Below are 144,179 nucleotides of genomic sequence, written 5' to 3'. Positions count from 1 at the left end.
GATTTTGAGCTCTGATATAGACATGGCAGTGAACTTGAGATATCATCATTTTGAGCGCTCCAGACGACACAGCCGGCCAGCAGACTACAGACCACTGGTGAGTCATCAATCTTCCATCTTCGTACTTTCGATTACACGCATTTCGAGTTCATTTATGCACATTTTTACCATGTTTTAGGATGTTCAATTCTTTCTTCGCGTGAGACCGATCTCTTCTCGCGTGAAGATATTCTTTCTTCGCGCGAAGAAACAGGATGTGTTGTTTCTTCGCACATGGCCGGAATATCTTCGCGCGAGGCGATTTTGGCTTCGCGCGAAGATGGAGATTCTTCGCGTGAGGCAATTCTTGGTTCGCACGAGAACCTCTTTTCTCGCACGAGATGATCTATCTTCACGCGAGGAGATCTATTTTCGCGCGAAGAGAGAACTATTTCGCGCGAAACCATATGTATTCGCACGAGATTTTAGCAATCTCGCGCGAAATTCTATGCCAGTTTTGTGATTTTCACATTTAGAAATCGCATTTTATTTTGTTTTGATGCTTCGATTCGACTTGATACTGATAGTTTGTTTGTCATATTTTTTTGTTGTGCGTGCAGGAGGTATTCGAAGACGTATCATTTAGATCTCATTATCTGCCTTATGGAGAGTTATTGCGGAGTTTGGATGACGCAGATCGGGCACACATTGCCCGATTGGGTTTGTCTTCACTATGCCGAATTCCAGCCGTGATGGTGAATCACGGTTTACTGACTGCATTGGTAGAGCGTTTCCATTCGGAGATGAACACATTTCATTTGCCGATGGGTGAGATGACCATCACACCAGAGGACATATGGAGGATCTTGAGGATCCCCTTTCACGGTGCCCGGGTTGTGTATGATACAATGCCTCGATTAGGGATAGAGGCACTATCCATTGTTTTTGAGAGAGAGCTATCGAGAGGCAGGGCCATCAGTTGGGATGAGCTGATGCATACTTATGGACCTACACACAAGTTAGCATCCGTGTTGGGTATTTTCTTGAGCTGCTTCCTATGTCCTGACAGGAAACAGCATGGGTTGGAGTGTGGATGGGGTGTCATGCTCTGTAGGATGGTTGAGGCACCTGAGATCTTTGGGTGGGGTCAGTGTATGTTGGCCCATCTTTTTCATGAGATGCATGAGGTCGTCTTCCACGAGAAGAAGACCATGGCAGCAGGTGTTTATGTGCTACAGATCTGGGCCTGGGAGCATCTTCCTATATGTAGGCCAATTTTTGAGGATTCTCGGGAGCCCATGGAGCCCTACATTTGTAGATATCGAGGGCATATTACCCAAGCTCGCCTGGGTAAGACTGAGCATTGGCGGACACATCTCGATGACCTGGTGTCTATTATATGGCGACTCTGGAGAGAGATAGAGGACTGGGATGATACCCCAAGAGAGCTGCCCTGGATGTTTAGTTCTCGACCGCTGGCAGGCAAGACGACATCAGTTATAGAGAGATTTGTCATCTCACAAGTGTGGCGGCAGTATGGTCGACCAGAGGACATTTCGGCTGAGTACTGTGCCTATGCCAGGGTGCAGAAGGATATAGAGCGGGGATGGCCTCCACAGATGGATCCAGGATGATCCATGATAGATATTCGCAGCCTTGTTCCAGTTCAGTGGGACTACCTACCAGAGGTAGTAGATGCCGAGATGACACCTACATATCAAGCATTTTTGATGAGCCATCCATTCCCACGCTTCACAGATCCACTAGGGATGGCAAGGCAGGTACAGGGGCAGGGACAGGTATCACAGCAGCAACAGGCACAGCCACAGGTGCCACCACAGGTCCAGCACCGGGTACAGCAGATACTTATTCCCCCACGGTAGATGGGATCAGACCTAGGTGCTGGGAGCAGTGGAGCAGGACACAGTCGGCAGAGGAGGCAGAGGACAGAGGAGCAGGCCCTTCAGCAGGAGGTCCCACAGCAGCAGGTACCTCCACCACAGCAAGCACCTCCACCTCAGCATGCACCAGAGATGGTCGATGAGGATATGTCGGATCAGCCGGTAGGTGGGGTACAGGATGCGGTACGGCGATACCAAGAGCGGGTTCGTGCAGCCTCCCGACAGTTGGGAGAGTTGCAGATTGCAGTGGCAGTCAGGGATGCGCAGCTGGTAGAGAGATAGAGAGAGACAGATCACTAGAGAGAGCACGCGGAGGCTGCAGAGCGGAGGCTAGAGTTGGCACAGGATGAGATCCGATTCCATTCTGCTCAAGCTGCATATTATTATGCTGCATACACTAGTGCAGTACCTGATGAGACATTGCAGGTGCAGCGATTCTCTCAGTACGCACGAGAGTCTGGAGGTGCATGACCTCCTGTCAGGCCGGATATGCCACCACCGCCTCCGCCACCTGTTGCCCCTGTTCCTCCTGCTCCTCCCGGAGGCGAGAGTTTGGGACAGAGTTAGATGCTCTGTGCCTGACTTTTATTTTGATCTCTGGCTATGTATCGATTGGTGTGCCAGCACCAGATGTATCATTTTTGATCAATTGTGCTTGAGTAGCGCCCATTTTTATTTGTACTGACCCATTCTTTGATATATATATATACGAGATTTTGAGCCGGGTATTCCTGTGTACATGTCATTGTCTATTTTGTTTTGCTCTGATGTACATGAGATGTATGTTTAGATAGAACGCATATGTATGAACTAACATCTGACATAGTGTTGTGCATTTTTATTTGACAGTCACAAGTATTCCATTGAGGAACGAGAATCGATGAACCAAACGCTTGTGCAGCCGTGGAGGAATCTGATGCATGTGGAGTATGAATAGGATTACCGTCAGATCGCGTGCTAATGCAAATGAAGTATGCAAGACTATGTTAAATGCAACCTTAGGTCTGGTTACCAAGCCTCGATGATTTATCATCATTGGATATAAAATAAAGCTCGTATGTTATACAATTTCCACTGACATTACAATCATGAAAATATGAATGTAACATACGTTATTGGAATGTCGGGATTAAATGTAAGCATTCGAGGCACAAGAAGCCAGAATGACCAGAACATTTGTCCCTTTTAATGTAACAAATTAACATAAGCATCAAAGCATGAATGCTAGGATGACCTGAATGTTGCTTGCATGACAGGCACACCAAACACACAGGAGATTCCTCTTATGCAAAGTATTCAATATTCATGTTGTCCACAACGACCCTTGCGTTCGTAACCTAAGACAGAAGTGTGCTAAATATACTCGCAGTGACCCGTACGTTCACTTAATAGGACAAGTATCAGTATGTACTATAGCATGAAGAGTTCACTCCAACAAACAAGGAGAAGAACCAATATTATTGACATATCTGTATAAAAGGAGTCGAGGTACACACGACCATCCAATACGAAATGGAGGCTCTTATAGTGGACACCCCTCTTATAGGAATGTATCAACTTATTGGAACTAAACCGCAAACAGAAAACATATGAAAAGATCATGCCCCTAGTCATTACTTCTCTAGTCGGAGATGACATCATCGATGTTGCTCGAGGAGATATGATAAAGCAAAACAAAGCAATAAGAGAAAATGCTTAGCATATCCAAACAAGTATATCATTGAGTTTAATGTTTTCGGGATGATGTCAAGTGTCAATGTCCAAAATATGTAAGAAAGAAATCTCTTCAGTAGGGTGACAACAGTAGGCAGATGTAGTCAGAACAACTGGTGACTGTCACGAAGGAGATTCTATGAGGAAAATCTCAAAAAGAGTGACACTAGCGACAGCAGGCAGACGCAGTCAGAACAACTGGTGACTGTCACGAAGGAGATTCTATGAGAAAAATCTCGAAAAGAGTGACACAGGTGACAGTAGGCAGACGCAGTCAGAACAACTGGTGACTATCACGAAGGAGATTCTATGAGGAGAATCTTGAAAAGAGTGACACTGGTGACAGTAGGCAGACGCAGTCAGAACAACTAGTGACTATCGCGAAAGAGATTCTATGAGGAGAATCTCGAAAAGAGTGACACTGGTGACAGTAGGCAGACGCAGTCAGAACAACTGGTGACTATCACGAAGGAGATTTTATGAGGAGAATCTCGAAAAGAGTGACACTAGTGATAGTAGGCAGACACAGTCAGAACAACTGCTGACTGTCGCGAAAGAGATTCTATGAGGAGAATCTCGAAAAGAGTGACACTGGTGATAGTAGGCAGACGCAGTCAGAACAACTGGTGACTGTCACGAAAGAGATTCTATGAGGAGAATCTCAAAAAGAGTGACACTGGTGACAGTAGGCAGACGCAGTCAGAACAACTGGTGACTGTCACGAAGGAGATTCTATGAGGAGAATCTCGAAAAGAGTGACACTGGTGACAGTAGGCAAACGCAGTCAGAACAACTGGTGACTATTGCGAAAGAGATTCTATGAGGAGAATCTCGAAAAGAGTAACACTGGTGACAGTAGGCAGACACAGTCAGAACAACTGGTGACTGTCACGAAGGAGATTCTATGAGGAGAATCTCGAAAAGAGTGACACTGGTGACAAGACTCAATCCATGGATACATGAGTAGGAAAAGCAGGAAAGCAAAAGCATGAAAGTGACTAACAAGAGGCGCCTGTTTACCAGGTTTTCACCTTCTTGGCAGGTTTGTTTGTTTTTTTTTTTTTTTTTTGATATTACAAAGGTACCTATTGCTAGGTTTTTACTAGGGTAACAACTTTTTCAGGACTTTTTTTGATTTTTAGGATTTTTTCAAGACATTTTCTGATTTTTAGGATTTTTTCAGGACATTTAGATATGTACAGAGAGCTTGCTAAGATTGAATCAACTGAAAAACCGCTTCAGGTGGAGAGTGTTCATAGGCTCTTTAAGCACTTCTCCTTCAGTTGTGGAAAGTTGATAGGTGCCAGATCCATATACTGCAGTAATGATGTAAGGACCTAGCCAGTTTGGTTCAAACTTTCCCTTTTGCATTCGTTGTTGTTGATTCTTAGGATTCTCTCTTAGGACGAGATCACCCAGCTGGAAGTCACATGGCCTAATCCTCCTATTGTAGCTTCGCGCCATTCTTTGTTGATATGCTCGTAGATGATCACAGGCCACTTGTCGTCATTCATCCAGCAACACAAGTTCTTGAAGCTGGGCTATCCTATAGTCATCATCTGTGATAATGCCTTTTATAGAGATTCTCAAGGTAGGAATCTCGACCTCTATCGGAAGCACAACATCTACCCCATATACCAACGCAAAAGGAGTCATGCCCATTGGAGTTCTAATGCTTGTTCTATATGCCCACAGGGCTAGATTGATCTGGAGATGCCAGTTTCGCCCTGACTTACTGACTGTGCGATGAAGAATTTTGAGGATTGCCTTATTGGATGCCTCAGCTTGCCCATTACCCTAGGGGTAATAAATGGAAGACCAATGTTGTGTAATTTTAAATTTCTTGCACATTTCCTTAAGGTCTTTATTTTTGAATTGTCCTCCATTATCAGTAATGATTGAGGATGGTATACCATATCTACAGATGATGTAGTTTGTGATAAAAAGCGCTACAGTTTTTCCATCAGCAATTGTGAGAGGGACTACCTCTACCCATTTCGTGAAATAATCTGTAGCGGTGATAATGAACTTATGTCCATTAGAAGAGGTTGGGTGAATCTGTCCCACCAAGTCAAAGGCCCATTGTTGAAATGGCCATGTTGAAGTAGAGGGAATCAACTCTCTAAACGGAGCATGAATGAGATTCCCGTGTAGTTGACACTGTTTGCAGGACCTAGCATATTTAATAGCTTCTTGCTCCATTTTAGGCTAGTAGTAACCAGCACGAAGGAGTTTGTGAGCTAGTGTTAGGCTATTGGAATGAGATCCGCAAATGCCTTCGTGAACGTCAATTAGTGCACGTTTGGACTCGTCGGGTTCTAAACACCTAAGGAGTGTTCCGTCGAGACCTCTCCTATATAGATCGTCAGCAATAATGACATACTGTGAAGCGTTACGGATTAGGTAACGTTTCTCATTCTGGGTCAGACCTTCCGGAATGGTTTGATTATGAAGGTAGGAATAGATGTGATGGTAGCGGGATGATTCTTGTCCTATAATAGAACAGATCATCTTGGAATCAGGTGTGTCATAGCCTGGGTAGTGTAACGCTTCCACCAAGAACTCGTGTCGAAGATCATTTTCTGGCATTTGTAGAAGGGAGGCCAGAGTGGCCATGGCATCAGCCGCTTTATTATCTGCACGTGGAACCTGTTGGAAGGTGATGTGTGCAAAATATTTCGTCAAGTCATCAACCATGTGCTTATAAGGAATTAGTTTTTCATCCTTTGTTTGATACACATCATTTACTTGGTTGATGACAAGCTGAGAGTCACCAAAGATATCCAATTGATCTACTCTCCATTCAGCTACAATTTTCATACCATTGATCAAAGCTTCATATTCAGCAATGTTATTTGTACAAGGAAACAGAATCTTGTATGCTTTGGGCAATGAGTATTTCTGTGGTGTGATGAAAAGTAATCCAGCACCTGATCCTTGTTGTGTGAAGGATCCATCGAAGAACATAACCCATGTATGGTGAGTGAGTATTAGAATTGACTCATCTGGAAAATCAATGTTTATTGGTAGAAGACTCAGTATGGGTGCCTCAGCTAGCTGGTCTGCAATTGCTTGTCCCTTTATAGCTTTGCGTTCAACATATTGGATGTCAAACTCACTTAGTATCATGACCCATTTAGCCAATCTTCCTGTGAGAGCTTCCTTACTGAGCAAATACTTTAATGGATCTATTTTAGCCACAAGCCGTGTAGTGTGGGCAAGCATGTAGTGTCTCAACTTTTGGGAAGCAAAGACAACTGCCAAGCAAGCTTTCTCAATAATACTGTAGTTTTTCTCATAAGAGACCAATGTTCGGCTCAAGTAATAAATAGCTCTTTCTTTGTTATCATTGTCTTCCTAAGCCAACAGGATTCCCAAAGATGTTTCAGTAGCTGAAATGTATAAAAGCAAAGGTTTCCCATGCATAGGAGGCATCAGGATTGGTGGATTGACAAGATATTGTTTAATCTGTGTTAAGCTTTGCTCACAATCCTAGTTCCAATTAAATTTCACACCCTTATGTAAAGTCTTTGTGAAGGGTTGTGATTTATCCGCCAATTGTGAAATAAATCTGCGAATAGATTGAAGCCTTCCTTGTAGTCCTCTCATCTGACTGATGTTTCGAGGTGGTGGCATGTCCATTATTGCTTGTACTTTTTTTGGATCTACTTCAATTCCCTTTGCATAAACAATATATCCTAACAGTTTTCCTGATGTGACACCAAATGCACACTTTTTAGGATTGAGCCGAAGACTAAACTTTTCTATACGATCTAGGATTGGTCCCAAATCGTGCAAATGGGTATTGCGTTTAGCGCTTTTGACCAAAGTATCATCAACATAGTCCTCCATAGTTCTATGCATCATGTCATGGAAAATTGTAGTAATAGCCCACTGATATGTAGCTCTAGCATTCTTTAAACCAAATGGCATCACATTCCAACAAAAGGTTCCCCATGCACATGTGAAGGCTGTTTTCTCTTGATCTTCTGGTGCAATTTTTATTTGATTGTATCCAGAAAAACTATCCATAAGTGAGTACATCTCATAGCCAGCTGTCATGTCCACAATCATATCAATATTAGGGAGTGGGAAGTCGTCTTTAGGACATGCCAAGTTAAGATCACGGAAATCTGTACAAACTCTGATAGACTTATCATGCTTGGACACAGGGACAATATTGGATATCCATTCAGCATAATCAATTGCACGAATGAAACTAGCCTTCATAAGTTTCTCCAATTCGGCTTTGACTAGCAATGCAACATGAGGATGCATTTTGCGGAGCTTCTGTTTAACTGGTTTTATGCCTGGCGTTATGGACAAGTGATGCATAATAAGATCAGGATCCAATCCTGGAATGTCAGAATATGTCCAGGCAAAATTTATTTTCTTTCCCTTGAAAAAGGAAATAAATTGTTCCTTTTCTTCAGTTGACAATGACTGACCCAAATGTATCTCATGAGGATGTTCTTCTGTGCCTAGGTTAATCGGTTGTGTTGGCTCTATTAACAATGATGATCTCTCCTGAAAGTGACTGGGAAGGACATCAAATATCTCATCTGCGGGCGCCTCAGAGAGGTTTTCACCCTTGGATACGTCTTTTGTTTTTACTATTTTTGGATCCGACACTGCCACAATGTGGTTTTCACCATCGGACCTCTTGCATTTTTTCCTTTTAATTATGTGACTGAGATATTTGATGTCGGCCTCAGTTATGTTGACACTCTACTCATTGGTGGAAGACGTTACAGGTTCGATAGCGTTTAGGTAACATGCAAGAGTATAGTCATTCTGGAATGTGGGGACTTCATTAGATGCATTGGGGTTCCAGTCTATAAGCTCGGGATGTGCGAGTGAGAGAGTAGTGGCCGGTTCAATTGCGTTCACAGTATAGTTATTAAATGCATGGACCAGCAATTCGAGACCTACGGCGACCTCACCCACAGGTGTATTCAAATGTCTCGGAGTACGAACGTTAGTAATTGATGACTCTAAGACACTAGTTGGATCAGACCAATGTGACCTATCCCTAGACGTTTCACTCACTTCGATTTGATTTTCATAGACATGCACTTGGTCAATGTCTTTATCAGTAGTCGCTTCTGAAAGATTGTCAAATTCATATTCATGAGAATCGGTGCTACAGGGTGAGAGACTATAGAACTCCCAACCAGTGATAGGGACATACTCTCCTTCAGCCTCTGGATTCTTACACAAATACTCAATATGACATGACTGACTAGATTCTCCCTTTTCTGAATGATATTCGAGTTGCTCAGTATTGTCCTCAGAAGAATCACTAGTATCATCCAGAGTGCTAACACGTGGCACAAAGTCATCTGGCTCAGCAAAGAATTTAGCAAGATCATAAGGAATAGGATGAGGGTAAGAATCCTCATCATCAGATTCTTCCTTTTGAGTACCTGATTCAGATTGTGACTCATTTCCAGATGAACTCTCAGGTATAGGTATGAATTTATTGGATCCCAAATGGAAAGGGATCTTCTTGAACCCTAGGCCAGTTGTGTCACTGTTGCTTCGAGCTGTTGCTTTGACAGGATCTATTAAACCATTGTTATTGCACCCAATAAGGCCAGTTCCCTTGTAGCCAAAACGCTTCATAAGCTTAAGACCAGGTCCATACTTCTTAGGAGTGATTTCTCGAACTTGTTCTGTTAGGTCTACTGGAGACTCTTCTTTGTAAAGCCATGCAGCAATGGCTCTGTTTTCGCTTTCATCTTCTAAGGGAACTATAGCTTTGACAAAAGAACCATTAAACTTGGTATGAGGTGTCAACACGAATGGCTTCTTTGCTAGTGAGGGTCTCCCAAAATGTCGAGGAGATTCTGGAATTGATGTTAATGATAACACTGGTTCCATGTGGTACTCTCCCATACCAGTTTCTTTCAATTTAAATGACTGCTCAATTTGTTTCAGCTTATTGTTGTGACAATCAGTAGACTCACGGTTAGCAGGGACGAAAGATTCAGCAGCTTTGAGCATATTGCAAGTGTAGCTAGTAGTTGCAGGAATAGTAACTTCAGAGCCATGAAATGGGAATTTAATGCATTGGTGGTATGTGGATGGCACAGCGCGCATCTCATGTATCCATGGTTGTCCTAACAGAATGTTGTAGGCTAAGGGAATGTCAAGCACCTGACAGGTGACATCCCTTTCGACAGGACCGACGCGAATTGGTAAAGTCACAAGACCTAGTGACTTTTGTTCTACTTCATCATATGCTTTAATAGTGATCTTTCGTCGAGCATCAATAGAGTCCTCAGAATAACCCAATTGTTTAAGCAGAGCCGTAGAAACAATATTTAGGCCAACACCATTGTCAATGAGTACCTGATGAACACGTGTCTGGTGGATCATAACCTCAATGTGTAGAGGCTGATTGTGTGGGTGATTCAGTGAGTTGTCATCCTCCTCGGAGAAGGTCATAAGATGAGGTGAGGTCAGGTGACCTACCATGGATTGAAATCGTTCAAGATCAAGATCCTGAGGAACATTTGTCTCAGTGAGGGCTTTGTCCAAAATTTGCCTATGAGCGGGCAAGATTTTAAGCAGCTCAAATATAGAAATGTGAGCATTGGTTCGTTTCAATTGATCTAGAAAACTATAACTGGTTACAGTCAAGTTCGTCGTGTGTTTTGCACCTTTACCAGATGGACCAGCAAGGGCTTTGTCCTTGTGTTGTTCGAGATTTGAAGTAGGAGGTGTAGGGCCTTTGAGCACCAATTTCGCATGAGAGCGAGTAACAGCGTTAGCACAGTGTTGCGAAGACGTATTATCCATGTAATTGGAAGTAGGGCCTCTCAAGACAAATGGTGTCTTGGGTTTATCGTTATCTTGCTTCCCCTTTATGGTAATAACGTCGCAGTATTCAAAATCTACAGGTTCAACCATGTGAATAACCTTGTCATCATTGGAATACGTATAGTTGACCTTATTGTAGGGTTCTGGTTTCGAAGTCTCTCCTTTTTCATAAGGTGGGAAAGGCTCTTTGAATGCCTTGTGGTCCGATTTTTTGTTATGTCCATGTACCACAAGTTCACCAGCATCAATCATGTCCTGGACTTTATGACGTAAGTTTATACAGTTGATGGTTTTATGTCCCTTGTTTTGGTGATACTCACAAAATGAGGTCTCATTCCACCATGGTGGACGTGGTTGTGGATCATAGGGACGAGGGTTATCCATTGGTGAGATAAGCTTGTGTTGTAGCAATGTTTTGTAAACCACATCCAAAGGTTCTCCTAAAGGCGTATACTCTCGCTTGGGTCGTGTTGCCCATGAGTTTCTCGATTTATTCCCAGACATTTTATTGTCAGGAGGAGGTTTCTCAGCACTTTTGGCCGCTTTGAAGCAGTCTGTGAGATTAAATGTTGCTTTAGCGGATTTTGGTGTGACATTATCAACAACCCCATCATGTACAATTTCTCGGTTCTTGTTGACATGTTTGGTTTTATCCTTGTTGGAAGTGGAACCTTGTTTTGAGTCTCTCTGAAGAGTGAGCTCACCTTTCTTGACCATAAATTCTTCGATACGGATAGCCTATGTAATCATGTCTTCAAAGGTACGCGGACCTTGTAGTTGGATTCTATACCCGAAATCAGGTAAGAGGTTATCGGTGAAAATGTCGAGCTTCTCCGTTTCTGGGATTTTATGGGAGTACTTGGTATAAAGTTGTCTCCACCGTTGGAGGAAAGTGAGAAAAGGCTCACCAACCTTTTGTTTAAGGTTGCATAGATCTCGAATATTTACAGGGTGTTGAATGTTATGAGAATATTGCTGAACAAATGAATTAGCAATTTCGTCAAACGTCTTGATACCAGGAGCTAAATGTGAAAACCACTCCAAAGCTTGACCACCTAGGCTTCTAGGGAATAAACGCATGAGGTACGTTTGATTGTGTATAAACTCCATAGACAAAGCACCAAATTCCCGCAAGTGATCTTGGGGATCAGTAGTACCAAAGTACTTGTCATATTTGGGTAGTTCTACACCTCTTGGGAAAGGCGGCATGTTTATACTTGTGTCAAATGGAAATGAACAAAGAGCATCCATTGTGTATGTCTTTTTGGGTTTCTCTTTCTCATGCATCATATGAGCCAATTGGTCTTGCATAATTTTTAGTTGTTTTTGGAGTTTAGTGGTCTTAGTTTCTTCTTCACATGTGATAATGGTCTCCACATCGAAATGTGTGGGCAGTTTAGCTCCCTCTTGGGCAAGTTTGAGAAAGTACTTTTCTTTCTCTTCGTTGATTAGGATTCCCATGACCTTCTGAAAGTTTTTGTCTCTTCGACATCTTGCTATGTGTTCAGGAAGGATTTCCACCTTTTCTTGTTCTTCATCAATGTCGTTTTCTTTCTCTTTCTCCTTGTCATCCCTAGGTTGTTCTTGATATCGACTATGGCTACCCCGTTCAGGTTCACGATTAGTCATTATAGGAACTTGTTCAGTTTCCGTACATTGTGTTTGAAAAGGGTCCGTGGAGAAAGGGTCATACATTGTGTTTGAGAATGCAGGACTCCTACCTGTCTCAGTATCCTTTTGGTAAAAAAGATTCCCAATTTGTTGCAAATTGAAAAATGTTCGCTAATCTTGAGATGACCTTGCAGGTGAGGAAGACCGTGAAGACGCCTCACTAGCCAAACTGGATATGGATTGCGTAGCGAAAGGTAAGCTACCTCTGCTGCGATTACGACCCCTAGCACGACCACGTCTAATGTTATCAGGATAAAACACGTTGCCGCTTCTGGTTGTGACAGTCATAGGCAAGGACAAGAAGCTAGAACCTAGACAAGGACTATACTAAGACTGAGTCTCAAAAAGGACAAGATAGTAACAAGAATGATATTCACTAAGGCACAAATGGTCTGATTTAAAGGCTAGAACAGCTAGAGATTATGACCACTGCAGCACAAATTATGGCAAGCATTAAGACGAGGACGTATGAGACGAGACTAGTCAAGGTATAAGACACAAGTTTTCTATTAAGCAAAGTGTCGCTGTTCCAGGACTGTTTGCAAACAGAGAGCGATAAACGGACACAAAAAAGGACAGCGTGCAGGCCACAGATAGCTAAAACAGACCCAGATTGTAAATGCTGATACAAAATTTCACGCAAAAAACCTTTACGGGTCGCGCGAAGAAGTTTTACGGGCCGCACGAAGATGCTTCTGTCTCGCGCGAAGATCAGTAACAGTTTTTAATTTCGCGCGAGAATGTTTCTTGATCGCGCGAAGATGTGCAAAAGAACTTTAATTTCGCGCGAGGGCAAAATGGATTTGCACGAGAGCCAAATGATTTTGCACGAGAGCAAAATGATTTCGCACGAGACCAAAATGATTTCGCGCGAACGGATAGAACAGTTTCACAACAGCGACTAATTTTGACAAAAAATTTGATTGATCCAATAACCAGGCAGATAAACAGGCACGTAGAATAGCAAGCAAGTGATTTCAAGCACGTCTGAAAACAATGAGCAAGGGCAAAAGCAACCTTGCGCATGAACAATCAAGTGACTTAGTTTGTGTTAATCCCTAAGAGAGCTATTTGTGTACATTTTCAAAGAGTTTTGCAATCATCGCACACATTCTTTAGAAAAATAAAAGTTGGCTTCTCTAAGGTATTTAATAATGGTTTGACTCTGCAACTTTTATGGCTCACAGGGGTGAACTCCAATCCTGGCGCACCGAGGTTTTGACACAGTCTGAGAACTTAATCTTCAAGAGCTGCTAGGGAGATCTGACAACCCACAATGAACCACACCTGTGGAGATTTCTTCCACAAGGACATTTATACAGCGGTTGTCACTACCATGGCGAAAATGGCTATTACCGCTTGAGGTTCCATCATCACAGTTTTCCCTGTAGAGGGATTGTTTGCTACGGTTAACCCTCTCTAAAGGTGACCGACTCACAATAGTATACCACAAGGGGACTTAGCTTCCAGATTCAAGGTTCTGACACCTTTTCACTTTTAGCCCAATTAAAGCAAACAGATTAATCTGACACGCTAGACTAAGATTATCCCTTAAAGATCTATGATATCATCTTCCTGTGATCTATCAACCTCTTCAGAGAAAGGATGCCTTAATCAACAAGTCAAAGATTCATCTATCTACGAGATGCTCAAAGTATCCTCCCCACCCATAAGGAATCCGTCTTAGAGAGGAGTTTCACTAGGAACCCACTCCCTCAAGATCCATGAATAGTGTTCATGGGGGCTTAATTACTATGTGTGTACAGATGTTAATTCCTGAAAGCAAATCTATCTAAAAGTAATCAAAAAGCACAAGGTGGTACACTTAACGCTTTAACTAATGTGAGGTGAGTCCAAAGATGTGGAACATTTAACCCCTCACACAAGCCAAAACGAGTCCACAACTCAGAAATTAGTGAGTTCTAAAAAAGCACAAAAGGGTTGCCTTGTGGAGCCTTTAACGCTTATGTCCTATAGACCCCTCCCCTATTTAACGTGGTGCTGAGATTTCAACCACAGGGTGGAACGAGGGGCCGGCGGATTAGCGAGTCCAATAACCCAAGATAGTTAATTAGATCTATCACTAAAGACTAAGCTTGCTAAATGAATACTAACAGAGATTACACCCTAGTATGAGTTTATGCATGTGTTGTAAAATGGAAGTACAGAAGGAAACACACAAGCTCAACACAAAAGATGTTTGTTTTAGATCCAAATGAAATGTTATCAGCTGATGAAGATTACCTGGTGATCCTCGCAACGCGCTTAGTAGATTCTTACCTATTTCTGACAACTTTAGCACGCTTTTTCCATTATTCCACAAACCGCTACTATGTTGTTCAAACAAATCAAAAAAAAAAACACAAAAACACTAGAAACTGCTAACAGTCAGCAAAAAAATCAGAAAACACGCAAATCAATGCAAAAAAAATTTGCCTCTGTCAGTAGAGTTTCGCGCGAAATTCCTGACAGTCCGCACGAAGAAGTTTTACGGCCCGCGCGAAAAAATAAAGTCTCGCGCGAAGATTCGCGCGACAAAGAACTTTCTCGCGTGATGCGAAAAGAATCTTCGCGCGAAGATTCTAGATCCTCGCGCGAAAATGAACAGTTTGGTGCGAAGATTCGAACCTGTACGGAACAATACGGACAGAGAACCAAAAAAATGATTAAAAAAATACAGAAAGAGGCTAGAAAAATTGATTTTCGAGCCCCACGATGGGCGCTAGAAATGTATGCATGAAAATGCGGCCTATGCTAACACACACACTTCAACACGGTCCTTATTTGCAGATTCATCACGGAATGAACATTGAATTGTTCATCCAAAATTTGCCCTGCAAAGCGACCTGTTGCCTTTTATCTAAAGGGATTTTGCCTGTTAATATCCTCAAAATCGAGGTGTAGGCAACCAAACCCTCTAAGAACGAAGGATTTGATAATCGAATTAAGCTAAGAATGAGTATACAGATTAATCTAAGAAATGAAAAATGCAATGTAATCTAAGAACAAATGAAGCAAACTAGATTAAGCATATGCATGATTAAACTAAAATGAGATTAAACTAAAAATGAGAATGTATGCAAGAAATGTAAGTAAATATGAGCATGAATTTCAACAGCAATTCGATAGCAAATCAATTCATCCTCTCCCAAATGAAGAGATGAGGGTCTCTTAAATAGAGTTTCCTGAAATCCATCAACGGTTGAGATCGATTCAAATCAACGGTCAGGATTGAAGATGAGTTTCAGTCATAAAGGGAGATTCCCAAATTAAAAGGAGTTAACAGACTTAATTTGAGATAAATAAGGAGTTAACTGTTTTAATTTGAGTAGAAAAAGGAGTTAACTGTGTTAACTCATTTTTGATCAATAGTGAACTAGAAATTCCCCTTTTTTGAACTGAAGAGAGATTTTGTTGAGATATTTAATTTAATAAAATGAAATATGCTCTCATAATTACTTTTTCTATTTAATTAAATAATCTTTAATTAATTAGAGACACTTTTGTTTAATTAAATAACTTTATTTAATTAATTAGGAATGTCTTCCCATTTAATTAAATAACTTTGTTTAATTATTTAGAAGTAAGTACTCCATTTAATTAAATAATTTCTTTTAATTAATTAGAAATACCTTTCCCATTTAATTAAATAATTACATTTAATTAATTAAGATAGGCATATTTATTAAATTAAATAAATTTAATTTCATAGTACATTAGCCTTAGGATATAATTTAATTTAATTAAAGTATAAATACTTAATAATTAAATTAAATATTAATCAAGTAGGTTTAATGCAACTAATATGAGTACGTACTATAGGAATTAAATAAGAAATATGATGAATGCAGATTAGGGTTTTTTTGCATCTGACAATTAAGTCAAGTAGCGAATAGCAGAATGAGAATTGCCTATTAGAATAGGACTTTGAAATTATCAGAAATAGACTAGAATTGGTATAATGGCAATGAGCCAATTTTGGGGTATTACACCACTCACCAATTTCACTCCATTTCCAACAAATGAAGTCATACAATTTCTCTCTCAAAACATCTCATCTCTTTCTCTCAATTGTTTGGTGGACGAGATATTAATTCCTTCTTAATGGATTGTAAGTTTCTTCTATTTTTATTTTTGTTTATTCTCTTTATTAATTCCACTTGGAACAAATTTCCTTTGCAATGTGGGTGGTGGCATTAATTTTGTTTCATATCTTTACTATTTCTTTGCATGCATTATCATTCCCATTAACCTTTTAACTGCTCAAATTTTTATATGCTATAGCATTTATCCAATCCTTTCCCTTTTTAATATTTCTTCATCCCTTTATATTATAATTTGGAATGTTTGGTGATACACGAGTATTCGTCCATGCAACGAATTCTTTGTATTACTAGGGTTTACATTACTTGATAAGGTTTCACTCATATAAATATTTGTATAATATATTGAAGCGTCCCAAAATCAATGGTGTGTTGTATGTATCAAGCAATACTCCAAGAGTAGGATGTAGGAATGTCAGTATCCATTTCATATATATCGGTATATATTTCCTCCTCTTTTATGTTGATTGTTCTTATCTTCATTACGGGTCTGGAATGGTTTACGAGTATCCCCTAATTTGGAACTTTATTTCATCATTATAGTTGGATTGTAGCTTTGTTTCAAGTCTGATATTATTATTTAGACTCAGTTATTTCAAAATAGATATATCTGATTGCCAATTTAAAAATGGAGCTATCATTTGTCCTCTTGCATTACTCTTCTTTGTTGATATATTGAGTGTCATGATCAAAACTACTTATATTCCAATGACGTACAAGAACTCATTTTATTGTTAATTTATATGTGCTTGCAAACAAAATTCTAGGTATTTGACACCTTGCAGATTGTTGGTGTAAATATGTACTTTACTTTTTACACTTACTTAAGTTTACTAAGGTTAATGCATTATTTAATTATTTTGCATTATTTTATTATTTTTATTTGTGAGACACTTGGGACTTTGCACACCTTTTGAGTTGTCATGTAGACAACACAGGAGTACGCAACTCTATTTGAGCACATGGTGTCTACAACACTGTTTTGCGTGTCCCACCCTTGTAGGCTTATCCTCTCATTACTGCACTTACTTTCGTGCTTAATGGAGGATAACTCATATCTGGTGGACATGTGCTTGGTTGTATGACACATCATGATGCTAACTTCTATGCATTCTAGAAGCTCTCCTGAGGCTCTTATATTCAGGCACTCCTAGTGTACTCTTATGATGGAACAGTTATTGAATACATTGTTATTCTGATCATACTCTCTTTTGGTCTACTGTGTGCTTGTGTTTGAGTTCTTAGTTTCTAGGTGAATTTTTCCCTTAGGCAAATTCTTACATGGTATCAAAGCTACTTGAAGATTTTCTCATCACAAGCCGTTTGAGACCTCTTGCTTGCTTCATCACCGTAGCCCAAATCCAGAGTGCTGCAAAAATTGAAAGCGTCCAGCACCAGATCTGACCTCTCCATTGCGTTTGGAACGCTGAACCGGTGAAAATCGATTATAAGCACACCTACCTTGGCTCAAAGTCGATCGTGAGGCCAAAAAAATTTACAAATCGAAACTCAGAGGCCCCAATTTGCGGTATGGGTATGGTCTTATTTTTAGATCTGTAATTTCATTTTCAGATCTGTTATTACTTTGTATTTTCGTCATATTTTTCTTGCAATTTTTTGGAATTTTTTTTAGCCCTAGGGGCTAGTAGCAGGGGAAAATATTTGTGCAGTACCAGACTGTGAGCTCCTGGCCTGCACAGGGTATATTTTATTTTATTTGCAGGTTAATTTTTAATTTAGTGGATACATTTTTGCGGCCATACATCTCTACAAGCCCAATCTGTGAAACTTGGCCCGGCCCAGCCCGGCCACACACATATTCCGATGAGCAAGACAACCGGTGGGCTTTTTGCTTTGTGTTAAAGGTTGCGGCTCTTTAATTAAAAACAGCGCATTTTTCACTTGCCCACTCAATGTGGGACTAAACCCACGTCTCTAGCGTGCAACAAGTAAACTCCGGCCATAGTCTGAACATCCCAGCAGCTGCATAAATTTTGACCCCTGGGCTCCGAAATCCGCCCCCAGACTTTGGCTTTCTCGGCGAAGTATTTTAAATCCTCTTGCCTACACACAGACTTCTTCCAACGTGTTTGGCAATTGACCAAGCGACCGCTGTCTTCCTTTCCGGCAAGGTCAATATCTTTTACCGGTGGCAAGGAGATTCTGGCACCTGTAATTGCATTGAAAACTTCGGCATGGTGAAAGATCAGTCATCCGCAGCAACTATTTGTAAATATTCTAGCGGCAGATTAACCTTTTTCGGTGTCACTATTTTTTTCAAACCCGCATTAAAAGGTGTTCCCGCCCATGTAGGACACGTGTCCTCTTTGGCAGACCACGCAAGTATAGAGTACACACTGCACTTTTACAATTTTCACACGTCGTGCCACGGTGGATACAACCTCCAATCCAAGTTTGACAAGTGTCTTACACACATTAAGACATGTGTACACTTTCACACGTCAGCACCAGGAACTACCACGTGCCACGTGGAATTCGACTTCTTTTGCCACATCAGCATCTGTACGTTCCATACAGTACAAAAAGTTGAGCCAGCATCCAACTCATCTACCACATCAGCACCAAGACCGAATTTTTTTGCTAATGTCAGAAAACACTGTCTTAAATTTGACGCCCGTCTGGACATCATTCCCAGGAGTTTTACAACTACGTTGACGGTCGTTTGATCGTCAAATTTAGACTCACAGTCTCTCCTTCTGACCCCTCTTTAGATTGCTTTTCAATTTGGCAGCTTGACTTTGCAAGCTCGTATCTCGGACATCCCCACTCCGATTCAAGTGCAATTTTTTTTGAAATTAGGTAGAATTTCTTGAATTTTCTAATGGTCATGTTGTTTTCTGGTTTTGGTGCACAGATTTTTGCAAAAATTGCTTTTTTTTGGCAACTATACCTGCATAATCCTGCGTTTTGCAACTTCAGAAGCTCCGTATGGGCACATCTGGTCACTTTTTCAGGTTCCATTTTTTTTGAAAGTGCATTTTTTTTCATCTACTTTCTAGATCTGAAGTCAGATTCTAAGGTTGTGTGGACCAATTTCTCACTTTCAGAATTAGACCTTTTCCGGCATTGTAAAGCTTTGATTCTTTTTCAGAATTGTTGTAAAACTAAGCTACAATGCTTAAGTGACAGATTTTAGCCTCATAAGGCAGTTGTAAAAGCAAAATCAGAAAGTCCACTTTGTTCATTTTGACAAGTGGCCCATTGTAAACGCACTACTTATAAAGTTCCAAAGCATCTTTTTTTGGGGGGGTCTTTTGATTGAGTGAAAAGGGGGGGGGGGGGTGTACTGTGTTTCTTGTGTCTCTCTATTGTGCTCTTTTCATTTCTGCATCATGGATTTTAAATGTCCTCCTTTAACTTCACGCAACTATTCTACATGGAAAGATATTGCATGGAGTAGATTAATGGAAAAAATATATAGTTTATATGTTGATGGTAAAATTACCAAACCTACTAATGCTAAAGAACTCATTGATTGGACAAATCTAGACCGACAAGCTTTAGGTGTAATTAGGAGTTGTGTACGTGGGGATCTTCTCTTTCACATTAAAAATTGTTCAGAATCTAAGAAAGCTTGGGATAAACTTGAACAATTGTATGGTAAAGTGGATGAAGAAAAGGGATTTCAGATTGAGGATGATCTACTTCTCTTGAATCCTAAGAATTATGACACAATTCAGGATTATATCATCAAAGTCAATGAGTATAGGGCACTTCTTAAAGATTGTGAAAATCACATTAAGGATGATAGGTTGATTCATCACATCCTAAAGAAGCTACCTTCTGAGTACGCCAACTTTGTTTCGAGTTTTAATACTCACAAGTTAACCATGGGATCTGCTTACCAAAAGCCGTCCTTTGATGGATTTCCAGATATGTTGATTGTTGAACAATCTCACTTGGTGGATTTTGGACTTCTCAAGTCATCTAAGACCAAAGCCTTAGTGGCTAGTGATGATCACAAATCAAGTCAAGGGGGGAAAAACAACAACAACAAGAAGCAGTGGAAGCAGAAAACACAATCTGAGACACAACATTCCTCCTCTCAACAAGGCAGTTCTTCTTCAAACAAGAAGGGAAGTAATGAAAAGAAGGACAAACTCTTTTGTGCATACTGCAAAAAGCCAAATCATGACGAGCATCATTGCAAGACAAAAAGAATCGATGAGTTAGAAAATCTACTCAAGAAGAACAAGATTCAAGTGCCAAGTACTTCCAAGGATTCTACTCCAACCTCTTCGAAGGGTAAAGGTCAAGCACTTATGGCAAACTCAAATTCTTCTTCGGAATGGATACTTGACTCAGGTGCCTCTTACCACATGGGTTCTTAAAGGGAAGACTTTTCTTCATTGAAGTAGTCAAAGGTACCACACATCTTCGTGGAAGATAATGCTAAGGTGGAAGTTGAAGGGAAAGGACATGTTGAAATGGAAGATGGGGAATTCAAGGATGTTCTCTACATTCCAAATCTAAGTTCCAATCTCCTATTAGTTTACCAAATCACTCAGCTTGGAGATGGTCATAAGGTTGAGTTCCTTTCCGATTCAGTGATGGTGCGAAGTCTCAAAGATGATTCATTGGTAGCAGTTGGGAAAGTCAATGATGACAAGAGGTTATACTCCTTCTCCCACTTTGTGCCTAAGAGTCCTTCCCAAGCCTTGTTAACTCACTCTACTACTCAAATCAACTTATGGCATGAGCAGTTTGGTCACCTTGACTTCCACTCTCTTCAGCAACTTTGCTCAAAACATATGGTCAAAGGTCTACCCAACATTGGCTTTTCTAAGGGAGAATGTTCATCTTGTTCAGTGGATATGAATCTCAAGGAGAAGTATGATAAAGGGAAGTCTTCTCAAGCTCCAGTTGTTCTTCTGCTGGTTCACATGGTATTAGCAAGACCCTTTGTGGTGACTTCAGTCAGCCAAGGCCGCTACATACTCACATTTGTTGATGACTTTTCGAGATTCACTTGGGTCTTCTTCCTTCATCATAAGAATGAAGTGGTTCATAAGCTTCAAGACTTAAAGGCTCATGTTGAACACAAGTCAAGGAAAGCCGTCAAAGTACTAAGAGTGGACAATGAGAACAAATATGTTGATAGAAGACTTAAGAACTTTTGCAAAATTGAGGGGATTGATCTTCAAAACTCACCAGCATTTAGTCCGCACAAGACAGATGTTGCAGCTATGAGGATTAGGACTCTCAAGACCATGGCAAGTTGCATGATAAAGGCCAAGTCTCTTGATCCTACACTTGAAGTTGAAGCCATTAGCAGTGCTACTCACATACTTAACAGGTCTCCTCATCCAGCCTTAGATGGCAAGACTCCTTTTGAGGCATGGTGTGGCAGAAAACCGGTTGTGAGTCACCTTAGAGTCTTCGGTTGTCCAGCATGGGCAAACCTTTCTTCCAGGAGTTGCAAGGCACCGTCACCTAGGCCTTCTACCTTTATTGGTTATGAAGACAATGTCAAGGCTTACAAACTTATGGATCCAGAGACACATCATATTTTTTTGGAGAAGGATGTTCACTTTGAGGAAAGTTCTCCCAGCTTGTCCTCTACTCCTCTCCGCACATCATACACAGTGAAAATTGATAGTGACACCAGTGATAGTGCTTCAGCAGGTTCAGTCACATGGGGTTCTATTGACAGTTGCAGCGAGAGGTCACATTAGTCCACTCCACGTGCTTACATTGTCACAGTGAAAGGTCCATCACAGCATGGTACATCTCGTCTTCCAGCTCCAGCTTCACTTGACTTGGGAGATAGACTTGAGGACATACATCTTCTCATTGATGATGATTCTTCTACAGTTGTTGCGAGGGCTCACTCTGACCCTCATGTCCATTCTCTACATGATCAATCTGCACAGGTTGGCGTGATTGTAAATCCTTATGAACAACAATTAGTGGAGGTCTCTTTGTCACTTGAGGAGACAGATGGTTCAGTGGAACAGGTTCAACAAACATCCTTGCCAGATCTGCATTCATTCTTTTTAGTACAGTTGGAAGGGGTGAACTTCAGCATCAGCACAGGGATACTTGAGCAGGTTTCAAGGCCACCATACATCTTCAGGAGTGTACCTTTGCCTTTGTTTCTTCCTAAGGGGAGGAACACTATTCTGCATTCTTGGACCAGCTTCTTCGTCGGAGCAGCTTTCACTAGTTGGCATTCTTCTTTTTTTTTGGGGGGGGAGCCTATTCTATCTCTCTTCCTTCTCTCATTCTCTTATGTATATACTGGATGTATGTCGTAATGGGGGGGTCTTGATTACTCCATCCATCGATGCATCCTTACTTATCTCTCTTTTTGGGGGAGGGTTTTTCCCATGAGGTTTTCCCTCTTTCCCCGCTTTATGGGAGATTGCACTTCATTATGTACATGGGTACCTAACATGGCCTAGTAGCCAGGACCCATTATGCATCTTCATCCTAGTTCGTAAGCTTAAGGGCATTCCCCTAAGTTGCACTTAAGGGGGGGTGTTGGTGTAAATACGTACTTTACTATTTACACTTACTTAAGTTTACTTAGGTTAATGCATTATTTTATTATTTTTATTTGTGAGACACTTAGGAGTTTACACACCTTTTGAGTTGTCATGTAGACAACACAAGAGTACGCAACTCTATTTGAGCACATGATGTCTACAACACTGTTTTGCATATCCCACCCTTGTAGGCTTATCCTCTCATCACCGCACTTACTTCAGTGCTTAATGGAGGATAACCCATATCTGGTGGACATGTGCTTGGTTGTATGACACATCATGATGCTAACTTCTATGCATTCTAGAAGCTCTCCTGAGGCCCTTATATTCAGACACTCCTAGTGTACTCTTATGATGAAACAGTTATTGAATAGATTGTTATTCTGATCATACTCTCTCTTGGTCTATTGTGTGCTTGTGTTTGAGTTCTTAGTTCCTGGGTGAATTTTGCCCTTAGGCAAATTCTTACACAGATATCCCTATATTTATCTTCCTAATTCATGATAAAATAAGCTAATGATTTATCTATGGATTAAATAATTTTTATAAGAGTTCCCTTAAGTGATGAATGTGAAGGAAACTCCCCTATTCACTAGTGTAAGTGTACATAAAGTGTTAACAAGTCATTCTGAATAATAGTATGTCTAAGTTGTGAAAATTGATATATCCTTGATATTCGCTAAGTATAAAGATATGTAGTTGCTGATGACTAATCGGCCCCTTAATTCCTTATTCATGCTTGCTGATAAATTCCAATACAAATGATTCGCCTCCTTTCCATTGATGTAAGCCAACTTCAATATTTGATATGTAGAATTAATCAAACTCAAAGGTTCTTTCTCATTCTTTATTCCATATGTGCTTTGATTGGGATTTCAAATTGAAAATATCCTTTTCTAATGTGTTGGACAAAAATTAGGTTTCATTGTTTTGATAGGGTGCTCATGCAATGATTGGATCTGTAGATGCAGCAATTTATTTTCAAGGTATTCTCATTCCTTGTCGTTGATATATGTTGCCTATGTCTTTGTATCTAATTCTGTCATATCCTTCAATGATTGCTATGTTTGAATTTCCTTTAGAACTCTATTTGCTTGTCTAATATCAGCATCTAATAGTAGAATTTCCAAGGGGTCACTTCTAATCTTTTACATTAATTATATGTGCCTTAGCCTTGTGTGGCTACCGCGCCTTCGACCATCAATGTGGCTACTATATTTATGATGCGATATTGGATTTGAGTCCATGTTCCCATTCGTGGAAGTTATGCATTGTAATTTATTTGTCTTGACTATATAATACTTTAATGTCAATCAAAACTCTCCTAAATATGTCAAGTTTAGGTCTATTCACTGAAGGATGTCATCCCCTGGGTTGCTAGTAGATATATTTTTCACTATATGTATTCTCATTGATTCACGATATCAAACTAGTAGTAGTCTTTTTATACGTTCTTTGTCTGTGGCTTTGAGTATTTATAAAAGGGATATCATGATGCACATTTTCTATAATGTATTCCAATCTCTTTTCTCTTAATTGTTCTACAACATTTATATTTCCAACCTGTTGCTTTGATACCATGTTAATGGTTTGGATCTCTACAAATGTAATAATATTTCCATTATAATTGATATTTTCCAAATGCAAATCTCAAACTCTTATAAATATAAGAGTAGGAGACATGTCTTTATGATTAATCATTATTAGTTAATATATATTAACAACATAAATCACAATATAACATACGATATATATATATATATATATATATATATATATATATATATATATATATATATATATATCCTACTGAAGCTATAATCTTAACACTAACCACACAAATGTAAGAAATAGTATAAAAAGAGAGATCACACAAAATGTAGCTAGATCTAACTCTAAGATAGAAAAGAATGCAAGAGTTCACCAAAAGAAGGCAAAGACCTTAAACAAACAATCTAACTCCAAAAAGAAGGGGAGACAAGTCACGCTCACCAAAAAATTTTGGGGTAAAATAAAAGCGCTTTAATAGGATGTAGGCCTCCACTTCACTCACTAAAGCATTCAAAAAATTGTGTATAGTGAAAGGGAGAATCTCCAAATATGATCTCTTCTTGAATCCAAATTAGATAAGCAAGGCCCAAAAGGAAGGAACATCAATACTGAATTTCAATTGTGAAAAGGAATGCAATATAGGGAAATACTCTGTTTGGCCCTTGTGTGATAATGTGTATGCAAAATTGAACTAATTGATTAAGTAATGTAAATCTAGATGCCAAGTGTATACAATCAGCCCAATTAAGATACAAATTTATGCTAAAATTATGAATGGAAATGAAAGATAGAAGACTCGCCTTGAAATGCATAGAAGAAGTATATCTCTGAAAAGTGCAAATCTAGACCTATAACTAAAAATCTAACTATACATCCCTAAACAAAATGAAAAACCCAAAAAAAATCCAGAAACTTATTTTTTGACTGAGGGGTGGAGAATAGGTCGACCTGGTGATAATTGTTCAGACACGATTCTCACAATATCACCATGTTTCTGGAGCACTGTAACAAGGTCAACCTAGATTCGTCAGAGAGCTTTCATAGAGTTATTTCTAGATCTGCAATCATAATTTTGTAGTCCTACTCCTGCACACATAAAACAGAGACTTTTGTTGTTGGGTGGATGAGGGTTTGCCTTGGTCAAGCCCTAGATTGAGGAATCAACATTAAATTGAGAAATGCAAATGTATGCAACTAAAACAAGATCAATATAAGTATTCGCCTTGCTTGTAAAAATTCTTCTCAATAAGGATTTTGTCTTCTTGTATGTTGTAAATTTTGAATTCTGTATATAAATGTAAGATATCTCCACAAGTTGCAAAGGATCTACCATAACCACATCATAAAGCCATGGATGTATACATCAATGAAGAAGATGGTGAATGTCACAATGAAGATCTCCTCCCTTGATGGCCCACAATATGTTAGATCTTGAAGAGGTAATGCTCACAAAGAATCTTTCAATGCTTCATGAAAACTCATTGCTTGAATGCTTGAATGTGTGAATGCCTTAATGTCATGATTGCAAAGTGTAACTGCAACTTGCATGTATGTGAGATATCAAAAATGAAGCCTCCAAGTCTCCTTATATGCTAGTTTTCAAGTAGGAAAACAATACGAGCCAACTGGAGAGTGAGAGTTTACAATTTGGAACTCTAAGACTTTTCAGGCCTCGAGCCCCACAATCATTGGGGAAGGTCAACTTGGGTCAACCTCTTCTGAACAAGCTCGACTTGTTACAAAATAAGTCAACTTATTCCCAAAGAAGGGAAGGGGTGGGCCTTAGAAAGCTCAGAAGGGATGTAGAAAGACTCGAGAAAAGGTGGAAGAAAACAAGAGAGAGGGTATCGAGCACATATATATCCATGGTCTAGCAAGTCACTATGAAACAGGTGTTAAACAATCTTATAAGATGGGTGTGTCCATTTTAAGACAGTACAATGTCAACCTAGCAAAGCATAATTTGGTTTTATGAAAATTCAAAAATCAAATAACTCTTTATTAGCTTAACATGGGATTAACACTTGTTTTCCCTTTTTCAATTTATTTCTCAAAAAGTTCCATTAGATAAGTGAGGATCTTTGCAATGAGGAAGGATTATGTTTATTGTCCAAGAAAATCTACATTTTGTATTTGTATAACCAACAAAATATTATTTGCCCACTGAGTCATTCACTCACCATCAAGCACTAACATCACAAGCCTTTGGTTTGTCTCATCTCCTAATCTCTAAAAGGAAGCACCCTAGATTCCTTATTCAAGAGGAAATCTTATATACTTGGTATATTTTATTATATGTTGGTGGCGTGCAAAACCCTCATCAACAACATTCATATGTGGGGGTTTACCTAGTGAGGAGTCCATAATCCATTAATCTATTACCTAGGTCCATCAGCTAATTATTTTCCCTATTGGCCTTGTGTGGCTCTTGTCGTCCATATAAGGGGGTAAGTGAATAAATGAAGGACCGAGAAAGGTTACTAATTTGCATAAAAGTTATTTGTTAAAAAACATCTTCATCGTCCACACTATCCTTAAAGAAGAATGTTATAGCTTGCAATAAAAAGTATCTCTACTCTAATCCACCCATGTACCTAATTATTTATGTTTGATGAGTTGATTTTATCATATGAATTAGTGTTTGTGATCCTTGGTTTCATAACTCTCTCCAAGGAAGTCTTCTCCTTTATATATTTTCAACTCTCTAAAGATGTATGTCTCTTTGTATGGAGATAACTCTATAGATGGACATGTCCTTTGTTTATAACCCATTTTCTTTGAAATCATTGCTCTTTCATAATTGTTACACATTAAGTGTGTTGATTGTTTCCCTAATTACTTTCATCGTTCCATTTTATCTACAATCATTATTATATCGTCACTATCTAAACCCTTATTCTTGCTCATTAAATTGTCATCATTTCTTTTATTGCTACTTATATTTGGCTTACATGTGTTGTTCATCAAGTTATATGTTGATAAGTATGCTATATTTTCCACAATAAGTCAAATTATGATATTGTTATCAAGATTCAACTATGTAGTTTTTAAGTCATACACATTGACCCATGATCTCTCATGAGAATGAATGGAACATTTAGAAAACTCATTGCATCAAGATGATGCTCACAGAGGTGAAGCATTGGGACTTCCTAGGAGGTCACACATCCAAGTACTACTCTAACTCAAACATGCGTAACTACAAATTTTTCTCCCTATTGAAGTCCACTCTACTTGCAACCCCATTCGCAATACCTTCAGTAAGTGTTGTGCTTTATAAACCATTCATTAGAAATTCCCTTGAGTTCATCAATTTATAAGTAGGAGATATTTTCCACCAGAAGTCAATTTGTGATATTACTATTAGGATTCTATTTTGTAGGCTTAACCATGGAGGAAACTCTATAGTTAAGAGCGCTCGAGCTAGAGTAAACTTGGAATGGATGACCTCTCAAGAAGTCCTAATGCTTCACCTTTATGAGCATCACTTATATGCAATGAGTTCTAAGTGTTCCATTCATTCTCATGAGACATGGGTTCTTGTGAACTTACTACTCATGAAACATGGGTCAATGAGTTTCACCCAAAAACTACACAATTGAATCCTAATAGAAACATCATACACGCACGCACACATGCACATGCATGCGCACACGCACACACCCACACATGCGTGCGCCGCACAAACACAGACATAGACATAGACACCTACACACATGCAGCGCCCACACACACACACACACACACAAAAGTTAATTGGTCAATCTATTATTCTTTTAATCTAATCAATACTCTTTTTGCATTACCCTATCAACTGATTGTCTTCTCTTTATATCTTCCAATGTGCAAGAAAGTCACACTCGTGTTTGCCCCTTTGCAACGATCACAACCTTTCTAGTTATCCCCCATCAAATGAGTCGCAACCCTTCATTTTTCCTCTTGGAGAGAATCACAATCTTTCATAATTACCACCTTTTGGAAGGGTCGCAACCCTTTTATCATTTCTACCCTTTGAGAGAATCAAGACCTTTCATAATTATAACCCTTCAACATTGTTACCCATTACAATTATCACCCTTTGAAAGAGTCACAACCCTTCATTGTTTGTGTGCGTGGAGAGAGTCATATATATTCTTTCATAGTTACCACCCTCAGAAAGGACCACGACCCTTTATTATTTATGTGATTCGAGAGAGTCATGATCTTTCATAATTACAGCCCTTCATCATTGTCGTCATGTAAAAGAGTCATTTTCATGTTATCTTCCCATTATTTTCTTCTTTCATCAACCTATCCTTAATTCATGTGTTCCTCTCTTATTTCCTCCATATCCCCTTTCCTTTCAAAAGAATTCTCATCCACCAGTCATAACTCTTCATTGCAATCTCTTGATTTTATATTAGAACTTAGAAAACTTAAAATATATTATATTATTTATTTATTTTCATATTTTAATTTATCATTATTTATTATTAAACCTTATTTCGTAAAAGTGGCATTACACATGAGAAGGGAACATGTGGTAAGAAGAGGAAACCCCTCAATAGTAACCATCTTATTTCTAATACTAGTGATGGTAAAAATATCATTCTTATCCTTTTATATATATATCGTGTCTAAACTTTCACTCCAAGAGTTTGCAATAACAAGTTAATCATATTATTCTTAATTTTATAGAGGAGATTGAGAGGTTTGAGAGAAGAAGTCCTCAAAGTAGCATGCAGTACATGTGTATATGCGAATATTAGTGATTCAGCTTGAAATGGACTTCAGGTGCAAAATGGTGAAGTGTTTGCAAACAGGACCAATAGTATATTGTACATTACTATCAAGTGACCCTTAAAAACTGTGGAGAAATGTCAATGAGTTGCAGACTACATACGTTTACAAATTTGTGACAATTATACAACGGCATGAGTTCATGATCTCTATTAACACATCGATATGTGAACAGAATAATCTGAATATATTTCCAAACGGAGTCGAAACTTAGCACAAGAACAGTAACAAAACGTCAAAATAAATTTGCCTATTAATAAAAACCTACACAATTTGATTTGAAATGCTTCTGATGGTTAAGCTACATACATGCAGAGAAAATACGTTTACAAATTGTTTAAAAAAACGGCTGTGTTCATGATATCTATTAGCATTTGATATGTGAATAGAATAATCTAAATAGATTTCCAAACTGAGTCAAAACTTGGCACAAGAACGGCAACAAAATCTCTTAATAAATTTGCCTATTAATAAAAACCTAAACAATTTGATTTGAAATGCTTCTTATGGTTGCCTCTTTGATCTGAAGCTAAATGTGTGTGCGTGTGCGTGTGTGCGGAGGGCAGGGCAGAGGGTGGGTAGGGGGGGGGAGAAAGACTTATTCTTGTGCAAGTAAATTTAATCAAGGAGAAGCCAATTTCATCATATTTTGCCCTCCAATTTTATAGATGAAGCGATACTCTAAGATTGAAGTAATTTGAAGCCCGGTGATAATTTAATTTCTAAGCCCTCTTCCAGAATATCAATAAAATAATTGACAGCAGTTTATTTAAATAGCGTATCAGAGGTTTATTCTGTGTTTCATGTCATTTAAAATTGCAATTTTCTGTCTTGTCATTTTGTGACAAGAAATATGAATTCCTGTTGCATCCTATTCAGCAATGAATGCAATACGTAACAAGATAAAGAACAAAAAGAAAGACTCGGTCATCTCTCGTTTGCAATGTCTTTTGTTTCCTCTACAGATTTCAATGGGTATGATTGACATGGATTAAATGAGAGAGAGAGAGAGAGAGAGAGAGAGAGAGAGAGAGAGAGTTGAAATGCATCACTGTGAACCAAATTAATGTAAAAAGATTATCTAGAACATGTTCGGGTGTTCGTGTAATCCTTCATCTTATGCTCTGGGATCAGATGTTGGATTTCATATAATGCAAAAGGTATGTTTGGGAGTTCAAGACCATGGTTATAGCTCTTACTGTCAAATTCTACTTGCCACAATGTTTTACTGTAGCTACTCACTGCCTGGTTAGGGGGACCCCTTGCTACACACACCTGCATTGAGAAAAACAATATACAACTTCTGTCAACAAATTATGTGGAAGCAAATGCTGAATTCCACTCGTCATATACAGAAAAGTTAAAATGAACCTACACCCATTTTGTCTTTAAAAAGTACATTCATGATCACATGGAGTCAATGCCATCACAAACAATATAAGAGACTTATACCCAATGGTGGTTGCCAAATTGATAGAGGAAGAATTGCCAATCTTTTTGCTTTATCCCATCAATCCTAAGATATGCCAGGTCAGACCATATCTGATGTGCAGGGTAATAAAATTCCAGTCTTTCCAATTTGAATCCAAGACCAACCCCAACTGCCTTGATGTAAGCTTCTTTCAAGCACCAATGCCTAGGGAAGAGAAATTGTTGACACTTATCATTACACAAGCAATGTGAGTTTCACCTCTTTCTGTTAATGCAAAACAGAATTAAAGATCTTGTTCTTGCTCTCTATAAATTAAATACCAGCATCTTTGTCTAGCTAGACAGGCTAGCTACTTAATAACTTCAGACATTACTATTAAAAGTTAGAAAAATAAATGAACGTCTAATTGTCAAAAATAGTGTGAATACAATGGAGTATTGAGTACTACTACTGTATTTTAAGTTCTAACAGATGTTGGTCAAATTATTTTCCTCCAAAAGTTCTCATCAAGCAGCAAAATGTTTTGATTTTTTGTACCAGTGTGCAGTTAACGTTGTTAATGATTCTAAAGAGAACAGATGCTCTTTAGAAAGCCTACTCTCCACCATTCAGAAAATAAGAGATATTTATTTTTAAAAGAGAACACATCCAATGATATTATAACAAATTAAGCCAAACCTATGATAGAGTAGAAAAGTTTTACTGCTTGTGACAGGAAGCCAAAATACAGAAGAATGAGGTGAGTTACAATTTATTTTTGCACAGAAGTAGCTACCAACATCACCATTTTCTTCCTGATGTGTTTTTGATCAACCAGAATTGCACTATTCCCGATGTGTTTTTTATCAACCAGAATTGTACTATCAGTGGGTTTATTAGGTGTCAAAATCCAACTTCAGCACAAAACTTATCTCAAAAATTTAACTTTGTTTCTCAATTTAAGGATTTACAATGCACTGTTCAGCCTGAATAAGTACAACAGGTGCCACTTGTAGTGGCGCCAGTCCCAGCACCTTCCCTTCATTGTTCCACAATAGAACATCCTCTGCCAAAAACAGAGACTGACAAATTATATCCCCCGCCATCCCACAAACACTTGAAAGAGTGGCAATCCCAAGATGATCATGTAATGCAAGGAATGTATGGTGAGTCTATAACATTGCCAGGATGGCCAGGGGACACATCAGCATCCTTCAACTATACCAGGAATGGCAGTGTCCTTTCAGGCCTAAAAAAGTAGCTCTGCAAGTTTAATTTTTAGTACTTTTAAAATTTAAAAAGGGAATAACTTAACCCTAAAGTGAAAGGGGAACCCACCAAGGCCCATCAACCCCAAGAAACTATAAATATAAAAAGTTCACTCTCAATTAAAATCACCATCAAATATTCACATTAGGAATTATCTCAACTCGGTTATTTCTGCTGGGCAAAATAAGGCCAAATGCACAAGGGAGCTGGAATTCAAAAAAAAATGGCCACAAGAAAATTTGGAATTCCAACTTGGCAATTGTTAATCCAAATAATAATAAATTTAGGACTCAAAATTAGCAATATATCAGCAATATGTTGTAAAATTTAGAAGGGCAGAAATTTGTAAAAAGATTCATAAAAAATATGCATTTCACTAAACTCAGGGAACATATGGCTTGCTTAATTCAATATAGATCAAAGTTAGAGTTCATTGTACATCATCAACCAAAAAATGCATCCAACATTGTCTCCACCTCTACAATTATCATTGCACTCGAGCCCATAATAGTTTGGTGTGTGAGAAAATAGGTATCTAAACATTAAAACTAATTTAAAAATCATGTAAATAGATTTTAATCTTGTTTTTGAGCTTTTGGATTCAATTGTATAAGATTTCAAAATTTTGCATCAATGTTTCAAGTTACACTTGGTGATTCATCATCAAGGCAAGAAAAGAATAGGGTTGCAAAATTGGCTAGGATATAGTGGTAGGGATAGAGATGATGTAATGGAGAATGAAAGAAAAGATGAAGGAAACAAAAGAAAGACATAGAAATAAAATATTCATCGTCTAAATATTAAATATAATAGAAATGACTATAATAATGGAAATTAAAAACCACTCGTGGGTATTAATAATTGTTCCATACTTTCTATATGAAATCATGCAAATGTTGAGATAAAAGATGAAATATATGCATGCAAATATGTACAAGCGAGTACATATAATCAAGGCATAATAAATACTAAGGGAAAGGTTTGTTTCAATTAATGAGAATTCAAAATGTAGGGGGAAAAACAATGTATTATGTTTTGTAATCCAGGATTTTTGATCTTATGATTAAAATGCTTAAAAAATCAATTTAACTATAGACTCTAGGGAATGCCTAGAAAGAAGAAATATGGAAGTAAAATTAATTTTGATCCTTTCATTGTGAAAAAATCACATGATGTGATTGAGATAAACTGTTGGTCCAGTTACAAAATTGCTCACCTTAACAGCAATTAATTCCAGCTTTCTTTGCACATTGTCTGGCCATTATCTCCCCCATATTATACTTGTCAGGCTTTTTGTAGTACCTTGTTTGGTGACATCTAGGTTAGAGAACCCTCATATACATAAAAGTTGAAAATTTCAGTACCACAAAAGGCCCGTTTTCCAGTCACAACCATTCGAACATACTGGTTGTGTTTGCTTGAAACAATGGGAAGGTATACAGCTTACAGTACCCTCACATACAAAAGTTTAAAAATTTTAGTCATGCAAATGGTACATTTTTCAGTCACAACTAATCAAAGATACCACTTGGAATATGACAGTAAATTTGCCATAATTGGTTCTTGATCTGTGGTTGCATTGGTTAGATTATCTACTGCTGTGTTCAAATTGTATTTTCTCGAAACAAAGGGAGGCAATGCAAAATTTGTAGTCTTTTTTTTTATTGTTGTCTAACCAAGGGCACATGAAATACTAGTCACGTGTCTAAAAGGCCATTGAGTAGAAAATAACAATTTTTTTCTATGATTTGTAGCTAAGTTACCAAATTCTCTCCAACAACCTTCAAAGTCTGGTTCGATTCTGTACAAAGTCCGGTCTTCGTCAAATTCTCTCCAAATTTGCCTGCAGAGCTACGAATTTGCTGCAACTTCGTTCAGAGGAACACGAGCAGAATTTGCAGCAAATTTTGAAGAATTTTCTGCCCAAAGGCCAAACCTGGCTGAATTTGATCTTAAAACATTTTTTTGGACTTTTTTAAAGTGTTTTTTTTTTTATGCCTAATTTAGTCTATTCAAACCTTCCAACCCTAAAGTGATCACTAAGAAGACCAAAAAAGATGGTTTATTTGTCATTTATGCATTTGTGAATGAAAATGAAAACTTTCTTATAGAGGGAATCCAAATTGGCAATAGGTCATATCCAATTTGACTATTATAGAGGAATTTCTTTAAAAACGATTTGATATCTTTGAATCCCGGGCTAAAAATCTGAATCTCAACTTTCATCTAGCCCGGTTAGAAATCCTTTAACTAATACAAAATAAAAATTCAGATACCTGCACTTATCTTTGACAATTCCTTTCATTCTAAAACTGTCCACTGATATGGAAATATGTTCCATGCATGTGACCAGGCAAGTGTATCATGTTGTATGTATGGCTAAATGATGCAATTAATATCTAATTGAACTGAAACATAGATATGGTGGTGTATTTTGCTATGTTGTTTTACTATTAGCATAGTGATGTATGGACTTGTTTGTTGTTGCATATATATACACACATACATTTTTTTTTTAAATATATCTTCATGTACAGATGAACCCAAACCAAACCAAACCAAACCCAAAAAACTTTGGATGAATTTCGAACCGAATCTCAAATCTGCATCCATATTGGAATCCGAACCAGCAACTTAGATTTGTTGTGATATTGATGTTGATGTTAATGATTGGTGGCTTCAATTGAATAAACCTTGAGACAATACTATTATAGATATATTATATTTATTTATTTATTTATTATATGTGAGATATAATATATATATACAAAACTATTATTTAAAACCTATTATTATATATTTAACGAATAGACATGTCCCATAAAGGAACATGTCTCTTCTTCAATATATATAAATTTTAGGGGTTGCTGCCTTTGGAAAAGACATACCTTGCATGCAGTGCCAATACATTTGCAGCAATCCGGACAAAATCAACATGGAATCAAAGCCAAGTTGGAAGGAGATTCATCATTCCCTACAAATTGGTAGATGATAATCTATTGTCTTTTATTCCCATTGAAACTATGAAAGCTCATGGGCATTGCAGCTGGCTGGGCAAGGCCAAGACACCCTCCGCACTGATAGATTCAAAGATGTAGCTGTCAAATTAGAGCACGGGCTACAGAGAATTACTCCTCCTGCACTCCTAGTTGGTGATGAGGGCAGGAGCCACATGGACTGGGCATTAAGGTCTGAAAAAATCAGGGATGACTAGCCACAGTGAGGAACAGGGCGGAATGATCCCGTGACTCGATTGCGAAGAAGAGTTGCAACATAAAATGGAGGGCTGGTTTGGGACTGGATGAGCTGCATAGGCATTGGCTCACCTAGAAACATAGATATGGGGAGAGCATAAAAGATCAATGCTCAGAAAAGACAGTGAACAAAGGGTCTGCGGTGCAATAGACAATTCACAAATAACATACATGGCATCCACGTAGCATTGAAGGAGGTGAAGACAGTCTACTTGACAACAGGGACTGAACAAACATTGGCAGTCTTCGCTACATTGGCTGACAATACCAATGAAGGGACATTACCCAAACAACTTAGGTTCGAACAATAAGCATTGGGGGTGAAGTTATGTTCCCCTAAGCTTCTAAGACGGGGACAGCAGGATGATGGGATGGCAAAGTTTTTTGGCGATTTTGGGGATAGGGTGGATGACAAATGGGGATGGCTATATGCATAGAGAAATTTTTAATATATACACTAAAATTTACAAATATACATGTCATTCATATGAAACTCAGCAAAAAGCATGTCATTTAAACATTATAGAACTTTAGCATACACCATTTGAATGTCATCTAGGAAATAATAACTGATTTCAGTGCTCAATTGGCAATGTGCATATCAATATGTGAACAAAAAAATTTAAATATTAGTTTAAAAAATAAACAATATCATAAAAATCTGAAAATTTAAATATGCCCAAACTTCAAAGGCTAGAGGGCTGCCATAAAGTATCATCATCATGTTCAAGTTCAATATAAAAAACAAAATATAGAAAAATGAAGCAAACTGTTGCTCCTATTCTACCTCTACCACCATGGCATCAAAATCAGAGTCCTCCTCACTATCATCCTCCATAGGAAGCACAGTCTCATCTAATGGGATCCCAAACAATCCTAGTGATGTCTCATCCTTGTCTATCTAGGCCACTTCCCCAGGCTCAACATCCCACCGCAAAGCTGGCGTCTACCTATACTCTGGAGTCTGACGATCCGCAAGTCGAAGAGCATGATGCACTATCACTAGCTTCTTTACTCATTTAGAGGTAAGTTTGTTCCTCTTGACAGAGTGGATAAATGAATATGTGGACCAATTTGTCTCTGCAGCTAAGGAACTAGCAACTTGTGCAAGGAGGCGAGTGGCAAGTTCTTTTAACTCAGGTGTATCTCTCCATGTCAGGTATACCATCCAATAGGATCTCTCTGTGCCAAAACTACTCTATCCAACCCCACTTGTGGCTTACCCAAGTTTGGGCCACAAAGGTTGGTGAAGTCAAGGAATTGTGCATGAAGAGTAGAAGCCTCTTGAGCTGAATACATCTTATCAAATGGCTCTTGTGAAGTCTAGTGGTTGCATATAAAGATTTGCACTTCTCTAGCTTCTAACATCACCTATTTCACCCATTCAATCTTCTCTATGTCCTTCAATGCATTATTGAAGGCATATACACACGGGGTCCAAAAGATGTGCTTATAAGCACCCTCTATCATCAAACTAACTGATTTGCACACAGGTGCAAAAATTGTGATAACCTGTACTACACTAGCCGACCCAACATCCTCTATGGCATCTCTCAAAATGGTGCACTGGAATTCTACATCCTTCTTTCCTAAGCAATCTATGGCCTTAAAAAAATAAGAGCCAGCAAGGGATGTGACAATGATATTGATGAGTGGTTGATGTCTAACATTGGTCCACCAATCCATCACAATAGAGCAGCCCATCCTAACCCAAGTACATTTCATATCCTTGAACAACAAGGCAACTCTTCATCTAGGATGGTGGTTCGTAGCTTATGTTCACCAAGGGGTACAAATGAGGGATTCATATTCAAATATATCTCTCACCATTTGTTTAAAATAAGTGGAACAAGCTGCATGATATGGGATACCATTAGCAGCAAAGAATCTACCATGGATGCCTCACACTTTTCCTTTGCCTGTGCATTAAACATACTTTCCACCAAGCCCTTCTCACAACTACTCATCTTCCTCTTCCCTCTAGACTCAGTAGGGCTGCCACTAGTACCAATGACGAATGCATATGCCTAGATGATTGTGACTAAATATCAAATTTTGCCCCTCCATTTTAGCCTCTGAGTGCAATCTTTGGCATTCTAATCTCTATTCATTAGTCAGGTTAGGACAAGCTTTGACTCTACGGCATGCAACACCTAAAAAGTGTGACTTGACCCTTGTATAGCTACCCTTAAAATCATCAAGATAAACATGGCAATCCCACACCCTAGTCCCTCCTCCATTCTTTTTTATCTTTTGGCCTAAATGTGACAAATTGGACAAGAGGTTTTTTCCTATTGAAAAGACCCTTTATAAAATCCTTCATGACGGTGGGAAGGGCATTTAATCAAATCAGATTTAAGATCAGCTCTTTTCCTAGTCCCACTACTAGCAATCACCCCCAAACACATTTTTTTCCTCATCACCGCTACTACTAGTACTTCCACAGCTGCTCATTGTGCTTTGTTTTGATATTTAAATATGCAATGGAAATATGAGCTAAAACAATGGAAAAAATAAAATAAAAATCAGACTTTTCAAGCGGCAAATCTATTTAAACAATGAAAGCATAAAGAGTTTCATACTTACTTGGTGCACAATACAGGAAGCTCAAACTCCTGCTCAAGCTCTTGGAAGCAAAAAAATCACCTCTTTTTGCAAAATGAAAACCCCAGCCAGCTGCAACACACTCCAACTTCAAAAAACAAAACCAAACAAATGACAAAACAACCATAATGTGGCATTTTTAAACCATTTAGGGCATTTGGAGGGGTGGGCCCACCTAGGCGACCAAGATCGAATGAAAAACTTAATGTTTTTTTTTTTTTTTTTGCACTACAAAAATCGAGGATGGTCAATCATCCCCAATACAATCAGGGACGTCTAGACATCCCCTTTACCAAGGACAGCTTGTCCCCTTTTTTCACCCAGGTGTCCCCAAGTACCGGGGACGACGGGGGGGCATCCCATACCCGCCCCCTGTCCCGAGGACCTCCCTGTCTCAGAAACTTGGGTTTTTTAGGCAAGGACGCGTCCTCTAGGTACGTAGGAGTGAAGTGATATCGTACCCCACCACATGACTAAGATCAGCGTTATAGGAATTCATCAGTGACCACGACCTAGCAATTCAATAATTGTTAAATAAACTCTTTAGAATCCATAAAAGATTAAGGAAGATTTATTCATTTTTTAACCTTAATCTATAGAGTCCTAGCGACTAATGGAGATAAGAATATGGAAACCGATGCATGGGAAATTGGGAATAATAGTCGACGGAGGGAAAGATTGTTTTGGCATCATTTTACTTTACATGCCTTTGTAGAAGGATATTTAGCATCGAGCCCAACACATTGCCACATGACTAGAACATTGAACATTGCGCTGGTGGAATATACGTTGATCAAATACTTGTACAAGCCACATCAACACAAGGAGTACATTCTATGGATTTATTGTGCCAAACAAGGACTTGGCCAACTAGTCTCGAGGGAGGAATAAACCAAGCTCCGCCTAGCCACCCACCCACATAGAATTAACTTTCACATTGGGTGCCAATGACAGAGTAAGGCTTGGGGTACCAATGCCATTAAAAGATAAGAGATACTATTTTAAGTCTCCTTTCCACATTATTTTGTATGAGAATTATTACTTGATTTCTTATCTAAAATATAGTAAGTTTTTGTACCAATGAAATAAACCATGCCCGCACGTGGGCATATTAAGAAAGACAAAAACACACATTAAGGGTGGCAAATAATTTATATACACATCTACTTTCTACTATATAAGATACCCACGCAAAGGTAGGGACCACTACATGCCATACATGTCTTTATATGGTGATGTCAACACACTGAAGATGTAAAAATGCTTACAAAAATAAACACGTCTATAATCAAATGGATATTTATAATAGAAGAAATATATGGAAATAAGGAGAATCAAACAATATAATTTGTATTGGATATTCTTTATAAGGAAGATATAAGGAATGAAATTAGTCATGTATCTATGAGCTTGGAGGTTGGAGCATTAATCTATTAGTAGTGTTAAAGTGGATCAAGTATTGTCTGGAGGGCATTATCCTTTGACTACATGAGATAAGTATTCTTTTTTGGAGTACAATTTTACAATTTTAAGTATTGTCTAATGCAAAACTCTCTCATTTATTTTCTATATGCACTATAAGAGCTATTCACCTTGATCTTTTTCTTTGTCTCTGGAGAAGTTCTTGTAGGAAAAAGAAGGTTGGTACATTACACATGCTACCAAATAATGTGCAAAACTCAATCTTATGACAGTAGCTCCAAAGAAGTTTTGATATAGAACTCATTAGTGATCTAATGATCATGCTAGAAAGAGTGAGACTCTTGAAGTGAATATCTTTGATGATTGAGGTTATAAGTATCCTTCTATATCAAGAGGGATCAAGATAGCTCATTAGAGGCAACCCTAAACAAGGAGAGGGAGCAGATAGAAGATATGTTTCAGTTAACCTAAGGGAGTTTGACATTTGACACTTCATCAGATGTAACTTTGAACGAGGAGCTCAAAATTTAATATCAGATTTAGAGGGAGTTTTGACACTTTATTAGAAGTAACCTTGATGAAGAGGTCAAAAGGTTAGTGTTTCATCGCGAAGAAGTTATTCTTCTCTATGAGAGAGAAGTTTGAGGTGAAAACCTTATTCTCTGATATGGTTCATGACAGTATCCATGGTGACTTCACGTAAACTTTTGATTTCATGTCTGTATGGGCCTACCCCCTATGTACATCATGAGGATGTGACAACTTTCAAATGATTATCACTTGTATTTGCAGAAGTTATTGGAAGGTGACAATCTTACACTAACTTAAATCATGATATACATTTTATGTAAATTTTGAAACAGATCATGATGGATTATATCTTGTAAATCAACAACTAAGTGTTAGATGTCATTCAGTTGACGGTCTATGAGTTGCTCGTATAGATATATTTTGAGTACTTGGTGAATATCAATGTGTTGATATTCTGAAAGGCCAATACTCATGATATCAAATGTGATATCAAAATGGTGGAGATCTTTTGATCAAAGATATCCTTAAAATTTGACATTCCTAATATTACCAATGGTGTAATATCTATTCTGTATTTATCCTCCCTAGCTAAGAGGAAGTGTTAATGATTGGTAGCTTCAGTCGAATAAACCTTGAGACAATACTATTGTAGATATAAATACATATATATGTGAGATCTAATGTATATGTGTGTGAGAGATAAAAATTTAGATATATCTAAGTATTATTACGTGAGAATTTAATATGATAATAATTAATGAATAATATTTGTACATATATAATTAAAACTTATGATTATATATTTAACGAATAGACATGTCCCATGAAGGGGCATGTCTCTTCTTAGATTATTCGAAATATATATAAATCCCTTTGAAAAACATATACCTTACAGGCAGTGCCAATACATTTGCAGCGATCCTGACAAAATCAACAGTTGAGGGGAAAAACTCACCGCAAGTAACTGAGCAACATACTTGTGAGCAAGATTAACTCGCAAATGTAGCAAGTAATCCAAGATTTTTCAAAGACAGTACATGGTGCATTGTGTTTCATGTAATTCAAGAAGAGCAGCAGCATAGAGTAATATAGACCCAAAGGAGTCAAGACAGATAGATGGCATTCAAGCTGCACAAGCAGGGTTTGTACATGTCCAATTGGAGGAGCTTCAGCGAGATGGGTCCAACAGTTCTAGCAATGAGTATGCCATGGCATTTGGAGTGGATGATTAGTTCACTGAGGCACTGGCCCATTGTACCTGAGAATTGAAAGTTAAAGTAATCATAATATTGAATAGACTAATGAATTCGCATTCATGATTTTCCATGCATTGTTAGTTCAGTTGATTGTGTTTGTAGAATTAACTTTACATAAAATAAATAAATTGCACTTTCTTTTACATTTTTACAGATTAAATTTTCAAATATTGTATTGTATTTATTATTTACACACTCACTCCCTGTTGTCCTCCCCCCACCTCTGAATATCGAACAAAAAATTGGTGGCCTTAATATTTAAACTAGTCAGAAATTAAGAAAGGATTAATACGGAAAAAATATCCACTAACCATTAAAATAAAATAATACTTTGTTCAAGGGTTAAGAATGAAAATATATGGAATCACATGTAAGAAGTGCTGAGAAGGGAACATATGGTAAGAAGTGAAATTTTGGTGGTGTCTCTAGTAGTAGTTGGAGGAGAATTTGTTCTAAGGAATCCTAAAGGTAGCTTGCTTTAACAAGGTTGTCTATTCTTTGGCATCGAAACTAATACTGAAGTGGTATGTTAGTGTTGCAAGCTGGTCTATGAGCAGCTGCATCTTAGAATCTAAAAAATCTATATGTAGAGAGAGATACGAGTTTGTGATTAATGCCCTGAAAAAAAGGTAGAGTTCCAATTGGAAACTGAACTATAACGTGCATAAAGTTAAAGGGATAAAGGAGATATCTGAAAATATTGGTTTCCCACATTGTAGATTTAAAATATTACTTTTGTTATTGGTATCACCAAATGATACACCCTCGCCAATTTGAACAAACTTAGATTACTAGTGAAACATTGGATTATTTCTTGAAGTGTGGCTTTGATAAAAATGAAGCCAACCTCCAGAAAGGGCTGGTTCCCTTGGAGCTCATCTAAACTAAATCTATCTACTGCTGGTTTGTTGAGAAAAAGCAAAGAGAGCAACATAAAATAAATCTCCCCGTATTTCAGGTGATGCACCAAACTAGTTTTCAAACTTATGCTGCTGCTTTAGACACACAATAATCAATGTTATGCTGTACTATGCAGTGATGCACAATTTAGAACTTACTTATGTTCATGCATCAACACTTTATAGGAAGACAGTGATTTTACTACCTTAGAAGGAAGATGTAACATTTTCTCACAGTTATGACTATTAATACCATCCACATATCCTATAACCTGCATAAAACACATATTTTCTGCCTAAAGGTGTTTATAATGGTGCATGTTTCAAGGATCTCTATAAAATTCACAATAAGATACATTGATCATATGATAACACATACAGTAAAACAATTCTTACAAAGGCAAAAGCTTATCTTTTATTGATGAAAAGGTGTTACAATAGCTTTTTATAAATCTGAAAATGAACTCGAGTTGCAATGTCATAACAAGGCCATAAAGAACCGGCCTTTTGATTACAATACAAATCTCAAAACATAAAGAGCTAACTAGAAAACAAAAGGCTTAAAAGGTGTTTAATACAGTACAGCAGCTGATTACACAAAATGAACATGTGAGAAGAAAAAGAGGACATTTGATTACATTACTTGTTGGGTCTATCTTTTTGAGGGTCCAAGTTGTTTGTTGCCATTTTTAGGTCTCTAATAATGCTCCAAAGCTATGTTACCCCGGGTTTCTGGGACAGGAGGACAGGGAAACGGATTTCCAAGATGGATTTCTTTTCCCCTAAATCATGGGACAGCTATATACATGGAAATCTGAAATTTCAAATAAAAAAATAATGACTGTCAATTGTTTATTATATTGTGAAATTTGGACTGGGAGCTTCATAGCAATTCAGAAAACAAATGGCAATCAAAGGCAAATTTTTGTAATAAAAAAAACACGGTGCCACCATAAGAATTTCATTTAAATAAGATAAGATTAAACCATGCAGACAAAGATGATAACAAATGGCAACTGCATTTAATAATGGGCATGGCAATCACAAACACTTAGACAAAAGTGCCATATATCCGTAAAACTAACTTCCTAAACGATGTTAAATGCAAATCAGATGAACTCACATTTATCTATATGCTCTAGCCTTACATGCTCACAAAACACAGATGATGGATCCGTATGTTTTTCAAAATAAAAATAACAATGTCGGTATTTAATGGCATAAGCAAAGAAAACAGTGCAGGTTACAAGCCCACATAGAGGTAATGAGACTGCAAATTAATGTTGCTTAGTGGAATCAGAGGAATGAGTAAAGAGTAAAATTTATTATAAAGCATAAATATTTGACGCTATCAAAGCAATCATATTTTAAACTAGGTTAAATTGCAAATAAATTATAAAAATCACTTGCTCTAAGTTTATTACTGTTGCCGCTGAAACTGGTCATCTGTCCCCAAGATGGTCAGGGACACCTTGGCCATCCCCAGTCATCTAGGGGATGGCCAACACTTTCCAGGAAAAAAGTTGACCATTTCCAAGTTTCTGGGATGATTTCCAAATTTTTTGCAAGACCAAGGGCAACTTGGAAACATTTCTGGTCGTCTCCTAATCCCCAAATCAGTTTTCGCTTTCAGTATGTGTCATCTAGGGTGGAAACATGATTCCAAGTAACATAGCTGCAAAGTGATGTATTCAAGCTAAGTTACCGGTTCAAGTTTGGCTCTAAGTTCAGGTACAAAGGACCAGTTCGCTGGTACGGAAAATTTTTGAAAAGGGGTTCCGGTTCATTTGGGTTCGTAAATACAAAAACATGTAAAAATTATATATATACATATTTATGAAGCCTAGAAGCATGAGTTAAAATTAGAATGTCACATAGTATCATAAAAACATATGATTTAAACACCAAAAACTTGTAACCATAGCATCATGAATTGTGATCATACCATCATATGCTTCAAGTTCAACATCAAAGATTCAAAACATTAACATTAAATCATAGCATCAAGTTCAAGTATCATTGTTTCCTATTCAACTAACGGATTAAGAATTTATTAATATTCTTCTTCAACGATCATTCTAGCACTTCCGCGATTGCTCTTTGTGTGTGCTCAATGGCCTCTATGAGCTTCACGATCGCGTCCTTCTATTTGCCACGATCTTCTGCATACATTATATTTTATTTGGCTTCTCTGCGGGTTTGTGGCACATCTGTTGTGGGAGTTTCGTTCTGCTTACCTTCTTTTGTTTACCTAATCTACTTTCAAGGGTTTCATTGCTTCTGCGACCTGGATATTGTGTGCTTCAAGGTGTGTTTCACTACTTGCTTGGTCTTCGTCCGTGACGTGTGTGTGCTCCGCCTGCTATTTGCTCGCGCTTTGTGGAGGCTCTTTTCTTTCTAGCTGTGTTTGTGCCCTCTCTCTTCTTCTCTCTTCTGTATGTAGGTATCTTCGCAGGGATAAAATGTTTGCATGTTTTTTTGCCAGTTCTGAGCAATTGTTGATTTCAGGGTTCCTCTTTGCATATCTTCGCATATTGGATTGTGATTTTTCTGCTCTTTCTAGATATGGCAAACAGTAGTGACTCTTGTTCAACACATGGCCAGCAACTCATCACTTATCAAAGGTTATGTGACAGGATTTCCAAGGTGGAAGTAGACAATTCGCAGCTGAGAGAGCAGGTTACCTCCCTAATTGATACCATCTCTGAACTTAAGAGTGCCACAACCTCCAACTCGGCTCGATTCCAATGCTTCTCAAATACTTTCACCACTGAGACAATAGGCCTGCAAACCAATATCAGTTCCATTATTGCACAACTGGAAGGACTTGATGCCATCAAAGAACAATCCATTATGGCAGCTAAACATTCCTCTCTTGTATCTGAAACCGAAATGAAAGTCAAGTCTTGGGCCTCTCTTTGTAGTAGCTTAGATTCCACACCTCTGGCTAGTATTGACCAAATGCTACAAGGTAAGATTGAGGATGAGAGAGTGAGACGGATTCGTGAACTCAATTTGCGGGTTCCTGGACTCCCTTTTACCCCAGATCCTCTCGCAGTTGGACGCTCTTTCCTTAGTGATCAACTTGGTCTTACGGATATCACGTTGGATAAATGGTGGATTCGACATGGTGACATCCTATTTATCAAAAAAATTTCACTTGCAGATAGGCTTCGGGCTCTTCGTGCTAAGAGGAAATTATTTTCTCTCCTTTCCAAGATTTTCTTAGATGAAGATCTCATGAAAGCTTAGGTTGCAAAGCTAAAACATGCTCGCAGTATTATTGCAGAGGCTAGGCGGGCTGGTAAAATGGGCAGTTATCAGGAATCTAAAAGCAGTTATTAGAGATTCTCCCCCTAGTGGTTGGGAAGAGACACAAGCCCCCAAGGCCAAATGATGGTCCCACCAGCAGTCGGACAAGAGGGAGACCCCCACTTGCTCCCTTCTTGTTAAATATTGGAAAGGTAATGGATCTTTATGGTCATTGCCTGGTCTTCTATGTGATGCTATGGGATCTGCAAATATCCTCGTCATTACCGAGACTCATGAGAGTCCTATGCGTCCTCTTCCGAATATTGCTAGTTATTAGTTGTTATCTATATGTAGAGAGGAGGTTCGTGCTTCTCGTGGGGTACAGAGCTCTGGCGGTGTAGCCTATTTGATAAAGGAGGATATTTTTAGTGGCACTTCTATTGTACACTCAAATATGTTTGTCGGATTTATGTGGGTCTACATTGACTGTCAGTGTCACCGTCAAAGAGATCTTTATTTGGCTGCTTGTTATTTTCCACCCATTTCCTCTCACTATGCTATTCATGGTACTGATGATGAAGACCCTTTTATTGACCTTTGCGAGACTATTTCTCAGTTTGCTGCTCTAGGGAACATTATTATTCTCAGGGACTTCAATGTGAGAACCAGAGTACTCCAGACTCCACTTTATGATCGCAGTTCGGATTCCATATGCTCCATGGAGATTGATCCTACTTCTTTAGGGCTTCAACGGTATTCTGAGGATGCTCTTGGGTCGTTATCAATGTATGGCAGACACCTGTTGCGGCTTTGTGAGTCTTTTGGCTTTGTGATCTTGAACAGCCTTTCCTGCTTTCCTGGATCTGAGTCCTTTACTTATTGGCTTCATGGTGGTGGTGCTAGTGTCATGGATTATGTTCTTGCCTGTCCGTCCTTCATCTCTTGCATTCGCAGTTTCACCATCTTGCGCCTTCCTCTAGCCGACCATGCTCTCCTCAGTATTCACTTTCGCTTCGCCCCTCTTCTTTCGCCCCCTCTCTGGTCACCTCATCTTTCATCTCCCACTGCTCACTCGCCCATTCGCTTCCATTTTCTTGACGGTGATTGTGAGCTCTTTTCGACTCATCTTTCAAGACTCCTCAACCCTTCGTGCTTCTCGAACTCGTGCAAGGCCACCTCCATGTTTGACTTGCTTGCGTTAGCTATCCTTAAGTCTGCCACCCTTTCCATTCCACATCATCCTCCTTTGCTCCTCTGTAGCAAACATTGTAAGACTTGCCCCATGAACCAATGGTTCAATTTGGACTGCAAATCTTTCCATCATTTTATGCGTTCTGCTTTTGAGGCTCGCTCCACTAACTTTGCCCACATTTGCTCATCTTACCTCCGCTTTCTTCAAAGTAAGAAGCATTCCTTTGCAGCTTCTAAGTGTAAATCCCTTTGCTCCACGCTGATCCGCAACCCCTAGCTCTTTTGGCGCACTTTTTTCCCCCATAGTTCTCCTCCACCCTCCACCCTTAACTTCCACTCTCTTACCATGCATACCATGGCTCTTTATGTTATTCCTAGGCAGCCTTCTATCCACCCCTCTTTGCCTCCTTTTGCTCACCTTTTCACCCTTTTTCACATTTATGAGGCCATTAGATCCATGAAGTGTAGTAGAGCTACTGATGAGGAGGGTTTCCAGGATGAGCTTTTCAAGTTTGGTGCTTCAGTTCTGGGCCCCTATATCTCTATTCTCTTCAATAGAGTGATTCACACTAGGTTTTTGACCTCCTAGTCTAGGCATTTGATTTATCCTATTCATAAGACTAGCCCTGTCTCTGATCCGGGAAACTACAGAATCATCATGATTGGGCACACGTTTGCCAAACTTTATGCAACAGCCCTTAATGCTATGCTATCTATGGAGCTTGACAGGAAAGGTTGTAGGGCTAGAGGGCAGGCTAGTTTTCAAGCAGATTATCAGACTATGGATCACATCTTCACCCTACAGGCTATTATTGAGGAGGCCAGATACAGATCGAAGAAGGTCTATTGTTGCTTTGTTGATTTTCTCAAAGCTTTTGATTTTATTCCTAGGGTGGCTCTGTTTGAGAGACTTAGAGAGGTTAGTATTTCTGAGATGTTGCATACCGCTATTATGAGACTTTATGAGACTATGGTTGACAGATTCAGGACTCCTGAGGGATTCTCAGATCCAATCCATAGCACCATTAGGGTTAAGCAGGGATGTCCTCGCTCCCCTACTTTGTTCGGGTTATATATTGATGAGCTTAAGGACTTCCTCCTGAAGTCTTCGCTCCCTGGGGACGGATGTTATCTTCTTCAGGTTTTGATCTCCATCCTTTTTGCAGATGATGTGGTTTTCCATGCTTCCTCTCCAGACAGATTACAGAGACTTCTTGATGGCTTGGCTTCCTTTTGCAATCAATGATAGCTTGTGGTTAGCTTGGGTAAGACTCAGGTCATGATCTTTAATTGTTTAAAGACTTCTCATCTTCACTTCGTTTTTCAAGGTCAGGAGATTGAGATCACTTCTTCCTATAATTATCTGGGGGTTATGTTTTCCGGTCCACATTTAAGTATGAGACCAGCTATTCAGCCCAAAGTCAATACGGGTATGGGTTCTCTTGCATTGCTTGAGAAACAATGTTTCAAACATCATTTCCAGGATACCTCATCCAAGTTATCTCTCTTGGACTCTCTTGTGCGGCCAACTATTCTTTATGGGTCTATGGTTTAGGGCCCTTCTCTTCTTAGCTCTGATTGGGCCTTGATAGAGCGAGTTTAGACTTTGTTCTTAAGGCCCATCATCAGATGACAGGCTCACTCATAATGTCATTTTTGCTGAGTTAGGTGTTCATCCTTTCAGTCTCACGACCATTTTTTATTTGGTTTGGTTGCTCCATTGCCTTTGTGATTTTGCGGATATTGTTGGTGATCATGACCGATATTCCTATTTACCATATTGTTCGTCTATTTCCACTGCGAGTTCTAAGTTTGGTTCTCGCGCACGATGTTGGTATGCACAAGCTTCTTCTCTATTGGGATCAATTGGGATTGACATTGATTGTCTCCCCCCTTTTCAGTTCTCATTGGATGCCCCAGCTCATCTTCTCCCCCTCGATAGGAATTGAATGAGCATGTCCGACTTGACATCTATAGACGATACATTACCACTACCTAGGTTAACCCTTCTGGCAAGTTACGCCCACGGATGTCCTTTTATGCGGAGCACTTTTCGGAGATTTCTAATGGGATTATTGTCCGTCCTAGCTACCTTTCCTGGCGATGGTCTCACGTGCTACGCATCTCATTAGGTTCTTTCAGAGTTGGCTCTCACCGTCTTCGGGCTCAGACTTATCACCATATTGATAGGGAGGAGCAGATCTGTAAGCTCTGCACTTTGGGGGAGGTGGACACTGAGACTCATTTCCTTTTTCGATGCCCTATATATTCGGAGATTAGAGGAAGATTTTTCTGTTTGTTCTGGGAGTGCTTCTCTCTATGACTTCTTCAGCTACTATGATCAGCGATGTCTTGCACTTTATCTTCGTGAGGCCACTATGCTCTGTAATAGCACGATCCAGTCACTGCTTCCACACCGGCACTCGTCTACTGAGCTCATTACTACCTTCTTTACACTATTATCTCCTTTGCATGGTGTGAAAAGGCCTTCTAGCTCCACTAGATCTACCAAGCCTTCCAAATGTGTCAAATCCCGTTCCGGTTATTTGCACCAGCGACACTCCTCTGTGAGAGGCCAGAGACAGTACAGTGCCTCTACACATCGGCAAAAGTTTCATTCTGTGACTGATTTCTTTCCGCCTAAGAAAGACTCCTAGTCTCTCTTAGCATTTCTCTCTGTCTCTTTTCTATGGTTGTTGTTGTTTTAGTTTTGTCATTTATTTTCAGACACCTTTGTGTGTTCCTGCTGGTGTCAGCCTCACTTTTGTAATCTTGCAGTCCCACAGACCTCCTTTTGGTCTTTTGTCGAACATTAATATCATTATCTTATCTTATCTTATCTATCTTATCTTCTTTACCTTCTTCATCTTCATCTTTTTCGTTTGCTTCTTCTTCAGCATTAGTTGACTCGGCCATAGAGCTAAGGCCAACAGGATCAGCAGCAGCAATAATAGTATTAGTGTCAAAATCTTCAAATTCATCAAGTGCAAGTCGAGATGTGGAAGCATCCGAGTCCGCATGCTCTGCATTTACATCCCACCTCTTTGTCTCCCCTTCCTTATATTCCTTACTCTTGTGAGAGACAAGACACGAGTTGTAATGCAAAAATACCAAGTTCTCCAATCTTTTTTATTGCAACCTATTGCGCTTCACTAGGTGAATGAAAATGTACTAGCAACTTATGAAGACAAGGTAAATAATTAAAATATAATTATTACTCTTATAAAATAAAAATTACTTGCTAAGGGGCTACAATGTTTGGAATCTTTGGCTATGGAGGTACCACCAACTATGAGCATTCTTCCTAAACAGATGACGAAGAGCATCATTACTTAGACCTTTTGTATTCACAAACTCTATGAACTCATTTGTAATCAAATCTCGCATATCATCATCAGGAAAGAGTCTTTCAAATGTTGCCCTGTATCCATCAAGCACTTGTAGATCTCTATAGAGTGGTAGCCTTCCTAGTAGATCAGTATACAAGTTGCTATAGTATTTGGGAATGCATAGGCAAGCAAATGTAGAGAAGTGGTCTTTTTGTTCCATCATTCTACAACAATTGCTTGAAAAGGTCTATTGGGGATCTTGCTCTTTACCATTTACGATTTGTTTGATCTTCTCAAGAAGAGTCTATGCCATCATAGATCTCTCCAAGGCAAGGCCTATCCATGTCAATGTACCTAAGCATGCTTATAATGAGTTGGGCGAACTTAATGAGATATTCCACATGTTCCCACCATAAGTCATCCAATATCCTTTTATTTATTATGGCTGCCCTCTCACTATTGCGTTGCCTCATGCTGTTGCATACCATATTGTAAAGTACCTCTTTCACTTGTAGAAGTCATCTCAAAACGGTTAAATATGACACAAAACAAGTCTCAACAACATGTAATATAAATTAGATCGAAAAAATACAAGTATTAAATAAATACTTTAGAAAAGAATACATGTTACACAATCAAAAAATGAAACTCAAAAACTGTATGATACTAGTCTTTTTAATTTTTTTTAATTAAATTACTAGCTTGAGTTCAAGTTCACTTACTTTCGATAACTCTAAACGTGAGAACATTCTGAATATTCCTTGAGTCATGTGGTGGTTTGTTATGAACATCTGGATGTCTTCAACCTTTGCATACACCTCCTTAGATCCATTCAATTTTGTTCTCGATCTTTTGTAGCATAAGATTAAGTGAATGGACCGCACAAAGTGTCCAAAAAATATGTTAATATCTCTCTTCAACCAACAAACCAAAAGCTCTAAAAAAATTTGTGTTGTCTATTACATGGAAAATGTTTCTAGCACCCACTCCTCAATTGTAGATATAAGAATATTAGCAATAAATGACCCATCTTTTACTTGCCCCTCACAATCGACCACTTTCAAAAACATTGTCCCTTTAGGGAACACCACCAAGACATTGATTAAGGGATGATTTTGTAATATCCCTCTAATAATAAATTCTAACATCAAACCATGACTATCCCAAATCGTAATTTATTAAAGATCATATAAATAGAATGACTAATTGATAGAATCAATCAATCAACATAATTATTAAATATACAAAGTATAATAAATAAATACTTACCAATGAAATTCAACATAAATTTTTGATTAATCACTAAATAAATAATCTAATCCCCAAATAGATTAATAAAACCATCACTCACTTATCATATTAAATATAGCCCTAAATAAAAATAACTTATGAATAAATCTAAAATAAATAAATGCACTAAATATAAGTTAGTGTAAAACTAATGGTCGGGTACTATGCACACGTCAACCGACATGGCTAAAGGACGTGACTCTCATGTGTCACGTCGGTTCCCTTATTGCCAAGGGTTATAAATATTAGAAAGGGCGAAATAAGAGGGCACCACGGGAGATATAAGGGTAAAAATAAATTAGATATAAAGTGAGGTTATTAAAAGGTAGGCCTAGTCAGCAATAATAGGACAATAAACTTTTCATACAAAATGAGCTAAAAAGGGAGCCACGTGAAGAGGCTTTAAGGTAAGAAAAAGGTATAGATTCATTTTGTAAGTAGATTAAGTTATGTTGTTTTAATGTTAATATGTATTGGAAATATTATATGTATTAGTTTTATTTTATAATTAAATATGTATTGTGATTATTATATTAATTTGTTTTTAAGGGTTTAAAATAAAGTATATATATATATGATGGATTTTTATGTATTATATATGAATTTATACATGTAAAGTGTTAAAAGGATAATATATTTATTTGTTAAAAAAAATTAAATATTTTCTAAGAATGAATACAATTTTTTGTAAAGGGGAGATTTTAGATTAATAGTGTCAGTATCAGAGATGGGAGGAGTTTTCATTTGGCTGACATAAAAAGGATGAAATATCAAATCTTAATGTCAGTATCAAAGATGGGTATGTTGGGTGGATATTTTGCAACCGATAGTTTTGGGTAAAAATCCAATCGCAAAATAGGATGACCCGCCACAGCGTGTGAGACAGAGTCTCTCCTACCTTAAAGGGAAGGCTCCCCCTTCTCACTGTTCCTTGGATCAACTCAAGGTAAGCAAGAAGTCAAGAGATTTTTATAAAATGGGTGTTACCAATATCCTTTCTTCTTATCTTTCAAGAAAGAATCCACTTACTTGTGGAGCGAGTAATGGGTAGAGTGAATCTCTAACTACACTTCTATCAAGAGCTGAAAAACGTGATACCAATAAACCTTTACTAACTCCAAGCCTAACTCAAAATGTACAGGTTTGGCTCTAAGTCCGGTCGTACTTCTATATGAAAAAACTTTACAATCAAGGCACAAAGACTACTAAAAGTAAGAATACTTAGCTATTTTGTGAATTAAGAAGAAAATATAAGCTATAGGCAAAGCTTTTAGCTATACACTTTCACAATTGCTCCCGGTCAAAGCTCTGGCTTCAATTGCTTCTTAACTCTTTTCTATTCAATTCACGAGATACAATTACCAATAGCACAAGATAACATGAATCAAGGACAACTTGGATGAATTATAGATAAAGCTTACAATTCACACAAATAAAAATCTCACTTAATCAAAGTTAAGTCTCAAATGCTCCTTTGTATTCACTTTCTCTCAAAATAGTGATTACACAAACAAAGTTTTGCTGGCACAATTTCTCCAGAGCTCTATTGCATAAAGATAATGATGATTTTACAATGAGGGGGCACTCCTTTATATAGGCACAGGAGTTGAGAAAAAGATGGACGAAAAAGTGGAAGCAATTCAACCAACTTTGACCTAGTCTAACTACAAGAGAAAATCAAGGGTTACATGCAACTGCACATGCAACTCGCATTACATCCTTCTACATACATGTAATTATGCTTTTTCATGTAATGCATTATTTACAACTACTAACAAGAAATAAAAACAAAACAACAATCTCAAAGATTGTTTCTCAGTGCCTTGAATTTGACGATGATGTCACACACTGTGGGAAGATCAGCAATTTCCATAGTCTTCGATATGGCTTCAACTCTCACTACATTTTCATATGCTAATTGCACAACTTTAAAATTTGTTGCCGTAGTATCTAACAAGTGTTTTGTCAAGGATTTATACAAAACAAACTTGCTCATCATATGTGAACCAAAATATCCAGAATCCACATCAGCATTGATCCTGTTGGTATATTTTGAATTTACTCTCTGCTGCACTAAGATTACCAAATTCATCAGTAACATGACATCTCATTTGTTCCAAATTACAAGTGACACTTGTTTCAACTGCTTGACAATCTCCAAAGGCCACCTGCAACTTTGTGATCAACTTCCTTAATGTTTCCTCTTTGTAACCAATGAGCCCTTGAAATCTGAAGAACATTCCACATGACGAAAGAATGTCACATGAAACCAAGGCATCCAAATCGAATTTCACCATTTCATCCCAATCATCAAGGATTTCCTTCAAGTTATCTGCTTCTTGATTCAAAGAAGAAATTAAGTTTTGCTCCATTTCATTCATCTCTTTGACATGCCTAAGAACTACAAATGTTCTCTATGATGGCTCGAATTCCTTCGGAAATGATTTCCTGTATCCAGGAGTTGGCAACTTCAATCAATCTTCTCTCTTTAGATGTTTGAGACATAACAACACACTGAGAAGATTGTTTCTAGATAACCTCATTCAAACAAGAGATCTCTTGTTTCATCTTATTCTTCTTTTCCCAAAGCGCATGATTGTTTTTTGATACATTGGCCAATGCATTTTGAGCATCTTGCAAACAACCCAAACATGATTGCTTTCCAACTTCAACCTTAGTAAACCTGTACTCAAAACAAGTAAGTTCCTCAACAGATTTATCTACCAAGGGCTCAGCAACCTCAACAAATTTGGTTTTATCAGAATCAACCAAAATTCTGGAAACAATCTTATCTTTCAAATATTTGGATTTAGTCTTCTTAATAGGAAGATTGTCAGGAGGAACAATCACTTTCCTTCTTTTTGTTGTTATTTTACTCAACCATGCAGGTAGGCTGAAACTTTCATCTGCAAAAGCAAGCACAATGGATACCATTGGCATTGATCCAGATTGTATATCCGTAGTGATTGAGCAAGATTCAGTTTGTACCGTTGAAGGCATAGGAACATGTTGAGAAGACTCCGTCATGAAAAGGTCAAATCCTGTCAAAGATGTATCAAGTTGGAAAACTTGACCACTGGTAAGACTCCGAAAAACTTCAAACACATTTGCTAAGTGATCATATTGTTCGTGTACAGGGACGCGAGGAGTAGCAGAAGAAATAGGAAGAGCCATGATATTAACCTCCGAGACTGGAATGGAAGGAGTGAAAACAGTGGAAAATGAATCCACATCATCATCAACCTCATGCACAAAGGGTTCTTCATTTATAGAAGACGTACAGGCTTGTGCAGGCTTTGGAGGAGATATGATCATGTTTTCCCCTTCTTCATCTAAATCTCCTTTATCAGATTCTATTTCCAATTCTTCTTCTGATTTTGCTACTGATTCTTGAATTAGCTCAGGAACTTAAGATGATTTTGTTCCTTTTCCGCCCTTCAATTTGAATTTGAGGGAACCCTTGGAATCAAAAGATGAGGCACCATCTTTCTCTGTAATCTCCAGTTGTGACTTCCTACCAGGAGGACCAAAATTTCCACAATCCAAGCCCATCTTAAGATTTACTCTTTTAAGGCTTTAACTTTTCAACCATTTGTTAGAGTTTACTAAAAAGGATTGAAATATGTCTATGATATATGTACCTTCATTTTATTGCCATTGGATAGGAAAAGGGCACTTCTTATCAAAGCCGGCTTGATGAAACTCTGGATCAAGGATGTTGCCATCATCTTCAACTTGAAAATCTGAAGGGATTTCCAACATATTAAGATCAATTACCTACTACAAGGTTAATCTACAGTAATCCATCTTCATTATGTCAAGTTCTATCCTCGTATCTATCCAGATGTCTTCGATGCGATGAACATGAGTGCAGGCTCTTTTCATCTGAGAATTCATCTCTCGATAATCAAAATCAAATCTGGCTTTGAACTTCTTCAAGGTAATCAACTGCAACTCTGCTTCCATATTTTTTGCTTTAGGCACAAAAATGATTGAATAATTGCCAATAGCCAAAGGCTTAGCTGAGGTAATGCCAAAACCAGGCCTATGTGAAAAATGTTGATCACTCTGTACATCCATGAGCTATCTTGCTAGCTCCATCAGGATGATTCGATCTGTAGCATACCTAGGTAAGGTATTCGGCTCTCCCTTGAAATATCAAACTCTCAAGTATGTGAAAGTGGGAAACTGAAGAAAAATACAATCATATTGGTTCACCTTCTCCCATGCTGCATCAAATACTCTTCTGATAGATAACTACTTATCAAACAAGCATCGAAAATGTCCGAAGAAAGCATATTGGACTCTTCTATAGTGGAATTTACTGTTTGCCAAAATGATTTGGTCATAGTAATCCCAAATGGGAACTTGAAGACGATCTCCTTTGGTAGAAAGATCAAAGAAAGATCCCATAGCAGCAGCGATGTAAACTAGATAAGAATTCATGTAGAAAGGTACTGATGTTCGTACATTACATATTTGCTAGCAAAGTGTAGTACTAATAAGTTCTTCCCAAAAGATGTGTTCTTTATTCTCCATAATTTGAAACATGAACTTATACATCCATGGCTCAAAATCAGTAGAATCTTTAAGGCCACAAATCCGACTAAGAAGAATGATGAGATCCTTATACTCTTGTTTGAAATTTGACTGATGAACGGTCTTTGGCCATCTAGAGAAATTGCTTCTTTTATTGTCTAACCAGTAAAGATTGACACACTTCTGATAATTACTCTTTTACTCATTCCAACTGACCAAAGATGATCCATTAGTCAAATCAACACATTCTAATTTATGCAGAACTTTGAAGATTTGTTCCATAACCTCAACATCAAGGCTAATGATAACCTTGCCGTCAACATCTTTGATAGTCTTCGTCTTGGGAGTAAGTCGCTGTGCACATCCATAAACCAAGTCAAGTTCTATAGCTGTCATAGGAAACGCAGATACCAAGTGAAAGTTGCTTCTCCTAATGCGCTGCATTTCATGACTAACCGAAGCTTCAACTCTTTGTAAAAAATCAGCCACGTCCACATGAACAATCTTCGTGTCCAACACATTATCCAAAATAGATATGACAAAAGAAGGAACCGCACGAGCCAATTCTTTATCATATTGATATTTCATTTTTCCTTTGGATTTGGCTGGCGAGGACATATCTCGTGCTTGCATTGCAACACAAAAATCCCAAGACATAAATACATCATCAGAAGGGATCTCCATACAAGTGAATTCCGGATCAGCAGTGAAGATTCGAAAATGGATTGGAGACTTCACAAATCTATCAAAATGACTTCAAAGAGAAAGCATATGCATATGCAATGGAATGGAAAGCGGAATGGAATGAACGAAAAGTATAATGAAAGTGAGAAAATGGAAGAGGACATGAAATGGAATGAAATGAGAATGCATGAAGGTGAAACGTATGAGAATGCGTGCAAATGAAAATTGTTGATTTCAAAAGTGACTTAGCGTTTCCAAGGCATTATTGCATGAAAAATGAGTACATGTAAATGCAACATGTAACAAGAGGTGGAGGGTGAAATGAGATGCGAATGCGGGTAAAAAATACACTTCACATGTATGTACGAATAAAGGTCAAGATGGAAAACATGGAAAGATGCGGAAACATGTATTTGCTCACGAAAGCACAAATGCATATGAAGGGATGGTAATAGAAAATGGAAGTGAGATAATGAGTTCTATAGTTACTTTTGGTGAAAAGGATAAGTCAAAGTACATGAGAAGTGAAAATGACATGTTTTTGACTTTTGTGACTTTTAATCAAAATCGGACCTTTTTGATGCAATTACACGTAAGACATTTCGTGTAATCATGTCGTGCGAAGGGGAGCGCAAAGTGATGGGTGAAAATGGAAGTGGAAAATGGGATTACATGCATATGCGGATGGTGAATGGGATGAAAAACATGTAATCGCATTTCGTTGAATGAAAGATGAAGTGTTGTGACATGGAAACGGACAGTGGAATATTACGATGCTTTCACATGTAATGAAGCAAAAACAAGTTCTTAGGAAAGAACTTGTAATTTCTCCAAGTGGAGAAAACCGACAAGTAAGCACAAAACACAAAACACAAAAGAAACAACGTACCTTTGGAAAATAACTCAAACATGCCAAGATGCAATGCACTTCAAAACTCAAATTCGAAATTGGGACTTGGGAAAGAACCAAAAACATGAAAATGAATAAAAACTTCATATTTAAAGGAAAAATGCACTTTCCATGGCAAAGATTTTCACAAATGGAAACCATCAAGTAATTTCATGCATAAAATCAGCAAGATAACCATAAATTTAAAGCAAGAAAGAAAGAGTCTACTTATATGTGCCAAAAAATGAAGGGAAAAGATGCTCCAATGTTTGAAAAATTCTTCCCAAACACTTAGCCTTTTTCCAACTCAACAAATTCGAATGGGAGAGGGCAGCAAATAAGGAGAAGTTGTTGGGAGATGCCAAAACGTGCCCTATTCATGCTCCATATTCCAACGTTTTTGAATGTTCATGCTTGCAAGACGTTTTTAGCAAAAAAACGTTTTCCTTCATGTTGCAAGATCAAAACGTTTTGATCATTAAACACCAAAATGTGAACTACAATGCAATGTAATCCCCAAAATATGCCAAATCGATTTGGTTGGGAGGAAAAACATGCATTAAAACTGGATTTTTTTGCAAATTTCTTCAAAAACATGATCCATTATGAAGCTTTCAAAAATGTTTTTGAGATAAATGAATCCATTTTAGAAGCAAGAGAAATCATTGCCATCCAAAAACGTCTCCAATGGAACAAATCTCATGCAAATCCATTGAGAAAATCTCAAGTTATGACCAGGGCAAAAGCATGTTTTCTTTCAAAATTGGACTTTTTGGAGGGCACAACACATTTTAAAACATACTTTTGATCAAAATCGGACCTTTTTGGGTGCATAGCATGTTTTAAAATATGCATCCAAGTGAAATCACACTTTTTGGAGGAGAATGCATATTTTAAAATGCAACTCACCTTTTAGATATTTAGTTATAAAAACTTCACTTTTCATGTCATACAATCAAAAAGGTCCACTTATGATGAACTTTTGATGTAATGACATCAAAAAGGTCCACCAAAGTAAACTTTATATGCAATGACATGTAAAAAGTCCACTTTTGATGGATTTTACATGTTATTGCATATAAAATGTCCACTTATGAAGACTTTAAGTTATTTAATTCACTTAAAATTATAAAAATGTTACAAAATGGGTCATAAACAATATTTATTTATCATATTATGGAATATAATACATAAACATCATTTTAAAGTAACATTTAAATAAACATTTGATTTTTAAAACCAAAAATTAAAATGAAACTATATAGTTATATAGTTACTTTAAAAAAAAAAATTAAAAAGAAACTCAACTTAAAATTATAACATAAAGTGCACTATAGTCACTTTATAAATTTAAAGTAAAAGTAACTTGAAAACATAACAAAAAGTGAATGTCAAATTGAAAATATAACATGATATTTTTAATTCGTGCTGTTGCATCTAAAATGTCCACTTTTGAGGCGCTAAAACAGGCATAACTCTTGACTGGCAACTCTGATTGACCTCTAGGTTAGACCAAATCAAAAGGAAAAATTAATGGCATGACATGAGCAAAACCAAAGAACTAAAAACAAGCAAACGCAAACTCAAAAGAAAAGAACAGACTGTCAAGGTTTCAAAAATCAAGCGAAGGCTCAACAGAAAGCAAAATGAAAAAGACTTGACGAAGGCCTTCACTAAAACAATTTGATATTTGAATTGAAATGGATCAATCAATCAACATTAAACAATTAAATATCAAATTTAAGCTTAGAGAAATGCGAAACTAGCTTGGAAAAGTTTTGTGTTGTTACCAACATTTTGTGATGACAAAATGCAAGACAAGGAGGTATAATGCTCAATTTGGCTAACACGAAATATATGGATGTATCGGTATCAGAGATGGGTATATTTTCCCATTTGGCTGACACAATGAAGTAGATTACAAACTCTCGGTGCTAGTGTCAGAGATGGGTATAAATACCTATTTGGCTGACATCAAAGAGATGGATGCATAGTGTTTGTATCAGAGATGGGTGTAATGCCCATTTGGCCAAACACTACTTAAATGGATTCAACCTATATAATATTGGTATGTATGAATTATCTCCATCTGACCAATATGCGTGAGGAAATATAATGGTAAGAATATTTTGATGATTTCAACATATGCATATGTGAACCTTAAGGGGTGCACTCTAGAAAAGACAATCGAATAACTAAGGGTTAGGAAACCCGATATAGAGACATTTTTAAGGTTGGGGTTTTAAGATAGAGGGTAGAATAATATATCTAGATTTGCTATTATTTTAATTCTAACATTTATTTTGTAGATAATCATTATCCCCGAATAGCAGGGGCATTACAAATTTCTAGCATCTTTCCACCCCTCTGAGATAATTGATACCTTCTCTCAATCCATCAATCCTTTATGGGCTTCAATTGATCATCAATCATCTTCAACTCTTGATCCAACAAGGTGTTTCGTACTCTCTCAAAACTAGGGCCCTTATAACCTCTTGGAGCTTCATTGGCACTTTTCTACATCTTCTTCCAATATGGAGAGCGAATAACATTATAAGACAACCCATTTGTGTACAAGCATCTTGCCACATCAATGTCAACGATTTCCTGACTCTAATTTTCTGTGTAAGGGGTGCTTCATTTTTAGGCTCAAGGGTAGCTGAAGTAGTATAAAAGGGGCAGTCTTAGAGGACAATATCTATGGGGGGTTGCATTCCTACTTTATTTTTTTTAACTTTTATTGTCAATTCCATCAGTTGTATTTTGCCTACGTTCTCTCTCTTTTGCTTCCTCGTGCTCTTGAATATATTTTAATACTATTGAATTTGGTACAAGTATTTTTTCTTTTTAAGGCATTTCTTGACTCCTCTTCTAGGGTATCCACACAAATGGCCTACCACACGAAAATATAAACTATTCCTTTCTACATCACAACCCTAACATTTCCAACAAAATGCACCACCTCCTGGAAGAAGTCTTATAATAATAAATAATATCAACAATGAACATACTTCCACGAAGGAGAATTAGATTGGGGTTCAATTTTTTGTTTGGTATTGCCTACTAAGAAAGAGGTAGATGCCATTGTAGTTCCTTTTCCTATGGCAAGAAATTGTATACATATTCAAAATAAACTTAAAAGAAAGAGAATGAAAAATTTTGGAAAACAATTGCTAAATCTTATGAAAAATAAAAGAGAAATGAAAAAAAATAAAAAGCTCAAACATAATCAAAATGAAAATGAAACAAGAACTTACCTCTTCCACTCATTGTAAGCTTGCAAAGGTGTAGGGATGAGACACAAACACTTGAAGTAGTTTCACAAACCAATCTTCCAACTCCTTACACAACCAAACTCTTGCTCAACCACCAATTTTCTCTTGCTCAAGATTAAATTGCCTACTTGCACACCACAAATGAGAATGAAAAGCCAACATAAGCCCTTTCATATCCGTCTTTTAAGGTTAAGGATGTCAAAATTTTATTAAATTTGCAAAAAACAAATGACTTAAGTGATGTTTGTGGGTCCTAGTTTGCTGCAATTAAACATCAGTTCGTTCTATAGCAGAGTGGTCCGCCCGGTTACGATCGTCTTTTGTGGAAGTTTGAACTGGGGCTCAAAATTTTGCACCTTTCCCAGACCACCAGGCGAATTGGACCGAGACCAAGCACTATTTTGTACTTTTGTTGGTTTAGCAGGCTAAACCAGCAAACCAGGTAACTTAGTATTCAAGAAAAGAGTCTTCAAACATTGGTCCCCCTATTGGTGAAGTGCCTCAATCTTCTCCTAGATGCTTGTCATTGCCTTGAATGAGGTCATAAATATCCCTAAATTAGCTCAACTATTTGAAAAGTCATCAATTGCCCTAGATGCTCTCCATAAAATAATAGCACATGTTTTACGGTTTTGGAGATGATAAAACTTCTTAGGTTGTATGGAAAGACAATGGATCATTTATGTAATGTCCCCTTTTTGACAGGCACCAGCTACTTATTTTATTTTAGCCTTTATTTTCCCTGGAGGCTAAAAAGGAAGAAATAAGGGGGAAAAGATATATTAAATTAATTACTTATAAGGTTACTAAACAATGAAATATTAAAAAGTAACTTTATATTTAATTGATTTAATATTAAAGTAACTAACATAATAAAATATCAAAAAGTCACTTAAAAGAATAAAGTGTTGGATTCCTCTAGAAGCTTCTTGGAGTTGCTTGTGAAATCTTTATAAGGAGCCCTTGGGGGGTCATTTTACACATCTTGAGTTGCATATTCATCTATTGTGCTGAGAACCTTAGTGCTTGCATACTTGCCTGAGGGTTTGACGACTCTAAGGTGCCAATTTCGGTTGTGAGATATCAACCCTAGTTGGGAGTGGAGGAATTGGCATTCAGCCAATTCGTTTGTGATTAATTGGGAGACAATATTCTGTGATTTTTGTTTAGCCCGTGCATCTAATTTTTAACATCAGTTGGCAAGGAGAAAGGTTTCAGTTTTCGCAGCGGATCCGAAAAAGCAAAGTGAGAAAGCAGAGCCGAAAAAGCAGTCTGAAAAAGCAGTCCGAAAAAGAAAATCCAAAAAAAGCAAAGCCAAAAAGCATGTCATCTCAGCTACTTATTCCAGGTTCTTTTCGTATTTACATTTGGCAATTGTAGATGGATACATTTGACAAGTAATATATGTCTTTTTGTTACCAAAGTATTCAGTCATTGTAAACATTGAAGTATTGAAGGGAAATCAACTTAATTCAGCTGTTCAGTTTGTATGCCAAATGTTTGTAAAAATGTCTCATTGAATAGTCATTCATAGGATGCATGCCAAGTGTTTGTGAAAATACCTCTTGGCTGTAGGTGTGCATTTTATATCAGAATTTCATGTACTTGCATTTGGAAAATAATAAAAAGATGTTGCATATCACTTTGATATCCAATTAGTTATTTTGCAATCATTTGTATTCATCAATATTATTGACATTCAAAAATCATAGCAAAACAACAAACATCAGCAAACTGAGGCTGCAAGGGAAGTGTTTGACAAAATTCCTAAGGTAGAAAAATAGGGATAAAACTTCAAAAATTGTCAAGGCACTTTACAATTTAAGACATCCCAAACTACTTTATATTCTGTCATAATGGTTTAAAATTGTTGCCCATATGTGCTCATATCCTTTCAATGTCTTTATGCAAATTGTTGAACATATTGTGTATGTTGCTCGCATTATTGCCATTGATGTTGAAACCTTCATACCAGTTACTTGGTAATATCAGTTAGTCGTAGGTAGTTTTAGTTGGACGTTTGTTGGTTGTCTGTCAAACATCAAGGTTCTATGCAGAACACATCAAGCATGAGCAGTTTTGGTGCATGCTGCCAAATGTACTATGATTTTAAACCATTATGACACAATATAAAGTAGTTTGGGATGTCTTAACTGATCCATTGTCTTTCCATACAACCTAAGAAGTTTTATCATCTCCAAAACCGTAAAACATGTGCTATTATTTTATAAACTTAAAAGAAAGAGAATGAAAAATTTTGAAAAACAATTTGTTTACCACATAGGTTAATTAAGAAATGCACACACATAATGAACACGAACTCAAACAGCAGAACTCTTCTTATTCGCATATGCCAAACAGTATATTATGCTTCTATGATAAGATCTGATGAATAGAATGCTTCCCGAAGGGGTTATAAATACTTTCCGAAGAACTTTCCCGAAGGAGTCCGTCGGCCATATACAACATGTCGCTACATAACAAGAACCTTTCCGAAGGGACCCGTCGACTGATACACAATTTCCTTTTCGAAGGGACCCATCGGCTGATACACAATTTCTACCGACGACATCATCCCCCCCCCAAAAAGAAAATTCGTCTCCTGACGACTAGCAAAATTAGGAGACAACCCACAACCAAGAAAAAGAAATACTAGAGGGAAGGAGGTGTCCCAGAAGAGTGTTGTTGACGACGTAACTCATACACCTGGTCAGTCTGGATGCACAGATCTGTCTGAATCTGTGAATTAACCTCTACGGCCTCCTTCAGTAGAAGCGCAGCATCCATAGCTTGCCTCTTGGTCAACTGTAACTCCTGCTTTGTAGTATCTTTATCCCGGATAGCCGCGTCCCTCTCCTGTACCACTGCTGCCATATCTTTTAATAGTGTTGCCCGCTCAGCTGCCCAAGCTGCCTGCTTGTCGGCCAAATCAGTGGCTAACTTTTCTCTTGTCTCTTTTTCAACCGCGAGGGATCTCTGGGCTGCAACACCGTCTGCTGCCCTATCTGCCTCCGCGCGTTGCCGTGCATAGTAAACCTCTTTGTACAGTCCCACGATCTCATGTGCCAACTTCATCATCGGAGTGTCACTCGGTCCCAATTTTGGCTCAGTGGCCCAATCTGCCAACATCTCTGGTGTCTCAACTGTCGGCCAACCTCTATCCACAAAACAAGTTTGAAATCGCTTAGGACAAATCCCACGAATATACGCTCGGATCAAATGCCACTCCCTTCACCGAGTGAGAGCCTGAATCGCCACATCATGCCCCTTCTTCAATGCGGACTTCATAGTCCTGAGGTAGTCCCTGCACCTGTCCTCATCTGACCCGTAATCCTCCTTGGCGAAGTCGTCCAATGACCATTCTGCATCACTATTGTCCTCCTCATCAGCGGGAGCCATGCCCACATCCGGTGCCGCCTCCTCTGCTGTTGGCGCGATCATGGCATGTTGCATTCCCTCCTCTTGAGACTGAGGCTCTGGTACAGGTGCTACTCCGGAATAGCTGGGGGACTGAATGGACGGGCCACGCCTGTCAGGAACGAGTCGGAACTGCTGCCTCAGAAAAACACTGGCTCTATCCATGACCTCAGGTTGTTCGAGCTGCGCTGGGTCCGTACAATCCTGCACGCCTTCGTCTAGTACATTCTCTACTGGATGTGCCTGAGCTTCTGCTGACTGTGTTACGGTAACAACTGCTACTGGCTGACTTATGGCAGGCGCCACGAGTGCTGCTACCGAAAGTGCTTCAGGGGCTGAAGAAGTCTCTCGGTTGACGGGTGCTGTCAGGTGGGCAAAGCCGACCGCAAATCCTGCTCTCGGCCGGACAGGAGAAGGCCGTACCCTGTGTTGCCATGGTGCGGCTAGTGTGACTACCTGGTGGGATCCTCCAATCATCAATATCGGTCGCCGAGTCTATCCAAACCCCGGAATGTGAGCCATGTGTAGACCTCGGGGCACCAACTCGGAAGTCATAGGAACTGTAGCACGCAGAAATAGCAAGGAGGTAGCCGTGACAATCTGAACCTCCTCATCATCCTCGCCCTCCCCTTCTTCTTCCTTCACACTGTCCTGCTCAGAAGATGTCTCCTATCGGCCACTGTCAGTATCACCTTCCATGTCCATCCAGGGCCTCTTTTGGCCTGCTGAACCCTTCTGCCCATGGATTGTGTCCAAGTGCTTCCATCGCATGATAGGAGGTTCTCCTGGAGCCAGTGGACTAGGCTTTGCCTCTAACTCATCCGTTGGAATCATCCGTGCTGCGGCATCAAGGAATAGACCAATGGCATAATGGGGCATATAGAAGGTCTTGTGCTGGAGAGTCATAAACTCATGTATCCGTTCAGCCAGTACAGACGCCCAATCGTACACTTTCCCAGTCATTATGTCGTTCATCATGGATACCTACGGAAATGTGATATCCGATGCCCTAGAGGATCCTGTGAGCCTGCTCTTGACCAAGTCCATCAAACACCGCCATGGCCCCTCCTGAATGTCAATTTGCTTTAAACCCCTTCCCTTCGATGTCTCAGCTAATGCCGCCTGTTCTGCTTCAGTCAAATCTCCACATACTAATCTGATTAAAAATAGCTTCCAATCCTTTGGAATTTTCTTCGGCTGAATCTTTTTGCCCTGCTACACGTGTGAAATCTGCTACCTTGAATGATACCACTAAGTTCCGTCCCAGATATTAAAATGTGCTCCTCCGAGAAGCTCTGCCATATGTCTCAATCATGGTACGCAGATACCCTTCATAATCTCGAATGCAAAAAAAAGCATCTGAATGGCCCATTCAACCTGCGCTCTTCTGATGCTTGCTTTAATTGGATGGTCATCAGGGGTTTCTTGCCACCATTTCCGGCAATCCGTTCCATTTAATCCCTCAAATTGTATAGTCTGTGGTGTGACTTCAGCTGCTGCAGGTGTTGTAGTCTTACACTTCTCCTTGCTGCTGCTCGAGCCTTCATTCAGATTACCTGTACCTACCATGCTCCTGCCTTCCACAACTTTAGACTGTACTAACTATTTTTTCCACTGTCATTTACCTGCAGACTCCATTAATTATATCTTTTGTCTTTTCCAACGGTCTTCCAAATCCGTACGCTGGTGAAGTTGAGAAATCCGTATAGCAGCAAGAGCACAAATCTATAGAGTGGTTGGCCCAAAAATCCGTACGGTGAGTTATAAGAACGGTGTGGTTATCGTACGGCCATGCAATGAGATCAACTTGGAATCCATACGTTACAAACTTACAGATTGTACATTCAATTGTAAATACCTGCCGTCATGGAAAGAGCAAGAAAACCTTGTGGATATTTCAACTGAAGATTTCCTCAAGACGATCCGTCAATGCTATAGTCCTCCTCTATTGCACAGCAGGATCAGTACAGGCTCAACGTCGAAGAGGGCTCATCAATTTTACCTGCAACTCTGTCTTTGGTATCCAGGGACGCCATAACACAATTCCATACAGTATTCAAAGCTCAGAAAATCTGGTGAAATCCTTACTGCCCCAAATTTTGATGACTAGAAAACCCGTACATAAAAAACCGTACAGTCCAACTTTATCATATACAAAGCCGTATAGTGCACAGACAAGAATCCGTACGGTGAGTAGTGAAATCCGTACCATGAAAAAGTTCGTACAATTTCAGGCCATGAAAATCCGTACGGTGGTCTCAGTGTTATAATATACAACTCTTTAAAAAACCGTACACTGCCACAAAACCATACTACAATTTTGAAAACCGTACTACATATTAGATTGTCTGAAAATCGTACACCATCCTTCAGCTATTAAAAAACCGTACGGTGCTCTCCTTCCTTCAGATATTAAAGACCGTACGGTACTCTCCTTCACTTATGAAGCCGTACTGAAGGAAGCACACGAAGGATCGGTAGGACACATGGGGCCAGACACAACTGCATGAAAAATACTTCTAGCAGGATTATGGTGGCCAACAGTATACAATGACGCTAGGGAATGGGTTGTTGCATGCGATACATGTCAACGAGCTGGAAAACCTTTAAAGAGAGATTTCATGCCTCTGAATCCTTCTCATGCTCAGGAGCTCTTTGAACGGTGGGGTTTGGACTTCATAGGACCGCTGAAGACAAGCAGAATCAGAAGGTGTCGTTATATTGTTGTCGCAACGGAATATTTGACTAAATGGGTGGAGGCGCGTGCACTACCGGACAACTCAGCGGTAAGTACAGCAAAGTTTATTTATGAACAAATAATTACTAGATACGGCATTCCGTTACAATTAACAAATGATAGAGGCGAACATTTTGTAAATCATGTGATCCGACTGCTTACTAAGGAGTTCAAAATTTATCATTTGCTATCAAGTCCGTACTACCCAAGGGCAAACGGACAAGCCGAAGCTACCAACAAAATCCTGGTATCAATTATATACAAATCCTGCGCAGTCGAAGGGGAGGATTGGGAGGAGAAATTACCTTCTGCTCTGTGGGCTTACCGCATGACGTATAAAGTTACAACAGGACACACGCCGTTTCAACTGATGTTCGGACAAGAGGCCGTAGTACCAGCAGAATTTATGATACCAAGCTTGCGGATAGCACTAGAAAACAAGTTGGGCGACATGGAAAGCTTAACGGAGCGGCTATATAAACTGAACAGGTTAGAGGAGAAGCGATTATTAGCACAATGGGCAACTGAAGTAACGCAGAATAGGCGGAAGCATGGCACGATAAGCACCTGAAGCTAAACAGGTTTCAGCCCGGACAGTGGGCATTGAAATACGACGGTCGGAATGAGATCAAACCGGGCAAGTTCAAAGTTAAGTGGGTCTGGCCGTATCAGATTCGAGAAGTAGGGGACAATGGAGCAATCAAATTATGGACTTTGGATGGACACGAAGTGCCTCAAGCGGTGAATGGGTCGAAGTTGAAGATATATCACGGCCGGAAGACTTCTACGTCACAGAATGGCCTTCGGGAGACCCCTTCGTCATTGCAGACCGACGGTGACGACGGTCAAAGGGAAAACTGACTGATATTTTTCCTCAAAAAAAAAAAAAATTTGAAAAAAAAATTAAAAATAAAAAATAAAATAAAATAAAAAAATAAAAAAAAATTTTTAAAAAGTACCGTACGGTTTTCAGGGAAAAGTACCGTACGGTTTCATAGTTGAAGTGAAAATACCGTACGGTTTCATATTTGAAAGGGAGAATACCGTACGGGTTCCATGCTGGAAGGGAGAAGGTAGTACCGTACAATTTTTCATAATTGAAGGCTGTTGTACGGTTTTAAAGACAATTTCATATTTGTAGTACGGTTTTTAAGGCAATGTACGGTTTTCATATTTGAAGTACGGTTTTAAGACAATGTACGATTTCCATTTTGAAAGCTGGTGTACGGTTTTGCTACAGTACGGCTTTTTCTTGCAGTGTACGGTTTTTTTAAAGAGTTGCATATTGTAACACTGAGACCACCGTACAGATTTTAATAGCCTGAGAAGGTTAACGTACGAACTTTATTGAAATCACCGTACGGTGTCCCAGTACGGATTTTCAACAACAGTTATGGTACGAAATTCTAGTATAGTGACCGTACGGATTTTTTAGGGGTTTGATCAGTACGGATTTCTACATGTGTTGTACGGATTTTTGAGGAAAGCCATTGACACTACGGATTTTGGCCACACAACATACGGAATTTGGAAGTAAAGACAACGTACGAAAATTATAATTTGGAATGCGAGGTAATTGTACGGATTTTGCAAGTATATCATGTGTACGGATTTGGATTGCAAGATTACAGATTTTGAAGAGTGGGGTTTTGGTGTGCGGCTTCTATTGCATTCAGACTTTGGAGGACGTTATAGGATATTGCATAAGGAGTCGATACAGTGGCAGGATGTATGGTGTAAGGGTGACAGGAGGTTTTCTAAAAAAAACGTCGACAAATCAAGAATGCTCAGAATGAGTATCAGATGATGCCATAGGGAAGGGGAAGCATCAACGATTGCCAGAAAGAGTGTAGAATCAGCAGGAAATGACAGAAATGGTGTGTTTCGTGCAGTTTTGTGTGGGTTTCAAAGTGTTAATTTGGTCTTGGCGGCGGCGCACCCGAGGTTCTGCCCCAGGACCCCACGGAGGCGCTGCCCCTCAACCCCGCCGGGGGCATTGCCCCCTGGACCCCCAGTCGTTGCGGATATCAGTCGTGGGAGTCTTGACCAGTTGAGAAGACTTGGAGCTGCTGCAGGTATGGAGTGTCTATGTACCAGAGGCACTGAGAGTAGGTGTTGGCTGTGAGGCTGTCTTGGTGGATGCGTAGAGAGCTCGGGAGGAGCTAATCATCCAGTTGGAGGCAGTGCAGCGACACTTGGTTCAGTGTACTCGGAATTGGAAGGCAAAAAGCAGCACAGGTGGCTATCAGGGTCAGATGTCAGATTGGCTAAGGTGACAGTGTTGAAGACCAGTTAGTCAGTCAATGTATTTTGGTTGTTGATTTGTCTCAGAGATTTTGTAATAGTCGTCAGGAGATGACTTTTCTTTTTGGGGGGGATGATGTCGTCGGTAGGAATTGTGTATCAGCCAACGTGTCCCTTCGGGAAGGAAATTGTGTATCAGCCGACAGGTCCCTTCGGGAAGGAAATTGTGTATCAACCGACGGGTCCCTTCGAAAAGGAAATTGTGTATCAGCCGACGGGTCCCTTCGGAAAAGTTCTTGTTATGTAGTCGACAGGTCCCTTCGGAAAGGTTTTTGTTATGTAGCGACATGTTGCCAACGGACTCCTTCAGGAAAGTTCTTCGGAAAGTATTTATAACCCCTTCGGGAAGCATTGTATGAAGGAGATCTTATCATCGAAGCATAATGTACTATTTGGCATATGCGAATAATAATAAGAGTTCTACTGTTCGTGCTCGTGTCCATTATCTGTGTGCAATTCTTAATTAACCTATGCAGTAAACACAATTGCTAGATCTTATGAAAAATAAAAGAGAAATGAAAAAAAATAAAAAGCTCAAACATAATCAAAATGAAAATGAAACAAGAACTTACCTCTTCCACTCATTGTAAGCTTGCAAAGGTGTAGGGATGAGACACAAACACTTGAAGTAGTTTCACAAACCAATCTTCCAACTTCTTACACAACCAAACTCTTGCTCAACCACCTATTTTCTCTTGCTCAAGACAAAATTACCTACTTGCACACCACAAATGAGAATGAGAAGCCAACATAAGCCCTTTCATATCCGTCTTTTAGGGTTAAGCCCCCAGGAGAGGAATCCGGTGGATCCCACCCCACCCCAAGCGTTTCAATTGGTTATGAATGGTAGACGATCAATCCCATTTCAGTGATTGCAGTTACATGGAGTTTCTGTCAGTACCTGTTTCCGGAACAAGATATGTTTCAGTGATTGCAATTATATGGTGTTTCTATCAATGACAATACCTATCGACCGTTGTGATTACAAAGTTCTTCTAGGTGTTACTACTACCTAGACATTCTTGCAAATCATCAGAGATTTTTAATATAACAATCATATCTTCTTCTGGATAGGTTTTATTCATTGGTTGATTCAGATATTTTGTTGCTCAAGTCTTAGACTTCATCTTGGTGTTCCAAACTTCCAACAGTTCCATAATCTTTCAGTAAATGTAATATTAAATGTATACATCTTAAGCATGACCTATAGTTAGGTCTTGTGGTAATGTTTTGGAAAAATTTCTCTAGTATGACCTAGATTTAGATTCAGAGGCAGCGTATTAAATACAATTGAATATCTTTTTGAATCGTGGTTGACATGTTCTTTTGTTTGGCTGACATATGTGTTATTGGATGGTTAGATAAATAGACAAATCATTTTGTATCCAATGTATGGAATGAGAGAGCAATTGAAAGTGGTATAGTGCAAGATTGAGTCTGTGAGCTGAGATAAGAGTGGAAAGATTTTTGAGACTTCAAGGAGAGCTTTGCATGCAGAGTTGCAGTGGATCAGATTGAAGGATTCAGGGAGAAGATTAATAACATGGTCTACTGTTGATTGTGATAATTGTGATAATTGTGCTAATGGCGGAACTATATCATGCATGCTCAAATGCAATTTTATCAGTTCATGTTTTATCTATTATATATATCTCTATCATGATACATTTGTTTTATAAGGGTAGTTAGTCCAACCTGAATGAGCAAATGGCAGTGAGCCTTTGTATAAAATCACCTTAACCGGTGTTTACTTTCATAAGAATTAGCTTCTCCGTGGTTTTTCCCTATTCGGGTTTCTGCATAAATTCTGGTGTTTTCGGTGTTAATGCTTTTTGTTTCTTATGTTCATATCTGTCAGAAGTTTCAGTATGTTTAAGTGATTACAAATAAAGCAGAAGTTAACTACATTGTTTGAGTATAGCTATCTTAATCATTTGAATGGCTTATGAATTTACCGGATCAGTAAGGTTTTTATAAAGTATTTTAGAATTATTGATTCACCCCCCCTCTCAGTGATTCGGTTTGTAAAACACAACTAAAAAGACATCTAAGAGATCCCAATACTACCTTCGACTAAGTGAGCTTCATGTTTGTTCTTTGGCTATTATCAGCATCACCCCGGCTGTCCTCTGTGCTCTTGTATGCTTCTTCATCTATTGAAATGGCACTTTTGGGCTGTTGCTATGTATGAAGACTGTACTTGAATACATGAGGATGTCATCAATTAATTGTGAGTCTCTATTAACTGGTGTCATATCATATCTTGCCCTTACCCTTACCCTTCAACTATGAAACCTCTTCTTTACAGCTTTACTTTGCCACCATTTTTGATGACCCCATGGTCAACCTTGAGAGATTTCCTTATATGACTATGCTTCATTCATGGCATTTCCTCACTGTGTCCTCTCTTCATTGTAAACAACACTTCTTCTCATGCCAGTCTACTTCCTAGACTGACATACATGGCCTTGTACCTTCATCTTTTAAACTGTCATTATTCTTGACACTGCAACTTTTTGGGACTGCCCTTATTTCATCTCATACTCAAATTTGTTATGCTACTATTATTCTTGTTGACTGTCTATGATCCTTGGAAAACATGATCATTTGAAGGATTATCCAATCTTTAGACTTCCTTCATGCCTCTTGCAATTTGTGTAGTCTTCTGTCATACCTTGTCATGCATAGCTCCACTACTGTGACCTCTTGCCCCCATCAAGGATTGGTGTATATGACTGTATTATTGCAATCCTCAAGCTGCTGTCACCTCTTTATTTTCTCTATCCTTTTTGCCTCTATGAATGCTAACGAGAACCATCATGGATGTCATTGACATTTAGTCATGGTACATTACCTTTCAAGTGCGATTCATCTTTTAAAGACTGCCTCTTTCATCAAAACCATGATAATGCCATTTGATCTCTTGAAGATTATACTGTTGTCCTTTGCTGCCATCTAGCTCTTGCTTGATCTTGAATGATTTCTTAGCTCTTGCTTGATCTTGAATGATTTCTTAGCAATGACCCTGCCTTTTACCAATATGATTACTCTGCTAAGCATACTTATTCTCTATCTTGAGCATACCATTAGTTGCCTCCAACATTTTTACATATGCTTGATTATCGTACTTTTGCTGTCCACTTTAGTATGCTGTCTACATACTTCTTGTAACAGTAATCATGGTTACGACAGCAAAGAAAGTCAGCTCTCTCTTTTTCTTCATTTTGCTCTACCTGCTACTCATATGCTTATGCATTGACCATATCTAATGCCCTTCTTGATGTGAAATAGTAAAGGATTGAGTGACACTTTTATTAATTTGCTGTCTTGTCCTTTTTTCTGATTCTCCTCGTGTAAAGTGACTGTTTATTTGTCCCAATTGAAGACTACTCTTATCCTCTTTGTAAACTATAGGCCGCTGTTGGTATGCATTTTAAACCACTTGAATCCTATAAAAAGAACCATGCAGACTACTATTTCTATTTCTTCACAGTCAATGAAAGCTTTTCACAGTGGGCTTCACCACTGTGAACTCCTTGGTCTTTTACGGGACTGTGTTTTACAATTGCCACTTTGTTTCCACATCATGGTTGTTTACTGCTATACTTGGTAATTTACATACATCAAATAATAATACAAATGGCAGTGCGTACCAGAGATAGAGTAAAATATATCTTTATTAGCTCATGAATTCATTACAGTGAATAGGGCCAGAGATGGTCAGCCAAGAATTACAATTTATCCGATGATCCCATACACCCTTCCTTGGCGGTATGTGACATATTTAAAGGACCCAATGGTTGCCAAGAGGAACATAACTGGCACAACAACTACCCGAGAATGATAACATACCTAATGCAGACAACTAATAAATTGACAAATTACCAATATTATCAAACATAACAATAGGCATTTTATGCCAACTACAGTGATTACCTTTAACATTGCCACAACGTCCCATATTGAAGGTCTCTACGAAATCTTATTCAATCTTCATTTGAATCCAACTCTTTCTTCTTCACATGATATCAACCTGATGTTATCCTTAACTATGCCTGCTAGTTTCACACAAATTCATGAAATGTCCTACTATCATGGCTCGTCAAGAACACATTGCTAGCTATAACAACCTTCCATAATAGCCAATAGGCAATTAATAGCAACAGAACTTAAAGAAACAAAAATATGCAGCCTCTGAGGTATCCTGGGTGAACAGAACTTGAAGATGTAAAATATTGGCCAAAAGCTCCCTTAAAATGCATATTTGAGCTTATATGATGGAGAGACCACTCAAATAGGAATCATGCAAAAAATAATCCATACTGGAATTTCTACACATCAGCAAGATATTTTAAAAAGACATCAACCTATCTTATACACTTAATCATCAACGTGATTCAGGAACCACTCTTCATTTTAGCTTTTTCCTCTATCTTTTGACTTCCTTAAGATCTCCAGCCTTTTGTTTCACCTTTGTTGTGACTTTCATACTATGATTTGAGCCAAAAAAGGCCTTATCACTGTCTTAATTCATTTAATTGAGCAGCCACCCAGCTTTAACACTTATGCACTTACTCTCACTAAAATGATGACAATGGAACTCAAAAATAAAAGTGATATTCAACCATTATGATTTACTTGAGGAAAAGCATCACTCCATTTTACCAAAAAACGTTTCCATAGAATGCAATCAAAGTCTCAAACCTGGTATAATGTCCTCTCCACATGTGGGGTGATGAGTAGGATTGATAAATGTGCTTCATAGAGACCAATCTAAAGATGCTCCCACAAAAACGAAGCTTCAGTGTGTTTGACAACTGTCTCATTTATCTCCAGGCTGCCATTGTCGCTCTTTCTCAACTGTTCAATGATAATGCAGAAGAAAAAAGAACCCTGGGTTGATTAAATCAAAGTGCTTCTTCTGTTTTTGCAAAGCATTTCCCTCCTTTTTGCAGAGCATTTAATTTTAAACCGCTGATCTCGATTTCCCAAATTCTGATTTTATTGTATTTTCTGAGTTTTCTGAATTTTTTTGGAGGGGTTTTCTGGTCCTTTTTTAATTTAAAAAAATTGTGTTTCGCATTTTCCTGATTTTTCCCTGGTTTTTTCTTGATATTTGCAATGAATTGCAGAACAAATAGAAAATAAATAGTTGGAAATTAAGTACGAAATGTACAAATAATGACAATAGTTCTAATTTGATTTGCATCAAATATTCAGTGACATCCCCGTACAGTCCGGTACAGATCTAATATATAGATCTAAAAATGCAAATCAGAAATGATCACCATGAGACACTCCCATAAAGCCTGGTAAACAGGTCTAATACTTGGATGCCTCTAACTGGGACTGAAATTCTACTACGTACAGCTAAAGTTTGGCTGCAACCACACCAAGGAGGGTACGGCTGGCTGGTTTTGATGATAATTGCTTATAAGTGATGTTAAAACAATCCAGATCTGCAACTTATGGCTTCAAGTCTACTCCTCAAACTTGTTGATCTCTGATTTCTCCTCCACCAAGCTATAAAAATGATCTTTTCTAGAAACTTGTGGATGATTACCTGCAAGAATACCCTTGGGTGACAGTTTTACATCTCTAGGCACCTTATGTCCTTAGAATTATCATTCCCAAACGTCTGAAAGTTACTGCTGAAACTCTTGCCTTCACTCCAATTTTTCTCCATGCAAAGAATGGCAAAGTTAAACCCCAAAATAGAACTATATTTCCTCCAAGACGGATCGACCCTTTTGACAGTTGCATAATTAAACTTTATTGTTTCTTTTTTCCTTTTTAAAATAAATCTCCCTCATTAATTGTGATTCCCTTATCTCTCCCTTTCAATTTTATTAATTTGTTTTTTAAAAACAACTTATTGAACCAATGGCCCTCCTCATTTGTTGCTTTATTAAAATAATATAGAGTAACTTTATTAAGTTGTACATTTTACTTATTTAAATAGAATGCTAAATCCATTACCTTAATATCCCATTTTATTCCTGAAAACCATCACCCGAACTCCGAACAGGTCTATAGACTTTTATTTTCCCCTTCTGATTTCCTAAAAAGAGTTTTCTAAGCATTCTCTTAAGCATCTTAGAACACTTCAAAGAAAACCATAACATGAAAACAATTTTAAGTTGAGTTAGAAAATTCTCTAATTACTTTCAAGGTCATGTACATTCAGTTTAAAAAGTTCAGCGAAATTTTAATCTCAAACAGTAAATTACAAGGGAAATAGGCATTGATGTTTTATCATGACTTCAAATGGAACAGTTTTGTCAATATATATAAGGAAGTTCCTTGTAGAATACTAACAAACAAATGTCATACCTTTAACACAATCTGATGAACATTCATGGGGCAAAAAGAGTAAGATATTCAAAGGCGCAGTTCTATCATGTCATTTAATGGTCTATTAAGCATGAATCCAAACTGGAAAATAAGATAAGGAAAGAGTTTTACAACCTGTAAAATTGATTCAAAACATCCTCATCTTTGGGACCGGCACTTAATATAGTCGTCCATTCAGAATTTGTGAAGCAAGATGAAAAATTCTTTAAAAACTCAAGAGCAGGCTGCCTTTCGTAAATTCCATGGCACATGATATCTAGACCCACAAGGCAAAGAGGCTCAGATGCAATGGCTACATAATCCCCATGATGTGATGAATTGAAGTTGAAATTCGGAAAGTTGTGTTTCTCCAGTTTTTTTGCCTGCAAGTAGAAAGGATAGATATAATCATTAGCTTGGAGGTGCACCATAATTATCCAGGTTAAACTTTAAAGGGCCTTCTCCTAAAAGGAGATGAGAAGAAAATAAATGTTAGAAACAGCATCAATGCAGACGGTATCAAGACAATGTATAATAAGAGTCCCAATCACATTTCAGAACTATTACTTTAGAAGAATGACAGTTACCAATGGCATTGTGTACTTTATTTTCTTCAAAATGGCTGTCAACAGAAGCATTCAAAACATCTACTATATCATGTATGTTTGATCAAAATATCAAGAACTTATATAAGTATTGGTCCTTTGATATTCCCTTGATAAAACAGATGCAAGAACATCCTAGTCCAAATGATTGAAAGATTAGAAATTACCTTGCTATGATACTTGCAATCCTATGTCCAACTATACTTCATAATAACAACAATCCTTGCCCAAAAGCTTCTTGAAACAAACAAAAACGAAATCCTACTCAATTTGTCACTTCAACTTCCAGAATTACAATTCTTGACAAGAGATATCTGATTTAGTAATAAAACACCTCCATGTAGTTCATGACTGGTCAATTTCCAACACTGATGAAGATTAGGTTCCGGCATACAAACACACACTACATCCCACTTTCCTAACAAAAGTACTTAATACAATGAACAGATGCAAGAACATCTTAGTCCAAATGATTGAAAGATTAGAAATTACCTTTCTATGATGCTTGCAATCCGATGTCAAACTAGACTTCAGAATAACAACAATCCTCACCCAAAAGCTTCTTGAAACAAACAAAAACGAAATGCTACTCAATTTGTCACTTCATCTTCCAGAATTACAATTCTTGACAAGAGATATCTGATTTAGTAATAAAACACCTCCATGTAGTTCATGACTGGTCAATTCCCAACACTGATGAAGATTAGGTTCGGGCATACAAACACACACTACATCCCACTTTGCTAACAAAAGTACTTAATATAATGCAAATAAATATGTCATGAAATGGGAGGGGGGGGAGAGGAATTCAGCAGAGCAAAAGGCATTCACAAGTTGTGGTCAGAGAAAAATCTTGGCATATAAAAATAAAATTACAGGTTTTGGTAAAACACCAAAAGCAAGTTGAAGGAAAGACGAGCTAATTGAGTTAAAAAAAATTGTCATCTATTTCAAGAAGAACAGCAAGAATATGCAAATATTGTCAGAAATGAATCATAAAATCTAATTCCCATAGAGACAGATATATTTATGACTGCACGTGCACATATAATGTTTTCAAAAGGAAACTGTCTCTGCATGTACTGAATATGTTTCCAAAGGATACAGACATCTTGCCTTCAGGAGCAAAAACTCAAATGTTAGGCATCCTGACCTTCACAGAGTACCGTGTTTTATGTGATCCTTATGGTTGTCAACTGGAAGTTTGATTACGCAATATAAGACAATCTTCAAAGAAACCTCCTTCAGTAATTTCAGATATATACTGACCATTCATAATGATAAAATAGACATGAGAAGTTCTTTGGCTAAAGCAAATGTCATAAAACATGACATTCAATCACCTCCACACTAAAAGCACTCCATTGGAGAATCAAAAGATAAAACACAACAATAATTCATCAATCTGGCCAACAAGCTTACTGAAAAATCAATCATCGTTATTCTCCCTGACAGTTATTTTGCACTTCCCCCACATCTGACTAGCATATAAAGGCATTTATTTTCATGTAAACACGATTTTTAACCATACTTTTAAATTTCAAGTTTCTTTGACAAGAGATGTGATTTACCATAAATTTATGTTCAATTGATACATAGATTTATCCCCATTAACAACAAAGGGGATATCTTACGGACTCAGTAAACAATTTACTCAACCAGTTTAACTAGAAGCATAAAGTGTCACAGTTACAACTAGGAAAACAGAAAACAATAAAATATCCTTATTTTACCATTGTGTGGGCTGCAGCAATGAGAAGAAGATACAGAAAAATAGTTTTGGATATCATTACATGGTATCAAGTACAGCAGTTAATATATGATAATGTAAAAAGATGATTAGTATGCTAATGGCATACCAGATATGGCTTGCCTTCCTCCGTGCGTCTTATGACTATCTCATCATAGGGAATGCCAAGGACTCTATGTATAAGCATATACTGAAGCATCCGGCTGACTAGAGCTCGTTTCCTATCTTCAAGTTTTGCAAATCTGACAATAACCACCATATGAGTAAGAAAATGATTTTAAATCACCAAACCATTTTTCTCCTATACTTTTGAGGTAGGTTCTTTAATGTCCTCAAATTATTAAAGTTGCCTCAACCAACAGCCAAGGTGATGCCTAGATACTTTTTATGTTCATTTTTCCCAACATTACAGCATGCAGAGCATAGTTCAAAAACTCAACTCCGTAAAAAGTTGGCAGACTCAAATTGGACTCAAACTTGACAGCAAAAAATTCTGGTCAATGATTAATAGAATTTTAAATTCTATGATCAAATTAGATTTAACTTAGTGAGAAATTTATTCAAATAATATCCACAAAGCACACAAGGCATAGCATTTAAGTAGAGAAACACTTTGAACAAAAATAACCTAGAATCAACAGAGAGCCAAGAGTTGTATTAATCTATAAAATACAAAAACGATGTGTAAACAGTTATCTTCTTATGTCACTTCTTCAATCTGAAAGCATATAGTATGCAAACTCTATACAAAAACCAAATTTTAGGTTACTCACTCATTATAAAATTCTTCCATATTGCAATGTAAACAAAGTTGTCTCTTGGAGTTCCAATCAATTCCACATTCTAAGTTGTTGGATGTCAACTGTTGAAGGCAATGCTATGAAACTCTTCCATGTGTCACTCCTAAGATGATATCCCAACCAACAAAATAATCATCGGTCTAGAAATTATTGTGATTTTTCTGATTCGTCCATAGTTTACCATACATCGTTTGAATTGAAACACTGTAAAGGAATGGTAAACAAAGTCGTTCCTAATACTGCCAAGGCCATTCTTGTGTCTTGCAGTAGTGGAGGTAACATGCTCAGCTATAAACCAGAACACGATCCAAATCATCAAGATAACATGCATACATGTTCCAACAATATCACACATGCTCCAACAATGCACTTTACACAAGATGCAGTGAACATATTAAAACCAAACAATAAACAATCTCTACAATGGCTTCAACAAGGAGTAATGCACCCCTCCAGACCAAACTGTGAAATTTAACTCATCATATTTTGCCATGCAATACTACAAACTACAAAGTATCTAGGTAAGCCCTATCTCTACCAACAACACTGTTATTTGCAATCAAATGTTTGCAAACCAACGAGTCAGTGCAAGTGAATAGAACACCATATGAGCAACATACACCAGCTTGATATTTACCACAAGAGAGCTAAAAAAAATACATGAAAAGGATAAGCCCACCACATCCTAGCATCAACAAAATTTTAGAGAATGTGCTAGCTTTGTTATAGAATCAGCTATATTTACAAGAATACCGACTTTTTTTAATCTAAATCTTCTTAGCCTCTACCATCTCCTAAACAAAATGATACTAGACATCGGTATGAACATTGTATATAGGGCTTTGTGCTTAATAAAATGCACCATGACTACAATAGTTGATACACTAAGTCACAAGCCGAATTTTCGGCTTTAGGTTCAAAATTCGACGAACCAAAAAAAAAAAATTGGAAAATGCGCCCAAAATTCGTACGGTTTTTCATTTGGCAAATATACTATTTTATGATACCATTTTCAAGGTACTCGACCATCTTTTTTTTATAAATCATGGCATCTGAATCGTGAAAATCCATCAACAGTTTGAGAGCATCGACAGCTAGGGCAGTTTGAGAGTTTCAACTATGATTTTCAGAAATGGTAGCTGTTTGAATCTCTTCAACATTTTTTTGCAACTCTGCAAATCATGGTTGTTTGCAAGTTCGGGCAAGTCTGGAAATCGTAGTTGTCTACAAATCGTGGCTCTCTTCTCCAACATTGTTTTTGCATCTTTCCAACTCTGTCGATCATTTCCATGACTTCTACATTTGCAATTCATTATCTTCCATCATGTTTCATCCAACTTCCACTTCAAATTATCTTCAGCCAACGATCCCCAAGTAGGCTCTTAAACTTTTAATAGTTAAAATCTCAGAAACTTAGGCCGGGTCCCATGCAACTGCTTCCTTAAAAATAGAGCAGGTGCCACTGATATTTTTTAGGGAGATTTAAAAAGGGAAGCAGTCCTATGGATTTTTATGTGAATCCGCTTCAAAAAAAAGTAGCTCTTAAATTCAAGGAAGTTGTTTGTCTCATGAATTTTAAAAATTAAAATTAAATTTATTCATAAATTTGTTTGGTGGGATTTCATTTTGGTAGGAGAATGAAGTGTAAGTTGTTGACAAATGGCAAAATTCTCTTCCCTAAGCTGGCGGGGCTAAATCCAGCCCCACCCCTTTTTCACCCGCTCAAATTGAGAAAGCTAAAAATTTGGCACTCCTATTTTGTAGGAAAATATTCCAATTAAACCTTTAGCCCCCCTAAAAACTTATAATGGAGCCACCTGCTCCACAAAAATAGAGCCCAAGCCCCTCTCGTGGGACCCCTACCTTAGAAAGTTTTTTATTTTGGTTTTTAAGGTTAAACTTATTTTAATAAGATTTTTATTTTATATTTTAGTTTGAATATAATATATTTTAATTTATGTTAGTGAAATCCTAAAGTGTATTATTATATTTATAATATTAAAAATTAATATAGTTAAAATATTCTTATTTATGTTGCTATTTTTATTAATTTATGTTACTGGTATTAACTTATATTTACAATTAAAATATTGATAGAATATTACAATTCATTTTGATATAGTATAAATATATTATATATTTTTTAATTTGTAGACCGTAAAATCAAAGCTAAGGATATTTATAAAATGCTCAACCCTAATACCTCAGTGACTGACCATATTAATTTCATTTGGTATGTTAACACCAGCTCGTCTGATTGGCAAAAAACCTTTGAGAAACTGTGGAAATCTCCCATCCCCCCCAAGATCAAATGCTTCAAATGGCAACTCCTGCTTGATAGACTGTCTATTAGGAACCACCTGGCTGCTCATGACCTTTGTTCTATTTGTAGGATGCCTGAGACTATGAGACACATTTTCTTTGATTGTAGCTTTGCTAGAGAAGTCTGGTTGATGTTTGGAATCTCTTACTGAGTATGCTTGTACTCTTGATATTATTACTGGCTGCATTCATGGGCTTAAAAAAGATGCTAACCTATTCTGGCAAGTTCTTTCCTCATTCATCCTTTGGTTTATTTCGAAATTTAGAAATGAGGAAAAGTTCAAGGTAATGGTAGGTCTCTTACTAGTTTTCTTAGAAAACTCATCCGTTTTAAAATTGTTGTGTGGGTCTGTTGTGTGATGAACTTGGAACGGAAAAAGTTGTTAAGGTTCCTAAAAGATGGACATGCTACTATGTTCATGTATGAGATAAAAGACGGTTTTGAATGGGCCAACATAGCGAAAAATCAGACAACCTTCGATGATGTGCTCAAGAAGTTGATCAAAGATATCAGAGAGAACGGAGGCCCCTGCTTTGACAAGCTTGAGATGCTTACCCAGATCTTGGAGCAGAAGAAAGTGGCCTGGATGGAGGGTCCTCTTGGCTAGACCACCTAGATTGAAAAACTTGATGAAGTTCTTCAGTAGGAGGAATTTTATGCTGATCTTGCTCTTTCTTGAGTTTTATCACGAGAACTATTAAATTTTATGACCTCTTTTTGTTTAATCGTGTACTTTGATAGACTCTTTTCCTTCTGAGTTGTAGTGCCTTGTAGTGCCTTGTTTGTGGATTGAGGCATTGCCTCCCTCATTCTTAGTAAAAACTCTTTGATCCCTCAATTTTTTTATACAAAAAAACCTTCAAAATTGTTAACCTTTATATATTGAAATATTACAATTTTAAACTTTAAATATTTATATTGAAATACTATACTTATTTTTCTAAGTGATGTTTATTATTTATTTCTAGTTTGTAAATATAGGTGTATTTATTATATATTATTTTTAATTTGTATATTTTCCTAGTATATAAAAATAGAAAGTTTATTATATTTTTATTTTTATTTTATTTATTAGTAAAGAAAAAATAGAAAATTTATAATATTTTTATTTTATGTTTCAAAATATATTGTTTAATTTTTTTATTTGTTAAGTTTTAAAACATATAATTTAGTCATATTATTTTGTTTTTAACGTTTAATATTTTTTTAAATAAGAACACCTTTTATTTTATTAAGAGTAAAGAAGGTTATTTTTGTATTTTATTAATTAAAATAGAATTTGGGATTTATTTATTATGCATTATAAAGTTTCAAAAAAAAAAAATTTGTTAAAAAACTGAAAGAAAAATATTAATTTATTTTGCATTATGCAAGTTGTAATTAAATAGCTCCCAAAAAATCAAAGTTTGAAGTATGGAAATATGTGAAAAAAGATGGTGTTAAACTCTATTGTACTAAATGTACAAAAGATTTTACATGAAGTCTAACAAGAGCAAGAGACCACTTACTTGGTATTAGTGGGGGTACATGAGGTGTTAGAGTATGTCCAAAGGTGACAAATGAAATGTTAGCTGATATATATATATATATATATATATATATGGAGAGAGAGAGAGAGAGAGAGAGAGCAAACCCTTTTGAGTGATGCTGACCGCAAAAAGATACAAAAAAAACAAAGAATTCAAGAAAATGTGTCTAGGTGTTACATCCCAAATTTTGCCCTAAGTTTTAAATTGATCATAGCCGTTCGATAATCGAATTATTTATTTCCTAATCATGTGAAGTGAGTTAGTTAATTATAGACGTTGTATCAATCATGTGAAGTGAGTTGGTTAATTATAGACGTTGTATCAATTTATTTCTTTCCTGATCATGTGAAGTGAGTTAGTTAACTATAGACGTATCAAATGATAATGAGTTATTTCATTCATGATCATGTAAAATGAGTTAGTTGTTATAGACATTGATGATATCTATAACTGTCACTAAATGATCGTCAATGGTGTTGAATTAACGATTAATATATCTTGAATCAATGTCCTAGCAAGAATGTTTTGTTTGGGTGATTGCAAGAAGAAGATTGAAGAGAGGGGAAGCATTGCTAAACAAAATCATTGGAAGGGGATGGTCGATTAGTCCAGTCATCTAAATCAATAGGTATGACCTAGGACTACCTTGGAAAGGATATGGAGACTTGACAACATGATGCATTGTTGAACCGCATGAGCTATTAGAGAAATAATATAATAAAAACTTAAAATAATATAAATTAAAAATATAATTCATACCTTTGAAGAATTATTATTGAATTTATTATTTAATCATTATTATTCAACCTCAAATACAAACATATGTATATAAAAATAAGGTGACACCAATAAATTATAAGTTTATAATCTAATGATGCCACTTTATCAATACATACACATGAACGTTTATAAGAATGAACAATAATAATAAAATAATAAATTCAAAACTCCTCAACTTCTTATTTTATTTTCCCTCTTTATTTCTTCCTTTTAAAAATTTGAATTGATTGGCATTTGAATGGCTTCTTGTAACTGATGGTAACCGAAGAGCCAAGCCACCTTTTTAATACAGAGTCTCATGATCGTATTTTAATATAACCTATTTCCTCTCTGCAATCGGTGGCTCTTCTTTCATTTGCTATATGTTTATCCGAGATTGTTATCAATTCCTGTGACTTATTTCTTCTTCGTTTCCATCTCACCTTTTTGGCTTTCTCTAACCACAAGATCAATGCAAGGAGGGCAGAGTCTGTCTTCCTCGCTGTGAGAGCAAGAAAACCAGTCGGTGTTAATCACGAAAGACATACTGTGTTTTGTCAATCATGTCTAAATCTGTTTAATGTTTATTTCATAACACTTTGCCAGTCGTTTTCCTGCCATATTCATTATGTTTTATGAGAAACTAAATACTATTGCAAAATTAATACAGACCAAATGGAGTATGCTTTTATATTTAGTTTTCCAGTTGGAATACATAGAGTTTGTTCTATGTCACTGTTGTTCTTTAATCACGAAATTGTGTCAACCATGGAATGAGAAATGAAACTATAATGATAATCACGAATAAATGATCCTATCCAAATTTATTTCCTTCTTTTATTTCACCATACAGTGATGAGAGCAATATCATGAAGTCCAAACACTGAGGAATTCACCGTAATGATGCCATTAAAGGTGAAGAGGTGTAAAGCAAATATAGTGGATATAAAACTCGCTAACACCTAGGAATCACCGGCATGGTAGCCTAAAATGGTGAGGAGGTGTAGATAACCTGCACAAACAAGAATGAAATCAGATTAACTAAATATTAGATAAATTCTATAATAGTTCATGCATGTTCCGAAAATGAATTATTTGTCAAGTCGAATGGTGGAGATCGGGTTTGCGAATCTAATTCGAAATCCTTGGCCAAGGTAGAAATAGGCAGATATGTCAATCATGTGATCTTCTTTGTTTGTCCAGATGCTTCAGTTGTTTGGAGATAACTGTTGGGACACTCAAACCACCTGATTACTTAGATGGCTAGATTTATGCACATCCCTAGCCCGATCCCAAGGTAGGGAGGGTCGTTCTATTAAGTTAGGATGTGTGGGGATAAGTAATGGTTTGCAATTGGGAAGTTAAGCCTATGTTAATGCTTCTCCTCTCACCAATGCCGAGGCTTGAACAACAAGACAAAGAGAATTCTCCATAATAACTGTATGTTCTTTGCACATTTATTTTTAGAAATATGAAAGCTTAATTAGGTAGCGTAGAAATATATGCATGTTTAAAAGTAGTAGTTGTTACTTTATTTTCAGTTGAGCATGTTAGATTGAGTCAAATGATAACAAAGTAATCATTAATTTATTTCCTTACATTCGTTGATGTTAAGATGCGATAGATTAGGTAGCAGTTACTTCTTTCTAGTTATAGTTAGTTAATTGAGATCATAGTCTTGTGAAAGGGTTTTGCTGTTAGATAAATAATTGGTTTACAACGGTTATGAAAAATTGGTATCACTAGGTTCACATTTGTGTCGCCTTCTAGTATACTCAAGTATACAGCCATAGGTGCAATAAAACAAAGTGGAACATTATTGGAAACCAATAGAGAGACAAGAGGTGGATGATGCATGGGCTGATTTCTTTTTACAAGTCCTATTCCATTCAGTTCAGCAAGGAATCCCCATTTCCGTAATGCAATTGTGAAAACAACAAAGTTTGGCAAAGGTTACACACCTCCATCTTTAGAGGCTTTCAGAACAACTCTTTTAGAGAGGTCTAAAGACAGACTGACAGGAAAGTCAGCTGAGATCAAAGCCTCTTGGAAGGCAACATGTTGCACTATATTGAGTGATGGGTGGTCAGATATATGTCAGAGGCCATTGATTAATGTTTTAGTGGCTTCACCTGAAGGAGTTTTGTTCTTGAAAGTGATTGACACAATGAATCAAAAGAAACCTTCAAAGTATATTTTCGGATTATTAGAGGAATCCATTCTTGAAGTAGGGGTGGAAAATGTGGTTCAGGTGGTTACTAATAGTCTAGTGAATTGTGTGGGAGTTGGGAAGCTGATTGTAGATAAGTACCCACAGATTTAGTGGAGACCATGTACAGCCCATTGTTTGGATTTGTTGCTTCATGACTTGGCTAAGCTCCCATGGATAAATGAAGCAATTTATAGAGGGAGAGCATTTACAAATTTCATTACAAACCATCGTCACACATTAAGTCTTTACAAGCAACATGCATCTAGGGAGTAGTTTAGGCCTTGTGACAAAAGGTTTGCTTCATTCTATATCACTTCGAGGAGAGTGGTTGAAGAAAAAGTAGCTTTGAGATCTCTGATTTGTTCTAATGAGTGGGAAAATACAGCACTTTCTAATGCTAAGGGGAAGAACATAGAACAAATCATTTTAAACAGAAATTTTTGGGAAAGTGGATCAAAGGTTCTAAACATATGTGGTCAGATTGTTGATGTTCTTCGTATGGTGGATGGTGATGCTCCCCGCCTTAGCATGCTTTATGAAAGCATGGACCATTGTAAAGAGTCCATTCAGAGAGCAGTGAAAAATGTGGAAGCAAAGTACATGGAGATATGGGAGGCAATTGATTTCAAGTGGAAAATTATACACACACCTTTAGATGAAACAGCTTGCTATTTGGGGCCCAAGTTATTTCATATTGATAGACAAAGTGATAGTGAAATTAGGCCAAGGCTTTATGATGCCATTAGCAAGTATGAGCGAGATTGAGACACTGCAATTCTGCTTAGAGACCAATGTTGAAGATACATGAAAGAAGAAGGGTTGTTTGGAATGGAAGCAGTATAATATGACATGGCACGAGTGAGGTAACTAGGTATAGATGGTGGATGAGCTATGGGGTACAAACTCCTGAACTACAGCACTTTGCCATTAGAGTATTGAGTCAAGGAGCAAGTTCATCAGCATGTGAAAGGAATTGGAGTTGTTTTGACCACATTCATTCTAAAAAGAGAAACAAGCTGCTGTCCAAAAAGTTGGGAGATCTTGTCTATGTTCGCAGCAATTTGAAATTGCTCATGAACAAATCAGCAAAGGACTCCACATCTTCTTCACAAAAGGGAATTTCAGAAGACATGGCAACTGGACCTCTAGAGGAGCCAAACTTCTTAATTGATGAGCTAAGTAGTGACACTGATGATGATTCTACAATAGATCAGCCAAGTGCTCTTGATGACTTGGAGCTTTTTTGAAGTTTTATAGTATTGAGTTTTGACTATAACATTTTGACAAAAACTATCTTTGTACTTTTGATAATTGAGTTATTTTGAAGTTCTTAAAGTATAAAACGCTGATCTATATTTTGGATAGTAAAAGAACTTTGTAATCATGATTTCACATGTTTCTTATAGCTTATATCTTATAAATGTGATATCTTTTTTTTAATGATTTCAAATCTGTTTTGTAATCTCACTATTTCAATTATATATTGGATATATTGTTGGACATGAAGAGATGTTTTCTTTTGTAGTTTTGAATTAAAAAGTTCCTTGCATGAAACTCAAAGATATAATAATAAATTACATGTACTTACAGTTTTTTGAAAATTACACGAGGCAAATTTAATGTCGAATTTTTTTTCAATTTTTTTGCTTTATCGAACTTCATCCGAACTTAATGGTTGTTGAACTCGAACCTTGTGACTTAGGTTGATAATCATTTTCTTACTCTCAAAACAAATAACAACACTCAGCCCCTATAACCACACAACTTCTTTACAAGCATGTTTTGCAACCTGCAGTATATACTTAGTTTCAATAGTGGATAAAGAAACTATAAGTTTCCTTTTACTCATCCGACTTATTGCTTCTGCAAATAAAGTAAAAATGTAGTCACTCGTAGATCTACTATCAAGAATTTTAGCCCAATCCAGATCCACATAGCCCTATTTTTTCAACATCTTGCCACCTCATTAGTACCTTGATAAATAATGTAGCATTCCAACATCATCAGTACCTTGAAAAAAACTACAGCAATCCAAAGCTTCGCAAGTACCTAAAGGCTCTTTCCAAATAGCTCTTTGTCAAGATGTGATATAGATCTACTATTGAAAACCTCATGAATAAATTGTTTTTTGGGGTTGAATGGTGATTTTTACATGCTATTGACAAAAATCTTAAGGATATTTCACAATGTCTCATCAAATACCAACCATGGTATACATCAGGGTTCATACCATAGCAACCTAAGCAAAATTATATGTCTTTGTCGCCCCTTTTTGTGTTTTTTTTTTTAATTTTTATACCGAATGTGTTGTTTTGTTGGCATTCACTTGCTTACTTGAAACTTTGTGTTCATGTGTGAATCAGCTCCCCAATGTGTATGCTTTTGCAAGGAGTTCCTTACATCTTTTGGAGGTGGCAATATGAAAGGGTTCAATGGTTTGATGGAAGCAACAACCAAGCAGGTATTGATGGGCCAAATAAAGATGTTGATGTCAATTTATTGTCTGCCAAGGATGTTTTAGTTTTTGGAGAGAAGATTGTAGTGGTTGAAGGAGCTAGCTTAGACAATGTTCCAAAGGCAAATTAGTGCCTATAAGTAGTGTTTACAAATTTACTATACCGAGTATTTAACCTCCACAAAATAGTTTCAATGTATTCCCTCTAGCTTAGCCACCTCATTGTTAGCTGTCTCTATTGATTTCCTTATCTAGTATATATTTAGCAGCTCCTAAATCGTTCATTTCAAAATTCTTGCAAGTTGATCTTTGACTGCCTTAATTGTCATCTAATTGTTTCCAATCATACAAATATTTTAAAATGGGATCACCTGTCTGTTTGTAATAAACACAACAATCAACTTTACTCCTAGCAAACCCCAATTCCAAGAGATAATAATTTTAACTTTTGATATCACATATATGGTAACAACTAAAAGCCATACAGAGACCTTTTTAATTTATAGACTGCATTTTCTTTCCCCTTAACCTCAAGCTTCTCAACTTGTTTCATATAGATTTCTTCATTTAAAATCAAAACTAAAAATGATATCAATGAACAACATAAATCTAATAAAGTTTAACTAAGCCATGGAAAATGTGATCGCTTATTTATTTGTAGTAAACATGACAATCAACTTTACTTCTAGCAAACCTCAATTCCAAGAGATAATAATTTTAACTTTTTGTAAAGTTTATTACTAGATTTGATTGATAGCAGAATTTTTGTTGCAAGTACAGACAATAACTCCATTGCTTTAAATCGCTTCCAGAATCTGCAAACGTTAGTGCAATAATAACAAAAATGAAGTATATCAAACTTAGAATTATATTCGATCATTTTGTAGTGCTTGCATATTTTGATGCCAAGATTACATCAAGCAGATTGGATAAATACCAACAGAAGGGGTGTGGGGATGAATGGCCATGTCTCCAATTGGAGACATGGACATTCATTCTCACACCCGTTCATTTAGCTAATACTCAAGATTAGTTACTATCATAAACACAATGATTAAATGTATAACCAATCATTACATCTACGGCCCAATATAAAGGATTGATCGATCATGATCTAAACATCAAAGGATCCAAAAATAATCTCGATCATGACTTAATGATCTCAGAACATATATATATATATATATATATATATATATATATATATATATATATATATATATATATATATATATATATATATCTTATTGGTTGCAGACTATGAAAGGTACAACAGCATGTACGTATGCATATATGCATAATAGCATGTGCATCATGTTGTTGTGCGTATATACATACGTATGTGCTTATCACAGTAATGTCAGACCAAAGCTACATGCATTAACACTCCCTCTTAGCTAGGGTAGACAAAGTGCATGTATATAAGTTCTTTATATGAAAAGTAATATTCTCAAGATATATCTAAGAAAATCAAGTCTCGTGATATTCTTTCTAGGTATGGTGTGTATACAGATATCAAGTCACGTGATATCCACCATAAAAGATCATGGTACATCCATAGATATTAAGTCACATAATATCCACCATGAATTTGAACATATTGATCTTCAACAGATATCAAGTCACATGATATCCATCAACATGCTCTTTTAACTATCATGATTTTTCCTAGAATATCAAGTCACATGATATTCATCATGATAGTAATCTAATAATAATAAAGTCATCACCTTATATTATTAGAACAATATTTCATTATAAAAGATTATCTCCTTAAATAATGAACATAGGGTAGGCCCATGAGTCATAGAGTCACACATATGACAAGAGTTTACACTTTAAACATCTTTATTTAAATAAAACAAATTTACAAAGTTGAGACTCAATCTCATAAACTTACATTTCAATCAAGCCAAGTTTCTTTCTAAAATGATCAACTTTCACTTTAGGGAGAGCTTTGGTGAGAATTTTAGTTGTTTGATCGCCTGTATTAATATACATTCTAATTGAATAGCTCTTCTTTCCACCATGTCTCTTACGTAGTGGTAAAGAATTTCTATATGCTTAGATCTATCATAAAATACCGGATTCACGGATAACTTGATGCAACTTTGGTTATCACAGTGAATAGTGGTAGGTTTCATAGGTTCACCAAACAAGTTAGAAAGCAACTTCCGAAGCCACACTGCTTCTCTAGCTCCCATAGCTGCTACAATATACTCTGCCTCAGTAGAACTTTGAGCAACTGAAGCTTGCTTTCTGCAAATCCAAGAAATCGTGGCTGATCCTAAACTAAAGCAACATCCTAATGTGCTTTTCTAGTCTTTTACACTTCCGGCCCAATCGGAATCAATATATCCATGTAACTCCAAGCTAGTATTCTCGTATTTAATTTCATACCCAAAAATACCTTCAAGATACCTCAATATATGCTTCAAAGCAACAAGATGAATCTCACAAGGTTCACACATGAATTGACTTAATGCATTCACTGCATAGCAGATATCAGGTCGAGTATTTACAAGATATATCAAGGACCCAATTATCTATCTGTATAAGGTAGGATCAACTAGTCTGGATTCAGCACTTGCTTCCTTTAGCATGTGAAGGTTGGTTTCCATAGGTGTAGACATAGGTCGACAATCCCACATTCCAAATCTTTTCAAAATATCAATAGTGTACTTCTTTTGATGTAGAAAGATATTACCAGACTAACGTACTTCCAAAAGAAGAAAGTACTGAAGAATTCCTAAATCCTTCATTTCGAATTCAGAAGTTAAATCTTTCTTACACTGACTAATGAGATGTTCTTCCCCTGTAATCAGAAGATCATCAACATAAAGAATTAGAATTAGCATATCACATTTATTTATCTTGAAGTAGAGCTTTGGATCAGCCACGTTCTTGGTGAATCCAAGACTTAAAAGGTATTTGTCAATCCTTTCATACTAGGCCCGGGGAGCCTTTTTAAGTCCATATAGAGCCCTCTTCAATTTACAAACATGAGAAGCAGCATCATGATTTACAAATCCTTCTAGCTGTTCCAGGTATACTTCTTCCTCTATTTTTCCATTAAGAAAAGCAGTTTTTACATCCATTTGATGGATTTTCCAACCTTTAGCTGCTGTGATGGCTATTACAGCTCTAACAGAAGTGTACCTGGCAACTGGTGCAAAGGTTTCTTCAAAGTCAATTCCTTCCTTTTAAGAAAAACCTCTAGCCACAAAATGAGCTTTATGTTTTTCAATGCTGCCATCTGCAGCATACTTAACTTTGAAGAGCCATTTTGAAGATGCAACAGATTTTTCCTTAGGTCTCAAAACTATGTCCCAAACATCATTTTTTAGAATAAACTGGTATTCTTCCACCATGGCGTCTTCCCAAGCTTGATGTTTAAGTGCTTCAGAAGTACTAGAAGGTTTAGGCTTCAAGCTCTCACACACGAAAGAATTATATGTCAATTTTCTAAGTCTCTTGCTTTCTCGGAAGGTTCCTGAAGGGGCTGCAAATCCATCTCCTTCCTATATTATTTTTCTTGCCCAAAGTGGCCTTTTAGAGTGATCAAGACTCTCTTCTTGAATCTTTGGAAGGATTTCAGTTTCAGTTGAAGTCTCTTCAAGAAACTCCCTCTAAATCTCAGGAGCAGGAGTCTCTTCTGGAGATACATCAAATGTATCTAGTTCATCGGAGGTTTTGGCTCTTCTGAAAGCAATGTGTCTTCCTCAAAGATGACATCTCTGCTTAGTTCTATTTGTTTTTGTCCAGATATGTAGACTTTGTATCCTTTTACTGTTTCACTAAAACCAATGAGAATACCCTTGCTTCCAAAAGGTTCTAACTTAGTCCTCTTTTCCTTAGGTACATGAACATACACAGGACATCCAAATATCCTTAGGTGACTGATGTCAAGTTTCTTTCCAAAAAATGCTTCTTCAGGAGTCTTATTGTCTAAATGTGAGTGAGGACATCTATTCTGAATATAGATTGTTGTGTTGGATGCTTCAGCCCAGAAAGACATACTCAAATTTTGATCAAAAATCATAGCCCGAGCAGTTTCTACAACAGTTCTGTTCTTCCTTTCAGCAACCCAATTTTGTTGAGGATTGTAAGGGACTGTGAACTCCCTCTTAATCCGAGTGAGTTTGCAGAATTTTATTTGTTGAGGATTGTAAGGGACTGTGAACTCCTTCCCATTATCTATTCTCAGAATTTTAATGTTCTTACCGGAGGAGTTCTCAGTGATAGTGTTCAATTCTTTAAACTTAGAGAGAATCTCTTCAGATTCTTTGCATTTAAGGAAGTATATCCATGTCTTCCTTGAAAAATCATCAACAAATATCAAATAATACAAGAATCCTCCTATAGAAGGTATAGACATGGGCCCACATAAATCAAAATGTACTAGTTCCAACACTTCTTTAGTTTTGCTCAAACTATGAGGAAATGGCTTTTTAGTGTTTTTCCCCAAGCCACAACCTTTACATGATTCATTGTGAATATGATTTAACTTGGGCATTCCAGTTACTACCTTCTCCATCGATGTTAGGGCACCGAAGTTGATATGACCTAGTCTTCTATGCCATATTTCATTTGAATCTGAGGTCTCATGTACAAGTGCAAGGTTTGTCTTAGCACATAGCTCGTACAAAAGTCCTTGTCTTACTCCTATTGTTAAAGCCCTTTTAATGGTTGAATTTTTAGGCCATGCTAGTAATTTTCCTCCCATGAATGCAATTCTAAAACCATCATCTTCAAGTGCGGATATAGATATTAAATTCCTCTTAATACCTAGTACATAAAGAACTCCAGAAAGTTGAATAGAATTTCCAAATTTCAATTTTATGGTGCAAGTCCCAATTCCTTTTACGGAATGTGCAGAATCATCACCAATTGTAACTTCTTCATCTGTTTCTATTTGCCTACTTTCTAGGTTATCCTAATATCTAGTGATGTGTCTAAAAGACCCGCTATCAACTATCCATGTATTCCTTTTGGTCGATATCTGGCTGGATAATGCTGAATAGAAGGCATATTTCTCACATTCATTGCCTTCATTTGACTTCTCAAATTTTTCAAAAGATGCTTGAGGCTTAGATCTATTGGGAAAATTTATTGCATAATGTCCATATAGATCACATCTGAAGCATTGGACTTTGGACAAGTCTTTCTTCTGTTTGGATTGTCCTTTTCCATGAAAATTTCTTTTCCTTTTGTTGTTTTTCTTTTTTCCCTTCTTATGAGCATTTATATTAAGAACTTTAACATCTTCATCTAGGGTTTGGTGTTTTCCCTTAATCATTAATCTTGATTCTTCTTGAAGACAATCTAATCTTAAACGATCTAGTTTAGAGATTTAAGACCTAGCACTTATACCTTGTACAAAGGATTCCCAGGAGTTTGGAAGTCCTCCTAATGCTACTAAGGATAATTCTTGATTTTCAATCTCATAACCAAGTGCAAATAATTGATCTCTCAAATCTATGATTCTCATAAAGAAAGCATTTATAGTTTCTCCTTTATTCATGCTTACACTATTCATCTACCTTTTAAGAGCAAGTTTTATGCCTGTATTATTGATTATAAATGCATTCTCAAGAGCTCGAAACATATGATATGTTGTGGTATGTTTTGCCACAATAGGTATTATGTGGTCTCGAACAGCATCTACTATTATCTTCATAGCTTTTCATTTTTCTCGATCCATTCTAGTTTCTCAAGATCATTTTTAGGTTCCTCTTTGTCCTCTCTTACAAATGATTCCAATTTGTTTTCTTTTAACAACATTATTAATCGAAGTTTCCAGGATTCGAAGTTATCAGCACTCCCAAGGTGATGTTCGAATCTCATTGTGTTTGTCATCTTTGTAGAGAGAGGGAGGACTGTTATTTGAAGTAAAATCTGATCCTTATAAACTTAGTGTGATCTTTCCTTAGCCAAGCTCTGATACTATGTAAAGTTTATTACCAAATTTGATTGATTGCAGAATTTTTGTTGCAAGTACAAACAATAACTCCAATGTTTTAAATCGCTTCCAAAATTTGCAAATGTTAGTGCAGTAATAACAAAAATGAAGTATATCAAACTCAAAATTATCTTTGATCCTTTTGTAGTGCTTGCATTAATAGATTTCGATGCCAAGATTACATCGGGCATATTGGATAAATACCAATGGAAGGGGTGTGGGGATGAATGGCCATGTCTCCAATTACTGTCATAAATAGTGATTAAATGTATAAGCAATCATTACATCTGTGGCCCAATATAAAGGATAGATCGATCATGATCTAAACATATATTTTTGAATCTTTTGATGTTTAGATCATGATTGATCTATCCTTATATTGGGCCGCAAATGTAATGATTGGTTATACATTTAATCACTGTGTTTATGACAGTAACTAATCATGAATATTAGTTAAATGAACGAGTGTGAGAATGAATGGGAGCTCCTCCCATTCATTCTCACAGCCGTTCATTTAACTAATACTCATGATTAGTTATCACTCCCATTCATTCTCACACCCGTTCATTTAACTAATACTCATGATTAGTTACTATCATAAACACAATGATTAAATGTATAACCAATCATTACATCTGCAGCCCAATATAAAGGATAGATCGATCGTGATCTAAACATCAAAGGATCCAAAAATAATCTCAATCATGCCTTAATGATCTCAGAACATATATATATATATATATGTATACATATATATATATGTATACATATATATATATATATATGTATACATATATATATATGTATACATATATATATATATATATATATATATATATATATGTGTATACATATATATATATATATATATATATATATATATATATATATATATATATCGATCGTGATCTAAACATCAAAGGATCCAAAAATAATCTCAATCATGCCTTAATGATCTCAGAACATATATATATACATATATATATCTTATCAGTTGCAGACTGTGAAAGGTACAACAGCATGTAGTATGCATATATGCATAATAGTGTGTGCATCATGTTGTTGTGCATATATACATACGTATGTGCTTATCACAGTAATGTCAGACCGAAGCTACATGCATCAACACTTTTGATATCACATATATGTTAACAACTTCAAGCCACACATATACCTTTTTAATTTATAGACCAAATTTTCATTCCCCTTAACCTCAAACTTCTCAACTTGTTTCACATAGATTTCCTTCTCTAAAATCAAAATTCAAACAATATAAATGAACAAGATAAATCTAATGGAGTTTAACTAACTAGGGAAAAAGCAAGGTGAGAGAACACTCCTTTCCAAAACAAGTGATGCATTGCATGAAATAAACATGAAATGCAAAACAAGACTAAGAAGTCTCCAAGACAGTGTCACAAAGAATAGGAACATGAAGAACATCCTCTGAAGCACAAAGAAATTGTAAAGAAAATTCATATGATAACTCGTAAATGCTGAACGAAGAAGCTCCTTTGGAAGAAACGATGACAAGGATCAAGAAGACAATACAATTTGCATGAGTACCCCCAATGACACTACTTGAACAATGAACAAATTGCAAAGAAAAGGAAAAACATTTATCAGTCAAAAATATAGATGGCGCATGAATTTGTTTTAGTGACCACAACTAAACTAGATCGACCATGCAAAAGAAAACTGCTAGTAGAAAATATCGGTGCCAATAGTCTAAAGCACAATTGGCCTACTTACCAATTATTGGCAGGGTAACAGAAACTTGTCAAGTTTTTCTCAGTGGCAAGTAAAACTAACTTAAACTTAACAGGAAAACTCGAGTTGAGTAGTTTTGTTGGGGCCACTAAAACAAATTCATGCATTATGAATATTTTTTACTAATAAATGTTTTGCCTATTTTTGCAATCTATTCATTGTTCAAGTAGTGTCAGAGGGGGTACTCATGTAAATTGTTGTCTTTGATTTTGATCGTCTTTTCCAGAGGAGGTTCTTTGTTCAGCATTATAGGAGTTATCATATGAAAAATTTCTACAACTTCTTTGTGCTTCAGAGGATGTTCTTCATGTTCCTATTCTTTGGGACATTGTCTTGGAAGCTTCTTGGTCCTTTTTTTGCATTTCATGTTTTCTTCACGCAATGCATCTCTCATTTTTGGTAAGGAGTTTTCTCTCACATAGCTTTTTTCCTAAAGAGTTAAATTAGATTTACTCGCCACTAAGAAAAACTCGGAAAGCTTCTATTACCCTGCCAATAATCGACGAGTAGGCCAACTATGCTTTAGACTATGGAAAACTCAGCGAGTCTATGTCAAATACTTGATCCTATTGTACGCAATCGCTTAAAAGAAAAAAAGGCACCATCTTTTCATTATATTACTTGAGTTTGGCAGTGAGGGGAGAAATAGGCTTACAAGCCCTTGATAGCTAATTCCGATCAATTAGAAGTGGGTTTGACCAGATTTCAAGCAGTTTTTGAAGAGAAATCTTATTCGAAGGAAGGGTTTTTTATTTTGTTTCTATATTTCTTTAAAACATTCTATTAATTTTTATTTTATTAATTTTTTGGTTGCTTGCAAGGATAATGTGGTGTTCTTGAAATCGGTTGATGCTCTAACAAGATGAAAAACGTACAAACACTGGCATTATTTTGGAGAACGTTGGCATGAAGTTGGTGTAGAGAATGTGGAGCAATTCATCACAAATAATGTAGTAGCATATGTGGCAGCAAGTAGAATCTTCCAAGAAAGGCACCCCACTCTTTTTTGGACACCTTGTGCAGTGCATGTCCTTGAACTTCTTTTGGTGGGCATAGGAAAGCTTGATTGGATGACTCCAATTATGAAAGATGCAATGCATATCACAAAATATATCTACAATCACCCTTGGGTTCTACATTTGATAAGAGACCACACTCATAGGAGAAATTTGGTGAGATCCAGTATCACAAGGTTTGCAACGATTTTCTTGAAGTTGCAAAGCATCATTGGTGCATTGTCTTCTTTGAAACAAATGTTTGTGAGTCAACAATAGCTAGACTCACCATAACCAAAAAAGATGAAGACGTCGCAACCATAGTTTTCGACAACCATTTTGCACAAAGGGCTACAAAGATCGTGAAGTTAACTTCAAAACTTGAATTTTTAGTTATTCTTGATTCAAGTCTCTCATTATTAATCTGTAACTTACTAACTTCACTAATTAATGTTTCTGTAATTTGCATTTTTCAACTGGAGGTGCCTGAGCCCCTAGTTAAAGTTTCACACTTGGTAGATGAATGGGATATCTTTATGAGCCATGGATAGGGCCAAAGAGTCTATAAAACATAGCAAGGGCGATAGACTCAAATTTGGTCCCATTTGGGAAATTATTGATAGGAGGTAGAAGAATCTACTCCACCAAGCCATTAATGCGGCAAGGTATTTCTTCAACCCCTATTTCCGATTTAATGATTCTTATTTAGATCCTAATAGAGAGGTCATGGGGAGCCTCACTCTATGCATTCAGAGAATGATGCTTGATGTTGTGTAGGGAGACCTCATTGTGGCCTAACAACAAAACTATGTGGAAGCAAGGAGTAATTTATTCTCTTCAGAGTTGGCAAAGAGAGAAAAAGGCACTCAAACCCTAGGTAAAACATTCATCATTTGGATTTTGAGGTCTATAGTAATTGATAAATTATGTTTTAGCTTTTTTATTTGCTTTCTAACTTCTCAATATTTTATTTTGCAGATGCTTGGTAGAAAAGTTGGGGTGGAAATACCCCCCATCTCAAAAAAAACCTCAAAACCTTGTGCCAACCTTGTACCTCATCCAAGTGGGAGCGTAATTGGAGCTTATTTGAGGCCATCCACACAAAGAAGAGAGACAAGTTAGCCCAAAGATACCTTAACAGACTTGTATAATCTTCGATTGCACATAAGAAAGAACAAGAAGCAATAGTTCGTTCGTTGACTTAGACAACATAGATCCTTACAGTGATTGGACATCACAAAACCAATCTCCATTGTTTACAAAGGATGACATCACTAATTTGGAGAGGCAGGCTATGGAGGAGGGGTGGATTTGGTTTCACATTAGATGACATTGAGGACGAGGAGTCATTGTCAGTGCCAAGAGGAGCTACATGCGGGATGGAGAATGGGCCACGCACACCATTAGAGATACCGAGCAAGAAGGCAGAGTAATGCCTAGCATAGGCTTCTAGGACTAGACACTCTAGTTCTATTTCTACCTCTCCCTTACTTTTTAGTAGATCTGGGAAGAGGAAGACATAATTGTAATGATGTAATTACTTTTAGTTTTGCAAAAACTATTTACTGTTTGGCTTCCAGCCATCACCATTCCTCATGAGAATGCGATTTTGTACCCACTTTGCATTTAAATATATTAGACTTGGCTTGTTTCTTTTATGATATCATTAATTGACCCATTAGATGCATATTCTTAGTGAATTTTGCCAAAAAATGCATTTCTAATTAGATTTTTCCAAAACTGGCCAAGTTTTTCATGAATATTTTTTCAAGCCTTGGTGAGTTTTTGGCTTTGGCAACTTTTTCAACTATGGTCTAAAGAAATGATTAACTGAGGACAAGTTGCCTCCACAAAACTAGAATGCAAGAGCATATATATAGTAAAAGCTCCATCTCATTGAAATACAAGCATTGTATTTGACTAGTAGTTAGGAACATATTTTGAATGTGATCAAGTAGTGCATAAAGGAGGATCTGAATGTGCACAAGAAAGTACTTGCAGCTGAAAGAAGGGTATGCATCTAATGCACACGTGTGGGACATAAATCTTTACGATTTGATATTGTCATGGAAATGTGATGGCAAAACAATAAGAACTACACAGGCCCCCATGGTACTTTATAATGTAATGCATGTACATATTAAGGCACAACTAAATATGCAAAATCCCAAAAAAAGCATACACAAGGGTAGCATGTTATCTCAGTGTGTCCACAAAGAGAACTGCATGCAAAAGAGGCTCAATATGCCCAAATAGAGATAACTTGATAAGTATTGGAAATACATATAGAACAACCTAATTGAAGTCATCCCATACAAAGATATTCATTCCAAGTACAAAATACCTAGGTAATTAACCAAATGTTGGGTGGTTAAATTAGGTAATTGATAAATTATGTTTTAGTAATTGATAGAAAAATGGATGCAAGAACTAGATAGATAACTTTGAGAACTTTCTGATGATGCATGTTTTCTACAAAACAGAGTCCACATAAGTAGGCTACGGCCCTGGAAACGCAAAATAAAAGATCCTTCTTCACTAGCCTAGCACAAAAAATCTGTGAAGAATCTGATAAAACCATGACAGATTCTGATTGGTACCGAAACCATCTTTTTGATGATATCTTGTTTGCACGATTTAGAAATTGTATACTCATGTTATGACCCAAAAAAATTGAAGGTCAAACGAGCTTGAAGATGGCTTCAAAAAATGGAAAATTTTTTAAGATAGGAAGTTTTTGAAAACTGGAAACTTTTTGAAAATAGAAATTTTTCAAAAATGGAAACTTTTCTAAAAACAAAAACTTTCCAAAAATAAGAACCTTTCAACTGTATAAAATTTCCAATAGGGAAAATTCCAAAAAAATTATGACACTCGTTTTGCTCCAAAAGCTAATAAAAATTGCCCAAATCCAAATCCACGCAAGAAAGCAAATTTGGAGGCCCTGCGATGCCTCAAAGAAAAGAAACTCTAAAATCTTTAGAAGGGACCTGCTGAATCCATTCTCTGATACCATGTTGAAATCATGGAGCTCTAATAACAGGTTGAAACCATGGAGCTCTAGAGCCATGTTGAAATTTGCAACACAAGCACCTTGAGGATCAAACAACAAAACAAAAACACCTTCCACAAGAAGGGTTGCAAGAAACATAATTGCCACATTTCTCAAGAAGTATAAATTACAAAATTGCAAGATAAGTTACAATGAGTACAATATGATGCTTTTCTATAAAAGCATGTCTCTAAAAATAGATAAAAAGCTAAGATATGCAAGGTAGTGCATGTTATAAAAAGTATTGTTGGAAAAGAAAAGTGGAGCCCTACTAAACTGAGCTAAACTATAGTTGGCTCAACTAAGTGAGCTTAAGCTAGGCACACATGTGCTCAATTATGCATGAGAATTTTTTTTGCAGGTGCACAACTAAATATGTGTAATGTAACAATATGCATGCTCTAACACATTTTTGCCTCTGTTAGTGGTGGACTAATAACACCCTTTCTTGGCTAAGTTAAGGCTCTTGGAGTGCTTCAGTTATGGAGTGTACATAAGAACAAATCTGAATCCCTGCTTGAGAATCCACAAACTCCCTCATATACCCATCCTTGACTAATGGAAAAAATACTTTATTTGAGAATGGAATCAAAATTAGACACATTCCTTCAAGGCGTGAAGGGGAAAACTGCAACTACCCCAACTTATTGCAATTATGAGTGACCAAGAATGTTGGTAATAATTACTGTTCACTGTGATGGAGAAAATCTGATTTGTATTGGTAGGATTCCTCATATTTAACTCCCTTAATTATACCAGTGGTCCAACACCCACTAGGTCATTAATTGTTGTCATTACTTTAAGTAAACAATAATTATTTTGTTTAGGAGAAATGGACATTGAAATAATTGAAGTGTCACCTTATGTTTCAACCAAATTTAAGCACCCAACATTTGTTTGTTGATCAAAAGAGTGAATTATACTGTTGTGAATTGCAACCTCTTGTAAATTGTTTGGAGAGTAGCTAATGGTTAACACCGCTAGGAATTATCTTGCAGCTTTGATCGTGTCTCAACTCTTTGTAAATGGAAAGTGCACTTGGATCCCAAGTTTTGTGATTGACATCAATTCAATCACATAGTACCAGAGTAGTTTTGTTATCCTGTTCAAAAAGAGAATTATCATAGATCCTATTAGCTTCAACCTCAAACAAGGGATTGTTAACAAGCTGAAAGTTATGCTTATTTCACAAACCAATCCTCTTTTTTTCCAACCTTGCTTCCTTTGGCGACTCATCCTCAAAGGGCTTCACTGTTATTGATTGAGATTCTCGACTAGGTGAGTGAGTGACTCTATGAAATTCTTGAGGTAATAGTTGAATCATGATTCTTAGTTTCGAAATTCATCTCTTGTTCTTCCAAGTGTTCATGTCTTAGCTTGATTTTCTGCAAGTTCTTTCTTGCTTGAGATGCCTACCAACTTGGCATGTTTAGCTTTTTCATTCCACCATTCACACAGTTGTAGAGTTCTCTCTACATCTTCAGCACTATCCATTAGTTTCTCTAGTCCTTTCTTTGTCATAGATTCCTCAAAGAGTTTTCTCATCTGCGTGTCTCCATCATCTTGCAAGTTTTTTGTTTTTGTTTACTCTTTTTCTTCCACTCTTTCTTTTGTGACCCTAACTGTCCTCTCCAATCTTGTGTTGCTGAATCTTTTGTTTATTTGCCTCAAGATGATTTGAACTGCCACACAACAACTTTTTGGATTCACTTCCATTAGTGGAAGTACTCTTTTCATCAACGATGATTGGCTGATTGGAGTAGATCATGTGCTCAAAAGGTGAGGGGAAACAATAGTTTAAAAATTCGGTGTCAGCAATAACTCAGCCAGTCCAAAAAATTTGAAAATCTCAGAATCAGCAATAAAAAGGCAAAAAGTTCAGCAATAAATTGGCACTTTTATTGAACATTTGAAAATTTACAATTTCTTAAAATATTCTTAAAAACGCACACATACACACCAAATTTGTAGAACATATAATGATTTGAGATATCCACCATATATTAATCAAAGTCTTGAGTTAAACAGTAATTCATAACAACTAAAACTTAGTAGATTAACTTAGTATCATCATATCTAAGCCAATTTTGAATTATCTTGTTTGTTTACTTCTTATCCAGCCATCAAATACATATCTTACTCTGGAGTCTCAGCCACAACATGAACTAGAATAATCTCAAATAACTTTACACTGCCTTAAAGAGAAAAATACACCTTCCAATCTTATTATTAAGGAGAGAATTTCCATTTATATCATAAACTGGGAAAATTCCACTTTGAGCAAGATTTGATAACAAAATGCGGGTTGGGATTACCATCCTGTGCTTTTAAAGTATTAACAGTTTCCATATTAACGAGTTCTTACAGTTTTTATAGTACAGAAATTGACCTACATTTTTTAAGTCTCTGTGTCCATCATGTCTTGGAAAGGTGCAACTCATTTTAAGACACTTGACATACTAGAAATCCATCTACTGGATTTTAACTTGAATTTTCTCAATCCCAACCTTGCAGTAAATTCATTTATCTATTTATTTCTTCCCTTTAAAGTTGGACATTTTTCTTTGTTTCTTGTCTTCCTTAGTTGTAAATTTTCTGGCATCCATATAACACTATAAAAAAAAAACTGAATCTGGTCACCATGAGTAGAATTAGTTGACAAGAAGCAGACTGAATAGACAGAACTCGGTCCCTCTAATTATGGTAAGCTTGAAAAATATTTGGAAGAAGACCAATCAAGAAATTACCACAATAAATAGTAAAATCAAAGAGTAAATGAGGAAAGATCTGTCGCTGTCTACAACAGAAGATGATCGCCCGTCACCCAGCCGCCCAGCTGCCAGTGTTAAAAGTAAAACAATACAAAACTTAAACGCAGATGTATCGGGCCCAATAATGACTAGTCCATGCCTTTTCCTCCTATAATCAAATGATTTGGCATTATTTTAGGTAGATATCACAGCGTGTTTTTGGAAAATTTTGGCACCGATATTTTCAGCGTTTATAACGGCATTCGCATGGTCACGGGATATATCGGGATATTTCCGATTAATCGCAATTTTTTAAAACTATGGGGAACAATAATCAAAATCCTTGTCCTTAAGTGACTACACAAAGTTTGATTGGTGATGAATAGGTTCAATCTCTTCAACACATGACTTTTGAAATTAAGTACGAGAATCACATAAGTCATTATTTTCCAAAGACTTGCTCCAAAAGTCAAACCAAAAAGTAAAATTAAATCTAATAATTCTGTTAGTAAACCATTTCAATTTATGATCTATATCAAGTAGTTGCATGGGTTTACAACTACTTTCCACTATTAGGAGCGATTGCTAAATGAATTTTATTCATCATCAACCTACTTGTGCCCCATGGATTGTAGATTATTTCAATCCTCAAAATAATAGCACAACCCGTCATATTATTCTACAGAAAGGATCATGTGAGATCTACAAGTGAGTAACTCTATCGTAAGTCAATCATGATTATTACAACACGATTTAAATTTCTAGATGCTCTTTGTATTGCCTGCCGAATCCATACGAATGATCTCTAACACAAGATGAACTTTCATTGGAGGTGCCCTCTTATTCTGCAATGTCCCCCTCCTAGGTGACAGACAAATGACCAGAGGCTGGCCTATTATCCGAGTTGTCATAGGTCAGTAGTATGGACTGAAGACTAAGTTAGAAGTTTACAGAGCTTCGCAAGTGCTTTGTGAGTCATTTCAGACACAGATGGCAATTCCTACTTTTTAAGAGGGATCCTTCATTTTTTAGGCGATGACTAAGAGTTGGTTTTGGGGTGTAACATTCTGGATGATTTGAATTCATGACCGTGGAGCAAAGGAAGATCCCTTTTCAGCAGTTTCGGTAGATTGGAAATAGTCTCACACTTTTGAGGGTGGATCCCTACTTTTTAGGAAGAATTGTCAGTAGGACTCAGGCATCATCAATGATCTAGGTATTTCAGACAGATTCTAAATCTGAGTCCAGATTAGCATTTCATTAAAAACTTGGGGAATACTAAATTGTTTTCCTAAGTTAGATTAAATAAAATAATGTCAAAGTGATTTTACAAAGTCACTTTAAATTATTATAAAATATAAAAAAGTCTTGGCTCATTTCCCTAGGCGATTAGGTTGATAAGTTGTTATTTTAAATGGGGGCCACTTTTATAATGGTAAATAAGGCCTCCATTTTCAAATTCATAGGAAGAGGAATTTTAATAAAATTAAATCCATTAATACAATTGTGAAACCCTAAATAGGATTTGAACCACTTGGAAAAGAGAGAAAAGCAATGAAAGGACAGATTAGGCTTCATTTTACATTCGTCCGGGTCATTTTACACAGCTTCTTGGGATTTGGGGTCTACAAATTCACATCGGCAGTAGTACACTTTGAGGAACGAAATCTCCTTGAAGGTGGGTGGGTTTGGACACAACCCGAACTCCTTGAGCTGAGAAATTCGTTAAAGGTTCCTGTTTGTGCATCAATTTCAAGTTTTATAGCAGCAGGTATAGACTTAGACAGCAAATTTGTCAGATTTTTGGAGGCAATTAAGGCAGACACACCTTTCTCCACCCTCCATGTGGCTTCCCCTTGCTAATTGTATCACTTTGGAGGTACTTATGGTGCTAATTTCATCAAACATCAGCAGTTAGGGTTTAATAATTGTAGGAAACCCATTGCCAGCAGTAATAATTAGCAAGTAAAAGCTTTCAGCAGGATACAGCAGGCATATATGCATTTGATATCAGCAATTCATTGTGTAAAAACTAAAAAGTAGTGAAATTCAATAAACTTTCCTGCAAACTAGCCAAAATATTTAGCAGTTCAGTCAATTCTAGTAGATGCAACTAAACCACATTGTTAGCGTTGAAACTACCTAGATGCCCCTATATTATGATTTTTACCAGATCAATCAAAAAACACTCACTTCCATGCTTAGAGTTGGACTCCTGGCCTGATACTTGCCATTTTGGTGGAATAAATCTCTCAAATTTGAAATTATTGCTTTTCTGTCACATAAATTAAAATTCTGAAAATTGTTTAATAGTCAAATATATCATTGCATTTTGTATTCATAATCATTTTTTCATTTTTTCATTGAAACAGACAAAAACCCTAAAGAATGTTGTTGGTAAAATCTATAGTGTAGCCGACAGGTAGAATAGTATCCGAACGGGCGCGTCATGCTTGAGTCACCCCTTCGGGAAGGTATATGTACATCATCCAAAATGGATTTGGAATCATCATTGTAATCATTGCATTCGGATTGTAAGCATTGAGTGCATATTGCATATATGAATAAAGTACCTATTTTGTGTTGTATCGTGCTATACTACATGTGTTAAGTATCTTTACCTATACAATAGACATTTGGCACCATTCACAGACGAATTTGGAACGAAGGAAAGTAAATGTTATGAAGATTCATGCCGAATTTGCTTAACAAGGATAGGAACAAGGTAAAAGACAAAGATGAAATACCTACAGCACAAGAAGTTTTAATTTTAGCACAGCAGGCAAAGCGTAGAAAGAAGCCTCATCAGATTGTCGACAGGCACCAAGTCTTCATGCAGACGGAGAGAGTGCACTCACCTAGTAGGTCGAGGAGTGCCAACGAATTGCTGGAGGAGACTCGATAGCGATTAAATTTGGTGGAAAAAACAAGGGAGGAGTTCCTTAACCTGTATACGCCGAGGGGAGAGTATCCAAACGGAAGGAAAGCAACTCACACGACTCGAAGTGCCGAAGGAGCACAAGCATGGAGTGAACTCTTCGTTCCCGATACACCAGACGAACGAATATAAGCGGAGAATCGAACAACTTCATGTAAAGAATACCTTTCACCAGGTAATGTGGTTGTTGGAAGCAGGATGGTTGTCCGAAGCAGCACGGTTGTGCAAAACAACACGAGTGCTCAGAACAGCACCGGTACTCAAGTACCTAAGAATCAAAAGAAAGTAGCGATGGCAGTTCCAAAAAAAAAATTACTGAAATTTAATGGTGATGGCACGGCAAATCCAATCAAACATTACAAGACATGCAAAACCATATGGACAGCAAATGGCGTGACAGACGAGGACGATTGGGTCAAACAGTTCCCAGCAACCCTACGAGGTGATGCAATTGATTGGTTTTCAGACGCCGACCCTCAGAAACTGACTACATGGGCGGATGTTAGAAAAGAGTTCATAGCAAAGTTCCGATTGCTACGGAACGATAATGAAATAGTAGCTGAGATATATAGCACCAAGCAAGGAAAGAATGAAACAATCTGGGCCTATGCCAGACAGTTGAAAGAGCTGGTTGGGAAGATGGAAGGTCAACCGGCAGACGGATTGAAGAAATGATGGTTTGTGGAGGGGCTATGGTCGGCTCTAAAAAAGAAGATAAAGAATGTACCACCCAATCGTGCAATGGATCTAGAAAGCGAACAGAAGACAAGTAAGAAGAAAAAGCATAAGCCATGGGATTCAGACGATTCGTCATCCGAAAGTAGCAGTGGTGACGAAGAATCAAACAAGAAGGTTTGAGCATTACAAAAAGATATGCTAAGAATGATGAAAGAATTTAAGAATTTGAAAAAGAATCTAGACACGGTGAAGGGAGAACTATGGTGCACAGACTGTAAAGAGGATGGCCATACAAAGGGCTCATGCCCGAAAAAACAATTTTGTGACATTTGTCAAGTTGCGAGACATTCCCTAAAGGAGTGCCCATTTAACATGAAATCAAAAGGACCCCGGTAGGTGTTACTAATGCAGGAAATTTCCACTGGAAATAACACAAGTAACGATGCAACTTCGGGAGGATATTGCAACAATAATAGACGCGAAAAGGGTGGCAACAGTAACAATGGAGGCCGCAGTCAAATACAGTACGACGTGACTGGACAGCCGATGAATCAGTGTCATGCGTGCAATCTTTGAGGCCACTTCACTAGAGACTGTACTACGAAGGAGACGCAACAGCTACTATGCAGGTGGTGCGATCCGAGGGACCATGAAGATTCAAAATGCCCAAAGCAAGGCGTAAATCTATTAAGCATTAAAACATGTGATGAGGTCTTGGCAGTCACACAGGAGTAGGCGAAGAAAGCAAAATACCCTGATGCAAAAGAAGAGGAGAGGCTACAAAAAGCAAGAACAGAGTTGGAAAGGCAAATGAAAATAGAGAAATCACAAGTAAAAGACACTGCTGAGACTTCAAAAAGGAACTTAGCAAAACAAAACATGATGAGGTAGATAATGCAAATAGAAGTTCCTATTAAATTAAATGACCTTCTCACGATGCCACAGTTGCGAATGGCTATTATGAATATGACACCGCCCCCGAGAATGACGGAGGAAGCAAGAAGGGATAGTAATGGAACAACAGTAGCAGACCCGATGCTACTAGCACTTACGACAGGAAGGCATCCGGCAATAGTTGAGATGGGAATTTTGGGCACTGTACTGATAGATACAATTGTAGACAAAGGATCACACGTGAACGTGCTACCAGAAAATATTTGGAAAAAGCTAGGACAACCCACGCTATGGCCATTTACTTTCCAGTTACTCATGGAAAATTAGCATGGGATAAAATCATTGGGAACTTTGATGGCACAGCCGGTAACAATCGGGACGCAACCATTTCTACTAGATTTTGTGGTCATCCCATTGAAGAGAAGAGGGTACGACGCCATCCATGGACGGGGGTGGTTGGTGCAAGCAAAGGTAAAACATGATTGGAAACGAAACACCCTATCCATGGAGCGCGGAGGCAGAAGATTTATAATTGATTTGCATACACAAATGGTAGGGGAAGAGGCAGCGTCGTCAAACTCAGAAGGCGAAGGCGAGAGTGATGACGAAGTAAAAAAGAGGATGGAACCAGATGAAGAAGGCGTGTTGAGATTAGGAGGGTCGATTGATGACAACCTGGATTTGGTGAACGGACTGCTACACTAGCAGATGGAAGATTACAAGCTCTTTCTGAGCTGCAATATGTTGGGTGTCGAGGAAGAAAAAGAAGGCAATGAGTTTCCAAAGGAGTATAGTGACCTGAAAGAGGCAGAAGTGCAAGTGGATGAAACACCGGCCCATACATTCAGTGAAGATAAACCGATGAAGTATGAAGAGCCTACAGTGAAATAAATGAACTTGGGTGATGAGGAAAATCTGAAAAACATTCTTCTAGGAGATGATTGGAACCCAGTTTTGAAAGCGGCAGTGTTCAAAATATTTATGGAGTACAAGGATGTTTTCACTTGGACGTATAAAGACTTAAAAGAAGTGCCACCAGAGCTATGTGTCCATCGGATACCATTGATCAAAGGTGCAGTACCCGTATGGAAATGGCCATACCAAATGAATAAAAACTATGCGGCAAGGGTCACGGAAGAAATTGATCAAATGCCAGAAGTAGGAAGCATTTTTAGAGTGCAGACGAGTGAGTGGATATCACTGATCATGATATCTTTGAAAAAGGACACAAAGATAAGAATATGAGTAGACTTCCAATGTTTAAACGCAGTAACAATTAAAGACCCATTCCCAATACCATTTACGGATAGCATCTTGGAGGAAGTAGTGGGGCATGAGATTTATTCATTCATGGATGGATTCTCGAGGTACAATCAGATATCCATCATGGAGGAAGACAAATTAAAAACGACATTCATTGTAGAAGATGGAGTATATGCATACAACAGGGTGCCATTCGTGTTGTGCAATACCCCGACAACATTTCAAAGGATTATTCTACATATATTTGATAAAATGTCTATCGAAAATTTTAAAGCGTTCCTAGATGACTGGTCAATCTTTAGTGCAAAAGATAAACACATAACAGCACTCGGAGAATGCATGGAAAGGTGCAAACGAGCAAGATTAGCGTTGAACCCCAAGAAGTGCAAATTCATGGTGCCACAAGGAAAGCTGCTCGGACACATAGTTTGTAAAGCATGGTTGAGGACAGACTCGGACAAGGTCCGCGTAATCTTGGAGATGCCACCCTCGACGAATGTATTAGAAGAAAAGTCATTTTTAGGGCACATCGATTATTATCGGAGATTTATTAAGAACTTTGCAAAAGTTTCTTACTCGTTGGACAAACTCACTTGCAAGGGTGAACCTTACAAATGGGAAGCCGAACAGAATGAAGCTTTTGAGGGATTGAAAACAAGATTGGCCATGACACCGATTCTAGCCTATCCGAATTGGGACAAAGAATTTCATGTTCATGTAGATGCATCGAATTATGCCATTGGAGCAACACTGGTGCAGACAGGTGACCACAAATTGGACCATCTAGTGTATTTTGCAAGCAGATTGTTATCAAAGGCAAAAAAACTATAGTACGACGGCGCAAGAGGCATTAGGGATGGTGTACGCAATGCAAAAGTTCAGACATTATTTGTTGGCGACGCCATTCGTATTCTACGTAGATCATCAGGCACTGTTATACTTGGTGAATAAGCCGATTATTCAAGGAAGAATAAGTCGATGGTTGCTATTATTACAGGTGTTCACATTTAAGATCGTGGTGCGGCCAGGGAAAAGTCATGTCAGTGCAAATCATCTATCGAGAATAAAATCGAGGTAGCCACCAGAGGGAGTTAATGATGATTTTCCAGATGCGCATCTATTTCATGTTACTGTACTACCACCTTAGTATGCACGTATCGGAGAATATCTATCGATGGGACAGTTCCCGAGAGAGATGCCACCAAATAAGAGAAGGAAACTGGTGCTGAGGAGCCGAACATTTTAGTTAATCAATGGGCTATTATACAAAATGGGACCCAATTAGATTCTAAGGCGATGCGTCCTAGAGGAGGAAATTCCAAAGTAACCAAAGGAAGCGCATGGACCGGTAGGAGGACACATGGGGCCAGACACAAATACGCAAACGATACTTCTGGCAGGACTATGGTGGCCAACCGTACACAACGATGCTAGAGAGTGGGTCATTGCATGCGACACATGTCAGCGAGCCGAGAAACCATTAAAGAGGGACTTCATGCCTCTAAATCCCTAGCACGCACGGGAACTCTTTGAAAGATGGGGATTGGACTTCATTGGACCTCTGAAGGTGAGCAAAACCAGAAGGTGCCGATACATTGTGGTAGCGATGGAATACTTGACTAAGTGGGTTGAGGCACACGCACTACCGGATAACTCAGCAATAAGCACAACAAGATTCATTTATGAGCAAATCGTCACCAGGTACGAGATTCCACTACAATTGACAAGTGATCGGGGAGGACACTTTGTTAACCATGTTATCCGATTGCTCACTACTGAATTTAAAATCTATCATTCATTGTCGAGCCCGTACTATCCAAGAGCCAACAGACAAGCGGAAGCCACGAACAAAATTCTGGTCGGAGTAATTTATAAGTCCTGTGCAGTTGAGGGAGAAGATTGGGAAGAAAAGTTACCATCAGCCCTATGGGTGTACCGTACTTCATATAAACTAACTATAGGACATACTCCGTTTCAGTTGATGTACGGACAAGAGCAAGTTGTACCGACAGAATTCATGGTATCGAGTTTGAGGATAGCAATCGAGAACAAGTTGGGCGACATGGAAAGCTTAAGGGAAAGATTGTATAACTTGAACAAACTCGATAAGCGACGGCTGCAAGCACAGTGGGCTATTGAAGTTACACAAAACAGGCGGAAGGCACGGCATGATAAACACTTAAAATTAAACAAGTTTCAACCGAGCCAGTTAGTGTTGAAGCTTAACAGACGGAACGAAACCAGACCTAGAAAGTTCAAAGTTAAATGGGTCGAACCATACAAGATATGGGAAGTTGGTGATAACGGGGCAATCAAGTTATGGACGTTGGACGAGAAAGAAATACCAGACGCAATGAACGGGTCGAAGTTAAAAATATACCATGAGAAGAATGCGACAAACAACTGATTGAAAATATATATATATATGTATTTATATATGTAAAATAAGTGAAAAAGCAAATCTTGTAAAATAAGTGTAAAAGAAAATTTAGTATTTTTAAGTGGATAAACGTAATAGGGAACTACAAAAAGTACAACAATTCTGAGATATATAATGCCACCGTACGGCCCGAAAGGAAGCACGAAACTAAAAATACAAGGTCAAACCGAACCATCGAAAAGTCAAGTGCAAGGACTAAACGGTGTACAAGGAAAGAAAATAAAAAGGCAAAACAAAGTGAAGCAACAAAGGCTGTACGGTGTACGGGGTAAGGTGGGCGAAGCAACATACGAGACAAGGAGGGTGAAGAAACAAAGGCCGTATGGCGCATGGGACAAGGTGAGAAAGCCAATGTAAAGACCATACCATACGGCAGTCAAAGACAGAGGCAAGGCCCGTACAGTGTACGGTAGTGAAAATATAAGCAAGGGTTGTACTGTGGTAGAAGACAGAGACCAAGTATGGTGTACGGCAATAAAGAAGGCAGAGCACACATTCCCATATCGCTCAGTAATGAGAAGCGATCAACATACAACTACCATACGACAAAGGGGTGAAATATCCGTGTGATCTCACTTCCGTAAAGTATAAAGGATAATAAACGCCATAAGTATGGAAAAAGAGTAAGGACCATACTTCAGGCGTAAAATAAAGAAGCCATTTTTGTACACCAAAACAGGGCTAAGACAATCACAGGAGGAGTCATACTTTCCATAAGCCGTACAGCAAAGAGGGTGGGCAAGGCAGAAGCCGTTCATAGAGTTTTGAAGGAGTCATACGAATCCGTATGGATGCTAACTGAGGAGAGGAATTTTGTAACAAGTTTGTACAGGGAAGTAACTAACCTAATGGTTTGTGCTCTATCCAACAAAATGACAAAGAAGTGACAATTATGCAGTCAACTGGCAAAAGGGCTTGGAAAAAGAAACTAGACGAAGACTTAGCCATGAACAAGAATGTGAAAACATTGCCATCCGGAGTCTGTGTAGTAGGAGGGACCAGTACAAGTCCAAGTAAGAAGAAAGGAAAGCAACCAAAATAGACGACTAAGACAGATACTCCTACAGTGCAGAGTGTTACATTCGAAGGGTTAAATGTTGCAGAATGCCAGAAGCGGTGGGAAGAGACTCCAGACAATCACCAGGTAAAGGCTAGTATCCAGAAAGCACAGATAGAATGGGTGGTGCAAATGCCAGTATTTTGTATTAGAGACTAAGAAGGGTTTCTACCATAATGATAGAAACATATGATAGGTTCTCTCGAACCAATACGTTTCAATATCATGGTTGCAACTTAGTAGTCTCATTCAAACTGGCCGACTTCACACGAGTATTTGAGATACCTGGCCATGCTCAAGGCGGAAGGAAAATAGAAAGTAAGCCTAAAAAGATGAGCCGAGAAGTGAAGATGCAGTTGATACAGCTCGTGTGCGAAGACCTGTCGCAGGCAGAGTAGAAGGGCCTTTCAAACACATCAAAGGGCAAAGGGTTGAAGAAATCTAATATTCAAGGTCACTAGCGTTGTTTGATGGACATCGTGAAGAGCCACCTCACAAGTTCTAACCGCACCTCGAATATTTTGTTTCCACATGTAGCGATGATGAACGAAATTTTGCATGGCAAGGTATATGACTGGGTAGCATTGTTGGCCAAACGGATGTTGGAATTCATGACATTCCAGCACAAGACCTTCTATATGCCGCATTATGCCATCGGCCTGTTCCTGGAGGCAACAACGCAGATGATCCCGAATGATGCACTGGAGGCCAAACCAGGACCACTCGCGCCTAGCAAACCACCGATTATGCAGTGGAGGCATTTGGATACACTTGGCACCAAGACCATCGAACAGAAACAATCGAGGCCAAACAGTGGTCGAGAGGAGACTTCTTTGGAGGAGAGTGGGACCAATGGGGAAGGGGAAGAGGATGAGGAGGTAGAGGTGATTACAGCTACGCCATTGAGATTCCCTCGGCCTGTACTCTCAGCTACAGCACATTTGGCTCCTGTTGGCATACATGGCATTCCAAGTTTTGGTCAGCTTAGGCAGCCAATATTGATGACGCCAGTTTCTGTTGCAACGCAATGCATCGTAGAGACACGAGCTATTTCAGAGGTAGTAGCGGAGGCACATCCGTCATCAACGGAGATAGCCGCTTCGGAGGTAACGATGGAGCCGGAGATGATATACCTAATACTGAGATAGACATGGAGATAGCGGTAATGGAGGAACCAGCAGGCGAGGGTTTAGGGGCATCGGGTGTCCAATTGGACGTAATGCGTTATGATGCAATGGTTACAGTAGATATGGCACCGACTCACACGGGAAGCAGTTCTGAAGGAGAACCCATTGTAGACACAGGGGGTTATGCAGACACAAGCTGAGGTACTACCGTATAGCGCTGTAGAGCATATGGCGGAAGCAATAGAAAAGGCTATGGGTGTGCAGCAAGAACATCCAGTAGTGCGGGAGGTAGGGATGAGAGAGGCATTTCTTGCTGATGTAGCAGCTCGAGCGACTCAGGCTCGCCAGATGTTAGCTTCGGTAAAGACTCAGGCATTGGATTCAATAGTGAAGGAGTTGGAGGGAGTGATATCCTTTATGAGATTAGGATGCCCGACTACCTTTACAATCTATTTTGAGGAGCAGGGATGGCCGAATATGGAGACTGCAAAGATGCGACAGGATTGGGCCACAACGAGAGACCCTGGTATGGAGAGCAAAGTAGAGGCTTTGACTCACGAGATAGTGAAGTTATACTGGGAGGCGTATTACACCCTGCGGAGGAGCCAGGCAAATCAGGTAGCAACTGATAGGGCTTGGGAGGAGTCAACTGCCAAGTTAGCCTCAGAGAGGGCAGCCTGGGAATCTGAGAGGGCAGCCCTATTAGATGGAGAGAGTCGACTACAGAAGTTAGCAACAGAGAAGGAACTGATAGTGGCAAAGGAGAGAGTAATGGAGGAGAAGGAGAAAGAGCTAGGAGAAGTTACAGGGATGATGCAATCAGCTTTAGAGTTTCAGATGGAGGCAGAAGCAAAATTGAAGATTAGGAAAGAGCAAGTCTACAAGCTACCGGTAGAGCTGAACGAGTTGAGGGCACGGATGGCCACTATGCCAGGGATGCATCCCTCTGTTTAGTATTTATGCATTGATGTACTTAGTTTATTTTGAGTTTTGTTGTATTGTTGTCTGGAGACAACTTTTCTTTTGAGAGGGATGATGTTGTCGGTAAAATCTATAGTGTAGCCAACGGGTAGAATAAGGGCGGGTGACGCTTGAGTCACCCCTTCGGGAAGGTATATGTACATCGTCCGAAATGGATTTGGAATCATTGTTGTAATCATTGTATTCAGATTGTAAGCATTGAGTGCATATTGCATATATGAATAAAGTACCTATTCTGTTTGTATCGTGCTATACTACATGCGTTAAGTATCTTTACCTGTACGGTAAACAAAGAACCTTTGGAAATCAAAAAGCAATAAAAAACCATCAAAACTTTCACAAAACTCTCCAAACATCATTGGAAAGGGATTTTTTTAGTGGTATCAGAGCATGATCTTGCTACCCTGTAGGGTAAAGAGCAGAAGTTTTTATTTCAGTTTGGTTTGAGGTTTGGTCGTGGACAATAGAATCAATCATTATGGAATGGTTTTCTAGCAATAAACAGAGATGGGAAAAAGTTGTAGAAACACAAGATCAACCGTCAATGGCAGCAATTGAAAGATACAATTTCGGAGAAATTAGGGTATTCTAGCCAATTATCTCTATCTATTAGAGAGTCCTCATTTCTCGCCAATAAATAAAGCAATTATAACCAGCTTTGACAAGTATTGCTCTCTTTCTCAAAAGATATAGAATATACTTTTTTTCACAGAATTATTAGGTAGACTAAATGAGGATGAATACAACTTGATGTTTTCAAGTCAATACCAACAATGAATAAGGAGAGAACCCATTGGGAAAAGTGAAGAGTTTAACGTGCAAGAGCAAGGAAAAGAAGAAGAATCAATTTGTATTTTGCAGCTTAAAAGTAATCACAATGAATGCAAAATCAGTCATCAGGTGGAAGCTCTGAAAAAGAAACAACTTTGGATCAAATGGAGATTCATGGCACATGATTGAGTCATTATGTTGATCACAAAATGGAAGCAGTTACAACCATGGATCAGCCGATTGGAAATGTGAAAAACAAGATACCAAAGTATAACCATAATTCTGAAATTCATAACAGCAGTAACATAGTTTCACTCTGTCATGATATGATGCCTTTCGATCAAGAAGAGGGCAGTGATGTACATCCTACATTTGAGGGTACACTTGGTGCGAACATTGGTCAAGATGATGTGAATGATAGACCCCATCATTAATCAGATTCTGTGTACTTTGGGGCAGCAAATATAGAGCATTGCCAAAGACTGAATGAAGATTGGTTGTATAGAGCTACCCAAGCAAAATTGCTTGCTGCCTAAGCAAGACTGCATTTGCAAGAGGTCAAGCGAAGACACAATCAACTTGATAATGCAACAAGACAAAGAGAGTCAAACATCAGTTCTTTATTCGTGATAATATTGATGATGTCTCATGTTTGAGGACTGCATTTATAAATATTGGTACAGCTGATGTAGAGAGACTTGAGTTGCCTGGCTCAGAGTTTTCAGTCAAGGTAGTCAATCATCAGCAGGATGATGGTAATGATTCAATTGATATCTCTCTTAATGGGACAATTACTCTAGAGATACCTTTGTTGAGTAGTGATGGAATACATGCTTCATTTGTTTGCCGCCTAATTCTATTGATATTGCGGCAATATCTTTGTATATTGGTGCCTTCATAGTTTTTGACTCCTTATGGATCAGTGGCTGCCCTAGTCGGAAGCATGTAGCATCCCCTAAGTTGGCATTGACTACTTTAGCGATATCAAATTTCCACAATCCATGTCAATGAATTCTTTTTTCTGGGTATGATTGTGTAATAATTTTATTTACCATCTCTCAAAAGAAAGAATTCATTGACTACTTTAGCGATTCATCGGTATGGGAGTGCTGAGAATCTTTTGGATAGAGATGGAATATGGGGTGATTTTTGTGGATTGGCACTGGTTAGATGACACGTTTGATATCATGTTAGTTTCTGGTCTGAGTTATGATAGTAAGACAACGTGGCCAGTTGTATAGACTTCCTAGCACATGGGCTTTTACTCTCACATTATTTGAATATTTTACATACACGGATGGTTACCTTATGTTATTGGTTGAAATATTCCTTCTACATTAGATACAACAAGATCTATATTTCGATGTGGGATCCAGACATTGATTTGCTTGGCACATTATTTCATTGGACTCCCATATGTTGCTTCATGGTTGGTGGTGTTTGGACATTTATATCAAAGTGGAGCAATTGGTTGCACGGATAGAGTTAGAGGGTACACTTAGGATCTACAACATAATTGGTAGTCTACTGGATTCTACTCACTCTAGTACCAGCATCAAAAAGATGATGGACTTTGTACCCGTGGCAATATTCAATCAGGGTTATATGGAGCATTTTAGAATCGGTAACTTTAGGGTCAAGCTTTCTAACATCTTTTATGCTAGCTTCTTGTCGAGGTTTGATCTCCCTCACATTGGGGTCATCATGAGGAGAGATTTCAAGATTTATATAATACGGTTGAGCATCTTATCCTTTCAATTACCTAGGATTGTATCAGGTGTCGGCATTGTTGTTATGGACCTCACAGAGCTACATTAGCAATATGAGTTTACAGATTTATCAAAGGGGTGCAATGTCAACATGGTGAGTTCTTCCTGAGATTGGTTTAGAATTATGCCATTGACATGTATAGTACATTTCCCTAGTGGATCCATGATGAGTTGCTTCACTTTGGGTGTATCGATGTTTACATCAGAGTGGCATAGCAAATTGACAAAGTGACATGTCTTGAATTGGTATGGGTGTTCAATGTGCAACTGCAGATTGCTTAAGGACAAGCAGTCTCTAGGAAGGGAGGACTATAGGGTCCCCTTACTAGGTAACAGGTAGATGTGAACAAGCTGACCTATTATCCAAGTTCTTGTAGTTCAATAGTATGGATAGGGGACTCACTCATAAGATAAGATAAATTTATTAATGTCAAACGAGAGACCACAAAAGGTCAAAGGGACTATGCAACCAAGGACACAAAATGGTGTCCAAAGAGAACAACAACAACAATGGATAGAAAAGCAAGAAAAGAAACAAGAGTGGAGCAAAGAAAGAACCCTCCACATCCACTTAAGGGTTCTGAACAGTATAAAAAACTTCTGAAATGAAGGGTAAGCCATAAAATCATACACAACCCTTGGTCGTCTTTGGGTGGCCCTAGGAAAGGAAAATTGCCGCAAAAGGGACCCTGCCCTCGATCTCACAGATCTAGAAAAAGGTGTGATAGTGGGCAACTGCTTGGTACTGCATGTCGAGTGAGTCCCTGTGAAGAATGAAGTGATCAGCTAACAAGGTGGAGGAGTCGAAGCCCGACAATGCTGGAGTGTGTGATCCCAATGCCTCGTGGCTTCTTGAAAATACAAGGCAAGGCACCTTTGGTCCGTATATCTAAAGAAAGTGGCAATTGTGCATCTTTGAAGAGGCAATAAAACCTCTCTCTAATCTCATGGTGTAGAGAACAATGAAAAATGAAGTGCTCCTTAGAATCTACTACCCCCAAGCCGCAAAACTGACTATCATGTGCTCTCTCCAAAAGTTGATCTATCTCACCGTAGAGCAAAAGTTGATCTATCTCACCGTAGAGCCTGTGTGAGCCCCGCCTAAAGGAGTTGAGGGAGATCCTAAGGAAATGTGACCAATGGAGGAATAGGTAGGAGTGACGCACTATGAGTTTGTCCTCCAACTCCAAAAAATGCTCTGCATAGAAGGCCATCTTGGGGCGAAGAGCCCCGTAGGGATTAACCCATATAGCATGAATGAATTGCCTATAAATGTCATCTATAAAGCACCTGTTCGACTCCTAGTAGGGAGGAAGGAGATGGGGGATGCGTCAAGCGAATACAGGAAGGGGGGAGGTGGTCCATCTTAATCTCAATAGAGCCAACAAGAGCCGAAGTCTTCGCAAACCAAAAACGAGTCTAGTCAAAGGGGAAGGCAGCAACAATAATAAGCTTTGATGAACAGTATGCCAGGTACAAGTACCCACGATGACCCTCTACAAGAATTTAAAAAAGCACCATAGGCGGTGCAAGTACCAAACAAGATCAAAGATAGCCTCGATCCTGAAGGGAGAAGCCCCAACTTTAGTAAGACTGATGTTGTGTAGAATGGATTGTTTGCACCAAAAAATGCACCGAAGGAGGAGAATTTGTACCCGCTCAACAAAGGCCTAGCCAAAATCTAATAGAGGACCTCCCCAACTAAATCATAGAGGACAATAGATCTGATAAGTATATCTGTAGGTTTCATCTTGGACAAGGTGTCCTGAAAATGGTGTCGAAAACACTATCTCTCTAGGAGGGCCAACGAACCATACCCCTTACTGATCCATGGCTCGAGAGTGGGTCTCATAGTGAAGTGGGGTCCAGAAAACCTAACCCCCAGGTAAGTATAAGAGGATGAGATCTCAACCTCCAAGCCCTTGAAGAAAAAATGGTGGAAAGTCTTAAGAGCATTAAAGACCACCTTAGTCTTCTCCAAATTAATTTTCAAGTGTTGTTCCTCACAAGAAGAGGCAAGATTGTCCAATTGGCATTGTAAGCCCTCCGAGGATGAAGCCAAAAGAACGAGATCATTCATGAAGAGAAGAATTAAAATCATAACCTAGTGAAGAAGACATCCATCATCAAAGAGAGTATGGTCCTAAAGATATCTCTCCATCCAATCAAATGTAGATACCAAAAAGGGTAGGAGACAGGAGCAGCCCTGCTTAATCCTGATGGTGCTCATGATAAAGTCTAAGAACCTGGAAGGGGTCTTGAGATAGCCCAAAACCATCTCGTAACGTCTCGTGATAGCTGCAAGAATAGTATTAGAGATCCTAATATTCCGAAGTCGTTGGAAGAACTTTGTCAAAGGTGTGGAAACAAATGCCTTGCAAAAGTCCACAAAACAACAATTAACCTTTGAGTGATGGTGCACCTCCTTGATAATAATCCGAAGAGAGAAGATGTGATCAATGTCTAATAACCCTATCTGAAACTAGCTTGCCCCCTCACATGGATTCGGTGATCTATCTCCCTCAAGAGAAGGACATGATGAGTCATGGCATAAAGCTTCACAAAGGTGTGTCCCACCATTATGGTCCTGTAATTATTGGGATCCACAGCAAGCACCGCTTTATGTATCAAATGAATAATATGGTGTGACCAAGAGAGGGGAAGCCTGTAAAAAAAACTTGGTTAAAGAGATCAACCAAGTAGGATCCCAAAACTATGATGTTGTGTTTGAAAGAACTCGGCCTAAAAACCCTCCTCATCAGCAGCTTTGCCAATATGCATGATTTTAATAGCCTCCCTAATGGTGGTGTAGGAGAAGGTGTGACAATGAGAGGGGGTGTAATCTAAAAAGGAGGTTGGTCAAGGATGTCCTAAAGATCAGAGGTATGGAATACCAAAGTATTAGGTCAGGGGTGGGGGATGGCGAGTATGGAGAGAAAAGAGGGTGCACTAGAAGAGGTTGGGCAAACGATGAAGGGAGGTGAGAAGGGAAAGTCTGCGTTGGGAGATGTGGAGGCACTTCTTATGGTTCAGAAAAATGAGGTGGGAGCATTGAAGGGATCCGTAGCAAAGCTAATGGAAAAAGAAAATTGACCAAAGGGACCAAGGAGAGGCCTCACAACTCTGCCCGTGGCTATACAGCCACGAAAATGCTCTTGCTTTACATAGCTTTCTCTAATTTTTCAAAAAAAAAATTCTAAGTCCTCTCCTTCGTAAAGAAGTGCATTTTCGTGGCTGTATAGACGTTGCCCACAACTCTCATCATACAACTTGTTCATAGGACAAGTGTTCGTAGTCTTGGAGTAGGGGAGAAGGGTGTGGTGACATGTGGGAAGGAGGACACAGCCACCTCCCAAATGGAGGTGGAAAAAGAAGAGAACATGAAGGCAACGCCATTGAACTCAAAGAAGAGGGGATATGAGGCAAGGAGCCATCTAAGATGCTAGGCAAATAAGTCAAGGTCACCATCCGCAAAACAAACAACAGTGCAAGGGGGAGGTGAGGGGGAGGTGAGGAGATGGGAGGTGAGGAGATGAAAGGTGTAGGGGAGGGAGGCCTGAAGGGGATTAAAATCAGAGCAAAGCATGATTGGCCCAGGGGAGGGGAGAAATGGAGAAGCGGCTAATAGAGAGAATGAAGGAATATTGGGAAAGGGCATTATCAACCACACTACCACTGCCACCATGAGGCATACAAGTGAATAAGCGTGATCTAGGAAAGCAAGATAGCCCATCGAGCATCACTAAGTCCAAGGACTCACTGAGTTGAAGATGTCTGCCATACTCGATCACGAGGACATCCGCATCCTCTAATGACCTGTGAAGCCCTAGGTGGGAAGAAGAGTTTCAGTTGTCGGAGTCTTGATGTTGTAAGTCTCCAAGAAGGATGACTTCCCCAACCACAGAAAACTGAATGGTGTTTTCATAGAGGTCAAAGAAGGGGTCTCCATCATGAGTACTAAGGATGGCATAAGGGGAGGACACTAGGGGAAGTAGCAAACCCCAAAGAATATATCCCTGACACACACAGAGTACAGTGATGAGACTAAAACGAACCCATGTGAATCAAGTTGATTATGAGATGTCATCAATGCCAATATGATCCTGGGACTCATCTATACACACTGCCAAATATGAAATATCATCAACACATTCCAGCAAGTATGGCCGACTGGATATATGAACAAAGCCCAACATTGGTGTATAAAAACTAATACCAACATCAGACAAGATACTGGCACAAGAAAAGACAACACCATGTAATTTGCTAATCAAATCCATGATAGCACCCAAACAAACACTGCTACCAAAAAGTGTTAAAGATCTCCAGTCAACTGAATCCCAAATGACAATATAGCAATCTCGAGTCCATATCCGTAAACTAGAATCAACTAGTAACTCAAGCAAACTCCTCACCTGAGTAATATGACCAATACCAACTAACTCCACATACCTGTCATGATGAGATAATGAAGTCACACTACTATCTTTGTTCACCTTCAGCTGGCTGGACAAATCATGTGAAGTACTACCAGCCTCAACCTCATGTGATGAAGCATCTAACTGTGTCTGGTACTCTTTCTCAGCAAAGTCATGAATGCTCAATGTCTGCTCATCTCTACTAGGTATCTCACCATCCTGCACAACAACATCCTCATAATCATCATCTGAACCCACTACACTGTAGTCACTGCCTGTTGTAACTATACCATCCTGAATACCTGTGGCATCACCCTTTGACGACCTGTAAACAATTGTCTCAATTTGAGTATCAAGTTGACCGTTACTATCAATCTGTGTAATATCCTTTCCCACCACCTCCTGTGGCAGAGTAGAATCTGAGACCTCTACCTGGCTATTAGCTAGTTTCTCAAACTCCTCATGCAAGTTCTTGGGAATTGTGTCATCTGTCCTGTGAGAAAATTTGCGAAATAGAAATCCAGTCAACTTATCCACCTTAGCTGGGTCAGATAACATGTCATTCATTATACGGTGGTGCTCAATCAACTGTTTAGACATGTCATGGCTTATTTTCATAAGTTTATCTCGAATGTCTAAATAACCATCCTTTCTACTGTTTTGACTCTGGCTATCAATTGTCCAAGATCGTTTCCTCTGAGACTCTGTACTATACCTGTCCATTCTGGATAAAGTAGAGTGTAACCCCAATAGGATATAACTTCTTCAAACACCAAGACCTAACATGCAAATGATTAGAAGTAGCATGCAACCATAGCTTTGGACATGCAACTGATTAGAAGCAACATGCAACCACCAAATTATGACATGCAAGATCTGGGTAGTTGTCAGAACTGACATGCAAGATCTAGGTACTTGTCAAAACTGAAATGCAAACTTCTACAACCACCAAATTCACCAAGAACTAACATGAAAATGATTTGAAGTAGCATGCAACCATAAATTTTGACAAGCATCTGATTAGAAGCAACATGCAACCATAAATTATGGCATGCAAGATTTGGGTAGTTCTAAAAACTGAAATGCAAGATCTGGGTAGTTGTCAAAACTGACCTGCAACTTCTACAAACCCTCAGGCTGGCAAGATCATGGCTCTGATACCATTGAAATGTCCCTTTACTGGTTTTGTATGATATTTCCAACCTCTAATCAAATCTTTAAAATCAAACAGCTAATATCCCAAAGATCCACCAAATTCCTCAAGAAACCCCAAATCGGGTATGCTGAAAATAGTGCTAAAAGCTTCACAACTTCACAAATTATTAATAAATCTGAAAATGGAAATTTTTACAGAACTTTCAGCAGCATAACAGCCTACAAATTGACATTTCCAGATCCGTATAGCCTTTACACAACAGCTCGAAAATGTAGGACCAAAACTATGCTCATCGGGCTCCTGAAATAGCACAAAATATGCCCGGAAACACCACAAAAACACTAATAATCTATCTCAGAAGTTTAATCACGTCCCAATATATATATTCAACTCTATTTTAACATTTAAAAGTCTGATATACAGCAGCAACCCAAACTGATATGAAATACTCAACTGTAAACACCAAACTCCTACAAAAACACACCCGAAAACTCACAAATCTGCACTGTTCAGCACAAAGGCAAACTCTGTATGAGCATGCACATGGAATGGCTTCAAACTCCCGTCCTTAGCCTTCCTGGAAACCTGCAAACTCCCGTTCTTGGGTCTCCTTCTCCACAGGTTTGGCAGCCTTTGAAGAATAACAAAAAATGAGCAAAAATCAAGTTCTGGAATGAGCCCAAAATGCCTCCAAACCCCTTAAAAGAGGGCATAACTGTAACTTACGTCCAAGAGAGGTTAATGAAACTTATTTTAATAATAATTTTCATTTATTAGTCCAACAGTTTCCAAAGATTAACCCCCTTTTTCCGAAACTTCACTTTCTTGGGCCCCCCTGCCTTAGCAAAGATTTTCTTTTTTAATTATTTGAAAAGGGGACATGACACATGCCTTACTTGAGACTTCATTTGATAGTGTCAAATACAATACATGATTCTCAAGATCATAGTTATCTTCTTCCCTAGTAATGTTTGCACAGTTCACTTGTTATTTAGAATTCTCAGAGCAATTAGATCTATAGTGTCCAAACTTTTCGCATTTGAAGCATTTTATTTTGAATAGATCTTTCTTAGGTTTGTCATTCTTTTGATTACCTTTCCTCTTCTTGAAGTGGTTCTTCTTACCTTTATAGGAATTTGTGCTAAGAACATGACGTTCTTCATCTTCAATTTTCAACTTTCCCCCTTTCTTAAGTTTTTTTATTCTTCCTAAACACAATCTCCCTTAAGTCTATTGAAGTCAGGAAGATTGTCTCTGGCACTTACTCCTTGTGCGAATGTTTCCCATGAATCTGGTAATCCATCTATAACCATCAGTGTTAGTTCCCTGTCATTAATTATGGTTCCTATACTTGCAAGTTCATCTCTTGGACTAGCAACCCTTAGGAAGTAAGAATTCATCGATTCTCCCTTCTTTATTTGTATATGATTTAGTTGTCTTTTTAGTGCGAGAACTCTAGTTGCATTGTTAACCTCATATGCATTTAATAATGCATTCATCATATCAAATGTCATTTGATGTTTCGTTAGCATGGGTGCTATTTCATTTTTCACTCCATCTAATATGATCTGTATGGCTTTCCTGTTTCCTTTACTCTAGTTAGTTTTATGAGGTTCAACAGCAAGTTGTCTGACTACTGAATCAACAAATTGTTTTACTTCATTTTCTTCAAAAATCATCATGATTCTAAATTTCCAAGCATCAAAGTGTTCTTTCCCATCAAACATGTCCTCGGGTCTAATTGTGTATGCCATTGAAGATAGAAGAATGATGCTAGATATATATCAAGTCTGATTATTTAAATTGCAGAGCCTACGTTTGACTACCAGAGCTCTGATACCATGTAAAGCTCTACAGATTCTGAATAATCAGATTTGAGATAATACCTTCTTAAGCTTGTTGTTCTGATCTTCCTTAATGTTTGACCTTGAAATGAGATGGCAATATCAATTGTCCTTCTGAAATATATTTATCACAGCAAGTATTCGATTTGTGGCAGAGTTGCTTAAAGGAGCAGACTTGTATTCTATTGTGTGTCCTTTAACTACAACAATACCCTCCTTATACACCATAACCAAAGGGCATGTCCCTTAAAGGGACATGACCCTATCTAGGTCGGCCCACAATGCCTTCTCATAATCTGCACCTAGAAGGAGATTTATTTTAACAACAAACATAATTAATTTAGTTAATGTTAATGCTAAGTTATAGTCACCCTAAAGATCACCAATCATGCCTAATCAAGGGGCAATGTATTAATAGCCTTCAAAACGATTTTATATGAAATAAGAGGATTGTGCGATCTGCACAGTCAGACCAGTATGAGGGTCGAAGTTATAACTTTAACAAATTATAGTAAAGGCAAATAAACCACAATAGACTATAGTGTTGAAACATCCTGAAGATGCATATATTGTCATCCTGAAGACACATATATCGTGATTTTTACCAGATACATCAACAAAACACTCACTTCCAGTCTTAGTGTTGGACTCCTGGTATGCTAATTGCCATTTCGTTAGAATAAATCTCTCTAATTTGAAATTATTGCATTGCTGTCACATAAATTAGAATTCTGAAAATTGTTTATCAGTCAAATTTTCATTGCAATAATCTTTCAAAATCATTTATTTCAGTGCCATTGAAACAACCATAAACCCTAAATAACCTTTGGAAAACAAAATGCAATCAATAACCATCAAACTTTCACAAAAACCCTCCAAGCAGCAAGTTGAAACTCAGAAAAGTCGTAACAGCAATGGAAGGGGATCTTTCAAATTCCAATTGAAAGCAAAGAAGTGGTCCCTGAAGAACTCAAATTTTTAGTAATAACTCCAAGCCCAAAAACGGCTAAGGCAAAGCTACACTACATCTAGGATTCACAAGTCTTGGAAACGACACTCAGGCTTACCCGACATTAGAATGTCCTCAAAGCACTAAAAAGCTAATGGTTGCCCATGATCTCACCATATTCTTTGAAATTCCAAAATAAAATAGATTGGTGATCAAAAGGGTGACCATCTGAAATTGCAGCAGGCCACGTTTCAAGAAAATAATTGCCCAAAAATCGAATTGCTACAATTTTAGAATTTGAACTTACCAATTTTCTTTTGTGATTTATGTTGTAAGCATCGGAAACTTTCCCCATTTCAACGGTAACTTGTATCTCAACAACTTTTTTCGTTTTCCTGGCTTGTAAACAAAATTTTTGGGATATCTGAGTAGATTTTTTGATTTCCTACGAATCGAATATCGTCGAGGATTTCTCTATGTTTTAGCAACTGTTCTACTCGGTCGCACTAGGTGACAAAACAACTGGGGTTTCTACACAATAACGAACCAGCGTTGGTATAAAAACATGCGCGATAAAGAATTTATTATATTAAACGGAAGGATAAATTTAATGCGCACCCCGTAATGGCAGAATGCTCGTGTGCAGGTAGAAGAGATAAGCAAAAATTGAATTCTGTATTGGCAGGATTCCATGCTGATATATTGACAACCCATCTCTGAACTGCTCTCTCCATCCTAAGAGGACGCTATTTGTTTAAAGGAGAGAAGGTAAATTAGTTTGGGACTTCAACACGGTTACTACGGTTTTGCGCGATCCTAAAATAAAATTTGTATATATTTTAATATTTCAATAATTAATCAACAATACTAATCAACGTTGCGCATACCTAGCTATTATTTTTTTGTGCCAAATGAGAACTAGCATCTTTCAAATATTCTACGAGAGGGTATTTTAATTTTTCCATAGCAAATTTTGGATTAATTTAATAAAAGATTTAATTTATTTAAATCTATAAATGAGTAAAATAATTAATATTAATTTATAGATATTAAATATTTATCAAGCGTGAAATGTAAATATTGATTCATTGTTCAAAGTCTTTGTTGGAATATTTTTTTATCATTGATTAGGTGGTGGTGTTATTTTCTATTGTAGAACTTAGAAGGAAACATTATTATATAATAAGAATGAAATTTTATTTTGCAATTAGATTTGTTAAACAAAATTTGGAAAAGTATCATTTGTGAATCTAATATTTGTTTTGTATACATGTCTAAATAGTAAACATTAATTTAATATCAATGCATTTGTCATAGTCATTGAAATACAATTTTAAAATTATACTATTTTGACATGACATTGTTTGTATTGTCAAATATAAAGCCAAATATATTTATTGCTAGGTACAAAATCATGCAATAACCCTAAATCTTAGAGTAATAGTTTGTATATACGTCAATTGAATGCACATAATATTTGTCATTATATAATAAGAAAATTGTGAACAATTGTATTACAATGGGTTGTTGTAGTCAACATTTGAATAATGTAGCTATGAAGACTGACATTTTTAGATTCATAGAATCTCTTTTTCTCGTACATATTTGTGCACTCCCAAGGCTTGAACAAAGAAATCTAAGGTGTGAAAGGGCAAAGAAAGGATGGAAGAAAGAAGTACCTTCATTTATGAAAAACTGAGAAAAGTCAAGAATCTATGATAGAGAATGAAAAGCTAAATGGTTGTGCAAATTAGAAGATCGGTGTGGTGGTAAATACAATGCATAGTAATTGACAAACTCAATGCATAAGATTAGTATGGCATTGTCAACCTACGAATTCATAGATCAAGATATAGAGTGCATATGGCGTTCCATCAAAGGAGATGAATTGAGCATATATTATCTTAGTGTGTGCATGTGAATTATCATTCCTCTTTCAAGAGAGCATGGTCTAAAATCCATTGTCATATTAAGCTACATAGTTTGGTCATTCCTAATATCAAATCGTATAGTGCCTTATTGCTAAAAAGGCATCCGTAGAATTAAGGATGATATTATCTCAATTTCCACATGGCATTGTTTTGTTGCCAATCAGGTGTCCATAGCCTCAATAGAGTTACCAGCATTTCCTTTTTTTCTCAACCTTTCATTTTTTTTGGTGTTTGTCTTGTAGAAATATAGACATTGAAGTCATTTCCAAATTGAAACCCATTCTTTTTTCAAGGAATGACCTTTTGATTTTTCACTTAGTATGATTATATAGATCAGTGAGACACTAACTCAATATTTACTATGTAGTTCTCTAAAGATGAAATGGATAATGCCCATTCAAATTTATGTGACACATGATTCCTCTAGTCAAATGATGTAAGAGTTCATAGGCTAACAATGTCAAACTAAATCTTATGTCATAAACAATATGAGAAAGAACACTTCTTTGGTGTGCATAACTTGGAGGAAGGATTAATTGTGTACATTGTAAAGATAATCCAATGTCTAATTTGAATATGAAGTCGGATATTTGTTTCCTTGGGTGACTTCCCCTAGTGTATGAGGATTACTCAATCAATTGATTTGCAAAAAATCAAGAATTTTTGCATGATAAATGACATGGTGAACTATAATTGTAGGAAATATTATAGTAGTCAATCTTTCATTTTGCACCCTTATTTGTGAATAACTTTGATGGTTTATTTGTGATAGCACCAGTTTTTACAACTCATATCCATTTATTCCATCATTGATAAGCAAGTTTTTTTGTATGTGGATTATTGTCTTTCTTGTGTTAGTCATAGTTTGGTCATCCCTTTTATTCTATTTTTGAAAAGTAATGTAAAAAATTAGAAATAATGCATATGTAAATATTAATTAGACACTAACATGGTGAGGAATTACACCCAATTTTGTTCAAGAAAGTAAACCTTGTATTTATCTTGTTCTTGCCCAATGTATTGGTGAAAAGAGTTCATTGGTTATATGAGAATGCCTTCTATAGTTTTCATTTTAGGAGATTGGTGTGCTTGTACATTTGTATCAATTCATGTTGACTTGTGGGAGAGAAAACTTTTTTTAGTGTCTGTTGTTTCCCTTATTTGTAAGTTGTCCAGTTTTTTCTTCACTGAAAATGAATAAATTTAACTAGAAATCTTTTTTTCTTATTTAATTGTAGACATTTAAGTGTGAAGGATGTAGACCTCTTTTTCTAAAGATACAAAGTAGATCTCCATTGTTTCCCTTTAATAGTAATCTAATTTGATATGTTTGAGATTAAATTAGTAGTTGATTAGCAATAGTAACTATTAGGTAATAAAGAAGTCAAAAATATACAAGCCCGTTAGTATGACTACTACAATAACAATTTTCCACACTTAGGTTATCTTTTTTAGGGTAACTTTATCTCCCTAGATGTAATGTATTTAGAATGAGGACATCGTTGTAAAGATGGGCCCATTTTGTTTGGTGTCTAGTTATTTTGATTAGGTAAAAGCAGGTTTGAAGGGGACCTGAAACCCCAAACAAAAAGGAACCAAAGTCTAGAGTTGGTTTTACAGGGACCAGCAACTCAAAATATCAAAGAAGAATTCAAAGATTGGTTTTACAAGGACCAACAACCAAGTCAAGTTGGTTTTACAAGGACCAGAAACCAACATAAGTTAACAAAATAGCAAGGACCAAAAGTCCACAAAAAACCTAGATAAAAAACTTAGCCCAGATCTTTTATAGCACCAATAATAGAAGTGCCTAAGATAGCAACCTCTTTGAGAGAATCATGAATATTCTTCACATGAAGCTGGAGGTATGCTTTCTTAGTGATTTTTTTGGTTCTTCTGCATGGACCACCAGCAAGCAGCAAAGCATGATCAGTCGAATTAACTTCATCTGAAGAAACTTTCCCAATAGAAGCAGCAACAACTAGGATGGATGAAGTAACATCATGCATTCCCATCTCATTTTCCTTAATCAATTTTGTAAGGGAAACTGCATACTCCTAGATTTTGGTTAGGATGTTCCCAACCAGAGATTCCATCTCCCTCCTCTTCTTACATTCCTCATCCAACTTCACCTATAAAAAAAAGGGACTTTTCCTACAAGGAAGAAACAAATAAGTGAAGTTTTTTAATTTCATTGTACATCCAATTGTCCATCTCCATCCCAATGTTAGCTCTATCTTTGGCTTTATTCAGAAATTCCAGAACTTTATGATCACCCTTTAAATCTTAGGCATCCTAAAACCATCAATCTGTTGAGGATTTTCCTTAAAGTCCTAGGTGTGGGTCTTTGGCTCATTATCTATACCAAGATTAGTATCATCATGACCACATTTGGCCAGAGAATCAGTAGCAAGCACTGGATCAAGGGAAAGGGTAGTATTAACAGGGGAGATCTCAGCATGCTCCAACTACAGTGTCTGGGTAATCAGGTTGATTAACCCATCTTTTTCATTAATACTAGTTTGCTTTCTAATTTTTGTTATCATGCAAGACCTCCTTATTCACCATCTTTCCACTATCCTCTTTGAAGATAACACCCTTGTTCTCAAGACTAGAATTGTTTCATTTTATTCTTTTACACTTTGAGGAAGGGACATTATCCATAACTTTACCCTTATTAGAAGAGTGCTTACCTCACTTGTTAATAGTACTAGGGGAAGAACATGGAGAATCATGGGTCGAGATATCATCTAGGCTGAGAGTGAAATCCTTATTCTTAGAAGAACAATTGTCACTCATAGTCTGGGCCATGTCATCATCCAGGGAGCATCGACAACCTCCAAATCTTCAAAGCTCTAACCAGAGCTTGTTTCCATCGCCAGAGCCTACTTGCTGCTACTCTTGTTTTTCATCAAAGAGTCACCAACATTTTCCTTGTTTTTGGGTGTGCCTTTCACTTCCCTTTTCAGTTTGCAACTAGAAATAGAGCAAGTAGGGATACTATCTCAACAAAACTCATTGATAAGCAGGATGAGATCCTCATGGATGATAGGTCTAGAATCCTTATGCTTATGGGCTTTAAGCCCAGTTAGGAGAGAATTTCCCAAGTAGTAAGGGAAGGAGATTCTTTTCTTATAACAAAAATGATTCAGAAAAACAAAGTGGTATTGATGAACCCTAGAAACCCTACCATCTAGAATGAAATACAACCCACATAGGTGAGAACCTCTTGCCAGATGTCCATAATTTGAGTAGGATCATATAAGTTATCGACCTTCACAAGTCTTGCATCCTCCTGGTCATTTTTGGGAAAGTACTTGACCACCTCTTCAAAAGCTTTTTTTTGCTTGAATAATCTAATATCTTCATTTGGCAGCCCAGTAACCTAAGCAATGAAATTAGCATTAAGGGTAAACTGTCTACCATAGAGCATAACCTTGTCACCATCCCAAGCTTTGTAGATACTATTTGTCGCATGAGGTTTATAACCATGAAGTTTTTTAATGTAATTGGTCACCATCCCTTTATTGAGCTAATGCCAAACTTCCTTCTTTTTCTTGTAGTGGCACTTCTTGGGTTCTAAGTTTTTTGCTTCCCCATCCATTTTCATAGAAAGAACACCACTCTGCAGAATATGATTGAAAAAGCTTAGAGAAAAACCCCCCATAAATGAATAGTGTATTACCTTTGGAAAGCCCAAAGAACACCTACAATCCATGTAAAGTATTGACAAACATGCATGCACAGAAACCATTCCATTTAAAACAATAAATGGAAACATTGATGATATGATAAGTAGAGGCTACGAGCATATCAAATATTGATTTTTCCTTCTTGAGATATGTTTCTTTCATAATTACATTTAGCTATTAAATTGTCATGCATGCTTAGTTGGTTAGTCCACGTGACAATATCATTACTTCGAACATCCACATTGGCCATCCAATCAACCAACGTATCTGTCTCACATTAGTTATGAGAAATAAACACTTTTTGAAGAAAAAAAAAGGTCTTCTTTACTTTTTCAAAGAAAGTTAGAAATATTCCAAGCAGGGTCATGTTTATTATTAAGGATATTGACAATATTTCTGGAGTCCCCTTCCAACCAGAGGTCCTTGCAACCAATATCCTTAGCCAACTTGATCATATAATGTGCCCCTGTCATCTCAGTTGTATGGCTAGAAGTAATTCCAAGAGGAATAGCCTGAGCTCTAATGATGTTGCAATTACAATCCTTATGACTCCCACACAACCAACCTTGTCAAGGTTCCCTTTGGAAACCCTATCAAAATTAACCTTAATCTAGCCATTGGGAGGAGATAACTAGATGGCATTCTCCCTCAAATTATCCTGTATAACTTTATAGTTGTGACTAGGATGCTCCGAGTTGAGATTTGTAGAGGGGTCAAAATGTGATATAAAATTCTCCTTTATGTTTCTAATAATTATTTTACCAAAGACCCAGGAGGGGGTGTTGGTATCTGTGAAGATTTTGTCATTCCTTTCTTTACACAATCCCCAAAAAAAGTGGGCAAAACAATACCGCCAGAGGATGCAAGCATGTTCTCCTTTGAAGGGGCTACTCCGGCTTAAAAATTTATCAATAAGATTCTCCTAAAAAATCCATTGTATTTCCCAAAAATTCAAAATTTCCTTCCAAACATCCCTAGCATAACAACAATGCAAAAACATATGACTAACAAATTCCATGTCCTTTCTAAAAAGAAAACACCAGTTGGTTATGGTCATCCCTATTTTTCTAAGATTGTCTATAGTGAGAATTTTGTTCTGTAGAGCAATCCAAAAGAAAATCTCAATCTTAGGTGTTAAACCTTTGGTCCAAGCTTTAACCCACAGGATATCAATTCTCTTTTCTTCAAAAAGGGAAGAAACTTTGAAGTTACCACTCGGATGCAAAGCCCCGATGACCATGTCTTGGGAGTTTACATTTATACAAGAAGAAAAAAAAAAGAAGTTGAAGAGGGTGAAGATTGATATTCAGAGAATTTAGGTCCACCCATATGTTGTTAACCCAATAGTCATTGACTTTTACACTGAAGTTGGCTTTGCAATACTCAATGATCTAACTGTTATTGTGAAGCAAGTTCAGGGGAGAATCCGATAACCAATTGTCCTCCCAGAAACAAATAGTTTTACCATCACCCAACTTTCATTTACAACCTTTGGTCAGAATACTCTTCGTATCTTGGACAACTTTCCAAATGGAAGACACATTTTCAAAATTATCTGCAAAGAGAAAACTATTCAAAGAGGGGGAGTCCAAAGATATTTACTCTTCCAGATTTTACTCTAGTCCCTATCATCATTGAAGGCTCTCCAACCTTGTTTAGCTAGGAGTGCTTTATTCATTTCTCTGATAGCTCTAATGCCCAACTCTCCAATATTTTTAGGCTTGCAAATAGAGTCCTAAGCAATAAGAGGAAGTCTTTTTTTATTCTTAGTCGTTTTGTATCTAGTTGTTGTCAAGTAAGCCTTTTTGCATTGTGGATCATTTCCTTCTTTTTGTTAGTTGTCTCAAAATTATATTTTTGAGAAAAATAATCCAACAAATTTGAAATAACGTATTTATAAATTTTGAGGAGACATTAACATAGTGGGGAAATATACCATTTTTTTAAGATGCCAACTAAACCTTGTAATTCTCCCTTTCTCGCTCAATGTAGTGGTGAAATATTATTTTTTGATAAATGATAGTGCGTTGTAACTTGATCTAGCAAAGCTTGCACTTAGTATTTTATTAGCAGTACTAATTTTGCATGTAGATTAAAATAATACAATCTTGTCACTATGAATATTGTAGAACTAATTTTGCATGCATGACTTACCTTTTTTTAGGGTAATTTTAGGTGATATTGTATCTCTGTAGATGTGTTATATCAAGCACTTACTAGTTTGAAAGCCCATTGAGAAGAGTGTGATGGTTCTTTTTGAAGTCGTTATATAATTTTAATTGATAGATGACAAGGTGGTTCCTTGTCATTTGAGTTTACCCGAATTGGTTATGAACCAATCACCTTGAGAATGCGTTAGAGATGTTATAGTAGTCATTCTGGAAGACATCCAAATAAGAGACAAAGAGGTGAACCAACCACCTCTCTATATTTGTACCTCCTCTTCTTTGAAACAATAAATCCAAATTCTTTCTATAGAAAAGCCAACAAAGATAGTAGTAAATATATTAAATGATTAATTGATACTTAACACTATAAAAAATAGACAACAACATAAATAATAACAACTGAAAGTCCAATTTGAATTTCATTGAAATGAATATGTCAAATGCCTATCACTGTATGAGTGTTCTCAAATTTGTGGTTCTTTCAGATACTCTGTCCATATATTTATAGGTGAGAGTCCAACATGGGAGAAGAATTATGCTTAGTTTTTTAGGCAATTTTAAAAAACTCAAAAACCAAACAAACTTTCTTTTTTATTTATTATTCTAGAGGTTTAGGATTCTTATTAGTATTCATTTTAATTTTGGTATTTTAATTTAATAAAAAAGATAATTTCTATTGATTATTTTAATTAACAAAACCTAGATAACAAGATTTATTTGATTTTATTGTCAAAAGTAAAATTAAATTTATATTTTTTCAATTAATACAAATTTGTTTTATTTAATACAAATCTATTTTATTTATTATTCTAGATGTTTAGGCATCTTATTATTATTATTTTTAATTTTGATATTTTTTTTAATAAAAAAGATAATTTATATTTATTATTTTAATTAATTAAAAATAGATAATGAGATATTATTTGTTTCATTGCCATAAATAAAATTAAAATTACATTTTTTCAATTAATACAATTTTATTTTATTTATTATTATAGAGATTTAGGAATATTATTATTGTTAAATTTTATGTAGGTAGTTTTAATTAATTAAATAAATGAGATCAGTTTTGAATTTTAAAGTGGGAAAAGAAGGCTCTACAACTGGTTTCTCTTGTAGAGCCCTCTTTATTATGTCATATGAAGATTTATGGCTTTAGCCTCGCCTAAGAGTACATTGGCTAGGCAATTAATACTAGCATCCTCCCCTCTTAATAGCAATGCCTAGTCTTTGGCTTCTCATTATCAAACTTTGTCTTATGTTATCAATTTATTTGCAGTTAGAGAGCCTAAATAGAAAATACATAATGGGAAAGGAGGTTTAGTGTAGGATAATGGTGGGTGTCCCATGTCCTTTAAACAAGAAGTGCAAGGAATGAGAGACCTCCCACCTAACATGAAGTTCATCTTGAGTGAACTAGCTTCTGTTGAGCAACCAACCAGTAATGGAGATAAAGGTAAGAGCCCTTTACCCAAATTCGTCATTACAACTAATGAGAAAATATCACTAGAGATTAATAGAGAGAAAGGTAGGCTTAGGAATTGTGCCATTTTCTTTGTTGATTTGGATTCTAGTAAATTATCATCAAGGAATTTCCTAAATAATTCACTCCAGAGGATTTGGGGTTAAAAACTCAATTATCATTATTCATTTTGTCATGTGCTACAAAAGAGTATGTTCATTCTTTTTTCTGTAACGCTAATTTGCAAAAAGAAATTGTTGAAAAGCAATTTTCGAAGGTGGATAATTATTAATTTAGAGTACTCTCCTGGTCTTGGCCCTTTTGAGGCCCTAGGTGGGTGACAGTTAGTATTATCGCCATATGTTTGCAACTTTGTCCCACGATTGTTGGAGCCTATGGGTAGAGTCTTGGAAGTTGATAATTCAAATACTTCAATGATCTCCAATGAAAATGTGTTAGTCCTCATATCTATTTAGCCAGGTCTAAAGGTTTGTGAAGTTATTGCTTTGAATCTTGGGGACTCCCTTCTCGATTGTTCTCTCACTTATATGGGAGGGCTTGATGCTTATTATATGCGTAGAAAAGAAGGGAATAAGAGGAAATATTGTCCACTACTTCAAAAGAAACCTCCTTGTGTTGGCTCTTCCTTCTTGCAACCCTTTAAGCTCAAATTCTTGGTCATTTCTTCTTCATCTTTTGTTTCTCCTAAACAAGTTTCTATTGACCTCATAGCTTCACAACGGATCAATAATGTGGATGAAGTTTGTGCCTTTCTTGATAGTCTGAAAGATAAATTTGTTAAACCCCCCTAAATTTCCCATTACCAAGGTCCACTCTCCTCTTGTCAATCTAGAAAAGATTCCTAATGCTTGGGATGTTGATTTTGGTTCGATCTTTGCTTCCCCTAAGTCTGCATCTCGCACCCTCAATGCTCAGTAGTTGGATTTGTGGTCTATTAAGAAGAAGGTTAACATAATCAAAAGCCTCTCTCATAAATCTTCATGGAGGATTTACTATATTACCCCCTTGGGGAAAGATGTGGTTGCTTCCTTGATGAAGGAGCATTCTAGGGAAGTCGGCAATCCTATATGCAAGGGCTTTAGGCTAGGATTTGTGGAGTTATGGTTTGTGTGATTGGGGATGTGTTCAAGACATATTGGATAACCTTTTCCTAAGTGTGCATGATGATTGGAGTAATCATCTTGGAGTTAGAACCATTTGGGTGACTGTTGGTTACGCGTTCCTAATTTACTAGCAGACTTTGGTGATTGTATTTGTGAGCTTCAATCTAAGGGAGTTGGCATATGCGCTCTTCAATTTGGATCATTGGATGGCACGTGGGCCTATGTCTAAGTGTGTGTATTCTTATGTGGTCTTTTGAGCAAGTTATGCACTATAAACTTGGGGTTTATCCTAAGTATTTAATTATTTCATGTATTTAATGTTTGTAGTCAAGCCAACTTGTGGCTTAAGGGTGTATTTAATGTGAGTTTTTATTTAATGTCTATTATACTAGATGGACTTGTTGCTTATTTTAGTATAAGTAGAGGGTCTTGTGGATTCTAGAGTCATTATTCAATTGAACATGGAGTAGCTGAGAGGAACAAAGTTTGTTAGCAGAGATGATAGTTGTGGCTTGGGAAACAAGGAGGTCTCTTGGTGGCTTGCGAGCACAAGTTTACATTCTTCTTGGATTTTTGTCCCAGATTGTGGATCTAGACTAGATAGGAGTTGGAACTTGCAAGGTCTTGTAGAATTACTATTATAATTACTTATATGTTTGGCCAAAACATAGAAGGCCTTACAGTCAAGCATGTTGGATGTAAATATGAAGATTATGTTATGAGAATTGGTGTTATTTTAGATCTAAATCTTTGTGTTATTGTTTATATTCTATTTTATGGTTAATTATTGGGGGTTAGGACATATCCTTTTGGGATTCTACTTCCTTGCACTGCTTCATTCCCCTCCTACTCTTTATCCTATTGTAGAGCTTAAAGCTTCCCCTGAGCTTGTTGTTTGTGAAGGCCCCGGGGTTAAGATTCCTGAATGTTTTGATTGCCTTAATATAGAAAATTAAAGGCTACATGATTATGAATTGGTTGTGATTCTAGATTCACCTCCCCCTCTTAATAAATGACATTATATTTCTAAATCTAAAGGGGCTTGGCAAGTAAGTGATCGAGCTCTCCAAAGGGGTAGAGTAGCCTTTTCTAAGGAGCAACCACTAGTTTCTCCAATGGGGAATGTGGGAGAGCACTCCAAGGTGATGATGATAAAGAATGCTAATTTTATTTTATATGCTGATAAATCTTCTAAGAAGAAAAAGATGCCTAAGAAGATAGATTATGTCTTATTGGAGGCAAGGGATGTTATTAGAAGGAAAAGAGGAAGGCTACCTCTATCGAGAGGGAATGCTAAACCTTCTAAACTATGCAAGGTTAAACCCCTTAACTATTTCAAAGGGTTTCATTCCCTCTTGGAAATGGATAGATAATTGGTCAAATAGACAAGCTAAAATTGGCATCCTAGAATATCAAAGGGCTTGAGTCCTCTGACAGGAAATAGATTGTTAAAATATTTCTGAATATGGCCAAGGATATATACATCCTCCTTTTGCAAGAAGTTAAGGTTGTTGGATTTACATTGGAAATTACAATAAAGTGTATTTGGAAGGATGCTAATGCCATTTCAACTAAGAATCTTAAAGTGAAAGGGGGTACCTCGTCATTGGCTAGGACTAGGTGGAATAAATTAGTCAATCAATGGGGATGTTCCCCTTGCAACTAAACCACTTGGGTGTCCTTCAAGTCTACTAATTTTTAATTTGGGATTTACTTAGTGTAAGCTCCCAATGAGCTATAAAATAGGATTCATCTTTGGAAATGGCTCTCCTCCCTACCAACCATCCATTGGGTTCTTGCAGGAGATTTTAACATGGTAGAAAGGATCTTAGATAAATTTGGAGGCCTTAGATTTGAATGGAGAGGCAATGAAGAACTCATTTGGAATAGACTTTTGCGTAAACTTAATCTTGTTGATCCCCTTATTGACCTTAAGCCTCAGTCCAAGGGAATTTGGTATACATCGTCTAACTTTCAAAGAGGTGACAAAAGAATTTATTGAAGATTGGACATAATTTATTTTAACATAAAAAAATTTAGTTGTTTCAAACCCTCTAATGATAACTGTATAAGAGCTTTTCCCTTCTCCCTCTCTAAGCATCATCCAATGTCCTTTGATATCTTTAGGATTGGTTTTCCCAAATCCTCGTCTAATCATTCTCAAGCTTTTGATCTTAATACTTCCATGTTAAAGGACCAAGATGTTCTTGTTGGTGTCAAAATTATCCACTAGAATAACTCTCTAGTTTGTTGCTTGGAGGATCCTATTAAGAGGTGGAATCAAAATGTTAAATCTTGGAAGACCATGTTTATAGTTACAGGCAAGAAGAGAGCCAAAGATGCCAAGAATTTTTAGCATTTCTTAATTAACTCTCTTCATGCAGTTGAATTGGTAGTTCAAAATCAACCCTTTCAAAATAATGTAGTCTCAAGGGCTAGAAATGATCTAAGGAAACTTTAGGCTAAGAAATCTCAAGGTGCTAGCCTCATATCCAGGGTGAAATGGGTATAGTTGGGGGACATAGGTTTTAAGTCCTTTTTTAGACTCTCAAGAGTAAGGAAGTCAAGGATAGGATTTCCTGTATATGTGAAAATGGGAGCAATATCACCTCTTCAAAAAATATTCTCAACTCTTTCTCCTACTTCTATAAGTAGTTGTTCCAATCAGAGGATGATGGGTGGAAAATGAAGGACGAAAAAGTTAAATTCTTGTCAATCATGCCTACCAAGGTTTTTGAAGAATATGCTTCTCATTTAGATACTCTTATCTTTTTTGAAGAGATCAAGAACACTATTTTGAAGCTGAGTAAAGAGAATGCTCCAGTCCCAAATGGGCTACCTATTGAATTCTTTCAAGTCAATAAAAATTTGGTTTAAGTTGATCTTAAGGAATTGTATGATAATACCTTAGATAATGTGTTATCTAGGCCATGAGATTAATCCATGTCTTTTTAAGTTGATCCCTAAAAGAGGTGATAAAATGCTTATAAAAACTAGATATCTGTCACACTCTTGAATGTTGCATATAAGATTTGTGGAAAGATTTTGGCTTCTAGAATAGAGAATATCCTTCCGGTGATCATCAACCCAACTCAAATAGTGTTTGTTAAGGGTAGGTTCATTTTGGAGAACTTAATTACATTTTAGGAAACTTTGGATTGGGAAAGAGCGTTAGATCAAAATATTGGAATGATGCTTATTAACTATGAAAAAGCATATGACAAAGTTGAGTGGGCCTTCATTCTCATGATGTTGCATGCTCTAGAATTTCCTCCTTTGTGCTGCCACTTGGTCTTTGTTTTGATGAAGGATGCTAGAGTTTTTGTGGAGGTAAATGGGTACAAATCTATTTCTTTTGACCTTACTAGGTCTATTAGGCAAGGATGCCCTTTTGTCTGTACATTTTTCATGATTGCAACAAATTTATTACATTATTTTCTTAGAGATAACTCTCTCTCTTCTTGTATTAGACATCATACTATTACTAAAATGAGGAGGTTTCTAATGTGCAGTTTGTTGATGATACGACTATCCTATTTGTCTAAGATGAGGAAAATATGAACCATCTAATGAGTAATCTTGACCTTTTCTACTTGGCCTTAGGGAGTAAAATCTTAATTTCTAAATCTAGTTTTCTAGGCTGGGAGGATTCTCCTCCACTATAGTGCACTAAATTTGTTATTGGGTGGGGAGGGCATAATCATATGGTCAAATACCTTGGCATTCCTTTAGTTGTTAACCCTTGTACCAATGGCATGTGGTTGTGGATTTGGGATAAGATGAGTGCAAAAATTAACAAGTGGAACTTCTCTTATCTAAACTTGGCAGATAGGATTCAAGCTTTCCAAAAAATATTTCTTTCCACTCAATTTACTTTTCCTCGGCCTAGTTTTTCAATGTTGGTTAGTTTGGCTTTATTTAGAAATCCATCAGGAATTTTGGATGCTCTGATGGTAAAGGCAATAAAAAATCACATGCACTAAAATGGGACTAGTGTACTAAGGTTAAAGAGTTAGGAGGATTAGGGCTGAAGGACCTCAGGACTCAAGGAATTATACTAGTGGTGAAATGGATTTCCAAAGTAGTAGTGGGCTCTGGACCTTTCAAAGTCCTTATCAAAAACAACTTATGTAGGGGTTTCCCCTCCAATGCCAAATTTTGGACTAATCTAGACATGATTGAATTCCTTTCACTTAATGTCAATACTACTATGGTAGGTTCCAATGTTTTCTAATCTCTATGGAAAATTTGGGTACTTGTTTGACCATTTTTTAGAAATATCATAAGAACTAAACAAGTCAGGTGTGTGCACCAAGATGGTGTACAAAAAAGTGGACACCACCAAAAGAACACAAAAACTATTAATAACCCAATTGGGTTGTTTAAAATTTCATAAAGTGATCAGGCTTGGTAACCAAGCCTAGCCAAAATATATAAAAAATAAAACCTTATCAGGTTATGAAAATAAAAAAGTGCATTCAAAACCTGATCGAGTTTTGAAGAATTAAAAATAGGCTCTACTCTGGAAACCATAACTTTCACATCTGGAGTTTGATTAAGTCCATTCAAAATGTGTTGGAAAGGTATTGAAGAGATCTATAAAGTAATGGAAAAAATAACAATTCTAGGACATCAATATTTTTCTTTCCATTCATTTGAATCAAACAATATCTAAAATAAGTAGTCATTGTTTCCCAAACATAGATCGAATAGGTAGAGAAGAGTGCTATCATATTTTCCCTCTCTCTCTCTCTCTCTCTCTCTCTCTCTCTCTCTCTCTCTCTCTCTCTCTCTCTCTCTCTCTCTCTCTCTCTCTCTCTCTCTCTCTCGCATGCACACGTGCACACACACACACACACATGCATATAAACTCTTAAAATCTCTCTCTTACTATCTCATAATCTATTTCTTAGTAACTCCTAGCCTCTCTCTATATATAACTTGCAATTCTTAACCTTTGTCTCCATAATTAACCCCTACCCCCTCCCTGACTAACCTCTCTCTCTCTCTCTCTCTCTCTCTCTCTCTCTCTCTCTCTCTCTCACACACACACACACACACACACACACACACACACACACACACACACACACACACACACACCCACAATATATATATATATATATATATAAAATCCTAAGATCTCTCTCTTACTAACTCTTAAAATCTCTCTTTTTTCACACATTCACACACTCATTAACACACACACACACACACACACACACACACACATCTTATTGAGAGATACAAAGAAGTTAAGTGCTATGAGTTAGAGAGAGAGAGAGAGAGGTTGTTCTAGTTCATAAGAGAAATGCAAGATATTAGTTTTTAGTAAGAGACAGAGCCTAGGACTTAGTGAGTGTGTGTACATGTGAGAGTGAGAGTTTTGAGGGGGGGGGGGGGGGGTGGGGTAGGGGCTATTATGAGAGAGGGTAGAGTTAGGAGCTAGTGAGAGAATGAGAAGGTTAGGTGTGTGTGTGTGTGTGTGTGTGTGTGTGTGTGTGTGTGTGTGTGTGTGTGTGTGTGTGTGTGAGAGAGAGAGAGAGAGAGAGAGAGAGAGAGAGAGAGAGAGAGAGAGAGAGAGAGAATTTAGGGGTTAGTGAGAGAGGGGTTACTCAAGGATAGACAAAGATTAAGGGTAAAATGTTAGAGAGAGAGAGAGAGAGGTTAGGACTTAGGAAAAGAATGAGAGAAGTTAGGATTTAGTAAGGTGTGTGTGTGTGTGTGAGAGAGAGAGAGAGAGGGGTTACTCAAGGAGAGATAAAGAGTAAGGGTAAAATGTTAGAGAGAGAGAGAGAGAGAGAGAGAGAGAGAGGTTAGGAGTTAGTAAAAGAATGAGAGAAGTTAGGAGTTAGTAAGGTGTGTGTGTGTGTGTGTGTGTGTGTGTGTGTGTGTGAGAGAGAGAGAGAGAGAGAGAGAGAGAGAGAGAGAGAGAGAGAGAGAGAGAGAGAGAGAGAGAGATTTTATGGGTTAGTTAGAGAGGAGGAGGGTAGGGGTTACTCATAGAGAGATGATGCTTAAGGGTAACAAGTTAGAGAGAGGTTAGGAGTTAGTAAGAGAGACTACCTATTTTAGACCATGCTTAATTACAATTGATGGAAATAAAATTTTAATGTCATAGGATTGGTTTATCTACATAATTTTGTAGATCTCTTCAATAGATTTCCAACACAATTTGAACAGAGTCAATTTGACTTCGTACGTAAAAGTTATGGCCTCTGGAGTAGAACACATTTTTGCTTCCTCAAATCCCAATCGGGTTTTTAAAGAAGTAAATTTGTAATTCTTCAAAACTCGATTGGGTTTTTAACATGTTTTTTTATTTTCATAACCCAATCTGGTTATAGATTGGTAAAAGCCTAGGGAAATGACCCAAAGGCTTGGGAGACTATTTTCCCTCCATTTTTTTTCTTTAGATGTTTTTTCATCTTCTCAAATGAATTCTCATCTTTTCCTCCATGAGGTTTACTAATGGTAAAGTGGGTACCTCTAAAATCACCACCATAATCATACACGTCCTCTTAGATTTCTAACCATATAATTTTTTCCATTTTTGGACAAGATTATTATTGTAAACTCTAATAATTTTTACCAATGTCTTAATAGTCCTCACAAACATATGCACACCTTTTTTTCAATAACATTTGATATAGTCAAAAAAATAGAAAATAAATTACATATTATTGTTCTACATTTTATTTTATACACTTTTGCTTTTAAAATTTCCATTTTTTATTATTTTTAAGCTAGTTATGCTCATCACACAAACATGTACCAAAATTTTAGGATGTAGTCAGCTCAATAATTCATAAAAAAAAATTACTCATCAAAAAATTTCAAAAAAATATACAACTTCTAGATATCACTATTAAATATTATCCTAGCAAAGGGATTTGCAAAATACCAAATATAACCATGTCTTTTGTGTTGCACACGAGAATAGCTATGTTATGTTTTCTATATAAATCAGGAATAGTTTTTCCCATGTGCAAGGTTTGACCCACCTTATCTTATCTATTTTGTAAAAACTCTAGTAGTTTAGAAATTATATTCATAGCACTACAATTTATATGTTTTACACATTATTTCATTTTGAGTGGATGGCCCTCAAACGTCTCGTCCAAGTTTAAGTTTACCTAATTTCAGAAAAAAGGTGTCCACTTATACCCCCCTTTTTGTACACCATCTTGGTGCACTTACCTATGCTATGGTCAAGGATTTGTCTGGTGGAATTTAAGGAGCAATGTTAAGCCATTATCCCTTGTCTAAGGATGCTTTGTAAATAAGTAGCTAACCTAGGGATCAGAACTTTCAACAACACCTCTACTCTAAGGGTCGCAGTTAAGAGATAGATTTGATCTACCAACCTCTCACTGGAGAATTTATTTCATGTTTAAAGGATCCTTTAGTAGTTATACTAGTACGCTTTAATACTGCTCAACTGAGTCTTGTCCCTTCTTGTTATGTTGGCTTGAATCCTTCCCTTTGCATCTTATCAAACCCAACATGATCTATTGTGCACCCAACTCTAGCCCTGTTATCCTTGATGACCTTAACACTATTTGGAATCTTGTTCTTGATCCCTCTTGCTAGAAAAAGCTTCTTGTTCATCTGTGGTCTAGGTCGATTGAACCCAAGATTCGATGCTTCCTATGGAGATTTCTATTGCATAAACTACCCTTTAAGAAACCATGGGGTGATTATAATGTTTGTGTTGTTTGTAAGCAACCAAAATATGTTTTCCATGTAATCTTTACCTATGTCTTTGCTTGAGAAATCTAAGGATTATTTGGGTTAGTCCTTGACAGTAACATTACTATTGAAAATGTTTTATTTGGTTTTTATTAATGACAACAAATGGTGCAATATATATTGGTCTACTCTCTCTTATATTGTGATCTGATTTATCTGGGAGTTTAGAAATAATGAAATTTTTTAAGGTAAAGCTTAGTACCTTATTAAGTCTCTAAGGAGACTCACACACTATGATGTTGCTCTACAAGTGACTACAATTTTCAAGCTCAAAGAAGGTCAACTCCTCCAGCTGCTTTAAGAAGGCAAAGTAACTACTGAGAAACAAGAATTGGCTCATGGTTATACTACTGTCAAATAAATAGATGAATTCAACATACCCTTAGCTTAGTTCATACAAAAATTTAGGGAGGCAAGAAGGTGGAAGAAGCATATATGTGACAATGAACCTCCAACCTGAATGTTAATGTCATCTCCAGTCCATTTCACCACTTCCACCTCCGGTTCCAGCAATGAAGAATAATGTTTTTAGTTTATGGCTTTTATATTATGCTAATACATAGTTTTTTTGTAATATAAGAAGTTTATTGCAGCAGTCACTATGACTAATATTTTGTAATTTGGTTGGAGTTTTTATCGTGCTCATCAGTTGTTCGTGATAGATTCTCTATTAATCTAAGCTCTCTCATCGTATATTTTCTTGATATTTAATAGTAATCAATTAAAAGGAGGATCTTTGTTTTATTGTAAAATAAAAAGATTGAGATAATATTTAGTTAATTTTTAATATAAAAAATAATCTTAAATTTATTACATAAATATTTTGAAGATATTATCATCTTATTTGTAAATTTTTATAATTTATTTATTTAAAGATTTTATTTTTTATTTTTGATATTTGTTAATTAATAAAAAAGATAATTTGTAACGATTATTTTACTTAATAAAAAATTAGATAAAAATACATTTTTAGTTTCATTGTTAAAATTATAATTATAATTATAAATAAATAAAAATTCTATATTTATTTTTATCGGTAAATGACTTAAAAGCCTTTATATTATATTAAATAAATTTACAAAATCTATGCCCTCGTGTCCAGGCACTGCGGTAAAAAGAACAAAGAAGAAACCCCCCATTGTTGCCCAAGACTATTCTTGTCCAGAAGAAGATTAGAATACAATTGTCTTTGACTATTTATAAGGGACTTGGAAGGGCATCCCCTTCCTTGCAATTTTCATAATACTTTCATTATTATTTCTTGATGAATATTCATCCTTTCTTCGCATTACATTTTACTAAATACTATCAATTCAAGGTTACTCATTGGTGAATAATTGAAATACATCGATATACCTTTGTAACAAAATGTTAGGAAGTTTCAAAGATACAAATTTGATGGAGTTATTGTAGGTTACTATTTAACTAATTTTTATATGGTCGTCTCTTTATTCTTGTTTGAATAACCACTTACAAAGATTTGTTTCTCTTTATCAATATTCCCTATGTATTCATATTTGAATAACCACTTACACATGATTGAGATGTTGGATTTCTCTTATTTTAGAAGACATGTCATAGCCAAAAACATAGCAGCTATGTTACTAATGACTCTATACCAATCAATATTATTCACAAATTCCTTACCTAAATTCTTGTATACTACTCTCTTTATCAACAAATGTGAGTTCTATAGTACTATCAAGAAGTGAACGTCTAAATTGGACTCATCAAAAGCAACTTTAGGAGAGGGTCCCCTTAGCTTAATAATCAAATTCATATTGAGAACCCCTAAAGATTAAGCAATCTTAGACCTTCTTAAATAACAACCCATCTATCAAAAAACCAAGAATTTGAATAGTCGTGGGCATCTAAATGGATTATCG

At 37.3% G+C, this 144,179-nt stretch overlaps 1 protein-coding gene across 4 annotated transcripts; it reads right to left on the bottom strand.

Moving 5' to 3' along the window:
• Positions 1-29,773: 29,773 nt before the first annotated feature.
• On the bottom strand, positions 29,774-124,973 carry LOC149556228 (uncharacterized). 4 transcript variants are annotated; one of them, XM_089830354.1, is made up of 5 exons: positions 124,783-124,973; positions 77,382-77,514; positions 75,053-75,300; positions 30,484-30,667; positions 29,774-30,306 (listed from the first exon to the last, which is right to left on the bottom strand). In XM_089830354.1, exons 1-5 carry the CDS (start codon positions 124,896-124,898, stop codon positions 30,109-30,111), a joined length of 879 nt encoding a protein of 292 aa, XP_089686480.1. In that variant the 5' UTR covers positions 124,899-124,973; the 3' UTR covers positions 29,774-30,108. The 4 variants fall into 4 exon arrangements, with proteins under 4 accessions (XP_089686480.1, XP_089686481.1, XP_089686483.1 ...); XM_089830355.1 differs by lacking the exon at positions 124,783-124,973 and adding an exon at positions 124,472-124,682; XM_089830357.1 differs by lacking the exon at positions 30,484-30,667 and having other exon boundaries at positions 30,065-30,306.
• Positions 124,974-144,179: the final 19,206 nt, after the last annotated feature.

Source organism: Cupressus sempervirens, chromosome 5, assembly GCF_028749045.1.
Source record: "Cupressus sempervirens isolate cs-2001-9-10 chromosome 5, ASM2874904v1, whole genome shotgun sequence".
In the NCBI taxonomy this organism is placed as follows: domain Eukaryota; kingdom Viridiplantae; phylum Streptophyta; class Pinopsida; order Cupressales; family Cupressaceae; genus Cupressus; species Cupressus sempervirens.
The sequence above is the reverse complement of the archived record's forward strand: the minus strand, read 5'-3'. Positions and strand labels throughout refer to the sequence as shown.

Coding starts and splice junctions, on each gene's coding strand:
- LOC149556228 (XM_089830354.1), bottom strand. CDS start 124,898: ATGGAGAGAGCAGTTCAGAGATGGGTTGTCAATATATCAGCATGGAAT. Junction 75,301..77,381: donor AGGAAGGCAAGCCATATCTG/GTATGCCATTAG, acceptor TTCTACTTGCAG/GCAAAAAAACTGGAGAAACA. Junction 30,668..75,052: donor GTTTTGAATCAATTTTACAG/GTTGTAAAACTC, acceptor TCTCTTCCCTAG/GCATTGGTGCTTGAAAGAAG.